The sequence below is a fragment of the Sinohyriopsis cumingii genome, chromosome 19 (genome assembly GCF_028554795.1).
Source record: "Sinohyriopsis cumingii isolate HCF-2022 chromosome 19, ASM2855479v2, whole genome shotgun sequence".
Lineage (NCBI taxonomy): Eukaryota > Metazoa > Mollusca > Bivalvia > Unionida > Unionidae > Sinohyriopsis > Sinohyriopsis cumingii.
Window position 1 is genome coordinate 69403421 of NC_142979.1, and position 144179 is coordinate 69547599.

At 34.9% G+C, this 144179-nt stretch overlaps 1 protein-coding gene across 2 annotated transcripts; it reads left to right on the plus strand.

Moving 5' to 3' along the window:
* The first annotated feature begins 20403 nt into the window (after positions 1-20403).
* On the plus strand, positions 20404-107088 carry LOC149775912 (serine/threonine-protein kinase NLK-like). 2 transcript variants are annotated; one of them, XM_089943750.1, is made up of 10 exons: positions 20404-20799; positions 36966-37095; positions 43818-43873; positions 70088-70194; positions 70695-70780; positions 76382-76591; positions 77258-77446; positions 79145-79343; positions 94224-94317; positions 96105-107088. In XM_089943750.1, the coding sequence occupies exons 1-10, from the start codon at positions 20618-20620 to the stop codon at positions 96157-96159; spliced, it is 1308 nt and encodes a 435-aa protein (XP_089799876.1). In that variant the 5' UTR covers positions 20404-20617; the 3' UTR covers positions 96160-107088. The 2 variants fall into 2 exon arrangements, with proteins under 2 accessions (XP_089799876.1, XP_089799877.1); XM_089943751.1 differs by lacking the exons at positions 94224-94317; positions 96105-107088 and adding an exon at positions 82216-82573.
* Positions 107089-144179: the final 37091 nt, after the last annotated feature.

Sequence of the window (144179 nt, forward strand, 5' to 3'; positions counted from 1 at the left end):
CTTTCCTAGCAGCTTGTTATACAACGTGAGTGGTGTAAATAAAAAGTGCTAAGTAATAAATCACACTAAATGTTATATCACAACTTCGCACCTCCCAGCGAGTGTTACGATTCTGAACTTTTAATTCTTATCAATAAGTTTTCTTCAGTGATGTATGATTGTTCCTCTTGGACTATTATTACGTGTCTGACTTTCTTTCTCCAGGGTTTTGCTAAATCACTGAAACCATAATCCAGAACTTTAAACTAGCTTACAATTGACTCTGAAAGCAATTTGTTTTTAAATACTGTTATTATTTCAACTGCTTATATTTCTCATTTTCTAGCTCATTCTTGTTTCGCGCTCCACTTTTTCCTGAAGCATAAGAGTATTGATATTTTTCTTGTGATTAATCACGTGCGTATGTGTGTGTCTGTGTGCATGTGCATGTGAGTGTGTGTGTGTGTGTGTGTGTGTGTGTGTGTGTGATGGAGAGATATGCAGACAGGAAGTCAGAAGCTATTAAAATGCTGGAAATAACCGAATGAACAACACCAACACTTAGAACTGTGTGACCGGTTTCGCTTTATTGCTTCATCTGACAGATTTCAAGCTGAATTCAATATCACTGCTTACGTCATTAAATATGTTGCTTTTAAGTGATCAATGAAATAAACAATATGACATAAACAAGATGACGTCATAGCTTACATTTTAAACCTAATTGTCTTACACTTTAGCGAATAATTGACATGGAAATATGCATATACAGCATAGATTAATATTATTTTAATACGTAAAAATGCATACAACAGTATCTTAAAGATACATATATCTCTGTTGATAATTATCTCAAAAATGTATGAATAGAGATAAACAATTTTATTAATATTTTTATTATGTATAATGCATATTTTCAAGATATATATATATATATATATATATATATATATATATATATAGGAGAAGTGATGATCCATACGATTTTTTATATGAATGCGATGATTATTTTTTCTCTTGGAAACTTGTTCAAGTCTTTGTCCAACATACTGCATATTACATTTTTTACGTGTTATCAAATAAATCACATTGGCTGATACGCAGTCAGTGTTGTAGCATAGAAAAAACACTTCGTTTGTATCGGAGATACTAAAATAAACACTTTCTCTAATGTTTGTATATTAAGAGTACCTTCCTCTGTTATAATTAGGTGATGAAAAACATCTTTAATATTTTCTTTTGGTTTAGTTTCTATACAGTTCTATAAGGAAGACTTGATTTGTAAAGTGTTTTTACGCTGATTTTATTTGATAAATCGAGGAGACTCCAGCTTTGTTTAATGCAGAATCAATCAATTTACAGTGTTTACCGTCAAACAATTAAAGGAAATCTTAAATCTGAGCAACGATATTGTCAGCGGATAAAAGGCCATGCTGGTATTTTGTACCTACGCCCTAATTTGCCTTAAAAAAAGTCACCTTGCAGTTAAAATAATAAGTGTAAGTGTGACATTGATATCCAGCGTTTCACAAGCTGATATGGCTCTCCAAAAACGCTCAGTGGACTGGAGATTTACACACAAAAATTACCAGAAATGAATTTACATCATATTTATTGATATTTATGATGATCTAGTAGAGAAAATGAAAACCGTGATGAAAGGAACACATTTTGAAAAAAGAAATAGCATTTGGATTTTTCGCTGAAAACCATGACTTTAAGTTTAAAGTTTCAAGGAACATATCTTATTTATGTACGTCAAAAATGATTGCATCCATCAAAAATAAAATACCAAACTATATAATAATATTGTTTAAAATAAAATACAAAAACTACAGAATAATGTGATTTAATATTAAAATATATAAATTTCAGATACTGTTTTTTAAATTAAAATAGCCAAACTACAGAATAATACTAATGTAATTAAAATACCAAAACTATAGAAGAATCTTGTTTTAATTAAAATAACAAATAACAGAATAATGGTACTTAATCAAAATAACAAACTATAGGATGTTACCTTAATTGTAATACCAATACAATAAAATAATGTGATTTTAACTTAAAATTGTTTAGATAATTGTTTGACTTAGAGACTAGATTCTGAAAACGGGTTTTATAGACATTTCAGGGGTTGAAACTAACAAGTCAGAGACTAACTAGTCAGAGACTAGAAAATTTCCCTACAGACTAAAATCTGAACATTGGTATTAATCTAATGTGATTAATGAAATGTTGATTTTAAATTTAAATTCGACAGAAACGGTGAGGACGGCTACTGACTTCTAAATCTACAAGGGTAGTGGTTGGTTTTCTACTGATTAGAGTTACAGTTTATTTAAACTGCATAATTCTAAACATGCTTTGATACCTAAGCTGTATATGCCTCTAAACATGATTTTTAAAAAATGTATTACAACTTTAAAAGAACTTGCTTAAATTTGTTTAGTGCAAAATGAGATAAATAAAAAGTGTTACAATAACATATCGGAGATTATTAATATTATTTTTAGTATTATTAAAGCTCATATTTGTTTATCAACACTTTAAGTACATACAGATAATGTCATGATATTATTCAGACTTTGCAAAGCCAATCTCCACTTCTGACTCAATATAAAGAATATTCACGCGAATTGTGAAAGGGGTCCGAGATACATGTATGTATAGGTAAATTTATGTTTTGGATATGTGGTTTTAATGCATTCAAAGAATTTTGTACTGACAAATGTATCGGTTATTTATTGTTAACCTACTAATTTATTATATATATATATATATATATATATATATATATATATATATATATATATATATATATATATATATATATATATATATATATATATATATATATATATATCTGTGTGTGTGTGTGTGTGTCATCCAAAATCGGGCCTGACGGTCGACCATAACTACACCATTATTTTCACATCACGTTATAAACGAGCAGTTTGATTGTTAACCTCACGTCTGATACAAAATTGTTCTTACCTTGAGCAAAGGGTTTCTTAAAAATAGTTTCGTTGCTTACGTTTTACTTAATTGAAATTCTTCAATATACACAGTATCAGTATTCAGCTAGCATTTTTGTCTGATGCGATTCTGTAATGATTTTTACAGCAACTCAGTTCTAGCATAAACATGAGCAAAATATTGTGAAAGAAAATTGTCAACCTACTAAATTATTTAGATGACTGTTCAGTCTTCCATATAAATTAACTGGAGGGTGAAGCATACTAAAATGCAATCGAAAACGAAGTTAACGAATCATCTGAATTATTTAATTCACAAATGCCACCAAAGTTGAAGTTAGTAGACAACTTGTAGAAAGCTGAGAGGAACTTAAATAAAGCTTATCTGAATGCTTAAAGAAATATCTAAAGCATAGCACGCGGTGACTTCGGTACACAACGCACTGAATAAAAGAAATCATAGAAGTTTTAACATCATCATATTTATTGGCTTAAGCTACCTTAGGTATGATATTGTTTTGGTATAAGTCAATGACAGCCATTGAAATGGAAACACATGATTTCCGAGAGTAAGAAAATCAATACCATGTTATGTATATCTTTAACCTTTTTCGGGTAATAAATATCATAGGTTTTACTTATCGATAAACTTGACAATAATTAACTGTACTTACAATGCGACACTTAACTCTATTCTCACAATTGCATACAACATGCATTTGAAGAAGGATGTTTAAGAACTCGCCAGGTCCATCTCTAATTATGGATAATGGTGAAAATGCTAAAGTAATTTTTCTGAATGTTACCAATGTTCAAAAAAAACGAAGCTCAAATTTTACCAAAATATTAGACTTTTTTAATAATAAAATGATTCATACCATCGAAGAAATATCGACTGAAACGAAAAGGTTTATCATTACAATTGTCATATAGCGTTAAACGTCTATTGCATTGTTTTAATAAAAACGGTATTGAGTTTTGTGTTTTGGCCCATTGTTGTCTATGAATATTGAAGAACTAGCAAAGATAGTCATTACCAATTTTAAAGCCTTTTTACAAATGATTGCATAACAGCACATCAAATTTTGCCTGAGAATTGTTTCCTCAACAAACAAAAAAACTTTGCTAAAAGAAACCGTTATCATAGGTAATTAACGAGACATCTCTGAACAAGAATGAATACATATGGACCAAATAATATCTACAATTCTATACAACAAACAAGCCAAAAGAAGAAAAAATGTACGTAGCCTCTGCAGACCAGAACGGAGAAGTCATCGAAAAGCACAAATGCATAAAATACTTAAACAATAATAAAATAAGTAACCAACCGAACACGTCAGCAATCTCTTTCGTATATGTTAATAGTACATGTATATCTCTAAACAAATGAGGAAATCTTTGAAAGGAATAGGAACGCTGACAATAGTGTTAATTTCCAGCTGCAACTAACGACGGATTATTAATGATTTAGCCAAAGAGTCTGAAAAGTGTAAAGGTGTCAAAGAAATGCAAAGTAGATTTTTAAACTGGGTGGAACCCATGCAGAAGGAATGTCATATCGGGTAAAATCCTTAAACCTAGATCAGTAAGCTAGCAAACCGCTATTTTATCAAACTACTCAATAATGAAACCATACGTTTGATGTTTATGGTTCTAAATCCCAAATATATGTCCACAGCTATATAAAAAAGTGTAATCGAGCAATGGACAGTAATTACTAACCTCTCTCACTCACCTGCGTTCTTTGCAAAGTGCTTGATCATATACTATGTTATAACATAAAAAAGTACTTAGATAGCTTGTCTATCATATCTTCTATGCAACATGCCTGATGGGAATTACTCAGCTGTGATTGTGATAAATATGAAGATACAAGTTACCAAGTTGGCATTTTATATCCTGCTTTGCAAAAGCTTTGGACACTGCCCCAAATGAATTGTTATAAAGTGAACTATATAATTTTGGAATAAGAAGCAAAACTCTACGCTGGATAGGCTTTCATCGTTTCCGTGGTGGATGTGAGGTGTATAGAAAAAATGTTGGACTAACGTAGCTTCTCGAAAACCTCAAGGCATGGTACTTAGACTAGTGCTCTTGTACATTAATGACACCATGACTCAAAACGACTTTGAAATTCGCCTCTTTGCAGATAATTGTGAATGATATGGATCAATCAAAACTCAACAAGATATCAAGATATTACAAAAGGACAATAATGAACTAGAACAGTGGGCATGCGATCCCATCCTAAAAATATAACATAATACAAACGACAAAGAAATGTCATAAAGGCACTATGTTATATTCACTGGAAAATACTTCTTTAAAAAAAACACACAATCAAATAAGATAACTGAGTGTCAAAGTTTTTAATGATCTGAACGAAACCTTCACCTTCAAGAATTATATATAAATCGAACTTTAGGCTATTAAGACGTAACTTGTCATCTTGGCCATAAATGAGAAATAACTAGCTTTCAGTGGTTTAGTTAGGCTTGTTTTACAATGTGGTTATACAACTTTATGCCTCCTTCCTAGGTGTTTAGTAGATGCAATGGAAAAATATCATAAAACGTGCAGCCGAGTTTGTTATATCCAACTATAACTATACCCAAGAAAGGGTGACCGCGTATTGAATAAGTGTTCGTGGAAACCATTAAAATAATGCAGACTGGAAAATACAGTAATATTTTTCTGCAAAGGTCAAAAAAATAAAATAAAGCAAACATTCCTTGCTACATTATAATGAAACCAAAAAGAATCAGATAAATCAACATGAATATACATTAAATGATACCATATGCAAGAACTGTTAGCTACAAACACAGTTTTTTCCTTAAAACAACCAGACTGAAGTTCGTTACCACCAAAAGTAGTCACAACTGCTGAATCATCCGAAAACAAAGCTGAACCTTATTCAGAATTAGAACGGAAGCATTTTTTTCCCTCCTAACTAGGTTTTTCTTGGTAATGGTTGGTGCTGCAGGGTGTAAAAATATCGTGATGATGTAGCACCGAGCTAATCAAGACCACAATCAAGGTTCAGTCTGTTTACCGTTTTGATACACACAATAGCGCCTTCATCACTGAATGGAACATTCGGGATTTTATGTAATAAGTTTGTGTAAAAGTTATGAAGTTCTATATAGTAATGAATTTGTTGTGGATAACATAGGAAATTATTATGGTCTGAGTCAATCTGAACGAAAACTGATTTTTGATTCCCTTACTTAATAATTATAATTTTAAATAACCTTTTAATGTTCAGATTTTACAATTTAACAATTGTATTGGTGCAATTTTGGAAAATAGTAATACATACACTCTGAAAATTCGTTTATATATTTCAGAGACAGGAAAAGCCAGTTTATCGTTTCAAGTACATGTCTCCAGGAAATAGAATCAGTTATTTTCATTATCGCATTTGCGTAGCATCCCCTTTGTTTGCACCACACTCATTAGTTTAAGAAAGAATAGATATTAAAGATATTAAAAAAATGTACAAAATGTAGTCATTTTATTCACTTATTTATAATTTCTAACCTGATTATTGGCGTTTCAACACAAACGGAAGTGCCCTGTGTAAACAAGCAAACATACTGATTGCTGTCCATTTCTGGTTTCTAGAATGGTCTATTTCATTAAAAAGAAAAAATGTGTTGCCTATGTCCAATATTTGCAGTGTCTAATCTAATAACTTGAACAAATAAATAGCAGGAACTCTTTTATGCATATATTTCAAAAGATGTAAATCCAAACGTTACAGAATTTGTAATGAAATTTTCAAGGACGACGAATTACATAATGTATGTTTCTTCAAAATATTAGATTGGTCCAAGCACATGTGGCGACCGTGTTGCTAAATAATCCTCTTTTTGATTGGAAACGCCAAAATTTGACAGTGTTTGTGACCCCCTAGCGACAATCAGGCTAAAATTGAAAAATCAATGAATGAATTACTAAATTTTGTGCAGTTTGTATCCTTGATGCCTTCTGTGTTGTTTTTTTTTTTAATCGGTAAGGGAAACAATCAAGCAGGATGTTGGGAGAATACTTTAATTATTTGCTTCACAAAGCACATAGTTTCCTGATACTTATCAAAGCTAAATGTCAATTCACGAATGAAAAAACCCATGTATATTTGTTCCTAATTCACTGTTACATTTCTGTTATTGAATTCTGCTATTTTATTATGTCATTATTTATGTTGAACAACAATAACAGAAGCAACAAAAACATCAATAATAATAATAATAATAACTTTCTGTTCAGATTTTGATTTGCTGATGTAGTCACTGAAGGTGATGTGTTCTGAATAATGTCGAAAGTATCGGTGGTAGAAAACTCAATACTGCGCCAATGTGCAAGATTGTTTTAAAAATACTTTTCTATTTTAGTCTTGCAGTGTTCCTACATGAGTTGTTTGATGCAAAGCTTTACACTGCAAGTACGCACAAAATTCAATGTACAATTTGCAACGACTTATACTACATGCGGTCACGTAATTGCAACAAACAGGGAATTAGTGCTTTTGGCGCGTTCCGTTACTTTTATTGCGCTTGTCATTGTCCTCCCTTCTCCACATCTAAGTAACGTGTGTTCCCGCACTTCTTTATCGCGCTCTCTCAAGCTCTACACCACTGTCAATAACTCATACTACAAGAGGTCGCCAAAGTGCAGCTTCTTGCGCACATGCGCTGTTCCATGCGGAGTAATACGATACGAAACTTGAAAATAACACAGATATTGGAAGTCATGTAACGTAACAATAAATAATGCAATAATCAGTTGTGATAGTTTGCTAATGTATTTCATAAAACAGTCTAGACAGAAAGAGGGCATTTTATAGCATCGAAACTAAATTTAGGACTCATTCGGTTTCTTGTATTGTTGAAATAATATGCCTCTTTAAAACTTGATTTCATCGATTTAATATTAATTTCATGAGTGCTGCTGTAGCGCAAGCTTATGTGCTTAACAATTAATCAGTTAGGAAAAAACATAAACATTAAGACAGTTTCCTGAATGATATGAGCAAAGACTGAGTTGATGATTGATGTGAGGAAGGAAAAAACTTCAGTACGTAGCACTCGCACGTCATTTCCATCAACGCGAAAGGATATGCGAAATGCATAATTTAAATTTCTCGCCTATCGAGATAATTCAGGGAGTTAATAATAATAATATAGAATCATCCACTTGTCCTCATAGACGCGCATGTTTTAATGTCCAGATTGCATACAAACGTGCGATATTCTGAACTCACCCGCATTGTTCAGGATACAGATCGACCGGATCATATTCAGAGGGATCAAGGCTTTGTGAAAGGTACTCTGTTGTGTCACAAAGCTTGTCTCCTTGAATTTCATGTCTTCCCTGGGGAAGAGCCTATCAGTCCACCTTAACCTTAGTCCAACACACTCAGATCGACTACCGTCATGAAAAGATCACACTCTTCCAATAAGAAACCGTAAGCAATGCGAAGACAACGCTCTGTGTCGCTCCTGCCCTGAGATAAGATTTGTCAGAAGTTAATACTAGTGATTTTGATGAAAGAATGCTAGATATAAATCCAGTACTATCTGCCTCATGCTCCTCTCCGATCAGCCAAGAAAGAAAGTCGCTCGGTAGACCCTAGACCCTGTTCAAAAAGTGCCTTCCAGAAAATTAAGAACAACTGCTTACACTTGCACGGTAATATTTAAAAATTTAAATTCTCAATTCCTAATTGCAAAATAGCTCCCGTCCATTACGGACTTGTTAGAGTATACTATATCACTTTAACACATTAACCGCTGAAGGTTTTTTGTTGTTTTCGCCTGAAATTCGAGTAGGAAAAACATTTTGAAAGCTTTTTCTGAATACATCCTAATACATCAACTCCCAGGTGATCTTCCAATAGCATAATGCCTAGTTGTGTTTGAAACATCGTTTTTCATTGGCTATTTGGCTCGCTGCATGAGCAAAAAGGTAAAAGTTGGAGTTCGGTTTTTTTTTTTTGGGGGGGGTGTTGCTTAACAGACCCATTATTTTCTTATCGAGACCACTCTGTATTCCAAATGCCCATCTTATCCTACTTTTTGCAAAGGTTCGTCTTTCTGTTTGCAGTTCATACCGGTCTGCCTTAGATCTGAGACCAAACAGTCTAAAATCCGGACACAAAATCAGATTCCTACCACGGGCGAATTTTGGGTGGAAAAAATCGGGTCCAAAAATGAGGGTTGTCCCTCTTTATTATTATTATTTGTATCCTATAGCATACATATGTATTGGTCAGTCTTTTGATTAGGTCACGTTTGCTCCAACTATTGATCAATCATGAGGTATTAATCACCGTAATCCTCTTTTTACTATCCATTCTCTATATTCTAATCAGGGCAACACAAGAGAATCAATCGCTGTTAACACGAACAAGATCCTTATATCTCCTGTTTGTTTCAGAGAGTTGTTAGCTAAACTGAAGCCGCACAAGAACTTGTTTCTTATTTTGTTAAAAATTGTGTCCTTATGAGAAAATGAAGACCGCTAGATGTACCCACTTGTGACGATTGATCGGTAAGCTGTCAAATTGTCCTCCTGAAGTTGTATAGACAGTAAACTCAGTCTAGCTCATGAAACTCCTTTGACTGGTTATTTATGAGCCAATCAGACTTAATACAAGCTCTTATCATTTTTATTGTCCGAAAATTAAAAATGATGTTTCTAAATGCTGTAAATCTTGCCACGCTGTTAAATGGTAGGAAAACCCCAGTCAGAAGATACGTAAGGCTCGCCTGCAATCGGTCGCTGCATTTTATACAACAGTTTAGCAGAATAATGGTAGGCTATGTCGATCCCTTACCTAAGACCAAGTCAGGCAACCAATACATTTTGACCATAATGTGTGCGTCTGTAACATTTCCAGAGACAACTCCTTTGAGGAATATTACAATTAAACAATAGAAAAATCTTTAAAAAAGGAATTTTTATACAGTTGATCCGTCTCAAATCTGAGCAAATTTATCAAGGGTCAAATTAAACTTATAAATGTTAAGGAGAACTCTATCTCTGAATTTAAAATGCCCATCAGTAATAAGCAACTGATGTAGTTGGTGGGTATAGCTGGATAGTATCATATATTTTTCTCAAATAGTTCCATAATTGCTGACCAATCTGATGGGCAAGAAAATCAAGTTTCCTTGCTCTGACAAACGTCACGAGGTTTTTGACGAATTAAGGGCCTTACTTAAGAGTGCGCCAGTTCTTTCAGCTTCATATTTCAGATATTCCTTTAAAATGGATGTTGCTGTAAGTGAAGTTGAGGTTGGGATCGTATTGATTCAAGAAGACGACAAATGTTGTGTGTCATGCAATGTGCTATTTTTCTAACAATTTCTCCATGCACCAGATAACATTTCCACTATCAAAAAGGAACAGCACATTCAAAGTTGGAATTCCTTCGGAACCCCACTGGAATTCACTAGGGACAATATACCTTTAGACTGGACATATAACTTGTATGATTATTTGGGATCTAATTCACAATACTGTATGTCATTATTAAATTTTAATTGTTAAATTTGGAGAATTAAATTAGTTGCCGAACTGTACTATAGATGATTGTTTTGCTTTTTCCGTTACTTAATTTAAGATCATACATTTGTAACACTATAACATGTTTCGTCTCATTTGTATGTGTTCACAAATGTTATTTGTTTCAAGATCTTTGTGTTAAATGTTTAGCTCCTTAGACCTTGGGAAGCAAAAGATGTTCCGACAATGGCAAGTTAGTTGTTTTCTGACCTGGTAAGTTTACCTTTTTGGATAACTTCTCCCTATTTCGATAATGCGCCCCTTCATTGTCATGTTCTTAAACTAATATGGTTGATTTAGTTTAATTACAATGAACTATACGTTTACTAGTTTAATGTTTATTATTTTGGTAAGAACAATATATCGATGACTTTGGGCTATTGACATATCTATCACTATGCCACTCTATTATTGTCAAAATTGAACATTATACATTCAAAACGTATTTTCTCCATCGTGATACATGTAGTAAATGTAAATTTTCAGTTTGCTTGTGTTTCACGATAAACGAACTTTTATAGTGTCAAATCTTATGGGCGCCACTTTTGTTGTGATCTGTGGTGCATGACGTTGAAATTTAAATATTACAGGTACGTGGTTCATGTACATTTAAGTCCAAATGAAGTCACTTTGAACTTAGTGCCGTCAGTAATATATAAAGCATGCAACCTCGATCAAGGCTGTTAGATACGTGGGTAATACAACTAATTGGGCTGTACTATGTTGTGCCTACTGTGTAACCTCCGTGGCAACTACACATCCTTTGGTACTGTTGTACACTGTCATTTGTCTGCCACAGTTTATCGATTGAAGAACTGTTGTTTTATTGCTTAAAGCTAATACAAACATGTTACCATGCAGAGGTTGGATGTCAGAGTACTTAAGCAGTAGCATCCATTGCAAGTACCAATGCTTAAAGGATTGATGTTTGTTGAAACTTATTCATGTTCAGTGGCTTGTGTAAAACAAGCATTGCCAGTTTGCCACATTTGAATTTTTGCAGATGCAGTCCGCCAAATCCAATTTGTAATTAAGGTAACCACTGTTCCCCTTTCTGCTGATTTTTCATCATCCACGAACGAGGATTTATTTATTTATTTTAATAATATTACTATTAATTTGTAACGATATTTTATACACGCCCCACCCTCCACCTCACTCTATCAATCTTGGTGCTCACAAGAAACAAGTGTTTATCTTATTAGATGGCTTGCAACACCAAGTAAGGATAGGGTGATACTCAAATATTGAAATGTGTAGTTGCAGTTTAGCCAGCTTAACACTGCTATTAAATGTAGTATTATTGTTTGTTTCTTCTATTGTGTACCATTTGTTTGTAGATTCACCCAACTCACCCCAGCCTCCCCATCGTTCAAACACATATGAAGTAAGAATTTATCTTGGCATTTTTGTGATGTGTGTTTGTTTTGCGAATGTAACAAAGAGATGGTCAAGCACGAAACGCTGAGAATATGGTGTGTGTGTGTGTGTGTGTGTGTATGTGTGTGTGTGAATTTAAAACTTGATTATTTACATATAAATTCAATCTTTTGATGCTTGATCAAGGGTCACAATCTATCAAATCATGCCCATAGTTATACTGCAAACAGATCTTACATCATAATTATCTGATAAAATTAACATGGTGTATCTCTGATGCTGTGAGGAAGTTTGCTAGTGACTGAAAACTGCAAGCTAGACCACCATGACGAGTGCAACTTCTTCACTGAGATACTACCATAACAAAACGTTGTACAGTGTAACTTCTTCAGTGAGATACCAACATAACAAAACGTTGTACAGTGCTACTTCTTCACTGAGATACTACCATAACAAAACGTTGTACAGTGTTACTTTTTCACTGAGATACTACCATTGCAAAACGTTGTATAGTGCAACTTCTTCAGTGAGATACCAACATAACAAAACGTTGTACATTGCAACTTCATCACTGAGATACTACCATAACAAAACGTTGACCAGTGCAATTTCTTCACTGAGATATTACCATAACAAAACGTTGTACAGTGCAACTTCTTCACTGAGATGCTAACATAACAAAACGTTGTACAGTGCAACTTCATCACTGAGATACTAGCATAACAAACCGTTGTACAGTGTAACTTCTTCACTGAGATACTAACATACAAAACGTTGTAAAGTTCAACTTCATCACTGAGATATTAACATAACAAAACGTTGTACATCGCAACTTCATCACTGACATACTACCATAACAAAACGTTGTACAGTGCAAATTCTTCACTGAGATACTAACATGCCAAAACGTTGTACAGTGCAACTTCTTCACTGAGATACTAACATAACAAAACGTTGTACAGTGCAACTTCTTCACTGTGATATTAACATAACAAAACGTTGTACAGTGTAACTTCATCACTGAGATACTACTAACAAAACGTTGTACAGTGCAACTTCATCAATGATATACTACCATAACAAAACATTGTACAGTACAACTTCTTCACTGCGATACTACCATAACAAAACGGTGTACAGTGCAACTTCTTCACTGCAATACTAACATACCAAAACGTTGTACAGTGCAACTTCTTCACTAAGATACTAACATAACAAAACGTTGTAAAGTTCAACTTCATCACTGAGATACTAACATAACAAAACGTTGTACAGTGCAACTTCATCACTGAGATACTAACATAACAAAACGTTGTACAGTGCAACTTCTTCACTGAGATACTACCATAACAAAACGTTGTACAGTGCAACTTCTTCACTGAGATACTACCATAACAAAACGTTGTACAGTGCAACTTCATCACTGAGATACTACCATAACAAAACATTGTACAGTACAACTTCTTCACTGCGATACTACCATAACAAAACGGTGTACAGTGCAACTTCTTCACTGCAATACTAACATACCAAAACGTTGTACAGTGCAACTTCTTCACTAAGATACTAACATAACAAAACGTTGTAAAGTTCAACTTCATCACTGAGATACTACCATAACAAAACATTGTAAAGTTCAACTTCATCACTGAGATACTAACATACCAAAACTTTGTACAGTGCAACTTCATCAATGACATACTACCGTAACAAAACGTTGTACAGTGCAACTTCTTCACTCAGATACTAACATACCGAAACACTGTACAGTACAACTTCTTCACTGCGATACTAACATACCAAAACGTTGTACAGTGCAACTTTTTCACTAAGATACTAATATAACAAAACGTTGTAAAGTTCAACTTCAATACGGAGATACTAACATAACAAAACGTTGTAAAGTTCAACTGCATCACTGAGATACTAACATAACAAAACGTTATACAGTACAACTTCTTCACTGAGATGCTAGGATACCGAAACGTTGTACAGTGCAACTTCTTCACTGAGATACTACCATAACAAAACGTTGTAAAGTTCAAATGCATCACTGAGATACTAACATAACAAAACGTTGTACAGTGCAACTTCTTCACTGAGATACTAGCATACCAAAACGTTGTACAGGGCAACTTCACTGAGATACTAACATAACAAAACGTTGTACAGTGCAACTTCTTCACTGAGATACTACAATAACAAACGTTGTACAGTGCAACTTCTTCAAAGAGATACTACCAGAACAAAACGTTGTACAGTGCAACTTCTTCACTGAGATACTACCATAACAAAACGTTGTAAAGTTCAACTTCATGACTGACACACTAACATACCAAAACGTTGTACAGTGCAACTTCTTCACTGAGATACTAACATACCAAAACGTTGTACAGTGCAACTTCTTCACTGAGATACTAACATAACAAAACGTTGTACAGTGCAACTTCATCACTGATATACTACCATAACAAAACGTTGTCCAGTGCAACTTCTTCACTGAGATACTAACATACCAAAACGTTGTACAGGGCAACTTCTTCACTGAGATACTACCATAACAAAACGTTGTAAAGTTCAGCTTCATCACTGAGATACCAACATAACAAAACGTTGTACAGTGCAACTTCTTCACTGAGATACTAACATAACAAAACGTTGTACAATGCAACTTCATCACTGATATACTACCATAACAAAACGTTGTACAGTTCAACTTCTTCACTGAGGTACAACTATAACAAAACGTTGTACAGTGCAACTTCATCACTGAGATACTACCATAACAAAACGTTGTACAGTGCAACTTCTTCACTGATGTATGACCATAACAAAACGTTGTACAGTGCAACTTCATCACTGAGATACTAACATAACAAAACGTTGTACAGTGCAACTTCTTCCCTGAAATACTAACATAACAAATCGTTGTACAGTGCAACTTCTTCACTGAGATACTACCATAACAAAACGTTGTACAGTGCCACTTCTTCACTGTGATGCTAACATACCAAAACGTTGTACAGTGCAACTTCTTCACTGAGATACTAACATAGCAAAACGTTGTACAGTGCAGTTTCATCACTGAGATACTGCCATAACAAAACGTTGTAAAGTGCAACTTCTTCACTGAGATACTAACATACCAAAACTTTGTACAGTGCAACTTCATCACTGAGATACTAAGATAACAAAACGTTGTAAAGTTTAACTTCATCACTGAGATACTAACATAACAAAAGGTTGTAAAGTGCAACTTTATTACTATGATACTACCATAATAAAAAAATCTACAGTGCAACTTCTTCACTGAGATACTAATATAACAAAACGTTGTACAGTGCAGTTTCATCACTGAGATACTACCATAACAAAACGTTGTAAAGTGCAACTTCTTCACTGAGATACTAACATACCAAACCTTTGTACAGTGCAACTTCATCACTGAGATACTAACATAACAAGACGTTGTAAAGTTTAACTTCATCACTGAGATACTAACATAACAAAACGTTGTAAAGTGCAAATTCTTTACTGAGAAACTACCATAACAAAACGTTGTATAGTGCAACTTTATTACTATGATACTACCATAATAAAAAAATCTACAGTGCAACTTCTTCACTGAGATACTAACATAGCAAAGACATTGTATCATTCATATGAGATTTTAGTATTTTCGGGGTATTTTATGTAACAAAATAAGAGTATACATTGCACTAAACAAAATAATCACATTGTCAAATAAAATAAATAAAACACTAAAATATAAATACTGTATATTTGAGTTATTGGGAGTTCATAGTAGGAGGTTGTGGGATAGAGCATTTCATCTATTGATAGACGCACCACCACTCTCAGTTTATGTCATTGTACAAAATATTAACCCATTTGCTGTCATTGGTCCCAAACTGAAATGTTTCTCACACCTTTCAACGTTGTTTTGTTCAACTCGATAGCAAGCTTTTTCAAGATCGATTAGGTTAATTGCTTATTGTAATCCCGTTGTATCTATATAATCGTCAATACATTTTATTATACTGTGTTATCATTTATGTTTGTCCGCAAGAATGGTTTTGCCCTAGACACTTTTTCATTCTATCTGATAATAGTTTGCATGATAATTTGTAGTCACTATTTAATAGTGATACAGATCTCCAATGTTTTTAAATTACCTTTGTCCTTTATCGCTTTTAATATAATAGTTACATCCCTTCGCCTTGACTTTACCATTTCATCGATAAAAAGGGACATTTGTTAGACCATTTCTTGTATTGCATTAAGTTCTGACTTGAATTATTTTTATAGAAATTTGTAGATACAACATCACATCAGAAAAATTTGTCATTGTTTAGATGTAGTACAGGACTGTTTTACATTTCTGCTTGATTAAATAAAGGTTTCATGGTATATTTGTTTTTATTCGTTTCCTAGTTTATTGTGTTTGAACTTTCACGGCATTATTTATTATTTCCGGGACTATTTTATGTTGCATACAAATTTTGATACCACTGATAAAGTTCTTATACAACTTTTTCATTACACTGTTTTCTCCTTTTGTGTTATGTTCTCCTAAAACTTTATTTTGTTTCCTTTATTTTGTAGATTCTTTGTTCACGTTTATACTGCTAGTCAAAATGTCATGTTCAAATTCGCTCACCCATTTCCGTACACCTGTTAATATTTCTAAGGATTTCCGTTGCTTCATTGTTTTCTAAGATTTTGCTCGCATTCTTTCTTCATCTTTTCCATGTTATCTTTGTAAAATTTACTAAACTGGTTACCTAATTTCGCAATTTCTTCCTTTGTTTTTATTTTGTTTGTTTGTTTGTTTCTGTTTTTATTGCATACTATGTCTACGATAAATAGGAGTATGTTTTTGGTATATTGTAAATTCTATTTTGTAATATAATACTTTTTTTATATTTTCCTCTAACCCAGAGTTATCCATTTTATAGATATAAATTATTCTACAGAGAAATAATCCGAGTCTCAAAAGTGTTTTGATAACTTTAAGAATGTTTTGAGCTGCCAAAAATGTATGTTAATTAATTGCATCCGAGTACATGTCAACAATAATATCTTCAATGTAAGTAGGGTGCGTAATTTGACATAAACAATGTCTTGGACCTTTGTAATTTTTTGACATTCTAATAAAATGTTTTGAAGAGAGCTTCTGGCGAACCAGTGAACTAATTTTGAGAAAATGAGGTATGCCAGGTACATTGCTTTCTTTTAGCTCGCGGGCGATTTTGAAGAACAGAGACGCGTAATTTGATTAAATGAAGATTAGACGAAGGAGACGTATGTTATCGGACTGACTTCACAATGGGGTCAGTTGTACTTTGATTGAGGCGATTCAAACAATAAATGCAAAATTAGGTTCACACAAGATTAGCTGATTGCGGATACGGGTCCGATACTGGAATGCCGTTAAAAAATGATTTCATTACCTCTTTACAGTTACGTAAAAGCTACGGTATTCGTGTTAATATTAAAACAGGAGGATCTGTGCTTTTACAAATGAAAACAAAACTATTTCTGCGATTAAAAGAATCTGACAGTTATATATGGGGCTAATTTTAAGGGATAACAAATTATACTTGAACGTAAAACAATATGATGGAACACTGCCCACAAATTGTTTCATGGACTCTAGATTTTTACTACAGAAAGCAATAATTTGAATTCTTGCAATCTTACAATTCTAAAGAAACTGCTCCATTTCAAGTATGCTTATTAAGTAAAAATAAAAATAAAAATTATATGATGCTAAATAATTTGTTTGCTTTTCTTACTTTAAATAATAAAATGGTTAATTTCCAAATGGCATGCAACACAATTATATAAGATACAAAACATTTCGCGTACTTTCAAAAATCTAAATGTAGACTTTTCAAAGCTGCTACGTTAGAGTTTTGTTGTTGTTTGCAATTACATTTTTTATGCAATGCCACACTCAAGAAAAATATCTTATGCAAAGTGTAGCTAGATTGCGCCTATCACTGATCGTTTAGTTGTTAATCGTCTAACCTCGCATCGCAGAGTTATCTTACGGCGTGTTTGGCAATCCATGTAATGCTAATAAAAATTGTCAAATAACATATTTCAGACATGCATTTAAATAATGTATAAAAATAAATGTGATTGTTGAATTAATAATGTTAGAAAATGTTTTCAATATGAATCTGGTAATGCATGACTAAAACTAAAGCGCTTTCGACGGGCCGGTGTTTATATGACTCTTTAGACGAAGCAGAAATGTGATAGTTTCATGGAAAAATATCAAAGCGCGGGGAATATGCCGCGGATGTATTATAATTTTATCAATTTCACGTAAGACGATATAAGAGTCTAAAACAAGGAAACATTTAAAACATTTAAGTGGTAACTATATAGAAACTACGATAGCTATATAAAGAACAGAAAATGTGACACATGGATCACAGGCAGATGAGATTGTTGTTTGGTATATTTGTGGTTTTGTGGGATTTTGTCATTACTAATACAGTAGAACCTGTCTTGAGATACCAATACTATGAGAGGCCACCTGTTTTGAGAGACCATAATCTCAATGCATAGATTCATTGATTATATAGTGTTATGACCTTTACGAGAGACCACCCGTATTGAGAGACCATTATTTTCTGGCAGAAGGGGTGGTCTTTTGAGACAGGTTTTACTGTACAGAGTATTTAATGTATTATGGAATAGTTAATAAATTACGAATAATGCAACACGAACAAAATATAGACTTTGCAAATTTTCTAACTCTTATAAACACGTATTTCTTGTAAGTTATAAAAAGTAGGCTTAAACTGCGCCTCTATAATTTAGCAATAGAACCACACAAAAAAAAAATCAAAGAAAAAGCTTCAAATCAGACAAAATGGGAAATTAATCACGATTTATATAGTCACATAAATCAATGAAGGAACATTTATGAGGTAGCGAAAACACTTTGTTGTTTACAAATAATTGGGATAGTTTGATATAGAAAATGGCTCTTCTTGTAATCCCATTTATGCAAAATGTTTTAAAAAGAACCGAAATACAGCACTTGTTTTGTGATTAAGTGAAAAAATATATTGGAAAAGAAATGACTTGGGATTGACCTAATACTGAAACTATTATGGTATTACAGATAATTTTGTGAGAATGAAATTTTAGACAAATATTAATATATTCCACTTATCGCTTGTAGCTAGCTATTCCAGTGTGTCTGTGTGTGTGTGTGTGTGTGTGTGTGTGTGTGTGTGTGTGTGTGTGTGTGCGTGCGAGCGTGTGTGTAGTGGAAGTTGTTGAATTTATTTGATGCTATTATAATATTGAAAAGATAAGAAAATCGATTTTGAGAATCAGTTGTTGTTGTTGTTGTTGTAGGGTTTAACGCCATTTTTCAGCACACGATAGGCTATACATGGCGGCCAGTATTAATGGTGGAGGAAGAACCCGGTAAATCCCCAGAAACAACCACCGACCCTCGAGAATCAATTGTAATAGCCAATATGGAAGACGACTGAATTATTATAGTTAATAGAGGTATCACGAATATTAGAATATATATATATATATATATATATATATATATATATATATATATATATATATATATATATATATATATATATATATATATATACGTATGTGTGTGTGTGTGTGTACGTGTGCATGTATGTACGTTGTTGAGAATTATACGTGGCACACAATAATAATTTTCGAAAATTGGAAAATGTATCAAATAAAGCACCCTCTTCGTTATCATTATTTACGTAATATAGATCTTCCCCAGTCAGCATATATAACGTTGGTTACTACTATACGCTTTTGAAAATCCCATAGCAATGTTTAAAATCATTAATATACGAATCTCCCCCCGCCCACCTTATTTACTTCCTAACAAGATCTGCAGAACTACTTTCTTCTAATGAGATGCCTGATAATAGTTTTCTGATCTGAGAGATGTATTTTCCAAATTATTGTATATTACAGAATTGATTCAAAAGTTGTTTTGAAGTTATTTAGCCATGATATCTCTTTATTATATATCACTAATTGTCTTTGTAGTTTTAATAATGAATCGTAGAAGCACAGTTGTTACAGAGCACAGAGAATGCGAGAGCCTGTGTCTATCTACCTATCTATCTTTCTGAAGTGATTATATTAATGCGTCCCATTTTTATTTTATAGGTGTTGCTTTTCTGCGTATTATTATTATTATTATTATTGAACGCGTAGATAGTTGACATGGACAGATTAACTTTCCAGTTTCTTTGAGATTATTTACCATTGTAATACTAAGCACCTTATCTAAAATACTGTTATTAGTACTTGTATTGAATTTACTTAGCACCTGTTAATTGCCAGAGGCTAAATGAGCGGACAATGTATACATGTTGACACACCTAAGTATTTTATGACTGGTTCCCCACTCCCGACCAATGAATCTTGGGAAAAATGCGAGGCGAAATCACGTGATTTCTTTGTGTGCTTGGCTCGCCGCGTGTGAGTCAGTACTAACCATTTAGTTCCTCGTAGTTCTTTATATGAAAACTCCACCATTTCGATAACAGTTGAAAAATTATTTGTCAGAGAGCGAGGGGACACCCAGCTGGATGTGCACATCACAAAAGAGGACATGTTTCTATCCTAGATTTTGCAATCCAAACGAAATTTAAGCAGGGATATTGGGTTGGAGTTGCCTTATGGCGGTGGTCGGCCAAAGACACTCACGACACACGATGGCATTTCAGGGCGCCTCTGTCCCCCTCCCATCGCAGCACGCTATCCTTACAGCAGCTGTAGGTGTCCCTTATTATCAGGTTGTCCCGCCACAGGACGTACAGCCGGATAGACCCATTGGATATGGAGCTTTTGGTGTTGTTTGGTGAGTACCCCCCCCCCCTCTGTTGAATGACCTTTCATTGTCTGACGGGCTCTGTTGAAACACGATGTTATATCTGTTTCGCCTTGTAGTTGATGATTGAACGAGTGGAGACTCGATGCGAATAATTAGTTTTCTTAGATTTGTTAATTCTCTTAATTCCTTCTCACTGAAAATAATGTTTTTAGCTCAATTGACAATACGTCGCGGGTCTGTCTTTGTTTGGTCAATGTGCTCTCAGCTGATTAACGTCATGGGGTGCGGTAGACAAAGGTACATGTATTATTAAAATAAAATTCCGTAGACGAATGACAGTGCGATAATTTTTCAAATAGTTACATTGTGTTTGGTGAAGTTTGAGGCATATATGTTATGCGTTATACAGGTGGTAATAATCGTTGCATTATAATTTTTATTTCGCAAGTTTAAAAAAATTGAAGAAGTTGGGTTTAAACCTTTTTGCTTTAAAGGCTTTAAAGAATGGAAAGAATTTTAAATCAGTCTTTAATAAAGTTGTTATAATTATCATTTTTGCTATCCACTGTGACGGTGTTGTAAAACATTCTGGACAGAATTGATGGTCCAGATATTACCTTTAAAAGCAAAGCTTTTTTTCTGTCGTGCATTACTTGCAACACATTGTTGTGTTTATTTGTCTGTGTTAACAAAACCAGATATGGGATGGATTCCGTTTATACTTTGGATGAATTATCCATGTCTTAGACAATTTTTTTGCATGCCATTTGAATGTTGTCACCCATCTGTCAAGGGCACACATTTAACAACAGTGATTCAATGGTGGGATTAGGTCTTTATGTTGTTTCTTAAGCACAGCAACACAAGTAGTTCATTTAGTGCCAAGGCAGTTTGAGTAAGTGTCATGTTCAAGGACACACGATGGGTGACCCAGTCGGGTCTGATAGTAGGATACAAACCTGCACCATTTCATTAGTAAATCAACCATGCTGACCTATGAGCCACTGTGGCTTCTTGATTGTGGGGTTGCTCATGCAACCCGCAAGGACACCTCGATTAACACTTATCCTGGCAGGGTTCAGTAAAATGTTTTTGTATACTTACTTGTCCCTGCATTTTCTACCCTTAACAAGCACCAAACAAGCAACAAGCAAACCTGGCATATGGTGTGCATCAATTATATGGAATTTTTGCAGAATCTGTTTACTTGTTGCCATCTTAGAACATGTTGCAAAGTATGCCATTTTTTAAAAACTTGTTATGATGACAGCTTTACAAAATGGTTAAAGAGTATGAACATTGGTTGCAGTTTCACACTTATCCTTTGATTTTTGAATGGTGTTTGCATTTAGATTGACACTTAAGTTATCTATGCATCATTTTGATGTGTAGAAAGAAATGTTTCCCTTTCAACAATTTATCACATTCATGGTGTTATCAAACTATATGGAAACTGTAGCATGTGGTTTCAAATTTAAGAAACCCATTTTTTCTTGGAACTGTGTCTTGTGCAGTTACTATAAATAGAAAATACGTTCGATGATGATTTTAGTCGTGGATTATATTAATTGAAAGACAGTAATAAGCACTTGCTTGTGATTGTACGGCTGATTTGTTTTGATAAAGTTCCACCACCCATACTAGACAAAGGTGTTTAATAGAAGTTGGGGCCTGTTGAAGTTATTTTTTATAGTCACCAACCCTGGGCCTGTGATTTAAATTTTTCTGTGAGCAGTGGACTAGATCGGGTTAATGTTCAGATTCTTTTGGCCAATCAGCACTCCTTCCTTTTATGGCTAGATTAAAGGGCTGGTGATAATTGAGATGGTTGGAATTCTTTTAATGCAAGATACGGAAAGATTTCTTGTGAAAAGTTATTGAATACACGTGTAAATATCTGCTGGCATCTTTACTTTGTCATGACAGTAAAATAATAAGACAGCCCAGTCTTGAAACTGCTAGTGAGATTGAGTAAGCATACAAATCTCTCAGACCAGTCAAAAGTCTAAAGCACTCACTGTTACAGATCATTGCCATCTCACCTCTGTCTGAGTGGGTTCAAGTCTCAGGTTCGGCCAATGTGGGTATGTGAGAAAGCTTGCCAGTAGCTTCTTGTGGGTCGGTAGTTCCTTACTGGATTTTCCCGGGTCCTTCCTCCACCATTTATTCTGGTGCCATGTATAGCCTATCTTGTGCTGAAAAAAATGGCCTTAAAGGAGACTAGAAATCAAAATTTTCCTTTTGTGTATGTGATTTTCTACAGATTTTAATTCGACTGCAATGTTTATAAATTAAATATCGTAAGCGGGTAGTGATTATATTGCGTGGCAGATACCACGATTCCGTAAATTGCCGAGTTTTGATGAGACAACAGATCACATGGTACCGTGACGCTATACTAGCCAGTCCTCGAATACAAACATAAACATTGGCGAGCGAGGTAGACAGGAGACCACATTTGGGTTGCACATTCAGAAGTTAAATCTACAGTCTGATATAATAGTTTATGTACTGTACTGGTTAGTGCTAAAAGAAATTTGTTAGGCACAGGCCCCGGGCAGGTGACTTAAATAAACTAAATTCCTGAATGAAATTCCACAAGCCCAGACAGTTCATACCTGTCAACTCTCAATCCGGGAGAAAAACCTCCCGATTTTGGGGGTATTTCCTCATCTACCTCCCGATCTCGTAGTATCTCTCAATTTTGCGCAGCGAAGTCCCGATTATTACATTATGTCTGTCAATTTTCATGTATCAGAAGATAAAAACCCAACCCTAAACCATTTTTAAATATAACGTATGCAATCCACAGTCTAAACTGCCACACTGCAGACATCGTAGCGATATGACTGAAAAATTGTTAAAGCTACATTAAAATTTCAAATCACACGCACACACGTCTAAACCCGGCACTGGACGAAATAATTAATATCATACAACAGATTTTTTCTTCTTTTTTTCTTCTTCAGTAAATAGAACGTGAAGATTAAACATTCAAGTAAATTTCAGATTTTTTTAAAACAACTACAACAGTACTATAGTAAAAAAAAATTAAAAGAATAAAATTGTCACCAATTAGCTTAAATGAATGATCACTTTGAAATTTTCTCTGCAAACAAAATCATATCTCCATTTCCGCCAAAGAAGCTCGGCCAGTTAACACATGACATTCCTCTACCGTATATGAAAAGTTTAATTACCATGATTAAATTACAAGGAATAAAACAAAATATACCATGCAGTATATGTGGCCCTAAAGAACTAATTCTGAATAAATATTTTATTCAGCAAACAGTGTTACATGCATTAAGACTTAAACATTAGGAAATAAGGTGGGGCATAAAACTTGAGAAAAACAGTTGCCACATGTACGGTAACTTGTGACTGCAGATTTGAACTGTTAAAATGAAGTCCATGGAATCGTAAGTAACAACAAAATAGGCATGGTTTATTTGGTAATCAATTGCTGGTGCTTACACATACACACACTGTCGAACATGGTTTCTTTTGAAGTATGTCCAAAGGGCAGTCCTTTTCACAAGATCAATGCAAGGATAAGGATTAGGTTCATTAGTCACACTGGCTTTATTGTTTGCATACTTAAATCAAAACTTGAGCTATTTTGCAATTTAGCCAGAACTGACCAGAATATGCAAAAGGGGCTTGTCAAGGGGTAATAATAAGGCGTATCACAGGGAGAAAAGGCATGTCAAATGGGCGGTCGCACATTGGGGCAAGGGGAGGGGGTCAATAGCCCCCCCCCCCCCGTTCTATTGTCAGACAGTTAATGTGAAACTTTGACCTCTTATTTTTTAATCGCTGCTTTTTAAACTGCCCAAGGAATAGTTTTATATCAGTTCCAATTACTATAGATTACTGTTTATGCATACTACATGTATATAATGCATTTTTTAAAAAAAATTAAATTGTTATAAGAGTACTGAAAACTCTGTTTTCTCGAAACACGACAGGTTTAGAATCTTATTTTTAGCAAAGCTTCCATTTGGTTAAAATCAAATCTAAATTTCACCTAGGACAGTGGTGATTTGATTTAGATTGTCCTGTGTTAAGGCATGTATGTTAACATCTTGAAAATACATTTACTCATTTCACCAGCGCGATCAAAGTTTCCTCAGGCAAACAATTTTTGTTTCGACAAGCCTGATGGGCACCTCACTTTGAATACAGGATGGGCCGGTACTAAAACCAGAAGGGGCCCAGGGTGTCGGGTTATCAGATTTGTTTTTAGCACTGCTGTTTTAGATAAAAGATATGTGGATTGATTGTTGCATTTTGTGGTCACTTACTCGTCCTTCTGCCTATTTTCGTATCTCACACGTTTCCCAGGATTTAAAATGTACAAAGGTATGTCTGGAACAGCGCCAACTTTTAATCTAGGCCTAGCATTTGCGTATCTTTGAGCTGCTATTTTTTCATGATCCCTCTCGTAACATTCCTTTGAGAAATGTAACGAGCACATAGCGCTGTATGGTGTTGCTTTGAAATCGACTTGTTTGTAATAATGGACCCATTCTTTCAATATGCCTTTATCTTTCGGAAAAGAAAAAAAAATATGTCCACAGGCTTTTCTTAATGTTCTAATACACCCGTAAGCAACGCAAAATGGTCTTGTCTTTTACTCTGGCAACTTCCACTTGGGCTGCTGGAGTCGCTACTATGACGTCACATCCAGAAAGTAACCGAATAGGCGCGGAAATTTTGCATACGAGGTCACGGAAATTCAGCTCCTAGAAGATAAGCCAATATTTAAATATTGGCATTACGGTCGCAGATGATACTTCAGAATAAGGTTTTCTGCTATAGTACTTTTATTATTATTCTATATTTCCATTGGTTTCTGGTCTCCTTTAAACCCTACAACAACAAAAACCATAAATTGTCTTTCTCATAACCTCTCTTATACATGGTTCGTATGGTCTTTGAGAGTTTAGGAAAAATGAGGCAGCATTTTCAAGACCTTGAAAGTTTGGGAAAATCAGCAGATTACCTTCAGGTCTTCAACACATTAACCCCTGAGCCAAATAGCTAGGCAGCCCCCCCTCCCCCAACATACTTGCAGAGATCACCTGGAGCAGTGTTAGCCTAACCATTGCCTGTATCCCTGAGACTTGCTGACAGCAGTTGGGCTTGCAGATTTTTATAAAGACTGAGTAGGCTACTTGAATTAAATTTGTTATTTTATTTGATTTTGTTTAATTAAGCTGAAATTTGGCACAATAGTTCTCAGTAAAATTACAGACATAATGGTATAAATTTCATGCTGCATGAGGAAATAAAACTCGTGCATAAAGGTGAAAACAAATGATGTTCTTCTCTTGCCATGAATAATGCATAAAATCCATTATGAATTCACACAGAATTATTAACATCATCAACACATGAAATAATTCTATTTTATGTACACAGAAATTTCAATTGTCATCTCACTTGTAAACTTAACATCCTGTGAATGCTATACACAGATGGACATATTTTCCTTGCTCTTTACTTACCTTTCTTCCTTAGAATTCTCACTGAGAATTTAAAAATTAATACAACACTTAACAAACCTTGAATTATGAACACTCATGCTAACAATTTATTTCCCAAGCATTTAACGATTCTTCAAAAGATCTACTTGATACTGTTTGAAACAATCCACACATGAATGAATATTACAATGAATCCACATATTAATAACTTCCCGGCATCACTTTTGTTTACTGCATTGTCTACCTCTTCCCCTCTTTTCACCATTCTTAGGATAGTGGTCTCCTGTGTTTGTAGCTAGTGCTGCTATATCATTTTCCAGGTAGTCTCCAATAAGCAATTTTGACAGATTAATATTAAAATCAACTAATCTGTGTGCTTGTATTCACTTTTATTATTTGACATGATGTTCTGATTCTCTCATTAGTATGAATCCATTGGTGACTGTGATATCAAACAAAAACCAAAACAGGCCCAACCGCCATATTTTGGCCGGTTTGTATGTACTGTACTGTGTTCTCAGCTGGTCTGTAGTGTCCACTCTCTTCATGTTATTGTTGTACTCTGGCATGATAGATGGTGCTCTGATGTCCCTGACTTCTCCATTTCTGGATTTGTGCTGTACTGTCTCATCTATGCCTGCTGGATCTTCAGCTGTTGATAGAGTGTATATGTGCTTCTTGTCCATCCAAACACAGGCTGTTAATTCCCCTCACTGTACTGTTTTGAATTCCCCTTGAACCATAATATCTCTTTTATTAACACATTAACCCCTGGAGGTTTTTGTCATTTTCACCTGAAATTTGAGTAGGAAGCACTCGCGGTCCCATTTTTTAAACCAGAAAATACCCCCAAAATTGATCCCTATTTGTTGAACTTGAAGAAAATCGCAGTCAAAGTTGGTAATGGAAACTTTGATGTATCGCTCATTTTATCGTCAAAAACGGTAGACAGGACCTGGGAATTTTAGTGAACACTATGAATATCAAATTTAAAAATAGGTCATACAATTTGTTTATATTTTCTTTCCAAACTACATTCCTAGTACACTGCAGTTAATGATATGTAAGGAAATTTTGATCAATGAAAATGTCACTTATTCCATGTGGAGGTAGTACTTTAATAAATAAATACAAATTAAATAATATTTTTATCAATTAAAATTTGTGTTCTAGTTCTATCTTTTAGTTCCTTTTTAAGTGTAATCATCATAATTGCAGTGTGTCCTCTTGTAATTAAACATAAAATGCATCAATCTACCTAAGATCTATTTCCATGAGTGTTTCTCTGAGAACCTAATTAAGTGCCAACCGTGTTTTGATAACTGACTTGTGGAAGTATTTGTTGTATTGTTGCACTGAATTAAAAGCTGGCCTCCTTTGTATTATCACGTTAATTATGTCTTTTGAATCAATCAAATGAGGTGGAATCAAATAAAAGTTAAAAGGCACAAAAATCCTACAAACTTATAATCTAGCGGCCCCAGTCGTATGTCGGATGAACTCAATTCATTTGATCAATCAGACACAAATGTCATGGTGTATGTAACATAAACTACCTTAAATTAACTGACTCTTTCATAACTGATCAAAGATAAAACGACAGCCAAGCGAAATGTATACCTCGTAAAATAAAGAGCTTGGTTTCACAGATAATGACCATTGTGGGCAAACGAGTTTCAGAGAACTGGCACTTAGATATATCCTCAAGGATGAGAAGTTTCATTATTACTTCCAATGAAATCATCACATCAATATTGTACTAATTGAACAACACAAAAATTGGGTCTTCGACATAGATGTAGACACTTGTCTCACGAAATGTCATGTTTTTGTAAAACTAGGAGTCCAGGACTCCCATTTGGTAAAAATAGGAGTCCCACCATCAAAAGTTGCATTCCCTTCTTTCCTACAGAATCAACACAGACGTGAGTGCATCTATTTTTAGATGGAGAGGTTTTTGTAATGTAATCGCTCACTATAATATAGCTTCATTACAACAGTCCATTGACAGGATTGCAAATTTATGGTTTATGTATTTGCATGCGTACTTGTAGTAATTTTAGGCAAATAAATAGTATCTGATTTGCTGTTTTTTTCCTGTATTTTCACATATGCATGTCAAGTCAGAAAATAGCTTAGACATTAAAGTGCATCTCACGAATTCCACAACATAACATACGATACGTTTCTGACCTACATAATTTGCATTTTAAAGTTAAATCTTTGATAAAATAATACATAGGCTTTGGTTTCAATGATTTGTATATTTGTTCTGAATATATTTGCCCGATGATTTAAGAAATCAATCTAATAAACTGGTACATCGTAGACTTTGCAAAGTCCGCTATTATTTCCTGTTAGGCCTACTGGTTCACTTACAGTTTCAAACTAATTTTATGACGAAATAGTGTATAAGAGGCAGTTAATATATATCCAGATCACCGATTCTGACCTTAAAACACGAGTTTGTTTATTTTATCATCAAAGGATAGCATGCATGAAATTGATAATTGCTACCTTACTCGGAAATGGGTTAATGGTCAAGTAGCTATCAAAACATAATGCTTGTGAATGGACAAGAGTTTGTCAATGTAATTGATATAAAAACTAGGCCTACCTACTGATGCCTTGATGAATACATTTCACTACAACACTTAAACTAAACGGGCTAAGGCGAGGGGGATTTAAAACAAATATCGTATGGTCAATGTACCACTTAAATAATCACAGGGCAAAATTGTTTTCGCTTTCCTGACAGAAGAAGGCAAAGTTTAAATATTTAGACGACTTGTCGCCCACTTACGAATGTCATTTTGTCTTAAGTCTCAACATGTCTTGATTCTGAGGTCATGTGCACTTCTTATTCCGCTACATTTGGAAATGAACACAATAATGAAAGCTAAAGTTGTTTATTTGATGTACTTTTATAAATGACCACATGTACATCTCTGGGTCTTTCTGCCCCTGAATTCAGTCACTTTTTTCCCCACCTGGCCCATCAGTCAAAGCCTTTGAACTTGCCGCCCAGCTTTTGCATCATGTTCTTTTTTATCTACTCTTATAAAATGGCAACATGCATGTACATCAAGAGGTCATTCAGTCACTGAATTCTGTCATTGTAAATATCAGCACAGCTTATTGATCAACACATTTTCCCTCAAAGCAGGTGGCTGAAGCAGGACTGGCAAGTTTTTGAATTTTGCCGCTCACCTATTACATGCATACGGAGGACTCACGCCTCAATGATTTTCTGCGTCCCAGATAAAAAAATTGGCATCCAAATACGCACAATTAAGCGTTTCCGAGATCTTTGTAGTTGATGTACTAGGGTGTTTATTGTACAGATTTGTTATGAAAAAGAGAGAGGTATAATACATTTGTTGCAAAAATTGAGAAATTATTGTGACTTAATTATGATGTGAACACTGACATGCACTTAAAATAACTTAAGCACCAATAGTATTGGGGAACAATTTCATGCGACCATAAATGTTATGAAATTATTCAAGTCAAGTTGAAAACTTTTGTTAAGTTTGTTAGTTTTTCAGATGATACTTTTGTTATATATTATGATCATAAGTTACACCAGGAGCAGTTTTTTATGATTGTAAAATGCATTTTTGGCCAAGGGCCTTCAACACCCTGGATGCCTGGATTGGGGGCGCTGCCCCTCGAGACCCAGTTGGGGGAGGATCCCCAAGCTAGCCATTCAGATTTTCAGCTTTTTTTAAATGGAATACCAAAATTATGTCTGATAATGAGGTTAGTGTTAGGACTGGTCAGCCTGGTGTCCAGATAATGTGACTGGGTAGGACATCATGCTACATGTCTGTGGCATGATGCCCACATGTAGACATCACTATAAACTGCCACACTGCAGACATTGTGGCAATATGACTGGAAAATTGTTAAAGCTATGTTAATCAGTGTATCCCACAGGGGTGTTATATTGAGGGTTAAAAAAAAAAACCTTGGTGTCAGAACTGGGGGCTCAAATAAAAAGTGGGGGGGGGGTCAAAAATGTACTGACAAATTTTCAATTCACCCATACTTTTTCAGCGTGAAGTAAGATATTGCAACTTCATAATGTACTCTGTCTTGCTCTCTCTCTCTGTCTCTAAAAATACAAATAAACCAACATGCACAATTAACAAACAAATGCATTGCCCATTCAAAGAATAATTTTAATAGTTTAATTTTTCCTTTAGTTTAAAGTCATACTTTTAATAGTCTCCTTAAAGGTATCATATTTTTGTAGCGATATTATAGACCAACACGTTACATATAAGCCAATACAAAAGCCAATTAAATCTTTTTAAAATCAATTAAATCTTTTTAGCCAAATGGCAGTTAATTTACTGCTTGTCATAAAATGTGTACTATCATCACTTTCATTGTACTTCATCCTAGATCACATTTATCCAGAAATTAAAAGGGCTAATGATTAATCCTCTAATTAGTTAACACTTGAACTTTAAGATCTTTCTTTTATTGCAGCAAGTTATAAACCAACAAAATCTGCAATGATCCCCCTGGCTTTGTAATCCAAATAACGTATTTGTCTCTGCAAGTTTACTGATTTCTTGTGGTGAACAATTTTTTCAAATTCTTAAACCCTGTCATGAAAGGATTATTCACTTTTGCAGTCTTCGCAATCATGCAGTCAGAAGACACACTGGTAATCCTAATGGATGTGCCATATTCCAGTCAAAGGAACTATTTTATGTTTTTCATTAAAGTTAGATCCACAGTTACTCTTTTGTGGTCTGTTCTTTTGCTTTTTTTTGCTAATGATTCTTAGTCCAAGTCTTTTTAATCTGGTGATCACTTTCTAGTGCAACAAGCATTGACGTTAAAAATCTTATGATATGTTGATGAGCTCAATGGAAATCACATGAGAACTTGCGAGATTAGAGGAAGCTACTCCGTCTAAACATTGCCTATGCTAGTCTGGATCCCTGTTTTGTATGCTTCCTACGTTGCACTCGACCATACGAATGGTGGAGTGCAGTGTAGGGAACCAGACTATGCCTATGTTCAAAATATTCATGATGCCATCCCTCATCCAAAGCACTAAAATTTAAATAAATCCTGATTGATTGATGCAAATCCTTTGCATAAAAAAACACAGCAACAAAACATGTGTGTCAGTTTTCTCCAGTGTGCATCTCGGATCCACAAACGTGCATAATGGGAAACACTGGTTAAAAATCCAAATCATGTTCAGGTGAATCAATTGGCCCTTTAACTACATCGTTTAGAGCCAAATATTTTTGTTGTATCATTAAAAAGAGATCCTGAATCTGTTGGCATCTTTTTGAAATGATTAATCTCATGTAGCCAATCCAACTATAATTTGAAAAAAAGAGCTAAATTCTGACAGCACTACAAGTATGGCTAGACTGGTACTTTCAGAATGGTCTGTGCTTTCACTTCCTACAGACAGAATAACGACTGGCCTTAAATTTGATCACTGTAGTAAGACAATTTCAGAATATCCGATAAATATTTTTGAAAATATTGATGCATGTTTATTTTGCACCCCCACCTAACTAGCATATGTCAGGGTTTTTTTTAGTACAAGAACAATAATGAAGGCTAGATTGTAACAGTTTATTTATAAGCATGAATGAATGATTTGTGAACACTTATTTATCCATTTTGTCTTGATATTGGCTAAACAATTATCACATAAACAACTTATCATAAACTCTGCCTGTTGGTGCTACACTTCTGGTAGATTAATCAACCTTTAAATGAAGTCATCCTGTTGTGTTAATGAATAGAAATTATTGTATTTTATATCCAACCACACCAGTCAAAAGAAATATCACTAGTTATACTATTAACAATTAATACCTACTTGCATTAAAATTGGCATCAAAACTCTCTTTGACATGCCAAGTGCTTAGAGTCTGTAAGATCGCAAATTATTCTTGGCTAGGTTAGGACCTAGAAGTCAGAAAATCTCAGATACAATGATTAAATATAACTGAAAAGTTTAAATATAAATATTTATTCCTTATTTGTCAAAATTTGATTTAAACCAACCTTGACATTGAGTTCAAGATGAAAATATGATACCATTTATACAATAGTAGAATGCTGTCCATATACACAATTAAATATATTATATGTACTGTGCTGAGATTGCAGGGTATACCACATGAAGAACATGAAGCATTACAAAAAGAAAAATTACCCCTTTCTTCCTCACTTTTTTTAGCTTGCGAATGGGCAGGTACAGAGAAACTTAATTGAACTGAAATCGAACTTCTTCCTAGAGCTGGGCACATGGATTTTCATTTACATATGGCTTTTACTGTCAGATATTCTGATGTTTCTCACTAGTGAAACAGTCTTAGATGCTTATGGAATAACTAAACTTGCACTGACAATAGCTTGAATTGAACTTTATTCAGTGTCTGGAATTTATGTTGGAATATGTTCTTTACTTTTTCTAAATTATCAGTCAGTTTATTAATACATATTTGACTCCATATAAACCGCGCAGAAAATCTACAAGCCATCAGTTTCACAGTTGATTTATGCCTCTAGGCTGTGAATAGAAATAAGCAGTGGTCATTAACCTGCCATGTTTCAGTGTTATTGGGTCACTTGCCTACTCTGCTGACCCAAAGCAGAGGTGTTGGCCTTTTTCTTAATATTGAGTGTGGTATAAATGCCCTTGCAATTTTCAACCTGAGAAGGATCAGAGGTTCATTGAACTACATAGCTTGTGTATATTAGAAATCATGGAGTAGTAAGGCCAGTAACCTAGGACAGTTATAAATGGTGTACTGTATTGTATGTGTTACATTTCAACCATATCTAAACCAATACAGTGATATTTTGTAGAAGGATGCTGGCTGGAAATATATATATGCTATGCACAAAATTGGATCTTATTTTTCAGTGACCCACATGATCACCAAAATAAATTTTGTACTACTCCTGCCTATATTTTTTCAGATTGTGTAAAAATCAAACAGAAGCCAATTGAATTTATAATTCTACATTTGTTATTCATTAACTTCAAATTGGAATAATAGCTGTATTTCACCATCAGTACTCATACAAAAACAAAGCTCGGTGCCTTCTTTATCAACCAGGAGCCAAGTGATTTGCCTGTCTACTTTTACTTTACACAAGCCCCCCCCTCCTTTTATTTTTTAAAGATGTCACCCTCCAAATTTAATAGAAGGCCCATCTATGTTAACGATGGTTCCGATAACCGTATCTACACCTTGGATGATTGAACAGCTATATTGGTGCTTTGTCCTATCGACATCTTTTGGATTTCATGTGTTGCCTCCCTTAGTATTTAATGCCAGCTAACCAATAGCATGGTGTATTGTACATTTGCTGAAAACTGGTGGCAATTGATACTTTGTAAGTTTAACATCAAAAGTATGACTATACCAGAGGGAAGCCATTACAGGTGAATTTGAGTGAAAGGTATTTGTGCAAACACCGACAAATACATGAAAATTTCTTTTTTTATCAGTCAATTCAAGTTGTGTGCTCCTCTTGTCTGGATCACGTAGGAACAGTGTTCAGATTTAAACAACTTAATTTTGAGTGGATGCAATGGCTTGCTGTCGCATCCAATGAAATTCTCAGACCCAAAGCTCAGAAATATCTGTTCGATATGCCAAAGTGTAGATAGGGTTATCAGAACCTTGGCTAGTGAAGATGTTGAAGGCCCTGAGTTTATATTGTTTCCTCTATGAATCGCCATCAGATCTAGATGCCACAATACTCTCTAATTATGAGGAATGAACTTTCTTGCTTAATTTTATGTATTCCTCTGCCATTATATGTGTGGGAGCTTGCCTTGTGTGAATACTTGAACAATTTATGAAAATTGTTGCACCCATCGATATATTAAGTACACAATGGTCTCTCGTATTTCTCCAGATATCCACTCTTTTGGGTTGTATTTCAGCCTTTGTGTTTATTTTCGCGACTTTTCTGGTACGTTGTCTCTTCACTTGATCATACATGTATTTGTGATCTTGCTCGCTCGTTATGATTTCTGTCATTTGTTGTACACTTTGCAGATGCTTCCACATGTTTACTGTTGTCGCTGCATAATGTGTTGAATGTTTATCAATGATATACATATTTAAACACATTCTTCAATACAATTCTGGATTGTTCATTGATGGAATGAAGAGTCTTTTCTGGTTGATCATTACATCTGAGACCCTTTACCTTTAATTATCATCAGTAATAAAATAGTTTTGGTGACAGTACATAAGGTTAGTTCCACATGTATGAAGACTGTTTGAGAGTAATTGCTTTTTTTAACTCAGACTCCCTAAGGCACTTGACTTTACTGGCCACAGACATTTCACCTCTGTCCATATGGGTTTGAGTCCCTGCTTATTCCTCATGAGCATATGTAAACCAAAAGTATTTTTGTGCATTTCTTCAGATGTTACTAGTGACGGAGACGAATATTGCGTGGTACTGTTTGTGCTGGAGTTTTCAGCTTGGCTATCATGGAGTATCTGGCTGCTTGTGTTATGCATGTATCATCAATTTGTCATTTTTCATGTCGGTAACTGGTGGATGCACATTCGTTAACCAGGACTAATACTAAAAAGTTACTGTTCAGAAGGATTTAATGCCATGGGTCAACAGTAGAGGGATTATTAATTACTAGTGAGTGACTGATAGTCCGACTCAGAAGGAGGCTGGAAACTCCAGCACAAATAGTGTCAGTAATAATGTCAGAAAAAAGGCAGAGACTGAGTACTTCTTGTTGGTTTGGAGCATATGAAAATGCTTTCCAGTTGCATGCATTAGGTCATTGGTTCTTCTCAGGGTTTCCCTGGGCTCTTCTTCCCCCAGATCTACTGTCTGCCATGTGCTGAAATGTTGCAATAAACCTACTAACACCAAACTAGTGAACCTTTTTTCAACAGGATTTTCCATTTGGTCGGTAGTAGCTGAGACCGTCTATCTTTTGTTATCATCAGTAATCAAGTATGTGCAAAAACTATTTTGACAGTAATCAGACTAATTTATTGGACTAGTTGAGTTAACACCTGTCCATCTTCTTACTTTGCATGGTCAGCCAGTTGCCAGTTTTGATAATCAACTGACAGTTAGCCATTATAGGGAATGCAGCCGTACAAACACTTGTACAAACACTTTATAACTCTTATCAAAGTGACCTGCTATAATATTCACTACCTGAATGGATTTGTGACTGCTGGGTCTTAGTGATCTGTCAGTAGAATGAATGAAAAATTGGGGCATAGCAGATTAGGATTAATTTTGAACCAAGTACAGACACACACACCTATTCTGAATATAGTTAAAGTGTTTATTATTGGCTATGCTATTGTCCCCATTTTTAATATTTGGTGCAAGAACGTTAGAATGTTGCTTCAGCTTCTCAAAAATTTGCTGTAAATAGAGATCACTCTATTTGAGTTTACACAAGCCAAGCCAAGCTTACCACAAGTTGAATTACATTGTGATGGTGCTTTATTCACTGGGTCATTTTGGTGCAAGTCTGCTACTTGGCCAGTAGTATTTGGCTTGGGCAAGTTGAAGTTTCAAGAAGCGGGGCTGTCACAGTGTTCTGCCTTCATTGCAGGTTTCCTGCAGCTTTGTGCTATGTTGCGTAAGTCTTAACACTTCTGGAAAAATCGAGAACTATTCCTATATTCATTAGAGGATGCAGACCTGCCAACTCTTATGATTTTGCCACAAGTCTTACAAAGTTTACCCTTAAAATGTGGACTTATGGCATACAAGCAAAAACTACAGAAAAATGATCAATGCCGAAAAATTGGTAAAATTTGTTCATCCGTGTTTGATTTGAATCCGAGTTCCTATTAGAAGTAGTGAAATTGGTCAGATAACCAGACTAACTTTACAGCAGCACACCAGATGCTTTAACATGCACACATTTATTCATACGAATCTTATGTTGATTTTAGAATTTTTTTAAAAATGGCATGCAGCAAGACAAATGGGGGAAATAAGCCTCTTGAAAAGTGTTAATAATCAGTACAGAAAAATAAAAAGGAATATTCAGATTCTTGTGAATATAAGCTGGAAGGGACACATTTATGTTTATCAGACATCACATGCCAGTTTGAGTATGACTCATGGCAGAAAATATGATTGCGTAAATGGAAAAAAGAATTTCCAAGAATTACGCCAGGTTAAAATTTGTGCAACTGTACTAGTGGTAAATAAAGTCTACGCATACTTTAAAAAAATTTCAGTTGAACATAATGTTTATCGTAGCTGCACGTTCCGAATAATGAACTTTTAATTACGTTTTCCAGCTTTAGAATAACAGTTTTTGATATTTTGTTACACCTTACTGAAAACTTGCGGAAAAAATCAATTGCCTTCCTGAGATGGACTCATCAGGGTTGGCAGGTCTGAGGATGTTGTTCATCTGTGATGGCCCCAGCAATGGCAAAGTTGCTGTAGGTGATAAAAATGTCTTTGTTCAAAGTTAAAAGTTGCACCCAAGGCAAGTAATCAGTAGAACTAGCAAGATAATTGTGATTTGCAGGTGCATTTTGCAATAAAAGATCAGGATCTTTGTTGTTTGCAGTTTGACTCGACTTCTAACCAGAACCAGTATATAAAGTATATGGTCACTACTATATTTTGGTGACAGTTAGACTATAATTGATCTTGGTACTTGTTTCTTTCCTCTGTTAGGTCAGTAACAGATCCTCGAGATGGAAAGAGGGTAGCACTGAAGAAAATGCCAAGTGTCTTCCAAAATATAGTCTCCAGCAAACGAGTCTACAGGGAACTTCGCATGCTTTGCCATTTCAAGCATGAAAATGTAAGTTGGATTGATTGGTAATGTTCTGATGAATGGATGGATAGTTCTCTAGATACTATTTTTTAATTAAAATAATGCATCATAGGCATCCTATATAGCTGCCTGAGTTGTCATCTTTAATGCGTTCATGTGATGTCTTAATTTTTCATAAATGCTGATTTGATTTAAATTATTGCCACTGCCATTGTTGTATGAAGGATCTCGTTATGGCTATTTTTCAGAAATGGCTGGCATATCAAAATTTTGCATTTACCTGAAAACAGCTTGTAATGTCTACTAAATGGAAATGGTGCCAGTCTGGTATCCAGTTTAGCCAACATGACAGCCATGTTGGAAATCTTGTTTATTACTCCATTGAAAAGTCATATCAATGTGAGGTTTTTACCAGAAGACTTCAATCTATTTTGTTATCAATTAGTGGTGCTGATGTTACATCTGTGATGACCACCATGAAAAGCTTGTTATATCTACTCTTAAATGGAAAGTCATTGTCGGTTTTGCTCTGTCTAATTGAAATTAAATGAAATTGATTCAGACTGACATTTAATATGGCCACCATGATGGACTGCTGGAAAATATTATGTTACTCTTCAAATACATTGTGTATCAGTTCTTCACCTCTTGTACTGATTTGGGTTTTAGTAAGGAAAAAGTATTGATTCGATGACATATTCATCAATCATATTGATCCCATTAATGTCCAGTTCATATATTGAAATTTAGACTTAAATAATGTGCCCCTTTCATCTTTTTTTAACACCACCTGTGCCGATATGCCTGTTGATGATGAGAATAATCTTGCTGATAGAAATAATATACAAATGTAATGAGCACAATATAAAATTTGAGAAATAGTAACTTCCAGATCATTCCAATAAATTTTGTGCCCTTTGCAGTCAAACTACACGTTTCTTTGACTGTTATTAAAAAAAGAGTCTTTAGTTTTCTTTAGATCAAACCTTTGTAAATTCACACAAGTTAGCATTGTAACATCGCCCTCTTAGTAAGAGGGGTGGTTAATTGGGTTTGGCTGGTGTTATCCAGAGGATGACCTCCCTCGATATTATAACCTGGCGAGTGAAAGAAGATTTGAATTTCAACAGAGAACTGAGCGAGAATACTGGGAAGAAATAAACAATACGAGCCCCCATATGACAAATTTAATCAGAACAAATTAATAACGGCAATTCCAATTCAAGTTAGATTATACAAGTAGAATTTAACAGGTGTGTCCAATTTGGATTTATTACATCATCATAAAGAGCGTAATGTCCACGATCGATTGCATCACCTTCATTCACTTTGACAGTATATCAACGTCTCCTAGTTCATCCTTCCTAAACTCTGCCCCTTCATGGACTTCCTGGTCCTTTTATTCAGACCTTGTCCTTCTTTCTTTCTTTTCCCCATACTCCTGTCTTTGGATTGTCTTGTCTTCTCAGAAAGCTGTTCCTTAAAGGACAAATTTACCCCATAATTCCGTATACCCACTGTTTAGAGGTACATACAGTTGACTTAAAGTTATTCAGAGCATGTTGCTATCCACACACCGCATAAATTCTGACATAGTATGGTAGGACATTAACCTTGCTTTCCTGCGGCAGGTCTTAAATTACCATGTGAATGTCTCCCAAATATTACTCTATAATTTTACATATGCTACGACATGTTTGATTACTGTGGCATGAAATTCAAAAGAAAAGTAACTCATGGCATTCCTTAACTACAAGATTATCCAAGCATTACAAAATCAGATATAATTAGGTAATTATTGTTAACTCAGTGATCTGTAGCTTCCAAACAATAAAGGAAGTTATTTCATATAACTATATGAAATCCTACACATGTGAACATTTGGATCGCATGCAATCAATTCTACCAATGAACTAATAACTGTAAAATTAACTAGGTAAATTGCATAACAATTCTATCATCAACACTTTCCATGAAATTGAACAAAATAAATTGCATAACATCTCTAGTCATAGCAAATACATTTGCATGAAACAAACAATCAAATAATAGAATATTACGAGAAACTAAAATTGTGTACGTTGTCGCTGTTTTTTCTTTCAGGACTTGTGCGTCTTTGCACTAAACATGCCTTTCTTTTTACACGATGACCACCTGGTCCCTTCCTTGTTTCACTAACCACTTTTATGCTTTCATCGGAGTCGACTAAGTTAACTCTTCTAGGAGTCAGATGTCTCTCAAGTGTACACCCTAATTTATTCTATCCAATCTTAGGCAGTGGTCCCTAATCTTTCCAAAAGAAATAATTCCTTTCATCAGATTTAGACAGCTCAGAATCTGTGTACAACAGTGCATGACAATTTCCCTTTCAAAATATAAGTGTATATAGGTTCCTACCAAGCGGTCAGCGTTGGTAGCTCAAATGTTTACTTTCTAAGGACTGTATTAAGATACCCGCTCAATTTCACTGGTAAGTTTGGAAGTGAGCAAGGTAATCTGGCAGTAGTTTTAAATTATTATTGTCATGAGTAAGTTTAATCCCTACATATGGATTTGGCACAACAATAGTAAACACTAAGTAATTTGATACCTAAGAATGTCAAGCAGCTGAAAGGCAACTCCATTCAGGAAATAAGCAGGCAAATCCTTGTTGCATGGGCATTGTTTTGGACAGATGTGCATTAGAGCTAGGTATCCCCAGCCTGTGTTACCACATGTATCACAGTAATTGTTCTTGATTTGGTTTTGTAAGCTTTCAAATGCACACAATACTTGTGTGAAAAAAAATGCATATTCTGCAATGAATGAAAACTATTTTCTATGTAATTTCAAATTAATGATTAATAACTGCCATATTCTTTGTAAAGTTTAGAGTTTTTATACATGGTTTAATTGGTTCAACGTTCATTTTTAAACAGATTCAGGTAAAACCCGTTACAGCATGATGCTCACGGTCCAAAGAATATCACTGCAGCATAAATGGGATTGCATTAGAAAACATTTTGCAAAACTTCCCCATAGAAAATGTGCATTAAGCTTTGAATGTCATCAGTTTTGTTTGCCAGTTTTCATCAGTCATCAAATATACTTCAGGTTTGAATTGTATTCATGCCAGTATGGCAGAAACAGTGCACAGTGAAGTTATGGCAACATTAAATGCAATGCTGGGTTTAAAAATCTGCTAGGGATACAAATAATTGGCTTTTTCAAGAGCATGTATTTAGGGTGTTAAAAAGAGAGGTCACCTTATATAAAGAAAATTGAGCTATCGCGTTATAAGCAGAATTGCGTTATAACAGGTTTTACCTGTATAATTATTAATTTCTTGTTCCTTCTACTACTGTCTTGTATCAATTGCTTGAGTTCATATCATGATTTTATTTGTGCATCATTGACATTGAATGACTTCTAGTGTGCAGAGTCATACAAAACTTGTACCCATGGTTAATAGAAAGCTGTGCTTGGGGTAGTATATGAGAAATTAAGATTGCTCAGTGGGAAACAAAATTTTTATTTGTTCTGATGTACTTAGCAAAATGATTAATTTCAAATTGGGAGAAAAGACAGAAGACACCGGTAAAGCAGTTGAGTATGAATGCTATCTTTAGACTATACTAAATTTATACTATCCTGTTGGGTTCTTTTCATGGTAGTATGACCAAAAGGGATTTTAGTGTAGGGGAAAAAGTAAAGATGTGCAAGTCAGAATAGTCTGGAAGTAACACAATATTTACTAGTATCAGGTTTCTGTATAACAAGAAATTTTGGTAGGGGGGATGAGAATTTGGAAAACATATCAATATCTGGGATTTCAAGACAAATCTGATTAACTGGGTCATATGTAAAGCAGGTTCTGCAAATTTAGATATGGTTTGGTTTGCCAATCTTGTATGAAAGGGAAGTGGGCATTGGTGAGTGCATAGCTGCCAACCCTCACAATTTTGGTGTGAATTTCACGACTTTTTCAGCGATTCATGGATTCACGCCACAAGCAAAGAATTCTCCAGTTCTCAATTATTTTAGATCTTTAATAAAATAACCAATTTCCTGTTAAGCGATAGTCGTGATATTGGCCGTTGCTGAAACAGGCCAGTTCTGCTGGTTGCGATATTAGAACTACAGCCGAGTGGTACAGTTGGCCTGGTAGCAAGCATTTTAGCCTATTTTAATCTATATGTATAAGAGTAATTTTACAAATGCTTTTGAGAAAAACTGTGGCCTAACTGGCATTTTGCTCAGCGCATGCGTCACCATCGCCTGTAAGGGCATGTAAGATCTTGAATGTTTAATTTGGAATATACTAAAAATTGGCCATGCATTCTGCCATTAAACATTGATATACATCATGCTTTTTGCACACAGTGTGCCAACAATTTTAGTATTGGGCATGGTGGCTGAGATGATGCGAGGAAGCACATTGGTTTCAAAAAACACGTAGAAGTTGGGAAAATTAAGAATTTGCAGATTTCAGCTGTGGAATATTTTAAGCCATTGACGGAAGACCTGCAAGCTATCAATGCAGAGGCATTATTTGTGAGTTTTCTTGTTGAACACAATCTAGCTTTATCAGCTGGACACCATGATGAACATTTGTTTTGACAAATGTTCCCGGACTCGAAGATCGCTTCCAAATTTTCCTGTGGAAGAACCAAAAGTGCTGCAGCTCCTGTGCATTCTTCACAGCAAAAGAGATAGTGGGGAAAAATAAGACAGTCTGACAGACTTTAGGACCTCCTTAGGTGCAGAAAATTTGTCAGCAATTTTTAGTCACCAAGATCAACCAGCAGGCAAGAAGTCTGAATTGTTTTGAAAACAAATTTATGATCAAGCAGTTGAGGAAGTTCAAGTCTGCCACAATATCAGGTCTTGATAAATAATCACAAGAACAAGTGAAGTTTATGAATACCATAATAAATAGAAATGCAGATATGTAGTGTTTTAGTTTTATATTGCGATCTTGATATATGAGAGAGAGAGGGAGGGAGAGAGAGACAGAGAGAAAATAAAGATATGAATGGATGCAGGTACAGACAGGGACAGGACACTGAGTTTGGAGATGCAAGATTTGAGATGTGAAAAATTTCATAAAGGGACTTATTAGAGGATATGATAGAGACAATGAAAGAGTGAGATTGTTCAAACTGACAACTATAGCAAGAAACCATGTAGCTGTACTGTACTGCGGTCCCCTCTCTTGAAACTAAGATGAGAACCCAATGGGTCAGAGTAGTTTTGACCAATAAATTGACACTATGCTATTCTTTGGACCAGTGACTCACTGCTGCTGTTTTGTTGTTCTTTTAATGGTAGCATGGACATGATGGTGATGAGGCTATTTCAGAATTCACCTGTAAGTGTTTGGACTGTTTCTGCTTATTCACTACAACGATCATCCAGATTTAGGTTTTATTTTTTTTCATTGAAGTTATTCTTCAGAGCAACAAGTAAAAATGAAAAGTACATATTTGTTGACATTGCAGATGATTATTTATTACTTTTATGTTAGTGAACTAGTATTAATTTTGTTAGTGAATTGGTTTTCATTGTTGGAATTTACATCATTACTGTAAAAAATAAATTTGCTACATTTAGTCATTTTAATCACATGTTAAGGGGGTGGGGGTGATGATTTTGTGGTTAAAATTCTTATTGATAGGTTGGTGGAAATTAGAGTTTAGGTAAGTCAAATAGCAAGTGCATCTGGAATGTTTTGTATGCTAGTAAACACAGATGCTGTTGATAAGATAGAAAAGTGATCCCCAGAATAGTTGAAGCCTTTGTTTGATAGACAAGGTCTAAAAATGCTCTTGTCAGAATGTGCACAGGGTCTGACATCTATACTATCATATGTGACATCAGTTGGTAAATACATTTGTTTAATGTATGCAAGTTATGCTGCTGTAACTGATATAGCACAGTGGTGTTTTTGAAATATAGCTCAACTTCATTCTGGTGTTTACTCTGCCTTTCAGTTACATATTATCATGTGCTGTACCATAGGAGATTTGGGGGATAAATAAATTACATATATGGTGATGAAAGCTGACGTTTGTTTGAACAGCACATCAACACATGGCTGGTTACATAGTTTGATGCAACTGAGGGCCTTACTCACAGATGTACTTGGTGGTTAACCCTGGCTTAGTCTAGGCAGAATTCAGGCCTGCATAGTTTTCTGGGTCTAATCATATCTGAGAATTTATGGTGGAAAATTCCTGACTTCCTTTGATGGAATATTTTGAGACTGAAAATTAATCATTATGTCCTTAAGGCAATTCATTCTGCATGCACCTTTGATCTTGGGATCAAAGACATACGGAAAATTTAGATTGAGGTTTCAGTTTAAATTTTTCATTTACTTATATTTACTAAAACCCTATATGGATTTTGTTCATTCTCTAGATTGATCATTATGAAGCTAAAATTAATCATTTAGTGACATGCTCACTATTTACTGTTTTTGGTTAAGGTCACATTTTACTGCAATGCTTTGATTGTGGACTAGACATGTATACACAGTTTTTTAGTCATTCTAAGACCCAGTGAAAAAGTATGCTTCAAAGGAAGCAATATGACCAATTGGCCCAGTACCAGTGGAATTGGCCCACTGCATCAGGTTCAAGTAAAAACACATTTTTTGTAGAACAATCAAAACAAATTTCAGTTCCAATTTAAATCGTAAAATTTTTTCAATAGCAAATGACCTGGACAGTAATGACTTACAATTTATATCTTTTTCACCTTTCCAGGTTCTGTCTGCATTGGATATTCTGCAACCACCTCACATAGACTACTTCCAAGAAGTGTATCCTTTGTTTACGATTCTTTTGTGTCTCAGTTTATTTTGGTTGGTGAATTCATCAACTTAAATTAAGTAGGTCACCAGGCTACATCGGCTGGTGAATATATTTACCAGTATTAGAAGACATATTTTTAGCTTTGCTGACCAGAAGAGCATATGGGATGGTCTGTTGTCATTGGTCATCTGGTGTCCATCCATTAGCACAAGTCTGTTGGTGTTACTCCCTTCAAAAACTTATTAGGCTATGCATGAAACATTACACACACATGCATCCCACTGCTCTAGTGGTTAGTATGGCTGCCTTGGGTGCCGCATGTTCGAACCCCAGCCAAGTCATACCCCAAAAAATGGCACTGACAGCTGCCTTGCTAGGTGCTCAGCATCAAGAGGTTAGTGTTAGGACTGGTCAGCCTAGTGTCAAGTTTATGTAACTTGTTGGGGACATCATGCTACATCTCTGTGGCACTGCACACATTGTAGTGATATGACTGGAAAATTGTTAAAGCTTTGTTTGAAGTCTGAATCTCACGCACACACACCCACACACACACGCATCTCATGGTCTAATTGGTCCTAAATGGATGGTGCTGCTTGGACATCCAATATGATTACCATGGAAGCCATCTTGAAAATCTTGTTATTGTTACATGGATGGTAATATCAACATATTTCCACTAACAGTCATTTATGATGCATTGTTCATGCTAAATGAAAATTGTGCTTTAAATTATGACCACTACAGTGGCCATCTTTATGATCTTGTTGTTGCCACTCCTCCTACATTGGCAAATATAAATCATGCCAAACCGATTTCCATCATGGTCGCATCTTGAAGATATTGTTATTGCTGCTTCACCTGATCAATTTGCAGTTCATACTAAAAGACATCCTATGATATCTGATTGATCTTAAGCAATAATATTTCCAATGTGAGATTTTATATGGCACTGTATCACTAACGTTACATGGATGTTCATATCAACATTGGGTCTTAAAATGGTGCCAGTCTGATGTGCAATATGGCCACCTCAGCAACCATCTTTAACATTTTATTACTGCAACTTGTGATCAGAAAGTCTTTGGTTTCCTTCCTCTAAATTGGTGGTAATATGAACATGGGGTTTTCACCAAAAGTCTTGTGATACCTAAAATGAAAATCATGCCAGACATACATCCAATATGGTTGCTACAATATCTGTCTTAACTTAAAATTTGTTTTCACTGAAGAATATGAGAGAGGGCCTTAACACCTGACAGTTGAAACGGAAGAAATGGTCTAATCGTGAATTGTTTGAACTTATTTTTGTTGAGTATTTTATCAGTCCCTTCAAGGAATTTTGTATCCACACTGCACTCTGGTGAATGAAGTAGATAATGCATTTGTACTCTTGTAAATAGATACCACACATATACATAAGTAAATTTAGTAGATACCAGCCTTGTACAAGTTCTAAAATACGTAGTATCAGACTTGTGCACAGGTAAATTATGTAGACATCATACTTGTACATGGGTAGATAAAGTAGATCTTACAACTGTAGTACTGAAGAAAGAAAATGTATACAATAATTTCCTCTTGGTAAAGAATAGTAGTTAAGCTTCATGATTGATGTATGATTTGTTACAATCTTCTGAATGTCTAGAGATTTTTCAGAGGTGAGTTGACAGCTTTTTACTCTATGTCTAACCCAATAAATTTGACAATAGCATATGATACTGTAAATTCATTTATTTGAGTAGTATTAATTTTATTGTTTAGTTTTTTAAAAATAAAATGAACATTGTGTCAGTGCCTAAATTCATGGGTTCTGCTTTTACCAAAGGATCGTTATTAAAATTTTGGTTTTCTAGCAATCATAAAAGTCGCACATATTGATACCCTTTGAAAATAGTGAATGTACTGTATTTGATTCTTTCTCATAAAAGATACATCTAAGCCACTACATTTGAAGGGTCCAGAAAAGGACCCCTGTCCAAAATAATGTGGATCATTGTTGTGGACTTTGGGACCAATTTGTATTCCCAAATGGGTGACAAAACAATCCCTAGGTTCATGATTTGACCCTTTGATGTCTAACAGATGTACAGAAAAATGTCTAGATTTTGAATTTAAGAATTTTCATTACTTTCTATCTGAAACAAGGAAACTTTTCCTGGTATGGATAAATATTTTGAGCACCACACAAGACAAGAATTTACAGAAGTTGAGTATTTTTTTTATATATAAAAAAGGTCCAGATTGGTGAGACCCCAGATATAAGCATAGGGACTGGTCATGAAACCTTTCTGTTTGGGGAAATAGATTATGATAGAAATTGTGAAAGTACAAAATGCAGTCACAAAAAACATTTCCGTTGTTCCTCTGAATTTCTGATAACTTGTGTGACAAAGCTATTTGTCAAATTAACTGTTTTGTGAAAAGTTTAAATTTTATAAGGTGCAGTGAAGTTCAGGATGAACTTGAATGATAAAAATGTTCTTATGACACCTTATGACATGCTATATTTTTATCGCTAACTTGTGCCCTTTCATTGACAGCTTAATGGAACCATCAGTCTTAAGATGAAAAATTCAGATTTCTTTGCACATGTAATCAGCTAACTGATTTGCTAACTGCATTTACATCACAGAAACAATTATTTGTTTAATTCAAGGATTTATATGGCACAGTAAACCATGATTAGAGTTTCAGATAAAGGTATCTGAATTAAGTAGTGTTCATGTTGGTCCCCCAAAAATTGGCATTTCAAGGACTTTGTTCAGTTTAGTGTTGGACATAGCAGTTTAGTGTTGGACATAGCCCATGTCAAGTTGCAGTGTTTATTGGTTTTTTATACCCCATACATGGAGATCCCCCATCTGTCCTATGCTTTGTTGTTAATTGCTGGTATTGCTCCATACATAGCCCTCCCCCTCAGTGTATGCTTTGTTATATAACATGCATTCATCTGTGACATGGCCACATACTGGCTCTCAGTGTTTGGTCTTAGTTTTTATTCTCATCAGTACTTGCAACAAACAAGCTAAACTGACTAATTTAACTTTCAGTGACCTATTTCTTACAGATCATTATTAATGTTCTTGCAAAGTGATGATTAAGTTAGTATGGGGATGTTTTAATCTCATATGTTATTTATATTGGCAGGTAGTAGAATTATTAGTATATATGTTCTTCTTCCCCAACATCAAAGTAAATCTAATTCTGTATTGCCTACAACTAGTTTTCCAGACAAAATGTTTGTCTCTAATGGAAGCAGATCATGTGTAATTTACAATAGTTTATTGAGCCTGTGGGATAAATAACAAATTGCTACCATTATTTCCTATACTGTCACCATTTTCCCTACTTTTGCATGTATCACTGAATACCACTATTGCCAAATTTAATTGTATTATGTTTCAAAAGTCTTCAGTCTTCAGTCTGTAGCTTTGCACTAAACAGACCCATTCTGACAATAGCTGTTGTGACATCAACATGTATTACTGTATGAATTATTCAGATGTTTTGGTTTTATTGGTTTGACTGCAAGTTCACATGTAGATCCATTTGCAAAACATCAATACAAGTCTTGTCATTATCTGCAGTTGCCAGGACATGCTGTAAGAACAGTGTAACATCATACACTATATCAGCTGTGGGGACTATTGTGGTCAGATATCAGGTTTTTAGCTGTATGTGCTGAAACAGACAAACCCTTCCTATTTTGAATTCACAAGTTACTTTGAATTCTTGCTTGGCTGCTGCAGACTGGGCAAATAGCTGACTCATCAGTTTGACAGCTGGCCCACTGGCCTGAATGCTGTCTGGCAATGATTTGTGTTTATGTTCTGTATATAGATGATATAGTACATGTGTCGATTTCAGACAAGTATTCAGATTTAATAGTTAGGATAGATCATGTCTACAAATTGAAACTGTCGGTGACACTTTGTTACTGAACTAAAGTTTTTGAATTTTATCATGTTACTTTAAACTTACCATTTCCAATATAATAAAAAAGAAGCATTCACTCAGCTTTCATGTTTTTATCAAAAACAGTCACAAGCTGATTTACAGGCAGTTTTGATAGCTGAGGTATGTACCTGTGCTGTGAAAGAGAAACACTACCTACTTCTTTGAGTTCTTTCTGTTACACATTTTTTTTTACTGGAAAGTTTAAAGCGAGCTTATAGGAAAAATCAGATTTCTTCCACTTACATATTTGCCCATTGGTGAGCCTTTGATTATTTTAGCTGTACTGCTCTAATTGTGTTGGGGTGCAGTTTTGTACACAGCTTATAAAACATTTTATTTAGAATATTTTTCAGGGTATTAGAATGGCTGACAATTTTCTTTTCTTCGATAATTCTCGATAAGATTAGTAAACAAATTGATACTGTCAACAATAGTTACATTAATATGTATACATGCACTGTTTAGTTATTAAACTATTTAGGGTTTCATCTCTGTAGAACTAGTGCCATGCTTTCTGAGTCCTTGTAACCAACATTCCTATTGACAATTGGACAGTTTCTCCAATGCAAGGTTGCCGGAATATTGCTATTTTCAACAAGGCAAATGTCTCTATGACAACATTAACGCCTTTCTTCTGACTGACCTGTTTTTCTTTCCTGTCAACACTAGAAATTTTTCATACCATTAAGATGATAACAAAGAATTCAGGATCTTGTAAAGAGCCTGATTTATCATTTTGTTTATATGTAACAGTACTAGACAAAATACTTGATATGAGGCCTGCTGTAATTGCCTCTTATCTAAACATGCTTGGATAGAAACTAGAAAGCATGATTCACATAAGTAATCATTGCATGTAGTTCATATCATAATCTGCTGACAAAGTATGTCATAACAGATCTAGGTTTACATTGTTTGCAGAATGTTTTATTAGAGCTTTAGATTTCAAGAAATATGTTTTACTCCCTGTTTGGGAACTGCATATTTTGAAAATTATGGGTTAATCATTACTGTGTAAAGATTGCTAAACAGACCAGACCCATCTTAATCAACAAGGCATTAATTACTAGGGCCATAGAGTATCACATATAGGTGAGTCTAACTGCAAACAATAGAGGTCATGATCTGCCATAGCATAATGTTTCAGCAGATCAGGGTTTATATTGCTTGTTTTACTGATTTCTCCTAACAAACTGCACAGACCCAGATTTACTGTTGTATTATGCAAAGCAGCTCTGGGTCTATACTGTTTGCAATCTTAATTTTCTGAGTGATTTATATATGGTACGTTATAGATTTAATGACCAAGACAGACTTTGGATGTGTTTGATTACATGGACCTTTATGAATGAGTGTGTTCATTTTGGCATTTTTAATATGCCCAGAACATATGTAACGTGTCCTGATAGCATAGTTAATATTTTTTTTAAATGTGTCATAAAACATACACTGTGCATATTACAAGATCAATATTCTTACAACTTTGGACTGAGTGCACTGATTTAAATTGTTTTCTACAATTTTAATGCTTGAAAAATTTGTGTATTTTACGTGCCATACTTCAGGACTAAAATACTGTGTTAGTCCACTGTACCATGACTAGTAAATTTGCTGTCAAGGATATCAATCCTCTGATGACCATTTAAGTTTCAGTTGTTTGCAAGTCAGCCAGGGAAGAGGACTAATGAAGATTCAGCTAAATTAGTCAATTTCTCAGTCTACTAGTACTTCTAACTACAAAGAAATATATGTTAAATTCTAGGCCTGCTTCTAATCTAGAGCTTTAGTTGTTGGATTAGTGTATGCTGTTGGTGCACCATATATTGGAAGAGTACATACACTAACAAACTTATCTGACATTAATCTACACATTGCTGTGGGTGTTGTGACTAGTCTGTTCCTGTAAGCATTAGGTTTGGACAAATCCAACATTCTGTTTTAATCATAGGGTAGGGATTTGATTGTTGGACCATGATTCCAGTAGTATATGTGCAAGATATCCATTATCCAGGAATGTCTGTATGATCTCTGAGTAAAAAATTTATTTTATACCATTCAAAGGAAGATTGTAATATTTTCTCTGTGTGGTTATAATATATTTTCAAGGTCAAGTCCATTCTAAAATTAAGTATTGCAGTGGATGAATCTTGAATGCTTGTTAGGGCAGAATTTTCTGATTCACTAGCATGGAACACACTTGCCACAACTTTTTCTTGATGATTCTTCCTAAAGTTATTCCATTCAAAATTGAGAACAAATTTGGTTTTTCCCAAGTAGCCCAGCTCAGCATTTTTCTCAAATGTGAATTTTATATCTTGTGTGACTTTTGTCATATTTATATTTTGTTGTTCAAATTTTCCTCTCATGTCCAACAAGTGCTTTTAAACGCAGTTTCAGAATATTTTTTTGGCTTGATGCATAGCTGCACTTTTTCGTGATTAAATTGCAGATTGATAACTAATTGGTTGTCAGGTCAAACCCTACCTAAACAAACACAGCTCATTTACAGTGATATTTCACTGGGAGTGATAATTTACATCTGTTGCAGCTGAACTTAGTAGTCTTTTAAGTAATCAAACATGATTTTTCTGTAAATTATTCATTCCGTATATTAGTTAGCACATGACTCTTGTAAAGACTATTCTGATTGGTTAAAGGTTTAACTTCATCCAGTGAATCTTTATGTAATGGAAACTGTTGGCAATGGAAACAAGAAGAATGCTAGCAAACCATGGCATCCTGAGTTCTTGAGAGAGACCATGACACAAAAAGTTTAGATACAGGTTTAAAAATGTATTGAAATGGGAATGGCAGGAGCAAAAAGTTGATGGAAATTTAGTCAGTTATTAAGAAAACTGAACGCTAGAGAACTGGCATTTTGTGACCTCTGCAAGAAAGATCTGAATTATGGTAACGTGGTTGGAAGAGTTTGGAACAACACCCAGAAGAAAGCTGCATACAGAAAAATTGAAGCTCAGAAGGCATCTGGAAAAAGTGCAATTACTATAAGAAAGATTTCTTGCATGAGAGAACAGATGTAGCCCTCTGTCTGAATATATGCACTGCATTTCGCCAATACAAGCACCAGCTTGAAAGGAAAAAAGATCTCATTGAGAAGGAAAAGAAACAATTGCACATTGAGCCAAAAGTCAGTGGTGACAAAAAGGAAGCCCAAAGAGAACTTTGCCAAAGCTACAAAAGGAGCTCGACTGGCATATCAACAGGTTGTGTCCATTGGAGAAAAAGATAAGTGAATGTATGGGGTTATTTGTATATAGTTGATGTACTTGGGTGTTTATTTTACAGATTTGTAATGAAAAGAGAGAAGTATAATGTATTTGCTGAAAATATTGACAAATTGATGTAACTTAATTACGATGTGAACACTGACATGCACATGAAATAACTTCCAGCATCAATGTTATGGGAGAACAAATTCACGTGACAATAAATATTGTGAAATTGTTGAAGTAAGTTGAACATTTTTTGGTAAGTTTATTAGTTTTTCAAATGATTATTTTGGTTTATTTTATGGTCATAAGTTGAACCAGAAACATTTTTTTTTAAAAGGCACTGCCCGTTGGAGGAGGACCCCCCCCCTTTAAATATTTTTCAGCTTTTTTCATGGAAGACCAAAATCACGTCTGACTGAATGATGTGCTATTGAACAACAGTTAATCAGTGTTTTTGTTCCAAGGAGACCACTTTTTAGAATTAAAAGAAAATGAGTGTGATGAATTTCTTATGTTTAGGAACTAAATTGAAACTTGTTAATTAATGGTTCTTTATTTAGTTGCACCTCATCAGTTAACCTTGTTTAGCAGCTCCACATATTTTTACCTTTATCTACAGAGTTTGTCTTGTATGACTAAATTGCTCAGCATTTCAAAACAGGACAAACATGATTAGAGAGAAGAGCAATGGACTTGGTCCCACAAAGTAGACAATAACATAACTTTAACAGCTCTGATTATTCATTAGTTTGCTCCAGTTTTGATGTTACATGGAAGTTTCTTTAGTTGCATCAATTCTACCTAAGGGTTTGCAATTAAATGAGATTTGCCCTGTAAATGAAGTTTAGGGCAGCTAGCAGAGTTGTCAATTATGGAACTAAAACTAATCTATTGTCCTGACTGGTTTGCAGCAGAATGGTTTTTCAAGCTGTGCTAATTTACCCTAAGCAGCTGTGCAGGCCCCATTAGAGACAGAACTGACCAGTAACTTTATTTAGCACAGACCTGACCCTGCATTGACCTTATCCTGGGGTTACTGACACTAAAACAGTCTTTGTTGACATTTACTGGCTTGTTGCTCTTAAAAATGGTAAAATGGAGAACAGCCTTTCTTACAATTTAATTCACACTTGAATCTGTAGCAGCTAAAAAGAGTTAACAATTGTTCAGCTTTTATCGGGGTCACCATAACAGTGAATCATTCAAGAAATGGCATACTGTTTTTAGCAAATTCTCAGCTGAAGTATGACTGATATATTTGGAAATGGGACAAATTTTATTTGGTGGCAGCCAACTTTCAGACCTACTACTGCTTTCTGAAGATTTTGTATCTTGAAGTCGCAGATGTCTGCTTGTGTAACATGTTTTCAGGATTGATAAATCGATGTAAGAAAGTAAATCCATAAAAGAAAGAAAAATGAAGAATACATACTTTGGCAATAAATCCATTTTAACTATCAACTAGAGAAATGCAAGAATAATGAAAATGATTTTTGTGAGTAACGTGTGATGAGTGTAGTTGTAAATGATTCACCTGTCCCAGTTTAATTAAATTCAAAAAAATTTCTTCTCGGATTGAGATTGACGACTCTATGTAACTCATTTACGATAATACTTAAGACAATTTCAATATTTTTGTCAGAGTAGAAAGAGGTAACAATGCAAAATCACATTAATTTTAAAATATAGCAAATTGTAAACTTTTTTTAAAGACTTGAGGAATGCTCAATATTTTTTTGGAGAAATAGCAATCATAACTTTAAGAAAAAGATTGTGACTTGTATTTTGAAAATGCCATGATTACATAAAACTAGTCAGCAAAAAGGATATTAAACAATCTCAATTTGATGAAGAAATGTTATGATGTTGAGTAATGGGGGGGGGGGAGATTCACTTACTATGACCCTTTCTAGTCGGTCATGGTTCATATTTTTCAGGGCAGTGTTTGGCAAATAAAGGAGGGAATTGCTCTGCTCATGTTCTTTTCTTAGCCTTTCTCCATTATAATTAGGATATTCAGTGATGTTTTTGTGTGCAGATGTGTAAATGGTGTGGTTGCATCTTTAAAATATATATCTGGTATGTTTGGAATTACATACATCATCTTGTAATTTGACTTGACTTATAGACAGGTGTATATGGTAACTGTAGTCAACCAGACTGGTCCATTACCTAGATTCAAAGCCATACCTTTTAGGTCACAGGTCCAGCATGCTACTGCACCTGAGCCATTGTGGCAGTTCTAATTGTAACCTGTTGATAATCTGTGCCTTTTAAATGGCAAAGGCAGTGTCATCAGGGCTGGAAAAATCATGAAGCTCATGCACCAGGATTTGTGTATTTTTATTTGATATGGCTTTTCTTAAGTGATAATGACAATCTGTTGGTAAGTTGAAAAAATAGTAATAGTCATACAGAATCAATGGAAAGAAGACATGATGCTCATGGTGTATCCAAACAATGACAGATTGCTACTGAGTCTGCATATCATGGTGTATCCAAACAATGACAGATTGCTACTGAGTCTGCATATCATGGGAAAAAATAAGACAGACTGGCATTTTTCAGCATTGTGACTGCAGGACAAGGTCAGAATTGTCCTGGGCATGTGATGTAGCATTTGTACCTTGCACAGAATTTAAACCATGTATTCAAGAATTTTCTTAATTTGTTAATAATTTCTTTAAAAGATGCTAGATAACGGATACTTTGTTTAGAACAAGGTCATAATTTTCTTGGACAAATATTGTTATATAACTTGAGCATAATTTTAAATAAATACAAAAGAAAATTTTATAAATTTTGGATGCAGTTTCATTTCAAATGTTAAGTACTGATATATTGAGGGCGGGACATGGTCAGAATTTTCCTGCACAGTTAATAATGTAATATAGTGTTTATTTTAAATGTGTAAATTTCGTTAAGCAAAAATGCCAATTCCTATCAGCAAGTTAAAATATAGACATTCAAGTTTGTGAGTGGGGTGGGGATTTCTCAGATTTCATTCATAGCAAGAAAGTTATATGGTATTAAAATATGCATGTTAATCATGAAAACTTTATGACTTTACAGTATGTTGTAGCTCAAATATTTTAATGCTGGGTATTGCAGAAGAAGCTGATACTGATGTAGTTGGAATATTAAAGTCTGAAATTTGCTGTAGTGCCTATGCATGTAAGGGTGAACTTGGTGATTACATTAAGTTATGGCTCACTTGGCTAGAATATGAGTCTCATGCTTGACCTATTATAAGTTATATAAGCTGTACTTGTCCACAGGTTAGATTGTGCCCTACAGCACTTTTCTGACATTTTCACCTGGGTAGTAGGACACAGTATTGCCCTTTACCTTGTATCAATAGATGAAATTGATAACATGGTCAATTGGTCAGAATTGTCCAGTTCTTTGTAGGCAGTATGAAGTAAACAAGTTTTATTTCTGAAAATACAACTACACAGCTGGCTAATAATACTGGTCATATGAAATATGTGTGTGTGATCTGGATTTTTAACATAGCTTTAACAATTTTTCAGTCATATTGCTATGATGTCTGCAGTGACAGTTTATAGTGATGTCGAGCAATGTTGCATCATGCCGCAGACATGTAGCATGATGTCCCACCCAGTCACATTATCACATTAACCCCTAGCGATGACTTTATGGGGCAGGAGGTAGTAGCCTACTGCCGAGCTCTGTAGCGCCATGGTCATGCATGATACACTAAAGTGGATGGTATTATAGAAAGGTAGACAGATGTAGCTCTACAATGATACCAAATAATCTGGAATATCTACTTGCACTACAAAATACAGCTAGAAAAACCTCATTTTTTGGACCCGACTTTTTTTAACGCAAAATTCGCCTGTGGTCGGAATCCCGTTTTATGTTCGGATTTGAGACTTTTTGGTCTCACATCTAAGGCAAACCGGTATGAACTGCAAACAGACAGATGAGCCTTTGCAAAAAGTATGGTCAGATGGTCATTTGGAATAAAGAGTGGTCTCCATACAAAAATAATGGCTCTGTTTAGCAGAAAAAAGAAAAAAAAGTCCAACTTTTACCCTTCTGCTCATATGCGAGTCAAATAGCCAACGAAAAACGATGTTTCTAACACAACTAGGCAGTATGTTATTGAAAGATGACCATTGATTTGGTGTTTTTGAGTCTATTCAGAAATAGCTTTCAAAATGTGTTTCCTACTCGATTTTCAGGCAAAAATGGCAAAAACCTCCAGGGGTTAATGTGTTATCCTGACACCAGGCCGAACAGTCCTAAAACTAACCTCTTCATGCTGAACGCCAAGCGAGGCAGCTGTTAGTACCATTTTTGTAAGTCTTTGGTAAGACTTGGCCGGGGATCAAACCCACGACCTACCGTATCTGATGGAGGACGCTCTAACCACTAGGCCATATGAAATAGCATTTGACTGTTATAGCAAGTCAAACTGTATATATCCCTCAGTGTGAGGGTTGTTATGGTTGGAATGGAGTACTCCCATTATTTTATTTAAACTATTTTAGAAGTCCCACCCAGGCTCGATTTTGGTTGGAAGTTAAATTAGTGAAAGATAGATGTAAAGCTCCTAGCCCCAGTCAGCAATGCTGATGGTTAGATGGTTGAATATGCAAAAAGTGTTGAAATTCAATGAATAACAATTCAATAATCCATACTGCATCAGATTTCCAATTACACTCTTTCTGCTCGACCCTTTAGTAGCCTATTGCATCACTTGATTAGCAGTGTGAGATCGATTTCTGCCTGTCCTTGTATTCTACTCATCTGTGTTATTCTCCTTCTTGTCTAACTCCCCGTTTGTCTCCAAATTCCTTCTCCTCTTCAGCTTCTCTGTACTCCTCATCCTCCTCCACTTTCTCCTCCAGACTCCTTTTCCTCTTCCAACTTTTCTCCGCTGACTAGACTAGCATCGCCTTTAACTGTTTTAGCTAGTCTCACTTCTGTCCCCAAGTCTTGAAGACTCAGGACCCTGTGAAAACACCAGGGCAGTACATTATTTTCCCTTAGCCCTCTCATCTCACACTACACACAGCCTGTCATCAGATAACGACTATTAAATTTCTTCGGTCATGCATTCATTCACATTGAGATACCCATATGTTCTTGTATGGTAAAACAAATGCCATATTATAGCACGGTATCACTCACATCAATAAATTCTGTCACATCAATACATATTCCTAATCCTGTTATACTAAACAATATCACAATAATGAGATGCATGTTTTTACTTTACACTCATACAAAGTACACAAACATTAAAATATCTAGGCTCTGATATATGCATACATCCATAGCAACTAATCTTACATACTTAAACCCATTTTCCAAATTTGCAATTTAAGCAAGTGTAAATTCTAACATAATACATTAATAAATGCACTAGTTTACTACGAAGTGACCTAATAGCTAATTACAAAATTCTGACCACAAGCTAACAATCTACATAATTTTCTACATAATACTTAAGCCCATTTCTCAAGTAAGTATGTAAATGAAACACTACAAAGTTAATTCTACATACTAAACGATCCTAGCAATTAAGTCTACATACTACAAATAATTACAATTATGATGCCATAATATTCTTCAAAATCGAGCAAATAACATACTGCAATTTTTGAAGCATTTTCTTTCCTGAGAATAGTTTTACCACCAAATTACGAGTGGCTCTCTCGGAGTAACCCTATATCGCTCAGCAATCTTCCAAGACGAGACTAAATTCATTTACAAGTTCTGAAATTATAATTCACTTCAAATTGTAGTCTTGCCCTCTATTTCAATTTTTGATTGGACATCGCTGTGGACTGATCCAATCAAAATTAGAGGAGAATATCCCTCGCGCTGTCTGTCAGCATGCGTACAGATAAGAACATGCCTCGTTCACCCCACAGGCTTCCCTCTGATTGTAGGACTAAGCTGTAACATATACATGAGAAGTCATGTGATCTAACGCCCTTACTAATTCAATATTCTGGGTCTTCGGCCGGTCATGTAACATTGGGTAAGAGATTAACACTAGCCTGCAGCAGTCTTTAGACATCAAAAATATGGCCACGGTAGTATTCTCAAGACAGTAGATTATATCTTGCTTATACATGACTTTATAGCCATGGACCCATAAAGAGTACTATAATTTGCTGTAAAATAATGCATTATGAATATGTATATCCTATATTTTTTATGCATAGGGAAGAAATATTGGTCTTAAATTTCATTGTAAACTAACTTCTGAATTTTCTGGGTATTATTTCCTTTACCAGACTGCTTAATGGGAAATAGCTAAAGTTTAGTGGTGTATGGTATGAGTAAATGGAGCATATTTTTACCTACTGTTTACAGGACTTTAGCCCACATGTTATAGTAATGTATAGGTCTTACAGAATGAATGTATTGGTAAATAAATGTGATCATTGGTATGTAATATTTGAATTGGGAGTGGTCGTGTACTGAACGCTAGGTCAAATTAACCCAGACTGTCTGTCTGAGTTTTTTTTGTTAATCGTGTGTGGTATCCTATCAGAACATGCAAAGTAGTCATGGAAAATTCTATTATGACTAACTGCACAGACTCAGATTTGCCATTGCATTATGCGACAATAGCTCTGGGTATGTGCAGCTTGCAGTTTGATTTGTCTTTTAAGCGAGTATACATGGTACTAGTTTCCTATGGGTTTTCTATGCCTACTGATGAAAGTGTTAGCTTTTGCACCTGTAGTGCTTGTGTAAAAAAAGCATTGTTGCTAAGCAGGAGGCAGTTGATAATAGGAACTAGATAGGCATCAAGATTTGACTATGTTTACTAGGGGCTTAGCAGACTTCATTGTGACCAGTCGAACTACCCGGTGACAAATGATAAGAGCTGGGGTGGGCAAAAGATGGCCCCCAGGCCAGATCCAACTCATGACCTGGTTTATCCATTAATTTACATAGGGTGTTGGTTTGAAATCGTTTGTCTGGCCCAGTTACTTGAAAGAATGAACCAGATTTGAAGTTATCAGCTGAAGTAAAATTTGTCAAATGTAAGGATTTGTTGTCACCCATATTTTAGTTACAATATCATACCAAACTGATAAAATTCTTATTCATCAGATTTCTAGAAAAAGCTGTGTCCTCACATGTTATGCAAATAAATCAATTTAAATGTGTTATAGGCACTGAAAGTATGCAAAATAGTTCAAAAGAGTTGCATACATAGTTTTCCTTCCATCATCCATAAGCACAGTTGATGTTTTAATAAGTCACATTTTGTGAATAGACTATATGATCTAAGCGTAATCCAGCTTGTCACTAGAGTGCTTGATGCATAACCAACATGGTTTACTATTGCAAGTTTATATTGTACTATGTTTACAAAAAAAACAAACATCAAAATTAACAAGTACAACTGGTGTCAAGTCAGAGAGTAAAATACTGAAGATCATTACATTTGGCATACCAGAACTTTGTATTGTATTGGTCTTTGTTTTATTGTGTATGCTCTTAATGACAAGAATATGCATGTCACTCCCACACAAGTATGGACAGAGAAAAGAATAGACCCTTGTCCCACATGTAAACATACCTTTCAAGTGCATTGCAGGGTGGGTTTGAATCAGGGCTTAAATTATGCTGTTATGATTCATTGGAATGATGAAATGAAAATTAAAACAAAGTTTGAGGTTTTCAGTGATTTTTTAATGGTTGTGTTTTCAGGTGCAAATTAAATTTTCCTGCCACTTGGAATTCATAATAATGTTAGTGAACAAAACAAAATTCAATCTTCCCTGTTTGAAATTTATTAGTCTTTCAGAAATATTGAAAAGTTTTCCTAATCACATTATTTTAAGCAGAGAAAAAAAAATACTGATGAATGGTATTTCATAGAAGTGAAATCAGTTTTAATAAATTTGGTACCAAATTTGATATTGTTACTTGGCCATGGTCAGGGGAAAGATGTATATAACATGTGACCTTGAAAAATTATTAAAATTAGGTTGAATACAATGTGGCTACTGTTTACTGTCAGCCTGCCATACCCCAACCACACCTTTATATCAGTGGCACCCATATGCACAAGATTGTTCAATTGACATTTACAACTTTTTCTTCAGAAAAGGGAACTGCTGTGAGTTAGTATAAAATATTTTTTTATGATTAAAATATTTACAATCTGTACTGTACATTTCTGTTTGAAAGTGTAGTGATGTCACTGAAGACATTTCTTGTTGAATGTGAACGAACAAAGGGTCAGTGACCTTGTCAACCCATTACAGTGCAACCCCGCTATAAAGCGAATTCGGATATAAAGCGGTCATGGCATGGCTCCCGAAATTTTGTATATTCATTTGCACATGAACAGATATTTGCTGTTCAAAGTACATGAAATAGTGAATAAAAAATGTATTATTATTATGGGGAAGAGATCACGTATTAATTCGAATTTAATATGATTGTGGCATGGTTCCTGAAATTTTAAATACATGTATGTGTATATTTCTGGTACTGGGAAAAAAATATTTTTTTTAAAGCCCAGCAAACATGTTGGAGGCTTTCATTTTTGATGTTTATTAAATTGTGAGAATCTTTTGTCAACCAACGCATTGTCTGCTGCTTGGTTGTGTATGCAGTTAAAGAAGAAACACATGTTGGCTATTGTTTGAGCAACGATGCTTTACAGAATTAATTGAAGAAAATCACTAAGATCATGGATCAGTAATGAGTAACATTTCCGATAATGTTTATTTTGGCATAACACTTCAAGAACCTGGTAAAATTATTAAATTTCAGAAGCTACGCCACGATCATATAATATTAAAATTCATACGCACTCTTCCCCAAAATATTTGTTCCCTGCACAAGAAAAATACACGTACATATACAGTGCAACCTTGCTTTAACATGAATTCGGATATAACGCGGTTGTGGTGTGGCCCCCAAAATTTCGCATATTCATTCGCACATGAAAAAATATTATTTTCTTCGAAGTACATTAAATAGTGAATAACAAATTTATTATCATTATGGGGAAGAGATTGCGTATGAATTCAAATTTTTTATGATTGTGTCGTGGTTCCTGAAATTTTAAATACATGTATGTGTATATTTCTCATACCGGGAAATTTTTTTTTTTTTTTTGTACGAGAAATAGTGTGTAAAACGTTTATGATCATTTTGGGGAAGAGTTCGTGTATGAATTTTACCGTAATACGATCATGGCATAGCTTCTGAAATTTAACAATATCACCAGGTTCTTTAAGTGTTATGCCAAAATAAACATTATCGGACATGTTACCAGTAAATAATGTTAGCTTTATTAGCTGGAAATTGAAATGGTATGAAATTGTACATGTGTTCAGCTTTTAAATTTTTTTAATTATAAAAGTGACTCGTGACTATTGGCAGGCCTACTGCACTTAGTTCTCGGGTTTTACATGTGTATGGGTTTTACTTATAAACTCGTTATTAATTTTCTGTTTGTTTATAAAAAGATTCACAAACGCAATTTGTTCTCTGCACTTTGCGCAAAAAAATAAAAATATCATTTTGGGGAAGAGATCGTGTATGAATTTGAGTATAATACGATATATAATACGATCGTGGCGTCCTGAAATGTTAAATACATGTACGTGTATTTTTCTCATACCGGGAAAAATACTTTTTAAAAGTAAGAGAAATAGTGTGTAAAATGTTTATTATCATTTTGGGGAAGAGTTCGAGTATGACTTCTAATATAATACGATCGTGGCTTGGCTTCTGAAATTTAATAATTTCAAAAGGTTTTTAAAGTGTTATGCCAAAATAAACATTATCGGAAATGTTACTTGTTACTGATCCATGAGTAAAGCCAGTAAGTCGTCTTTGTGATTGTCTTCAATTAATTTTGTGTACCATCCTTGCTCAAACAATAGCCGACATGTGTTTCTTTAAGTGCATACACAAACATGCAGCAGACAATGTGATGGTTGATAAAAGATTCTCACAATTTAATAAGCATCAAAAAATGAAGGCTGCCAACATGTTTGTTGGGCATAGTGGTGTTATTAGACGCAATCAGTTGACCAGTAAATAATGTCCGCTTTATTAGCTGGAAATTGAAAGGGTATGAAATTGTACATGCATTCAGCTTTACATTTTTTTTAAAGTGACTTGTGACCATTGCAGGCCTACTGCACTTAGTTCTCAGGTTTTGCATGGGTATGGTGTTTGTTTATGAACTCGTTATTAATTTCCTATTTTTTATAAAAATATTTTACCGTTATGGAAAAGCAAGTTCACAAATGCAAATCATTCTCTGCACTTTGCGCCATGATTAGTATAGTAGTTTTCACACGTTCGATATTCACAAAATCTGAAGTAAAAGTTATATGCACGCCAAAAGCATGTGTTGATTGGTAATTATACTTGTTGTAGTTGTTCAAACGAATAAGCGTATAAGCGTTCATTATTGGAATTTGCAGTGGATAAATGTACATGGAAACGCATATGAGAAAATTTTAACAGTATGAAATTTGTATAGACACCGTTCATAGACCCTGGAACATAATGAACCGTACACATGCTTTGTGTTTCTTAGCCTAATTTTGCTATTCATTGTTTCCATTGAATTCAGACACATAATGATGTATGACAAAATTTGTGAATAGTTTAAATATGTATGCAATTTTTGCAATGGAATTACATATATTATGGATTAATTTCAAGCCCCGACAGTACGATATCAGACTGCAAGTAAACGGTGTTGATACTCAGTTCATGCTATATATTAGACATTGAATTCAGATACAATGATCAGAGGAAAAAATATTGAATATTGTAAAGCTGTGTGCAATTTTTCAGTGGAATTACATGCATTATAGATAAACTGAATGCCATGACGGCATGATAGTAAACGGTGTTGATACCCTGTTTATCATATACCGTAGACATGAATACATGTTTATATGCCAATGAATTGTTCTCTCAGAAAGTAAAATACTGTAGAACCCTGCATTAATGCGATCAAATTTTGTGGACCCCATTTACTGCATTATAGCAGGGTTCCACTGTATTTAAAATTTCAGGAACCATGCCATGATCGTATTATATACGAATTCATGCACAATCTATTCCCAAAAATAATAATACATTTTTTATACACTTTTTCACGTACTTTGAAGAAGAAAAAAATTAATGTGTGAATGAATACACAAAATTTCTGGAGCCATGCCAAGACTGCATTATATCCGAATTTGGTTATGGCAGGGCACATTATGGTGAGCTCACACTATATTGTTATTGACCTCAAGTCTACACATTCTAAAAGCATGCTTCTCACAGCATATTGACCTTGTTCTCTTGCCCTTGCATCAATTGTTGCTAAGTGTAGTTAGGGCACTTGAACTTGGCTAATCCTGTCACTAATAACACTACACTTCCTGGTAAGATCACATATATTATATCTACACTGACAGTCCCTGATGTGGAAAAAATATCCAGTCCAATTAATTTGTACATTTCTGCTTATAAACTGCTGATTAGTTGGTCATTTCTATTAATTCTTGTGACAGTAATGGGAGAGATCAGAAATTGTCATGAATTGGTTATAGCGCACATTATGCAATATTACACACAATGTTGATTTACTGATAATGTGGATAAAATTTAATTTAAACTACAATATTTACCTTCCTAAGATGTATTTCTTAAGAGCCTTTGATAATTAACATTTTGTTAATAAAAAAAAAATATTGTTTACACATTCTTAGTTTCTTATTTATTGTAGATCATACAAAATCATCCTAAGCATATATCCAGGCATTATATCTGGTTATATTTGTCAGTTTTGTATTTTATATACATGCATGTAGCATTAGAGATTAATATTACAATTGTTCTAGGAATGTTTAATGTAAATTCAACAAAATCTATCATACATACTGAATTTCCATTTTAATAAGAGGTAAAAGATGTATGGCATATGAAACAAGCAAAACTTAAGCAAGGATGGTTCCTTTAGTTGTAAAGTAACAAGTAAAGTGTTGCATCTGCTTGCATATCATAATAGCAGTGAGCTGTTTAGTAAGACAAATGGATGGTGGGGAGGGAGTTTCTTGTAGGACGTAATATCAAGCTCTTACTATATAAACCAGCAAGGATATAATACCATGTTGTTGTGTATATACAGATCTCCGGCATTGTAATGCATCAGTTAGGATCTATAACTGCTTTCTGAAAAGTATGTAAAATTTCACTCAACTGCAAATGCTCTTGCTCAAAAGAACTTGTATATGCAAAAGATATAAATTACAAGGAAACAGCTTTATGTATCATACATTATGATTACAGGATTGACCTTGTGATAAAGTTGGGGTTTTCGTTATTTCTTGTAAACATATTTACAACTTGTTGTTTGGTTCACTGTCAGATCATAGGCAATGGTCACTTAAAAAGCAGACATGTATTTCTTTGCAAATCAACATTTTTGGGGCTTTTCCCTGTGTTACCTGTCTGTCTTCCGGCTTGATGGTTTATGACCACTCTGGTTAGCAAATCTTCCTGTCATTCTTGAAGAATCTGCTAGCCAATCCCATGCATGGTTTAACCCTACCTGGTCATAGTCACTTGGATAGCTTGCAGATGCCATATTGCCATAGACTTTGAACTTCCTTATCTTGAAACAGGTGGTACCTCCACTGATAACTTTATAAACCCCTCATACGGATGCCATATTTATTTACGAAGAATCTAGACTATATATCCTTGGTAGAACATTGGTCAAGCATTCTGTTTGTACTTTTATTCTGTGTGCCAAAATAATTGACCACATGGACAATCTGCAATGTTGGAGCAGTTGACAAACAACCCTGAAACTATTAACCATTGTTATGTTCTGGGTGGCAAATTGTTAAGAATTGGCAAAAGAAAAAAAATATTTGTTCCCCATTTTTTTTAAGGTATTACGTTGGACAAGCTCACTGTTTTTGGACTAGTTAGTTTAAGAGTGGTCGGTCCATCAAACTCTCTTGTTTGTGAACGCTGCTTCACATCTGATAAATTTTTTTTAGAGATAGTAAATACACTGGTTTCAACAGACCTTTCCAACCCCCCCTTACAGAAATGTTCTCTCTGATCTTTTTTTTAATGGAGAATCATCTGTAAACTACAACAAAGATCAACAATTGACATACCCAGATAATGTGAATTGATGTACATGAGTACATAACTTTGCATACGGTCTGCCCCTGAAGATTATTGACCAGTCTAGCATTTGGAAATTTCTACTGGTCCAGTTCAGGAGAACCTTTGCCATGTTTGCAAAAAAGTTGTCACATCGTGAGGTGTATTGCATTACAAGTTCAATATCTCAATGTATTTCATGATATGTATTGTTTATTTACTGCTTCATATTCATGTTTTCTCAAGGTTGTACAGATATTAAGTTTGCATCTTGATGTTCTAAAATTGATTGCTTGCATTTGTATGCAAAACGTGATGCCACGATAATGAAGTTTCCCAAATCTGAAGGGAATGTCAGCTTTGCAACTTTGTTTAATTGTGAAATAGCCTTGTTGTATAATGTATTGTGAAGGGCAAGCTTCATCCTTTGTCTGCTGATGGGTCTTTCAGCTTTTGTCTCCCATCAGTGTAGTCCTAGTTTCCTCTGACTTGTCACCCCATTTTTGATATTTGGACATTTGAAAAGTAGCTGCTTACTAGCCAGCCCAGCAGACATGAACAATCTTTCACTGAGAAATACCAGCATGAAATGAAAAGGAATGATTATTTTCTCAGAAATTGCGATCATAGCATTCATTCTGTCTTTAATCCGCTGACAGACGAGACGAAAGTACATCTGCCATATGTACTTGCTTGTGCAGTTAGAAATAATCAGCAGAACAAACTTCAGAAACCTTGATTTGCAGGTGCATTATGCTAAGGCATATCAGGATCTTTGTTGTATGCAGTTTATATGGCAAACTGAGATTTGTCAAGAAGACAAACTTAACTTCATCAGTATGGTCAGAGGGGAAAATACAAATGTAGACCTAGTGGCTGCCAGAACATGTCCATGAAAAACTTGATTTTTAAGCCCCAACTTTTTTGTCATTGTCTTGTTTATAAAAGCACAATTTCTGTAATCATTTGAAGAGAAAAAGACCATGCTGCAAGAGAACACGTGAGACTAATTTGCATGGGTAAAGTATACAAAGTGAAGCAATCCAATTCATTTGAAGTTGGGTAAATGAGATACCTGTTAAAGGAATAAGTTATTATAGGGTAATTGCTTTGAATGAGAATGTTTCAGCCAACTTTATTATAGATTATTGGCTGGTCGTAAATAGTGGCAGCAATTCTTTGAAATCAAACTTTACACCAAGGGTAAAATGCAAAAACATGATTATTTCAGTACTTGCCATAGTGAGGAAGTGTGATTCATTTTTGAAGGCAAAATGTTAAAACAAACTAAATTTAATAATTCATGGTTGACAGTTTAACACAATATTGACATTAACAACCAAACATTTAATCTTGAAGCATTCTAAAATCATATCTTTGTAGTGAAAAATATGTTTGAAAAATTTCATGAACATTTTGAAGGTATGCAGGTTTATTGACAGAGTATAGTGAAAGTCACATAGGTGTTGGCTGCATGGGGAAATCACCATTGACAAGCTTTCAGCAGGGCATTGTATCATAGTTGCAGTCTGTTACCATTTTAGTTACAAGTGGGTGGAGTTGGTAATCTATCATTTATAGACATCTCAGCTCTTCAGTATAATGTGAAAAATTTCAAGAAGATACATTTTTTTATTAGATTAAAGTCCAGAAGACTCGTGCTATTCATGCAAATGATAGATAAACATAAAAGGGATATCTGTGTTTTTATCAGGAAACTTTCCTTTTTTCATTGTTTTTGCTCAACATTCAACCGTCATCAATTGAGTGCTCATGCTTCAACCCTTCATTCTAAAAACAAAAAGGGTAGTTGATGATATATCATTCTTTGCAATGAATACTTCTGAAATTCAGGAAAAGTGGCTTGCTGCCAGGCTCACACCTATTTTTTTATCAATTGGCTATGCTAAGAGGGTCAGTCTTCCCTCCGTAACTCGACTTCTTCATTAGAGAAGTGTTGTTAACTTTGGATTGTGTGTAGAAGCCTATTGATTTTGGTGTCAAAGACTATCCCGGACAATTCAACCAGGTGGATGTCTAATGTACTTTGTACCATTCAGTGTAATCTTGTTACACTTGTTGTTAATACAAGTGTGTGTGTGTATGTTTGACATTGGGTTTGGATATTAATGTTTGACATTGGGTGTGTATCGTTGACACATTGTGCATATGGTTGTCATAAGGCGTGTATATGTATGTTTGACATAGGTTACTTGTATATGTGTTTGACATGGGGGGGTGTGTGTATGTATGTATGTATGCATGTTTAACATAGTGTTTGTATGTATGTTTGACAGTGGGGTGTGTGTATATATGACATTAGTTTTCAGTATCATTAATTAGGGTTCTCGTGCTACTGGGAAAAAGTCAGGAGAAATGCTAGTTTTTTTCAAGACCGTGAAAAGTCATTGAATTTTGCACATATGGACAAAAGTCTGGAATAACCCGGGAATTTTCCTCTACAATGTGATGCCTGAAACAATTATGTAATTGAGTTGTAACTGAACTTATCATGAGTTAAATTTATTGAGTTCTAACCAGAATATTAGGAGGTTGCAGTATGGATCATTTGGGTGCTTGCCATAAATGTATTTGTTGAGACAATCCAAATGCTTTGTGGATTAGATTCAGTTGACTTTTTGTTTCACAGACAACTCGATATCCGTATGTTTTATACCTTTTATGGAAGGTATGAAAACCAGTCTAGCAACACAAGAGGCCAACATAGTGACGTTAAAGCATAGCCGCTTAGCAGATGGGCTAGCAAACTTAAACGTTAAATCGAGTTATGCCTGCATGAAATTGATATGAAAATTATATATTTTCTCAGAAATTGCGAGAGTATTAAAATAGTTGTCTTTAATCTGCTGAAAGACAATGAAACTAATGTATTGATGTAATTTGAGCTATTACTAGTGATTTCAATAGTATGTCGCATGAACACACATAATCTCACAACTGTCATTTTCAGATATTGTGGACATTTTTTTAAAATAAAAGTTGTATATTGGTTGTAATAAAAATACAAAATCGAAAGATCACAAAATTCTCTATATTTATTCCGAGACCAACTTCATAGTTTTGTTTTATCACCTGACTACCATGTTGACATGTGCTCTCTCACGTAGGGAGCATACGAAGCAGGGAACCAGACTACTCTGCTTGATGAATCAGATTGGCCAAGTTTCTTGTAGTAGTTCTCGAAATAAATATGTTGAGAATTATGTTCTTTGTGGTTTTTACAGAAGGCATCAGGCTTTCATTTAATATAATTTAAATTTTGTACAAAAACATTAAAAAAAAGTTTGTTGTTGATATCATGTAACAATTGGACTTCCGATGGCGTTGTTTGAGATTTGTGAAGTCATGTGACTAATAATACAAATGGCGAGTACCGGGTCAGGTTTCATCTATGCTGAGTTTCGTCTAGTCTATCAGTGGATTAAAGACATAGTGATTATAATACTTGCCATTTTTGAGGAAATAATTTTTCAATCGATTTCATGCAGGTGTAAGTCGATATAACCTAGTTTAAATTTGCTAGGCCAGCTGGTAAGCTATCTTACGGTGGCAGCAGATTCCAAATTTTTTATGTAATTGCTCTGGACCCACACTCCATCCAAAATGTTCTAATGTGAAAAATGTGCTTGGAATATTCGGCGGAAACCCAGATTAGAAGAATTTAGAGCTGAACTTTGATGTGAAACTATTACACAGTGACATGTAGCTTGAAGCATTGGTTTCAGATCTTAAATGGACCACAGGAGAAGTGGGAAATTGTCGTCCCTTTTATTATATATTAAGAAACGATAAGAGCCTATGTATCAATACAGGTTTGGGGACTGGATTATTGAACTACAAGAAGACATGTTGATTTTACAAAACATTCAGTCCTTGGTTACACAACAACATATAATTTTGAAGGTCTTTTGTCAAAATTTAAATCGGCCCTTTTGTAAATGTCTCAAAAATGATGGAATTTTTGACCAAATCATCTTAAGGAGTTTAGGTTGGGTGAAAAGTCTTGTTTGAGATTTTATTAGCACACATAATCTCAGTGTTAAACATTTTTTTTTAACAAGATAAGATTCTAAAAGTTTGCATTTATTGGGTTTTTTCATACTGTTTACTTTGTATAACATGCACATATTGCTCTAGAATTCTTTGAAATTAAAGTTTTGAAAGGAAACAAAATAGTTTATGCTCATTATGTTGTTTCCATGTAGCAACGTAATGCAGGTCAGCAAAGTAAAGTTAGAATTTTTATTCTGTACAATGAAATGGCTTTAAATGCCAATTTATAGGAATATCATCAAATTTGTTTTGTATGACTCATTTTGTTTGAACTTGATCATCTTTTCTGACATATATGTTTTGAAGAGTCTTGAAAGAGAAACATCTTCAGATTTGGAAAATACATGTTTTATAATCCAAAATGTTCTTTAGTTCCATTCATTAAGGGTCATATGCTAACCTTGAAAAAATTAATTTCATCCTGGGGAAAAACCCTGGAAATTTATATTTGGAAAAGTGTAGGAACCATGGATGTAATACTGTACCTAACTGTTATTAAATGTAATAGTGCATCCAAGTCTGATTAGATGCAATACTGTACCAAAGTGTAATTAGATCTAATATAGTACTCAGACAGATTATGTAACCAGCTTGTAGATAAATGAAAAGATCAAATGCATGTAGGTTAACATTTGAATATGGAAAAGTATACATTCTTTTTTAAATTTTATAGATGTTGCTACAAAAGCATTTCAGTATTTTTCAGGTTCTTTTTAGACACCATTTCAGTAATTTGACTCCATTACTGTTGCATTAATTTAGATAGTGAAGCTTTTTTATGTTGTAAATTTTCCTGTGCAGTATTCAGTCACCTTGCTGCAAAATAGCCATCAAAAAATCATTATCTGATAACCACTAAGTTGCCATGGAAACATTACATACACAGAATGGGTTCAAGGAGATTTCTGCTGATTTGATTCCTTTTGGCTGGGGAAATAGAGATAAAGTTGTGCTGTGCAATGGTTTTAATTTTACGTTGAATTATCACAGTAGGATGGCAAGCAGCATGATCACTAAACAAAACAAAAAGGCAAAAAAAATTATGCTTGCAAAGATTTCTTGTTTTAGCAATGTTTACACCAGATGAAAGCACCGTCAATTGAAGAGGTCAGGTTTAATGTCAGTGGGGAAAAACAGAACCTGTGAAGTTCAATAAAAATGATTGAGTAAATGAGATGTTCATTTCTTAAGTTTGCTTCCTAAATTTGTTGCTTATAGCATATCTTGTACAGGTTCTGGTGTTTGCCTTGTGAATATTTGTCATTAAAAGCAGGGGTGGGTGGGGAAACTCATCCAAGGTCAATCAGTCTTCTGGTAAAATCAGACAGTTTTGTAGAAGTGGGCATTAACATAGATTAACAAGATCCAGAATCCAGTTTTTTTCTGATCCTGCTGTTTTTACACCCCACTCTTACCCTGTTTGTTAGACTCCATCTCATTTGAATTGCAACAGGTGTATGTATAACAACAGGAACCATATGGTGAAGTCCTAGTCAGCAATGAGAAAGGAAACTGATTAAATATACTAACCATTGTTTCAAGTACTGCATGGGATTGTGTGCAGTATTATATGCTTGGTGTGACTTAAGTGATATGTCTGCCATCCAGGAATCAAGAAATGGGTTTACAAGCACTGGGAATATTGTGAGAGAATTGCAGTACAATATCTCCTCAAATGAACTTGTCCCTGACACCCACCCCACCTCAGCATCTCTGCAGTGACAAGAGGTGCCCTTGTATCAAACAAAGGAAATGATTAACAATACATTTGTGGATATAAATTTCTCCCTAACTTTAAGCCAGTTACGTATTGTGTGAGCTGATGCAGAGTGATCTACACAAAATTGTCGTCTCACCTCAACCACTCACAACGGACCACGTCAAAGTCTTTCTCTACCAAATACTCAGAGGTAAGTAGTAGTTTCTTTCTCATATGGCTAAGGTTGTAAACAAATTATATTACTGTGTCCTTTTGCATGTTAGTAAAAAGGTGATGAGATGGTCTTTTAGAAGATATATTGCTCTAAGCAGTTGGTTCAGATTTTCAGTTTAAATGTTCATCACAGTTTTAAGTAGGCCAGTTTATTTGGAGAATTTTTGCACCAAAGTGATCTTCTGTGTATTAAGATAATTTATTATTCAGTGTGCCAAAAATGCACAGTAATATTTATAATAAATATGTAATGGATCAACATTACTTTATATTTTCACGTATAAGACACATCAAACTGCACAGACCCAGCTCTGCCATTGCATTATGTGCTGGCAGATCTGGGTCTGTGCAGTCTGTCTGGAGTAATTTGTAAAGCAAACAGCATAGACCCAGATCCGCATGTGCATTATGCTATGGCAGATCAGGATCTTTGTTTTTTGACTTTCTGACCCTATTGTTTATTTGCTCTTTTTTCAGGTTTAAAGTACCTTCATTCCGCCCGTGTCATACATCGAGATATTAAGCCAGGAAACTTACTAGTCAATAGCAATTGTGTTTTAAAGGTAAGAACAGTGTAATTTTCCTTATCTAGGTGTACAGATATGATGCATATGTAGTTATCATATTTCCAGGAAATATGATTAAGTGGAAAATTACATGTGGAGTAAACTGTTTACCTAGATTCAGTATTTATTTTAGTTTGCCACTGAAACGTGTTTTATCTTATGACAGAAAATGCTCACAGGTATTGTCCTCATCGGGGCCCCGAGTGGCCGAGTGGTCTAAAGCGTTCTTCGTTACGGATCACTGCCATCTCACCGCTGTCTGCGTGGGTTCAAGTCTTGGATTCGGCTAATGTGGGTATGTGAGAAAGCTTGCCAGTAGCTTCTCGTGGGTCGGTGGTTCTTTCCCGGGTTTTCCCGGGTTCTTCCTCCACCATTAATACTGGCCGCCATGTATAGCCAATCGCGTGCTGAAAAATGGCGTTAAACCCAACAACAACAACAACATTGTCCTCATCCTTTGTCCCTGCATACATTCAACCAAATTTGCAAGAAAGCATACTGATAATGCCAATCTGCCTCCATTTATAAAAAAGAAAACCCTTTAAAATGACTCTGTAAAACCCTCAGCAGAATTCTGTAGAAAGTATCCTGGCATTTGAGGGCTTTTAAGTTGATATAAATTGTGCCAATCCACCATCAAATTTATCAACCATTACAAAAAAATAGAACTCAGAAAATTTATATATTGCCAGCTTTCTAATTTAAGCAAATAATGCAATATTACCATTCAATATGGCCACCATTTCTAAATATATAAAATACCTAAAAATAGCCTCTTCAAAAGAAAGAAAAACGTACAAAATTTCAACAAATTATATAGCAGGCCAATCTGTCATCAAATTTTGTAGCAGTTAGTCTGCCATGAAGTGCCTACAAGTTGATCCAATTGATGCCAGTCTGTCATACATTTTTATAGCAAGCATTCTGCCATGTAGGAACAGGTTTGTGCTAGTCAATACAGATGCTATTACAAAAAGTGGAAAAACTTTTTTTTAACTGTTTTAAAAAAAAACATATAATTTAGCAAGCTTAAGAGAAAATGTCTTAGCATGAACTCTTAGATTTAAATGATGCGCTCTGACATAAAATGTCCTCCATTATTACAAAAAATGTATTTTTAAAAAAGACTGTTATCTCAGAATTGCTAAATAAACTTTTACCAGATTTGACATAAAGCTTACTGGCATAGTGGCCTTTCAGTATTGTACAAAAGGTTTGGTGTGCCTTCAGATGAAGTGACAGCTTGAAACAAATTGTTTGAATAATAATCAACTGCATTTGGAAGAAATTTCAGCAAACCTCATCCAACTTGTCCAGATTTCTTAGCAAACTGCTCTTGTATTTCGCTGTCAGGCAGAGGGTGACTCCGGCATACTTAGATTTTGTTTTTGTAATCTGTTGGTAGCCCCTCGACTAATTTCTCTTGAAACCATTGTTGTGGGGGTGGGCAGAGGTTCAAGAAGTAGGACACTTTTTGATTATTTTTTTGTTCATTAGTTTTACATCTGTAAAGTATCAACCATTCCACTGCATATTACATTACAACATCATCATGTTACATTGTACCACTCCTGCTGACAAGTCATATTTTTCAGTTTGGTGGCGGGAGGGCCGTTGTATCATTTTAATATGCAGTTCAGCAGGTCTTTATCCAGTTTTCACCCTAGTTTGAATATAAAACCTGGCATTCTCTTGTTCCTAGTAGTTTTCCAGTCCATGGGTTGAATCTGTCCTGTAGATATGCCTTTTAATACATCACTATCTTATTTTAGGATAATACCCTGTGTTTCATCTCATTTCCAATTTTTAAGCATTTTTAAAAAAAAACAAATTGGTCTTGGACATTCTTTGACAAAACCAGTTAAACTTGAACCACTTGAATTAGATAAAACTTGGTAGCCATGATTTGAACCTGCCTCTGTGGATTTAGTATGTACAGTCATGATGAAGAGTGCACCAAAGTCATGTGAACTTGATCCAATTCCAGCATCACTGCTGCTTGAGTGCTTAGATCCAGTATTGCCTTCACTAACTGATATTATTAATACCTCTCTCTCATCCGGGGAATTCCCATCATTTTTCAAAACTGCCATTGTAAAGCCTCTGCTGAAGAAGCCAACACTTCGACCATAACGATTTAAAGAACTACCACCCAGTTAGTAATCTCCCATTCATATAAAAAATCTTAGAAAAGGTTGTTCTATCCCAGCTTGTATCTTATCTGAATTCAAACAACCTTCTTAACAATGTACAATCTGCCTATCGCCTTTGCCACAGTACTGAAACTACACATCTAAAAGTAGTTAATGACATTCTCTCTGCTTTGGATAGTGGAAAGATTACAGTCCTCACCCTCCTTGATTTGTCTGCAGCATTTGACACAATAGACCATGATATATTACTTCACCATCTCCAGCATGTATTTGGCATTCATGAACAGCCTTACTGTGGTTCAAGTCCTACAGGACGCAGATTGTGTCTGCAAATGGAATACACTCCAGCCCAGTTAATCTATGTTGTGGTGTTCCACAGGGGTCCGTTCTTGAACCTGTTCTCTTCATTCTGTATACTCAGCCGCTCTCAAGTGTCATTGATGATCATCCAGTGTCTCACCAGTTGTATGCTGACTACACCCAAATATACAAATCTAGCCACCCAACTGAAGTTGATGCTACCATCCAAGGTGTAGAGAGGTGCATTTCTGATGTGAAATCATGGATGATATGTAACAAGCTGCAGATGAATGATGATAAAACTGAGGCCAGTCTGATCACAACACAAATACTTTCTCATTCACATCCTTTACCTGAAACAGTAAATATCAGCAAAAGAAATGTTAAATTCACAGTCAGTAGGAAACCTAGGTGTTACTCTGGACAGTACCCTCACATTGCACCAACATGTCATGAACATATGAAGGCTGCATATCTTGAGCTGAGACGCATCAGCTCCATTCGCAAATATCTTTCAGTTGATGCCACTAAAACACTTGTGTGTTCATTAGTACTTTCAAGACTGGACTATTGTAATTCAATTTTGCCTGTTTCATCTCAATATCTATTCCACAAACTTTAAAAAAATCAAAACACATTGGCTCGGATCATACTTACAGTACCACGATCAGAGCACACCTCCCCGCTGCTCTGTACCCTACACTATCCATTCGATCCAGACTCAAACACACAATTTGTTCTCTGCTACGTTTCACTGACGGACTTCAGTCCAACATACCTATCCGACCTCACCCATGTGTACACATCAGCAAGATATTTACACTCCTCTTCTGACAATCGTATACTCATTATTCCCACTATGAAAACAAAGTCATATGGACAACGATCTTTTGCACATCAGGTCCCAGCAACGTGGAATGAATTTGCCCACCACATGTAGACATTAATACACAGTGATCCCATTCAAGAGTGCTCTTAAAACTCTCTTATTTCGACTGCAAGAACAAACTTAAAAGACGTAATCATGTTTCCTACCTTAAATATTTTCAGCATGTTTTTTATGTTTTCTAATTTCATGGTGTTTGTTTTTTGTAATCATATCAGTATGATTTTTTTATGTTAAAATGTTGTAAAGCACTTAGAGCTTCTAAAGATTAGGCGCTATACAAAGTCCTCATTATTATTATTATTATTAGTAGTATTATATATATATATATATATATATATATATTGTAGTATCATTTATTTTCGTTGGGCTAAATTTTCTTGGTTTTGTATAAAAAGGCATTTTTGTGGTTTTGCCTGTAAAAGTTTGCATATTAGTAGTTATTGAATTTCATGGTTTAACCTCTAAAAATACCCAAAGCAAAGAATGCAAAAGAATAAAACTATGCCAGTGCAAATGGCAGTTACTTTAATGTGTAAAGCAATACTACCACCTGTATGAGCACAAATCAAAGACCTGGCAAGTTCAATACTTAAACCGTGTTTTCAACCATATGAATAACATCAGTCGAAGACGACACAGCCAACACCACTAAAACAATGCTTTCATCTCTATGAGCACAAATATAACACCTGTCAAGATTAATCACTTTCGCCATGTTTTCGTTTGAGTGCTCAACATCTAAGGAAGCTGTATCAGCCAACAACACTAGTTCAGTTAGTTATTAAAGAAGAATTAGTCACACTTCCATGAGTGGTATGCTGAACAGGTCATGGATGCCATTAAGGAAAAAGATGTTACTAGTGACGCTGGGTGCCCCAAGTGGCCGAATAGTCTAAAGCGCTCACCGTTACGGATCACTGCCATCTCACCTCTGTCTGCGTGGGTTCAAGTCTCAGATTCGGCCTATGTGGGTATGTGAGAAAGCTTGCCAGTAGCTTCTCGTGGGTCGGTGGTTCTTTCCAGAGTTTTTCCGGGTTCTTCTCCACCATTAATACTGGCCACCATGTATAGCCTATCTTGTGCTGAAAAATGGCGTTAAACCCCACAACAACAACAACTAGTGACGATCAGTGCACAATATTAGTAAACCTTGAAACCTCATTAATCAAGCCAATTCATGCTGTAATTAGTGTATATACAGAGTGTTTCATTAATAATAGTGTTTCAAGAAAAAGTTAGTGTTTTACAGGATTGTTGTTTTTTTTGGATTGAAAATGAATACATAAAATGAAATGTGCTTTCAGAAGGATTTAAGTATTTCAACAAGAGTTGTACTCAAGAGAAAGATTTGAATAAGTATTAAATGTAATTTTTAAATACTGTTATTTTGTATTATTTTTACTTTCATTTTCAGTATTATTATTGTTTGAATACCTTATGCTTTTTCTCTTTTTTTTCCTCTCTGTCCTTACTTACCTCACATGTCGATTTAAGGCAGTGAGTATAAAATTACAGCTATTGGATACTTTATCGAACATGTGCATTGAAACAATATAAAATGATTTTTAATTCTTGTTTCAAAAGGCTAAAATAAAAAATAAAAACATGTAAAAGCTAATATTTAATTACCAGATTACAGTATTGACCTTAATTTATCAAATACTAGTAGCTGTGTTAATCTCTAGGAATCAAACACTTTAAGAAAACATGGGGGTTGGGGGGGGGCATCATCCTGCGTGACTCATTTTTTTATTGGGGATTTACATTCGTGGTTCGGGGAAAAAGCAAAAACCACGAAAATTGGCCCCCCCCCCCACGAAAATTGATGATACTGTGGTATATCTATATATATATATATATAGAGAGAGAGATTACCTGAATACAATTCTAATTATACAAGTTTCCAAATTTTTCATTAATGTTTGCAATTTTTGGCCTCAAGTGGGCTAACTTAGATGGTTTTTAACGTCACTTTTAACACTTGACTGACTGGTTCACACCAAGGAAATTGAAGCCAAATGCTTTTTACAAGACACTCCAAAGGAATCAACAGTCTGACCTTGTGTATTAAACCTATGATTTTTAATTACATTTTCAGTACTCTGACAGCTGAACTACCAAGCTGAGGAAGTGGCTGTGCACTTGATTTTTCAAACATAACTCTAGTTTCATGCAAAACTGTAGCTCAGAATTTTTTTTATTAATTGCTTCCTATACTGATTCATACATTCATTGATTCATCCATTCATTTCTTAGATATGTGACTTCGGTCTGGCCAGGATAGAGGAGCCAGATGAAAGCATTCACATGACGCAGGAAGTTGTCACCCAGTATTATCGTGCCCCTGAAATCCTAATGGGAGCTAAGCATTATGACTCGTCTATAGACATTTGGTCTGTTGGCTGTATATTTGCAGAACTCCTTAGTAGAAGAATTCTCTTCCAAGCCCAAAGCCCGATTCAGCAGGTAATGGATCCTTGCAGAGTTTTATAACCATATTGGCTCATAGGAATGTAATATTTGCAGCTTCCAAGATATAAAGAGAGTATAAAATTATGTATATTAGAATGATAGATCCTTATAGATCATCCTTCAGTGACCACATTAAGACAACAGTAAATGACATGGCCTGGATTCAGAATGAGTATTTTGTTTTCCAGTCACAAATGAATATTTGATTGCTCTTTATTGAAAGCTTGATCTCAAATTCAAGCAAGCTTCTAGGCCAGTTTCCATGGTGAGTCTTTAGACAAGGTACTTTACTCCAGTTGTCTTAGCACTTAATAACCTACTTATGTTGTTGTGTCATACAAAAGACAAAACTTTACCACATGCGCTAGAATTCCAGATGTCTCACCTGTATGTATAAGTGAGATAACCATGTTCTACTGAACAAAAATATAGAAAAAGTGAAGTTATTACCCATACTTATAAAATTAAAATCATATGAGCTAATCAAGATATCAGGTTATAACATATTTAGTATTTTACATATACATCACACTGTAATATTTTTCACATGGCATGTAAAATCATGTGGAGCATTACTGAAAATCTTTCATCAAGGCAGTCATTAACTGGATGAAAAGACATTGCGATTTGCTAACATTTTGTGAATTTTGTACCTTGCAGTTGGATCTCATAATTGATCTCCTTGGGACACCAAGTTGTTCCGACATGCAGACAGCTTGCGAAGGAGCAAAGTCTCATATTATCCAGCAGCCTCACCGACCCCCCTCATTAGCAGCTCTCTACACCCTCTCCAGTCAGGCAACTCATGAGTCTGTGCACCTCCTGTGTAGAATGCTCTTATTTGATCCTGTAAGTTTTTCCTTTTGTAGTAGTGGTGCATAGGTCTAAAGCTCACTTTGTTATCATTTCTTTGTAAAGCTATTCAATATAAAACTTATTTTATCAGCCAGTTAGCTGTTCAATATTTCTGAAGCTAATTATATTGTCATATCTCAGCAAAGCATAGTCGATATATAGTTTATATCATTTAAATACCTTTTTTGATTATGATAGCACAAAATACTATGTTAGTGAATTTGTAGTTTCTCTAGCATATAACCCATGAAATGTAGTAACATGAGGTACGTTATTTGTGAATAAAGTAGAACACAATGTCTTAATTTTTACAGTTTATTGATCAGGATTTTAGCTTTAGTGGTCATGGACCAAAGCAGCATATGGGATGGTCTGTGTTCTGTCATCGATCTGTCCCTTTGCACAAGAGTGCTATTGGTACTCTTGAACAACATGGAGGATTACCATGAAACTTCACACACAGATTCATTCTTAAATGAGTATGGTGCTGCTGGGACATTCAGTATGGCCACCACAATGGCCATCTTGATAGTATGTTACCAGTATGCATCCTGAATGTATGGTCAAATCAACATGGGGATTTCATTGAAGAACTTGACATGATGTCTGGTTTGTCTTGATGGAAATGGTGCCATTCTAACAGCCATAGGGTTTTCACTGAAGAACTTCTTTTGATGTCTAGTTTGTCCCAAGTGGAAATGGTGCCATTCTGACAGTCAGTGATTCCACAATGGCAGCCAGCTTGAAATCTTTTCTTCCAAAATGGAAAACATATCAGCATAGTGTTCACCAGAAGACTTCGTATAATGTCTGATTGGTACTAAATGAAAGTGATGCCAGTCTGACATCCAGTATGTCTACCTCATAGCTAATTTGAATATCAGAAATGATTTCAACACTGTAGTTGAAAGGAAAAACAGCCTAAATGTGATTTTGTGAAAGTTCTTTCTAAGCATTAGAGTATCAGTCCCTTTAAGGGAGTCTTGCTTCGCATTCATATTCATTATTTTTGGACACATTAAAATGTATACATATTTAAGAGATTGTTGCTTGCTATTATAAGCAGGTCACATGGCCATATATTTCATGCTTCATTGCCATTGCTTGGGTTTTAGTTGATACAGTATGCAAGCAGGTAACGCAAAGGGTCTCAGGTAGCTTGGATCCAAATTGGAAGAAATCAAAACTGTAAGCTTGAGCTTTAAATTTTGCTTGAATGAATAATAGAGGATATTTTTGAATGGCCACTTTTTATGGGCTGACAATATAATCTGTCAAGAGTTGAATGACTTTCATACCATGCCTCATATTCTGAACTGTACAAAACAGAAGCTCAACCTCAGGTCCTCAACGAAAACTTTGCTATTCTGTACCTTGGATTAAAAGGAACATTTAATGATTCAATTTTCAAGATCTGTTAAATTTTGCCTCTCTATTAGTTTACTAAATTTCAGTTTTAATTAAACTGCTAGGATTTCATCTGATTTTGAGGTTCTCAGCTTGCAGTTGAGTTTGTTGCTCCAAAAGGACGAGCATGCAGCATGCAGGGACTGAATACACAAGGTTCCAGCTTAAGGTCAGATTGTCTTTTTTCTTGTGTAGCTTCTTGTTTCAACTTTACATGCAAGTTCATCAGGAAACCAAAGATAATACCGAGTAGTAATTTGTTGTATCCCATTTTTATCTTTCTAGAAAAAAAGAATCACAGCAGCAGATGCCTTAGCACACCCATTTCTCGATGAAGGAAGGTTACGATATCATTCCTGCATGTGCAAATGCTGTCGAACAATCAATGGAGTTCGCCATTACACTCATGACTTTGAACCTATTTGCCACCAGCCTTTCAGCTATGCCTTTGAGGATGACCTTACCTCAGTCTCAAAGGTCAAAGGTAAAAAGATAAAGAAATTTTGTACAAAAATAAACTTTATATGCTTCATTAAGTGTCTTGGTATGTGAGAAAGCTTGCCAGTAGCTTCTCGTGTGTCAGTGATTCTTTCCGGGCTTTTCCTGGGTTCTTCCTCCACCATTAGTACTGGCCACCATGTATAGCCTATCTTGTGCTGAAATATGGCATTAAACCCTACAACAACAACAACAATCATTTAGTGTTTTTCATCCATTGTCCATCCAACCACATGTTGACCATCAATACTTTGTTTTCAACTTCTCAAAAACCACTGGATAAATTTCAATCAAACTTGGCAGGGAACATCCCTAATATTAAACCCTTTTTTTTTACAAATTTCGGTATCAAATATTGCCACTATTGCTAAAAAAAAGTAAAAATCTTTAATGATTTCTCGAAAACTGCTGAACCGAATTTCATCAGATTTGGTTGGCGGTATTGATGCATTAAGGTCATGTATCTTTAAACAAATGGTATTAATCTGCAATCAAATGTTTCCACCATTACTTATTTTTGTAAAACCTCTAAATTACTTTTTTGTAAAAGCTGTTAACTCATTAACCCCTGGTGCCATGTTTAGGTGGCAGGAGGTAGTTAGCCTACTGCCGAGCTCTGTGTCGTCATGGCCATGTATGATACATTAAAATGGGTGGTATTATAAAAAGGTAGACAGATGTAGCTCTACAATGATACCAAATAATATGGACGTTCTAGTTGCACTACAAAATACAGAGGGAAAAACCTAATAGATTTTGGACCCAATTTTTTTCCACCCAAAATTTGCTAATTGTCAGAATCCGATTTTGTATCTGGATTTTAGACTTTTTGGCCTCGTCAGATCTAAGGCAGACTGGTCTCAACTGCACACAGACAGATGAACCTTTGCAAAAAGTAGGATAAGATGGGCATTTGGAATAAAGAGTGGTCTAAATATGAATATGATTGATCCATTAAGCAAAGAAAAGAAAACCCTACAGATTTTACCCTTCTGCTCATGTGCAAGCAAAATAGCCCATGAAAAACAATGTTTCTAAAACACCTAGGCATTAGGTGAATGGGAAATCTCTTGGAAGTCGATGTATTAGGATGTTTTCAGAAATAGCTCCCAGAATGTGTTTCCAACTCGCATTTCAGGCAAAACTGACAATTACCTCCATGGATTAATGAGTTAACTGAATTCACCTAAATTTGAAAGAAAAAAAGGAATTTTGGCAATAAAGCTTTCCTAATGTTTGCAAATGATGCCATTAAAAATGACATCAGGTAGCTGCCATTATAAAATAGAAAAACATTTAAGCAATCTATCATCAAATGAAGCTACCCTTTCAAAAACAAAGACAAATTAAGGGGAGTTCTTGAACAACCACTAAACAGAATTTGAATATATTTAACAGGCAGCATTCTGGCAAGAAAACCATTTAAATTTGTAAAATTGAGGCAAATCCCATATTAAATATGGCTCAGGGCTGTTCCAGTAAAACATATATTCCACCCCCCAGGGGACGGCACTTCAAAAGAACTTATGTAGGAGGTTGTGTTTCAGACTATTTTGATTCTGACAGTGGAAGGTTGGTGAGGAAAATCACTTCTGTTGTGGGTTCTGTTAACAAAATGAGAAATTGCTGGTAGGGCTGTCAGAAAAAAAATCCGAATATATATTTAAAATCACATCTAACCTCCTCCTAGTGGTCTAACAGGAATAAAACATTGGGTCAGAAAATGATGCCGGTACACGTGAGTGCACGTAATTTGTATGAATTCGCGTACTTTTAAAGCAGTGATAAGCGTTCTGCAAATTACGTCAATGTCGCAGATATAAAATACATGCTTTATGCACTATGCAATTTTTATTAAACTTTTAACTTTAAAAGTGCATTTCACAACGTAATTTGCGCTGCTAGTAGCGGTCTCGCAGCACTTGATGCGACATCCGGATAGCTGGATACTTCAGTTCGATATGAATGGTTGTTAAACTAAATTTGATTGGTTTATTGGGCCCTGGAACAAGCATTTATGGTAGTTTTAACATTATTTTCATACGGAAGTTTTACAAATGCATGTTTTAAGGGCCACAGAGAAAACCAAAATGGCTGAATTACAGCAGGGTTTGTCTTCAGACGACATTTTCAGTTGGTAAATACCAGCTTGTGATAGCTATGATGACAATGAATTTCATGTATATCGGTATTTACAATGACAGAATTTAGTGTCTGAAAGCCCTCCCTCCCCCCCAAGTACATGTCACCATTATAATAGTACATCAAAAGAACATGCTGCAATAGCTGGGCGGCAAGATCAGAGGTTTTGATTGGCAGCTGGGTTTGAAAATCTACTGATTTTTACAGTGCTTGAATTCAGAGGCATAAAGACCCTGATATGTAAATGTGATCATTTATAACAGTACATCAAATCATTTCCGAGTGTAGCAAAGTACATATTGCATGTGACCTCGGAATCATGACATGTTGAGACTTGAATGAGTATTTTGGGGTTCAATGGCAAACTGGTGAAGATTGTAACGAGATTTAGGAGAGTGCTGAAGTTGTTAGTACTGATAGTTTTGATGGGACAATAGCCAAGTGTAAGAAAGTGTGTGATGCCTAGCTTAATGCTTTGAATAAGACCTTCCTTTGATTGACAGAATTTAGATTGATGGACAAACAAGAGCTATGTCAATATTAAAAAGAATGTAGAAATTAAACTTAATGGCAACCAATAGTTCTTATAATTTGCATAGTTTTCTGGGAGGGGACTGCAGCTTTTGCTGGTGGGACCACTATTTTTACCAACACGGGAGTCTTGGACTATTTAAAATCCTAGTGAGACCTCTGGAAAACTTTTCTTTTTGGAACAGAAATATCCAAGAGAGAAAACCAATGGGGCCATACCTGTGAGATGTTGAAAATTGCACAACCATAAAGAACAGTAGCTAGTTATGCATATGCGTTTGAGACAGCAGGAAATGAAAGGAGTTCTCAGCACCAAATAATATTCGCACACAGAGGAGAAGGATCATATTAAATTCAGAAACAATTAACAGATTAATGCTCATAGGGAACATCAGAGACTCCCCATACAAAAGAATAATGAGACAAACTTTCATATCATGCAGATGTATTACCTAATGAAGTACATGCTCTCTATGTGCAAAAATCAAATGACATTAAACATAAGAGATTGACTGATCTGTGTAAACTCAAAGCAAGATGAATAAAATTTGTCCTGTTCTTGTTCAGTTCTTCCTATGTGTGTTTTGATCATGGTGGTATTTTCTGCAGACCTTTTGGCACTTAGTTCTAGTTCCAAGCCATCATTTGGTATTTGTATTACAAACTGGATTACTATTATCTAGTACACAACATTTTGAAGCAGTGTCATTAACTAATGATGAAATTGATGATAATATTCCAGATGTCATTCTGATATATGGATTCTTTACTACACTACTAATCTGTTCATCCTGATTATTTTTTTTACTGGTACCAGTACTTTTAATAAAATTGTAACTTCTATTTTCTTGCAATCTTAATATTTGTAATCAGGTATTATTGTCAAAAGGCAAAATGTGCTTAGTTTTGTTGTAAAATCTAAAACTATTAATTAGCAAGGGACTAAAATAAAAAGTGGGTCAACTTGATGTGTGCAGAAATTACTGCCATATTACAGTGTTGTTAGAAACAATAGAATAGTTGTACAAGATGTATTTTGCAAAGTTGTAGAACCAGCACTTGTATTATCACCACATATTCCATTTAAATAATATCATTATTTCTGTATATTCCTTTCAGTATTTTCCCAGTGGTATTAATTTTCTGATCTGATGTTTTTTGTTTCTTGTGCAATTTTTACAGATCAAGAATTCTCACAGTATCATTAAAAAACAATGAAATCTGCACCAAATTGAGTTGTTTGAGAAGAAATTCGTTTTTCTAACCGGAAAATCACTGAAGCTATGAGGTCTGGCATTAAAGTCTCACATTAAATAACATTTGAAGTAGCCATGATAGTAATTTTAGGATGCAACTGTACAAATTTCACCTTTGGTATATTCAAATCTTGAATGTGATGGAGGAACATGGCTCCAAAATAAACACATCAGTTTTAGAACCTGTTCATTGACTATGATTCAAGTACGTGTATATAATCCAGCTGATTTGTTAGAAAAATTTTAATTCTTTTGACAACATTGTAATTAGCTGTCAAATATGGAGTAAGCCTATGGTCTTTCTGCCATCCCAGTAAAGACCCCACAACAACCACATGACCATGCCCAATGACATCACAGTAATAATCGCTATACAGCTAGAGCTGACATCTAAGTATTTTGATTTCAGTGGAGCCTTAACAGAGTGGAACAGTAAGAAAGAGTGACAGATATTTAAGTGTTAGGGAGATATTTAACAATGGCTATTCCTCCCGCTACCACTTCCTCATTGGAGATCACACACACACACAACTTCAGTAAATCCTGAATTCCTTACAGCATCCCAGCAGGGGAGATAACTTGACTATTTTATTTGATTTTATTGGTCTCTGGTTATCCCATGGTATTTCTGTTACTTGAACATTAACTTACAGTGTGTCCAGTCAGTATGGTCTAAAAAGGCTTACAACCATTGAGAGTTGTTGAATGACTGACATTACTACATATATGAAAGAAGGAGAACCATACTATAAGTCAGTGAAGATAAAATAGAGTATATATGGGTTTGACTGTCCCCATTTGGTTGATTATGAAAGTAAGATTTTAGTAAACAGAATCTTTTGAGAGCTTGTCCTACTTGTAACTGAAAAAAAGTGAGGGACATTGTTTTATTAACATAATTTCCGTCCCTTTACAGGCCTGAGTTTGGAAGACTCACAATTGAATTCAGCAGCTGACTCTTTGGTGCAGTATTGAAAGCATACGTTTCAAATTTGTGTAGGTCCAGAAAATGGTGCAGCTGTTATGGTTTTCTTTTCACAAAAGCTGTTGTCATAGATGTGTCTATACTGATACAAATTTTATCATGAGCACTCAAAATTTTAAGTTGTTGAATTTTAATATCATGGTGTTTGCACAGGTTTACAGTGGGAACTGAATTAGTACAGCGAGTCCAGAACTGTTGAATTTTGTGCAGAAACATGGAATCCAAGCAAAATACATCCAGAAATGTAGAGGTTTTCAATCTTGGATTTAGTCTCCCCATTGAATTTCACATTGATATGCATATTCACAGACAATTAGTATACAAGTAGGAAAAGTAAGTGACAAATTTAGATACATATCATAGACAAGACAAACAGTATGTAGGGGGACAAGATCATAAGAACAGGCTGGAATGGAGAAGTACAATAAAAACAATAATGAGTAGAAGTGTGCCTCTTTTTTTAGTGTGCAACATTATTTTTTCAGCTTCAGTAAGAAATTACATCAAAGAGAAGACAAAGGGTGTACAGTTAACTAAACCAATGTGAATATAGCTACTTAAAAGATGTATCAAATCAATTTTAACCTTCTGGTTATATCTGTTCTGGTCTATTCCTGTCCATTCTGGTGATTATGTCCAATGAATCAGTATGGTTAGAAAGAAATTTGGCAGATTATGATTACCGGTATACACTGTACTTCTGCCTGAGAGATGTGAATAATTTTATTTCTTGGTTTGTTGATTCTGGTCATTGCTCAGTTCAAATGCATCTTTGAAAAACATTGATGCATTCTCATATTTTGTTACAAATATTTTTTACAGATGCATATGCCCAGATATTGATGAATATAGCTTAAATAAGTTATAACAGTTCTAGTTGGAACAATGGACATTGTTAGAGAAACTTTAAGTGAGCTAAAATGTAAACTTTTCGGCAGCATATAATGCAGGATTGCTTAAAACTTCTCCATCTCATATGCTCACCATTAAAAATTGATTTGTACAAACTGATGACTTTTTGGTAACTGTCAGAAAGGCAGAATTGACGATATTCAGAGATCTACACAAATTACTAGAGTCAGAATTTATAAAGTCATACAGCTGTGGCAAAAATGATGGACTAGTACCTTTGCTGTTGTTGCCACAGTTGATTAGTTCTTGATTTAGTTTGGTTTTTTGTTTGTGTTTTTTTTGGGGGGGTTAACAATATATTAGGTGGAGGAAGAACCCCGAAAGACCACCAACCCAAATTGGTTGATCTGTTACAAAAACTCGCTCTGTGAGATGTGCAAGTGATGTAAAAGCAAGCACCTTAGTACACTTGGGGACATGGAGCCTCTGTTGATTTGATGTTTATCTCCAACAGCCGAAGTCATTTAGACACGAGATCTTGGGTTTCGGGAGATCATTATGGCCTTTACACCATTTTCAGATGAAGAGAATCTGTATATGGCAGCCAGTTTTAATATTGAAGAAAATCAAAGAACTTTTGAGACACCAAACACTACTTATGTAGAACCACAGACCTTCCACAAGTAAACACTACTTATGTAGAACCACAGACCTTCCACAAGTAACTGGCAAGTCTCATTAGCACATTGGAGGCAAGTAATCACATGACAAGCATCTTGTACCACTCGGCCATAGAAGCCCCTCAGATCTGTATCACAACACAAGCATCTTATACCACTCTGCCATGAAAGCCCCTCAGGCCATAGGTATAAGTCCCATATGAAAGACTAGAAGTGGGAGATAGAACCTGTGACAACTGGATTGAAAGTGTAGAATGTTACTGCTAGGCCATCAGTGATGATGATGATGCTGTTGACTGTACAGTTAACTGCAATGACATTGATTTTACGATTACTCTGGGAAAAATGATTCCTTGACTTTCGTCCATTTTTTAAAATTAATGATACAAAAATGTTTGACGTGCTTTATTTCTTTTATTTTTTAAAACTTTATATTAGTCTTGCAACAAGCATCAAAATAAGACATCGGTAACTGAAATATATGTTCTTACAAGAGATGACATAGTGTAAAAATAGGCAGAAATAATGTAACATCACTTCCACAGGCACTAATGTTTTTTTTTCCTTCTGACAAATCATGTATTATAAGTTTACCAAAATATTTATTGAAAAAAATAATAATAAAGGAATCATAGCATCTGATCACACATTTAAAGCAATACAAGATTTAACTATTCTAATAAAAAATAAAAAGCAGCATGCCTGAGAACAAAGAAAAATGGCAAAATATAGTGATCACTTTAGTAGGTGTTGTTGTAGGGTTTAATGCCATTTTTCAGCACACGATAGGCTATACATGGCAGCCAGTATTAATGGTGGAGAAAGAACCCGGGAAAACCCCGGAAAGAACCACCATCCCACGAGATGCTACTGGCAAGCTTTCAAACATACCCACATTGACTGGATCACTTTAGTAAACAAGTTTAGGCAGGATAAAAATTCATGATTTCTTTATTAGAGTAGAAATCCCAATTATAAAATCTGTATTCGTGGATATTAAATTAGTAGGTTTTAAGGAACGGATCAATGACCTGTACAAAATAATAAGCCACCATGAAAATTTGTGATTTCACAGTATCCGAGACATAAATGGCTGACAGACAAACAAACAAAAGGACAAAAGATTGATTATAATGAATGAATACAAATAAAAATATGCAGTAGATTATATGATCTATAAGAATTCAGTAGATTATCTCCAGCCAGCTGTCATTTAAATTGCTTCTGTCCTTAACCCAATATTAAAATCACTTCTACTGCCCACTAACCCATAGCCAGAAATTATGTTAAAAAATATGCTTCTGTAGGGGGCAGTGTTTTTTTAATAATTAAAACATATTTGATGGTGGATTAAAGTTTTTAAAAATTGCTTCTGTTGTGGGTTGGTTGAATTTGAAAGTGCCTTCCCCCCCCCCTCCCCCCCCCCCGGGGTATATGTTTTACTGGAACAGCCCTCAGTATTCAAAACCAATTTACTCACTTTTAAGTTGAGTGAAACTACCAACAACAAAGATCCTGATCTTCTGCAGCATACTGTGTGGGCAGATCGGGTCTGTGCAGTTAGCAGTTTTACTTGTCTTATAAGCAAGTATATACAGTATTTGCAAAACTTTTATGGAAAGTTGGTTGAAATTTTGTTTTATGCATTACTAACAACAGCTACTTTAAGCGAGGGACCTGAATGTTCTTAAGCGCTCACCATTCCAGATCACTGCCATCTCACCTCTGTCTGCATGAGTTTGAGTCTTAGGCTGTGCTAATGTGGGTACGTGAGAAAGCTTGCCAATAGTTTCTCATGGTTCAGTGGTTGTCTCCAGGGTTTACAGGGTTCTTCCTCCACCATTTATACTGGCCGCCATGTCTTGTGCTGAAAAATAGCTTAAATTCTACAACAACAGCTACATTAATCTTCTGTTTATTCCCTGTTCAGCATAGGTCTTTCACACACAAGCCAACTGTTATTTTATCTCAGCAAATGAAGTAACTGGTTAATCCAAGGTGGTTTGAAGTGTGAAAACAGCTGTCCAGTTATACAGGCTGGCTAAATAGGCATGCAGTCTCCTATTTCCTAGTTACATGTAAGCTGTAAAATTAAATATTATTTTGGCATATGAAATGAAAATCAGTGATAATTTTATAGGAGACATTTATGAATTAATTTACTGGATGGATGAAGGTAAGCAGGATACAGTAATGTTGTTTGGAACATAGAAAATAATGTTCCAAATCTGTTTATCACAATAACAATAATATTTGATGCATCATATTTGTTTATAAAGATTAGACCATGTACCAGCATACAGAGGACAATATGTACAAAAGGATTAAAAAAAAACAAGCTTGTCAGATACTTGGGCTGCAGAATCTCTTTGTATGGCAGATTTAGACAAGCTGCAGAGAGAAAAGTAGAGTTTTATTTAATTTTTCCAGAATTTTATATCGAGTATGAAGACAATATTATTTTCCAATTTTGTATTCTTTTAAAATTAAAACTTTTTATCATTCTTGTTTTCCAAAATGTCAGCATATTTATGGTGATCTTGATTTAATAGTATTGTGCCAGCGTATATACATTTATTTAAGAGATGTATTTTTTGGTACAGGAAACAGGTGTCACCAAAAAATCACCAACCTCAATATTTTGTTACCAATTTGAAAAAACTGTTGCCATTTTCATATTACAATACTATCCTTTATCTTGACATCGTTGGCACCAAGGTAATATTGTTGACATAAGTTAATGTTTAGATGGGGTGGGGGTGGCTGGAAATTTTGATCACAAGTGAAATTTTTTAGACGACCTGTTGTCAGTGACTAGGATATATGCAGAGAAAACAAATAGAAGTTTTGATTAAATGAAGACAACTCACATGAAATACACTTGTATTTTGACAACTTACATTTGTGTAGAACGCTACAATGTGTTAAATAAGATCATGAATGTGAAAAATCCATGAATTTGAGTATTTGATCACATGTAAGAAAATTTATGTATCACTCAAATCCTATTAGAAAGCACAACTAATATGTATATTTTTAAAAAAAATGGTAGTCCTTGTTTGATCTTTATTCCACTGCTCCGGTGGCCTAGTGGTTAGAGAGTATGCCTCGGATGCAGGAGCTCGTGGGTGCGATTCCTGGCCGAGTCATATGAAAGACTTATAAAAATGGTACTAACAGCTGCCTCGCTTGGTGCTCAGCATAAATAGGTTAGTGTTAGGACTGGTCAGCCTGGTGTCAGGATAAAGCAGATCTGCCAACTCTTATGATTTTGCTGTAATTCTTAAGAAAATTACCCTTAAAATACAGACTTGTGGCATACTATCAAAAACTATGGAAAAATGATCATTGCCGAAAATCTGGATTATTGGTTCAGCCATGTTTTATTTGGATCCAGGTTTCATCTTAAAATTTATGAAATTAGTCAGGGAACCAGACTAACTTTATAGCATCACCCCATATGCTTTAAACTGCTCCCATTTGTTCATGTGAAGCGTCTGCATGATTGAAATGTTGATTATAGAACCTAACAAAATGGCGTCCAGAAAGTGAAGCATGTTTATGACGAAAGGGAAAATAAGCCTCTAGAAAAGTGTTAATTATCAACACAGAAGAAAAAAAGGAGTATTCAGATTCTTGTGAATGAAACCTAGAGAGGACACAATTATTTTTATTGAGCATCACATGCCAATTTGAGTATATCTTGTGGCGGGAGATATGATTGCTGTCATCATGTGAAATGGAAACGAATTTCCAAGAATTACGTCAAACTGAGAGATAGCAACAAGCCATTGAGCTCCATAGGGTTTGGAACTAGACTTTGTGCAACTGTACTAGTGGTAAATAAAGTCTGTGCATACATTACAAACTTTTTCAGTTGAACATAATGTTTATCGTTGATGCATAGAACATTTAATTGTTTTCCAGCTTTGCAATAGCAGTTACTGATATTTTGCTACACCTTACTGAAAACTGGTCTGTCTTAGGGAAAAAATCAACTCTTTAAACAGTTCACTCTGATATTTATTATCCTTTACTCCACATTTGTTAAATAATATACATGCATATGAAAAATCCATGAATTCGAGTATTTGATCATATGTTAGAAAATTAATGTATCAGTTAGATCCCATTAAAAAACACAATTAAAACATATATATATATATATAATATAGTAGACCTCATTTTATCTATATCCCACTGTCATCAAAAAACCTTTCCAAAACAATTCACTCTAATATTTATTATCCTAGTAGCACATGGCTGTATAGTTGTTTAAATTCTACACGTACATGTACTTAAATTGGCCTAGATTTTGGTCAGAGACAACTACCATGATGCCGAGGCTACCATGGTTATGTGGCTGTTCATAGAGAAATGAAAATGTGAACAAATTTAAAAATTTCACATCCTTGCGAGATGTCAAACCTTCATTTAACTCGATGGCCAGATATCTATTATTTCAAAATATTAGAACTTTAGTTTGGATTTTAAACTGCCTTTGGTGGTGATCGTAAGCATAAACTTTTTTGTTGCAAATGGGAAACTTTCACGGCACAATAAATATGTTCCAATCAGTATGAACAAAGAAACGATGATTTTATTTAAGTTTGTTGCTGACTTTCTTTGCTCAGAGTTCTTTGGCTTGCTTTGATGACGGTTCATGCATTATTCAAGGTGATGCAAAAGGTGCTCTTTGAAGGATCAAACAAATGCCTGTTATTGCTGCAGCAACATCAAATAATTCCAAAACATTAATGGAGACATTTTTTTTCCATTTACTTAGTTTATAAAAAGAATGATCAATGCTTCAAAGGTAATCTGTTTTCTTTGAAGTTTCAGTAAAACTATTTTTTTTCTGGTACATTTTTCGAAAAGGAAGAAAAATTGCCATTGTCTGATAGATTTTAGTCATTCAGTTTCTGCCATCAGAGGTGGTTGATTGTAGCTAGTCAGATAGCATGACCATTTGGGTTACCGTATTTTCCGGCCTACAAACCGATACATTTTGACTTGAAAGTCAAGTCTTTGTTTTAAACTCTGAATTGACTTGTATATGGATTATGTCATTGAAATAACATCAACTTGTATGTATATTACGGTACCCGGCATGCTATAAAAATTGCTCTGTAATTGGCATAATCGAAAATGGGTCACATAGAAGTACAGATTCTTGTTAAATTACTATGTCAATAAATTGTTATAAACTAATGTGACTGCGTTATATTCATACGTTTTGTCATTATTTAGTTTGCATTCTGCATGTATTTTCTTCTCAAACAAGAAATAAAACAATTACTGGTAAAAAAAAGTCACTTATGGTCTATACTCTCTAGTGTACTGTACTAATTCAAGGCATATTGGTTGTTCTTAAAAAAATGTTGAAATAATTTTGTTATATTCATCCTTTTTAACCATACCTCATTCTTCCTGATCACATTTTAGTGACTGGTCCATAGATATTTGATTTTCCAGTATATTGTTGGACATATGCAAGCGATTACTGGTATAGCTTTTTCATTGATCTAACTGATACTATAAAGTGATGTAATCCATATTAACTCAGCATTCTACGATTATTTATAAAATACCGTAGATTATGCTTTCTATTGAATTACCCAAATCATATGTTTATAATTGTATTTGACAATTTTTTTCAAATAAACATGGTTTAAATTTAACTACCGGTAAATTCAGATATATAGATGGACTACTCATAGATCATCAATGATCACCTATAGTCATTCTTAACCAGGTGTCATTTCGGTGTCTCTCTTTGATTATACTGGATGATAATGAGAACATTTCCAAAGATCTGAGCCCAGAGATATCTGCCATTTTTCATTCCAATATGGAAGAGGAAGACTTCAAGGGTTTTTCAGATATTGGGGATGGTTAAGTGAACTCCTGATCATTATTTTCTTAATTATATGGAACATTTCTACTACAGGTAATAAAATGAATTACTACATTATGTGCTTTCAGTTATAATTGACATGTTAAATAATATTATTATTATATGCTTATTTTTTTCTCCGTTAACTTTACATTGTCAAAATCGTGCAGTACTACCCGATACTGAACTCACGTTAAAATACACTTATTGCATTCATTTGCATAAAGGAACTACTTTCTATTGTAAACAAACAATGGACACGAGACTCCAGTACTTTTGATTTGTAAACAAATCATGTATACTCACGTAGTCGGCGCTTTTTTGTTGTGGTTGTTTAAATTTGTTTCTGAATGAACTAAAGCAGATGTTTCGTGGACTGTGACATACAAGCTGCTTTGGCACATTCCACGTTAACTTGATACAATGTTTCGGATTTAGGCTAGTTATACAACAGACGCAAGAAAGGGTCCTTACAAATAACATACAAGTGACAAGTCATATACTGTCTTCTTTAGCTGGTGATAAGAATGGCAAATAAAATATACTTAGGTTTTACATCCTGAATTTCCCCAAAATGTACTTTCTTAGTTCTGCAAATCCAAATTACATGAGCCATGTCATAGGTTCTCAATCTTGATTACACATCATGAAATTGTACTGTAATTTCGAAAATAAGTGCAATTACATCCTCCTTACTACACTCAAAATGAAATAAGCATTAAATTCCATAGCATCTTTTTGATATTTGCAATTGAAAGGCTTAATATTTTCCCCACATCATGATTTCAAACATTCAGTAACAGAAACAGAAACATTTGCAGATATCAACACACTTCTCCCTTGCTTCTTCAATCCGATGTATTTCATGTTGAATTGTCACATATAAATCCCATCCATAGTCATGAAATTTCATAGAATCGAAAAAAATAACAAAATCTATTCATTCCAGATCAAATGGAAAAGTTGTTGCATTGCGCATTCATTTACAATATGAATCCAAATTTCAATTTTAACTAGACACGCCATTTTCTTTTGAAAGTTATGTTGAGCGTGCGACTAAATTCAGATTTATCTGGGCGGAGTTATGTGTGCGGTAATAATGTTGTTGTGTAATGATGAATCGGCGCTTGTGTATTTAGTTTGGAATACGGCATACATTCAGTTACTTTGTTTCTTGTAGTGTATTTTGTTAATATAATTTAACATTAGGTACAATTAAAAAATTAGCATGTAATAAAAAGGTTACTGCATTTGTATGTGAAAATATGAACTCGTTTTGTCAGATGTATGTATACTGCACTCCCAAGGTCGTGCAGTATTTCCATTAGAAAAACTCGTTCTATTTTCACATACAAATGCAGTAACATATAATTATAAAACTGTTTATTTGTGTAAATTAATACAGCTTTTGATAGATATAAGTGTAATAAAAAGTATTTTTATTTATTTTGCGTTTGTAACTTTTCTGTTTTCTATCTCTTAATTTTCTTCACATTTCTGATTTCTCTATGGAAAGCCTCATTTCCCTATTGTTAGGCTCAATGAGTTTATCTCATTTGCTGAATCTTGCACTCATGGCTGGTTTCAACTGGAATAATCAGGTTAAAACTTCAGACCTTTATGCACAGCCATATGGCTCTTGTTGCAATGGATATCATAATTAAAACATAAAAGAACTGTTTATTCAGCTGTGTCATTTGATAACGGAATATAGCAGTGCCTTGTACAGGAGTAAAATCACAAGCATGTTAGCATCGGTGATGCAATTTCACAATTGCCGGTAATATGGAATATCATACAGTGATACCATTAATATTCATGAAACCGGATGTTACTATTGTAAAATACAAAGACAAGTTATTGATCTGACCTCGTGTTCTACTCTGAATTGACTTTTGTATAGACAAGGGATGGAAAATTTACAAAATCAGTGCATTTGACTTGTACTCCGCATCAACTTACAGACCGGCAAATATATTAAATTACAGCACAAAGTATTAAGGCCAGACATTAGCATAAGCAGATTATGATATAACAATGCTGTGTTAATATGATTTGTCAATATGAACAAAGGATTTGTTTATGTAACAATAGATTAGAGTACAATTTTATATGCAAGTTTGCAGCTTCCTGTCGTGGTGCCTTTGAATTTCTCTCCAAACACAAGACTGGATAATTTTTAACAGCCAAAAATTGTTGTCAACAAAATGATTGCCAAATTGTATATTTTTTCGCCAGTAAGGAAAAAAAATTGCAATTTGCAACATTGGCAAAGCCTAGCATGATCCCCGAGGAAATATCCTTTTTTAAAAAGATCCTTACTAATTTACTTATATTTACTTTTTGGCAAGTATACTTCCATGGTCAGTGTACTTTCCTTACTTGTACATACTTTTTAGGTCAGTATACATGCCTTCTGTTTAAATTACAGACTTGGAAAAGAGAGTTTTTCCACAGAAGTTTTGTGTACCTGTTATGGTGGATTATTATTTGAGAATAAATACTCATTCAATTTTTCTTTCAGAAAAGCTACACAAGTTCATATTGGAGCAGCAGAAAGGAAACAGAGTGCCTCTTTGCCTTAATCCTAACTCCGTATCATTCAAATCATTCGCAAAGTAAGCTTCTTCATGTCACCTTTAGCAAAGAGATGCCAACCATTCTGATCAAGCAGAATTGTTACAAATTTACAGTGAACATTTCACATTTATAGTTTTGCATAATTGTAATTTAAAGGGACAGACAGTTTGTTGCAAGATATCAGTCACTGGCAGTGTTTGGTCATTTTTCCATACATCCGTCCACACCCTGGATTGAGGCCATTATTCATTTGCATAAGGATCACTTCTGCAAAAGCATCTGATTCATGAGTTCTTTTACAGTTAGCTCAAGTTCTTGTCCACTGTTTGTGTATATTTTTGAAACTTGATGAGTATTTCCAACTTTCCCATTGACCTACATTACATGCATCAGTTATTTTGTTAAGTTTGTGCATTTAGCTCTCTGCCATTTGTGTCAGTATTAATGAAATTTTTCTTGTTGGGTACTGTTCATAGGTGAAAGTAGGTCATATTGATTTGCTTTTCACTCTCCAGTGATTAGGTGAAATTTTTGCATTTGGCTCAGTTTCTGTCAGTGGAATGTATGCCAAGATGTTTTGACTGGTGGATTGTTAACCGTAAGTAAATAATTTTAAGTGTGGATTGCTAAAAGAATTAGGAGTGAATATGATTGATAAAAATAAATAAGAAATGAAGAAAGAAATGTGAATGAATGAAAGCTGGGTCGTGTTCATATTCATTGATCAAGTGCTGTCTTTTCAGATGTGCACAGAACTTACAGAAAAATTGATAGGAATTCGTGTACCATCATCCAACATGTACTGCACATATGGCAGGAGCAATTTGCTGACAGTTTGGACGAAATGCTTAAAATGAAATCGTTTTGTGTAATTTGAATGTATGAACATTATTTGGCTGAGTTATCAGTGTTATATTGAGATCCATGTATAGAGCTGTACATATTGATGACTGAATGCCTGATAACTACTTTGGTGGGTTGGCATTTCTATTGTGTATTATAGTAAGGTGCTGATAACTTCTCCAAAGAAGGATGGACATGGTACTTACCATACAACTTAATGAAACTGTTGAAAAAAAAATCGGTAATTCTACTTCACCAAAAAAACAAAAACAAAGGAGACGTACATGAGGCTCTCAAGTTCATTAATCTTATGTAAATAGAAAGTTCTGTGGATGTTATATGTGATCAGTACTTCTGTCATTTCTGTATTCTTTGATCAACTTCACTCAGCTTTTATACACTTGAAAGGTATTACATCCAAGCTTGAATGTATTAAAGCTAATGAAATTGACAGCTAGTTTGCATGTATAAATGGATGTACGCTTTGCAACAGCATGTAATAAAAAATGCTTTGTGTTGAATTGGAGAACGCTATCATGTATTAACTTTATCAATGTTAAATAATTTGATACATGCTCAGTATCACAGTTAGAGAATGTGTCACTGTAAGGTTTCCAGTCATTTTTAATACTTTAAGATTTGCTGTCTAAGGTATAATATCTGTTTTTACTACTGTTTGTTTCACATATATAGTGGGACATGGGTATCGTGTTTACAGTATCAGTGGTGACATTCTATATTTAAGGTTTCAGTTAAAGATTTGAAGATTCAGATGGAATGGGGTGGGTGGGTGATAAACCATTGAATTGGCTTGGGTGAGATGCAGTGTTCAGCAGAACATTTGTGAATGTTTAAAAGAAACATTTGTAACAAGTTTAGATTTTTTTTATACAGTTTTCCCTGTAATTATGATTGTTAAAGGAACACTTGTATCAAGATCTCCAAACACAACTACTGACATTGCTGTGTTTTCCTTTTGAAGCTCTCAGGTAGCACAACCCTCGGAACTTCCTCCCTCGCCTCATGTCTGGGAGTAGAGAAAAAAGAATCTGCATCGACGATTCAGCTTTGAGCCGAAAATTTGGTGAGAAAAGGAGGACCAAAATAACTTCTATTTCCATGCTTGTGGTTCCGACTTTCCAGAAGGGAACTTACAGCTCAAGAAAATAAAATTCCACGATGAACGCCTTTTGTGTCATCATCCTTTTCATCATCATTAGCAAGAATTTTCATTGGGTCATCTTTACCTTCAGTGAGGCCACCTTATGTATTGTATTCAAAGTCAGTGTTGTCTTCCAAAGGAAGTGCAGAACTTTTTTCCTTCAGATGTGGATTGCTTGTTTGAAAACAAGCAAGTCTTTTTCGAAAGGTGAATGTTGGATCAGATGTCTTGGCATTTTGAATGAAGTGACTATTCAGAATAATAGGAATGACAGCCAGTTTGGATTTAGCAGGAAGCTCAAATGATACATCAATCTTTATTAGTGATACCTCATTTGAAAGAAGATGCAGAAAATGCAACTATGCATTTCTTTGTTGATTACTTTAGATCTGGAAATAAGATTTCATAGACAGAAAATTACATTTGTTGTGCAATCAAATTTAAATCCAGCCTTCATTCTGTGAATAAATTCTGGATTGTGATGCAGATATCAAACTCAAAATCCAAATTTGTTCCTTTACAAATTTTATTTCATCATTTTTCTTGCATTTCCACTTCAAAAATGTACAGTGCCGTGAATATTTCATGAAAATAGTGTGAAATTGTTTTTCCCCTGAGATTTTGAATGCTATAGGCTTACTGGTAATTTGTTATTGATGAATTTGTACAGCATTTAATTATTTTGGTCTGCCATATACTGTTATAGTCATATTGGCATTTGTCCAGTTATTTAATGTTCAGTTGAATAAAAATAACACTAAACTTTCCTCATGGTGCTTTGATATACAATCACAATATGGAAAATACGCAAATCATTTTCAGTGCTGTGAATTATGCCAGTAAGTTTTCACATTTAAGATTTACCTAAATAAGGTAACAATAATCATGCAAAGAAAATTTTTTGGAAAGTAAATGCATTTTTTTTTCATCTTCCCGGATTGCTCATGCACAGTGCTTGATGAGTGTAATTTATACGGTATGAGATGTTAGAGAATGCTTGTATTAATTGTATATAATATTGTGTTTCTAATATATATCTTGTGGGTTTCTCTTAAATATTAGAATATGCAATAAAATAGATTAGTTCTTATTTATACCATTCATACCAACATGTCAGTATTCATTTAGCCTTAGGAATAAAAAAATTTGATTTCTATTATGTAAAGTTTTATATGTTTACAGTCTGGAATTTCAACAGCCTTTGTTAAGGGTCAGGAACATTGTTATGCTCAAACGTTGTTGAAAGTTTTTTTTCATTTCACTACTTACTAGAAAGGACCCCATGACATAGTGTCATCTTGCTAGGCCCATTTGGATGTCGTGTAGAAGATTAAGTATGCTTAGACATGCCTAAAACAAGGGATATATTTTGTAAAATTTCCATCAGGTTTGCATTTTATCCCTCTACTTCAGCAAGAAAATCCTTGTTATGCTTCAGTAGCATGGAAATAGTCATATCATTCTTTTGTCTTTTGAATAAAAAAAAGATTATTGCTCAGGAAATATTATTTGAGGTGAAAAGAAGATTCCGATTTCTGTCAGAGAATATCAGTACTGTACATGTTTTTGGTGTGGGTCAGCTTTTTGCTAATTATTTCATTATTTAATATCTTTAGCTGCCCTTTCCTAGCAGATGCATAATTGACTTGTCTATTGCTATTTTTTCAAGGCACACACAACTTTCTCATTAGTATTATCCCAATAGTTTGTACAATGTGTCAAAAAGATAACATGACATTTGGGAGGAGAAAATATTACCATGCAGAGTATTCAGTCACTACTTTTCTCTTCCAGATCGAGTAAGTTTGATGGAAATGGGGACGATTTTCAAATCTTAACAAAATCTTGGAATCATGGGCACACTCAGTGCTGACATTTCTGCTAATTTGTATTAAAAACTCCCTGTGAGATGTAGAAAAGTCTTAATGTGCACAAGTCTTGGGGTCTGGGAGATGTATAATAGTCCTGATGTACTCTCCTGCATGTCATAAGTGGTGGGTAATATAGCAATAGTTGCCTTTCTTTTTAGTGGTTACTGTGCCTGACTTTTGACCAGAAAGGTTTGGTTTCTAATCCTACAAATAGATACAGTCAGGTTAGCTATTGTGGAGTTTTCCTTAGCATGGCACTTTATTCCAATTTTCATGGCACAAGATAACACACTTGCGTTGTTGTGCCTTAAAACACAAAAAGCACACACATATATTGTCATTGGGCTAGTTACGGTTTTAAACACAATACAGTTAATGTAATGACTATCTGTGGGGTCAGATCAGACTAATAAAACCTTGTGTTATGATAGGCTTAGGTCATGCATGTAATGTAATCAGTGAAATGCTATAAATAAAGGAAATTGAATCATATGTGACTACAAAATGCAGACATATAATTGCAATAATAGAAAGGGACTTCCATAAAGTTTAATTAAATGCAAATGACTTAGTCCATCAGTCAGACTTTAACCATGACTGTAATTTAGTACTCGGGATCTTGTTTGATAGTAGATAAGAAATATAGGCAAAGTTTAACCAAACATTATACCAAATTTCATTTGGATAAAGCTGTAAGAACCAAAATTGTCAGCTTTGTTATAAAATTTGATAGGCTGCATTTATGCATGCAAGTTTCAAAGTAATCCTAGACATACAGGTGATAATAGGCATGCTAACAGTTGGAAAATGTTAAAGGTCCTCAAATAGCACTGTTGCTTGTGCAACTTTTATTGTCAAAGACATCAATCTCACGACTTTTAGATGCAAGTTCTTTTGTCTGTTTTTGTGATCTCGAGGTTTTAGGATTTTTATACATACATTTTTATTTTGTTTGATATTTTTACTTGAATAGATATTAATAGTTGTATATTCTCAGTATTGTTAAAATGTAAAAAAAAATCAGAACCCTTAATATACACTTGTATGGGATATGCCCAATCAAGTGTACATATACACACGTGTGATGCATGCCAGACTGCAAACAATGTATTCCTAGATCTTTCAGCACATTATGTCTTGGCTGAATTTATTCTTTAAATTTTATATAGTAAATATAACAAACATCATTGAGACTATCTGAATTCACACTTTACAATGTCAGATTTGGGTTTGTGTTATTCACAGCTGTGTCTTCATTGTATACAAGGAAATCCAGTATTTGAAAGGGAGTCATAATGTAAAATCAGAAATATTGGTGGAAGATTTACTCATGCTATTTTCATGAAATTCAGTCCACCACAGAAGATATTGTTGAACAACAATGTTGTAAACAGTGTGACCCTGTGAAATTTCATCTCTATGAAATCTTGAACGTACTCCAAAATCATACAATTTTATCCCATGAATATTTAAGATTTTACAATATCAGTTTTGGAAATCTTATAATTCTTGAGCTTGGGTTGGAGCTTGGGATTTGTTTTTGATTGATAAGAAAAAGTCTAAATCTCAAGCAGATTTTTTAATCTCTGGCTCTGTTGTCTGTATATCAAGTACAGAATGGTGGTTGTACTTCTTTATGGATTAATAGCTAAATTATGAATGATAATAAAATACATGGAATGTCCATTGTCTTCATATTTATAAGGAAGATGCTGGAACATGTATGGATTTATTGCTTATATTAAGTATGTTTTTTAATGAAAGTTATACAGTTGTTTGCATCAAGAACAGGATTTTCCATGAACATTTATAGTTCCAAATTGAAACTTGTGAAATGATGTTAATTTTAAGTGTACATTATGAATAAATGAAAAATGATTTGTACAAGAAATATTTATGTTGGAAAAAAGTGCTAAAAATGTATTAAATGGGTATGGATGGAACAGGTATTTACAATAGTTGTTTGCTGCATGTTGTAATGCTAGATGATATGAACATGCATAAAGGCCATATTAGGCATAAAGTACTGTGAACTAGATGATGTAAAAAAATTAATTTCTAAATTGGAAATCATAAAAATTTAACAGCATAAGAATATCTCATTGTTTTGTTTTTTTAATGCTGGGTTTTCCAATTTCTGTCTTGAATTTATCTTGCATATTATATTATTCAATTGGAAGCATTTTTCAAACAGTTTTGAACCACAAGGATGCAAATTTAGTTCTTACCATCAAATTAGCCCTGGTTGGCTACCATGATTTGTCCTTGGGCAGGGCACTTTACTCAGATTGCCTTGGCATTCAATAACCTACTTGTGTTGCTGTTCTGTAAAACACCAAAAGAAACAAACAGTCAGTCATTTGTTAGCATGCCAAGCTAGATTATATCATTTGTCTCTGGGCAAGACGCTTTATTCATATTGCCTTGATAAGCTTTCATGTGCTGATATACTGTTACACACCACTTGCTAAAGTGTGGCGCCAAGTGGCTGAGTGATATAAAGTACTCACCTTTAATGATCACTGCCATCTCACCTTTGTGGGGGTTCAAGCCTTTGGCTGGGCTATCGTGGGTTTGTAAGAAAACAAGCCAGCAGTTACCTGTGATCAGTGGATCATACCTGGGTTTTCATGGATTCTTCATCCACTAGTTAAACTGACTGCCATATATAGCCTATATTGTGTTGAATAATAACAGCTCTAAAAGTAAAATAACACTTGAACAAAGAAAATAAAAAGAGATAAAAGTTATGACTTTATAGTAATTTTTCTTGAACTTGCATGAATTGTCTTGGGAGATTATGTTTAAATGTACCGTGTTAAGATCCAATTTCACATTATTAGCATGCCCATCTATGCGTTTAGTATGACAGTTTTGTTGACAATCTTGATCGACAGAACTGTTATTAAATTTTATAAATCTTTGGCCCCTTAATTTTGATAATGAAAGGGTTGTTTTTGCATATGGAACAAATTTGTAGAATTTCAGAGAAGCATTGTTATAGTTTGCAACTTTTGAAGAAAAAGGGTTATTTTTGTGTTTTGTAGTACATTTGGAAGCAGAGGTATTCTGTGATCTGGGATGAAATATTTGAAGCAAACAAGTTGTGAAAATGTGAACGAAGTTAAGATCGGTAAATGTGTTTAAAAATACAGCGTGAAATAATGTGGTGTTAAATGTTTTTTAAAATGCGTCAACTCTATCATTCCTATGTGAAATTGCCCACTGCCATCATATGTGATGATCAAGCATTTTGTAACATTTTTGTTGTCTTTTTGTAATGCTACTTTTGTACATTTGTATAAGACCAACTGCACCAGGACAATGTGAGCTTATTCAAAATTGACAATGAAGTATGAAAGTTTGTTCCAAAGAAAAATTGAAGTTATGTGTGGCTGTAGATTTACTATTACATAAAAGGTACATTTTTGAAAAAATGCTATTGTAATTCAGTCGAATTTGATTTGTTAGTGCAGAGTATTAAATGAGATTTTGCATGGGGAAAGCAAAAAAAAACCAAATATTAGTTTAGCCTTTTTGTTTGAGACATTCAGCTTCTCATAGTTTTGAAGCATAATTTGTTTTATTTAGTTTTTTTTACACAAAAATACAAACATGCATGCAATTTGTTTTTAATGGAATATTGAAAAATAATATCAAACAAATTGAATAATTGCAAATTGATGACTCTGTATTGGTACATGCGAAAGTGGGGTAATTTTAGTTTGGATCACCTCTGATGTTGAGTGTAAGGTGTCAACGTACATGCTACTAATCAGATCAATCTTTACCAGTACTTTTCAAGTAGAAGGCTTGTGAATAATTTGTTTTTTAAAGGTTGAACTTGAAGTGTCAGTGAGTTATGTTGAGCAAAACTCTTAAATAAATTCTCAAGTTCAGATAATACTTTTTGCAATGCTTATGCATGTCTGACGATATAAAAAAATTCTTGTTGCAAATGTATACTCCCATTAGCTGTAGGACTTATTGTGCAATGTATGTTTTAGGAGTGTATCTTTTTAGTGAATGTAGTTCTAGAAAGTCAGTGAAAATTTGCATTTTTGTAATTACATATACCGTATACTCGCATTTAAGTGGAGTCCAACTGCAAACAATGTAGACTGATCTGCCATCACATAATGTGCCAGCAAATCAGGGTCCATGTTTGTTCTACTGATTATTTCTAACAAACTAGTATAGACCCAGATCTACTTGCATGATACACGATGGCAGATCTAAGTCTATGCAGTTTGCAGTTGGACTCAGCTTGCAAATGAGTAATTGTAATATTAATATTCATCACTGTTGTAAAGAGTTTTGTATAGAAATATTAATGATCTTTGTCATTCCATTGCCAAATTCAATGGTGTATATATTCTGTGATTTATCTCAAGGAATGTTTTCCTTAACTTATGGATAATGTGGATATTAAATACACAAATAGATTGAAAAACAAAGTATTGTGAATTGTTCCTGTTTTCCTCAAAAGCCTATTTTAAATATAGGCCAAGGCCAGACTTTGTTCTTTTTAGAGATTGGTTAAAATACAGATTTTGAGCTTGTTTAGTTACATTCTCCAAAGCATTTTTCATAGCTAAATTCTCATGTGATTTATTTTCTCATTCATTAGATTGTAAAAGAAACTGTACTTAAACAATCTATGTAATCTTATGAGAACTAGTATTTATCACTGAAAATAAAATAAATAAACATTTCAGCAGTTCAGAGTGGTTGAAAGGTTTTCTTTGTCTTTCTTTGTACAGGTTTTTTCCAAATGCGATTGTTATTATGGTTCATGCTAATACTGCATGGTGTGTTGGCAGAGCGAGACCACGAAAAAAACTTGACCTTTGTACTGTTATTGAGTAGAAGTCATTGATGTACAATATCAGTGTGTGTATGTGGCTTTTATAGTGACCTAAACTGCTTCAAACTTCCAATGTAGAGATATTCTTATAAAAGTATGAACTATAAGGTCAGATGTCAAATTCGGCAGTTTTATTTTATGATTGTTACTGTTCTGAGCTGATCTCCACCCCAGGCATAACGTCAACATTTTAAAAGTAATTGCTCATGTGGCATTTTTAAATTTGTCATAATGAATCGTTAGAATTAAAAAATTGAAAAGAGGTAATTTTTCTCAAGCCTGCCTTGACAGTCAACACCCTAGGATAAGAACAAACTTAAAGTTATGATGTTCAGTGTTAAAGTTTTGTACATTTTAGTTCAATACAGGACTGGCAAAAAGGGAGCCTCATGGTATACTGTAGTATAACACCTGCCAGTCTGAAGAGCCTTGACCCATACATGCCATTATATGATGCCCAGTCCAGTCAGTCTTTGGCATTTGTTCCTCTAACATTTTAAAAAAACCTGAAAAGTTTGGTGATTTTTCTGCACCTTTTCTATGGTTGCAGAATTTGGTCTGTACTCTGTTTAGTGGCAAGGGAATTATACATGAGTGAACAAGATATAAAAAGTGTAAAATGCAAATTGCATCGTGCGACTTCAGCTGCCTCTAAATATTTGGTCCCAATTTCACTAAATGTCCTAAAATGTCTTCCATGAATTGAGAATTTTGAATTGCATGGTTGGCAGTATTAGGGATTAATATACACTGATAAATCTGGAATTTTTCCTAAAGGGTTCTTAACTATCGAAGTAGATTTTGAAGATTTACTCAAGTTTTAATTCCACAACTTTTTTACTCTCAGAATTGGGTTACGTTTTAAAACTAAATCTTTTGCACTGTTTCTGCATCTCACATCAACATTGCCCTAATTGTGTTGGTCTTGTATGTTTTTAAGTATTATTAAAACTATTCATTTCTTTAAAACGTAAAATATTATTGTCTCCAAGTCTGTCATATTGTTATTTCCTTTGCGCTGTTTTCCTGTCGAGTAGAATATTCAGCCATATATATTGGTTGTCATCATTAGTGTACCTACTTGGGGCTTTGTTATGAACATTGTTAGTGACATTAACATACTTGATTTGGTGGGTATGATGTCACAAGTTTGGTTTTGGGTTTGCATTGGCAGAGCTTCTGCAACCTGATTTGTGACACATAACAAGCAATGTATGTTGGTTAACCTGAAAACTGATTAACTGTGGCTATTCCAACACTTTGGAGAAATTTGTTATTCCCACTCCACCAACCTCTGGGGCCCAGAGTGGCCGTGTGGTCTAAAGCACTCACCGTTCCGGATCACTGCCATCTCACCTCTGTCTGCGTGGGTTCGAGTCCATGGCTCAGCTAGCATGGGTACATGGGAAAGCCTGCCAGTAGCTTCTCATGGGTAGGTGGGTTTTCCAGGTTTCTTCCTCCACCAGTTATACTGGCCGCCATGGTTAGCATATCTTGTGCTGAAAATGGCGTTAAACCGTAGAACAACAACCACCACCTACCTCTTTTCAGAAATGTAATTGTCTATGGTGCCATGTCATAGAGTATTGCTATAACAGTGGTTTAGTTTGGTAGATTGTTTTATGGCTGTCTTTACTGCCAGAAAGTAGGGACAAATGACCTAATCACTAGGCATGCTAAATCACATATTTGTAAAAAAAAAAAAAAAATTTAAATATTAGTAGTTCCCATTTTAAGTACGTTGTAACAAACAAAAGATGTTTCTACTTTGTGAACATATTTTGAACAAATCATATAATTTAAATATTTCATTTTTGATGAGGAGGTTGCATTTTAATGAGCTTTACACAAGACATTGGAGAAACATTTCACTACTAGTGGACAGTCTTTAAAAGGATTGTCAGTATTTAGCAATTCCAGTAAAAAATAGGTCTTAGTCTATTGCTTCAGCCTTGTGTACACTGGAAAAAGGCAACAAATAACTATATTTAAATAACCAAAATGTTGTATGAAGACCAAAGAAAATTGGTAATTGTGACCTTTCTTCCAAAGTTTGTGACATTAAATGAGAGAGCCATGCATATGTATTACAAATGGGTAAAATAAAAAGCAAAGAGGATGGGATACATTTAGATATTGGTTATGTTCCATGGCTTTGTTGTTGTTGTAGGGTTTAACTCCATTTTTTCAGCACACGATAGGCTGTACATGGCGGCCAGTATTAATGGTGGAGGAAGAACCCGGGAAAACACCCGGAAAGAACCACCGACCCATGAGAAGCTACTGGCACGCTTTCTCACATACCCGCATTGGCTGAATTCAAGACTCTAACCCACGCAGACAGAGGTGAGATGGCAGTGATCCATAACGGACAACACTTTAGACCACTCGGCCACACGGGGCCCCTCCATGGCTTTGTATGCATGCTAGTAAATATGTATAACTGAATATCACTGGGAGTCCAGTCGTCACCCTGAAACTATAATTTAATCATTAGTGTAAGTAATTAATGGTAATTATGAATGAATGTGTAGTAAATATTTATATTTCTTAGCAAAGAGTGTATTTGATCTAAATCCTACAGTGAAGTGGAAGCATGATTTGTTTCCAGTAGTGAAACTTAAGTAGGTTTTGGAATCAATAGTAGAGTGCAGTGAACAGCAGAATAGAGGGAAGTATTACTGGAGAAAAAAAGCAAAACGATGCTGTGTTGAATTTCTTCCTATAGGTAGCTTTTGACAATTAGGCTGCAAATAGTGCATTTTTTAAAAGTTGAGGCAAAGTTGTTACATCATCTTTTCCAACTTAAATCATAATCTGCAGATGTAAATTTGATCTATTCAGTGACTCTATTTGCTGTTTAATAATATGCACACAATAGTATTGAATAAGAAATTGTATGTTGCAGTAGGTGAGAGTCTATACTGTTTTTGTTTTTACTTTAAGCTTACAGTGTAGACCCAAATCTGCCAGAGATTTAAGATACAGCAAACAGAAATTATAAAACTTAAAGAGGCTTTGGTTGAGCATGAGATTTATTTTGTCAACCAGTCACAAAGAACTTTCCTTATTGTAATATTATTTTTGATTGGTTAAAAATGAAAACTGAATCTTGATCTCTAAGGTTAGTCCCCTCCATCAGTACAACAATTCTTAGTATTTTGGGTAATAATTGTTACTCCAAACTTGGAAATCTTCCTCATAATTAACAAATGCAGTACTTGGATTGGTCACAATAATTTTTAGTATGGTTTGGAGTCTTGTAAAGGTTTGCAATGGAAAGATCAGATTTGAGTTGCTGCTGTTTGCCATTCCTATAGAACCTTGTAATGCTGACCAGAATTTCATTTTTTTCCTAATACTTGAAATGTAAAATGAGAGGGGAAAATTAACTAAAAGTTAATAAATAGCTGCCTCAAATAGATGAATCACCACTAAAACAACAGACTTTTCATAACCAGAGTAGTGGCCCCTTTTTAATTCAGTTTAAAATATTTAAGTTGCCAAACAAATCTATATATTTTACTTGACTTTTTTTCGTACCAGATGTTTAGAAAACATGAGACCTTAAAATCGTGAGAAAAAATCATTACATGAGAAGTCCTGTGCCGTCTTGAAATTATATTCTGTTATTAATTGGGCCATGACAAAAAAAATGTCAGTCAGCTGATGGAGTTGGACATTGATTTCAAGGTGCTAGCTGCATCATTATAATAGAGCTTATGATGAACACAAATGAGAAATGAATGGATCATTTATTGTGAGTAATTCTTATACAAGTTTTTTAAAGTCATTTTGTTGCATCTTGCTGCCTACATGTGAACATTTTAAGTTCGATCGGTGAGATCTTCATCTCTGTATAGCAGTGTTTCCTACATTGTGGAACATTAGCTGTGCTGGTCAAGTGAGTTATTTATTATTTGGTCACCTGTGTAATTGTGACTTGCAATTAATTTTTATTCGGTATGCACATTAAATTTTCATATAGTCATACGTACTGGCACAGTTTGTCATGAGTGTACCTGAATGTACTTCATTAAAATTTGCAATAAAGTATGAAAATCTGTGTCAGATTTATTTGTACAACAGTATTCTGCATAAAATAGAAGTGTCTGGTTTTAATTGGTATATAATGTAGACTTTTTATGGCAATTCTTTAAGCATTATATCATGTATATTGTCCCACTTTACATTGAAACTGGCCTTTTCTCAAACACACACACGCACATAATTATGTACTGAAGATAATATGCACACACAAAATACTGACGAAGAACCCTTTTGTTTCCAGTTTCAAAAGTTCTCTTCCATTTATACCTACTAAATTTTGTATGTGGCTGTACTGGGGATAAGGGGAACCCAATGAATTTCAGGGTCAAAGGTCAATCATTTTCACGGTCTAAGTTCATGACCATTATGGCTCAAAGTAAAATGGGTGAAGTAGATTCATTTCTTTGACCAAACATGGATGTCACGCCTTGGGTAATAAAGTAACCTTTAGATTCCGGGTCTACAGGTTAGTCCTGGTTATGGCAAGTCTAAAAAGGACGTAGTGGTTTCTGCACATTAAGATTTTTTTCCACTCTAATAAACCGCTCCGGTGGCCTAGTGGTTTGAGCGTCTGCCTCGAATGCGGGAGGTCATGGGTTCGATCCCCGGCCGAGTCATACCAAAGACTTACAAAAATGGTACTAATACCTGCCTCGCTTGGCGGTCAGCATTGATAGGTTAATGTTAGGACTGGTCGGCCTGGTGTAAGAATAATGTGATTGGGTGGGACATGCTACATGTCTGCGGCATGATGCGCTAGTGCTAGACATCACCATAAACTGTCACAATGCAGGCATCGTAGCCATATGACTGAAAAATTGTTAAAGTTCGTTAAAAATCCAAATCACACACACCTCTCTAATATTATCTACGTACAATCATGCAACATAAAATACGTCTGCATACTTATAACAGGAACACAAGAAATGTGAATGACTCAAATTGGGATGAAACCGATTGTTCAGTTCTCTATATTGCCATGGACCTCATTAGTGATTTTGCATCGAATTAGCCTATTCGTGTGACCTAGTCCAACCAATGGGAAGTTACTGAATCCTTCTAGAAACACCGAAACCCCATTTTCATTTGAGAAATTAAGCCAAAGGCGACATTTGAGTCTTATTATTACTAATTGTCAATACATACGTAAACATATATTTATAGATCCAATGCAATACTAAACTCTTAAGAACCTCGGGTCACGTAAGCAAAATTTAACTTAAGATATTATGTTCTCAGTGCCGGCTTTAGGCATAAGCTAAACAAGCTACAGCTTAGGGCCTCACAGTCTGAACTCAGTCTCAAGGGGCCTCACAAATTTATTTTACACCAGACAGGGCCTATATAACTTCCCATAGCGTATGGCCTCGCTATGTCTAAATCCGGCACTGTCTGTACTATTTAAAGCTATGAATAAAAATTATAAAAATTAGATGAAATCAAGCCCCAATAGTTACCAAAAATATAGATATATATAACATAAAGTCACAAGAAAAACATAAAAATATTTGTGGGTAATATTTTGTTTTAAATTGTTATGCAAAAATATGAGTAAATCCAGAACGAATACCAAATATTTTCTAGTACATCAAGCCATGTTTGGATATATCGTATAATGCTAATACCATGTTCTTGTAATACTTTTAATACAAGTTTTATCAGCATCGACTTTCCAATATGGTTATTTTGACAGTACTTTAAAAAATGAAATATTTAATGATATGAAATTACTTTTTAATTTGATTTTCATGAGCCAAACCGATTTCAGTGAACCAGCTAAAATATTGTCAAATAGTGTAGCAATAAACAATCCTTTGACCATTTGAAAGAGAACACGTACCCTACGCATTTTATATATTGGCACAATATTATATAGGTGGGGATGGTGGCACTCCACTATCTATCTATCTATCTATCTCTCTCTCTCTCTCTCTCTCTATATATATATATATATATAATGTTTTGTATACTTCAAAAGTAACATACACTGAGAGCGCATGTAAAGGACTCATGGTACTAATTCAGTTCCCATGGTACTATAGTAAACCTATGGAAAACTGGCGATATTACAATTTTATTAACATAAAATTTCTGATTGCTCATGATCAAACCTATATTTATTAGTATAGATGCATCCTAGATGCGCAAAGAAAACCATATGAGCCGCAACATTTTCTGGATCTACGTGTTCTTGAAACATGTGCTTTCAATTCCGCACCAAAGAGTCGGATGCTGATATCATTAACGAGTGTTCCAAACGCAAGTCTGTTAAAGGACTGAAATTCCATAAATAAAACAATGTCTAGGACGAACTCCCAAAATATTCTTTTTTACTAAAATCTAAATTTCATTATCAACCTATCATGGCCAGCCAAGCCCACATATATTCTAATTGCACTAATTAAAAACTTGTCAGTATTGAATATATTTTTGGTTCTGGATTTACTGAATACCAATAGTACCGTGTCCTGAAGGAGAGATTTGTAGGGTTGTCTCCCCTGGTATATCTTTATGTAACACTTTGTAATATGCAGCCGTTTATTTCACTCACTAAGATAAGTGTATATGTTGCTTATTTTGGTTTTGAAAGATTATATTTTACATTGAAAGACGTAAGCAAAGTCAATTAGAAACTTTTGACTTTTTGAGCGAAATATAAAGTGGATATTGACTTATTGGACTCATCACAGTATAAGGACTCGATCTATGTTTGGAAGCAAGCAAACATAAACGGATCGAATTGTTGTAAATTACTTTTTTTCTCATTTCATCGAAGTTCGGAAGGATCAGTTTGATATAGTGCCACTTTATTACCTATGGTTCGCAAGACTCCCTTCTCTTTGTTGTTGTTTTGTTGTTGGCATATCAATACATTAAAGGTTACATTGTGCAGAGGCAATTGGATAAGAGTGATTGATACATTCAGAATGTAGGTCAATCAAATATACTTTTCTCTTCTGTACAAAACATTACTCTCATTGAAATACATGGCATTAGTCTTTCGAACAGTTGTTTAATTTGGTTTGGCGTTTTACGACAAGCAATACGAAAAGGTTACTAAGAGCTGAGACATTTGAGTAAAGTGTATTGCCCAAGGATACACCATTGTAAACTACTAGAGCTGATCATAAGTACCCTGGTGTTTCAATGATTTTATCCACGGGTTGAGAAGGAATCTTACCCGTTTTTTCAATACAACGCCATGACGTTAAGGTAGCGTTGTGAAAAGTGTATTATAATATTTTAACTAGCTACATAAATAGAGCCGCTGATTTCTCGTTGACATTTATTTCATGGCGTGAAATGATACTAATTCATTCAATACTGACAAGTTTTAGTTAACTAGGTTCAATATTTGTGATGCAGCTTTTTTATCGGCACTTATGTCTATTAACCTATTGGAGTTATAACTTATTCATTTCTGAAACTTGATGGTTTTTGTTTTTCGAATTAGCATAATCAAACGATGACGATAAATATATTGTGATGCCAAATTTATATCATTATTATAACAAAGACTCAACGAAAGTATGGTTACGAAAAACATGAAACTCCTTACTCCTCTCAGGGTCTTGGACATGCGGTATCCTGATTGTAGGACCTGACAAATCGAATCATATTGTTTAAACAAATACCCTTCACGATGTCTGATCAGTCCTGATCTCTGCATCAGATCTGGATGCATGTCGATCTCAATCGTCTGTCCCGGTGTCTTCATAATATTGATATTGATCTCATCCTGATCCGAGGCTTTCTAGCTTTACAAAGACTACACCCGATGCGTCAGTAACTACACGAACACTGGTGTCCTTGGCACACATACAAACATACACTGAGAGACACACATGCTTATAATGCCATATTTAATATCTGCTTGTTTTCTCAGAAAATTGAAACCAATGAACTGAACAAAATTCTGCACGAAGCAGAGGAAAAATAATGTAAAAACCTTTCTTCTATCCAGTAACACTCGCCTGAGAGTAATTAAACAGTTTTATAATCCTTCATTATGAATAATATCAACATCGTTTTATTGTATGCAAGACACTGTGATACCTTGTGCTAATATAGAAAGACGGCATACACTTTGATACACAGAGAACCGTGTGCCGCACAGTGGTTTGAAGAACATGGCAACCAATTCCTTCAGTCTCTCCACTGCCAGGTAGTATATCCAATGACTCAAATGTAAAGTATCGCTTCTTTTTAATCCATCTGCAGTTCCCGTATATTTAACACATAGTCATAAATGCCTTTTAGGTACTGACTGGAAATGTATAATTTTCTCGGCAACTGCAAACCTTTCTGTTAAAATCACACACTGTCGTTAAACTTACCTTTGTTCTATTTTCTTTTCAGTGACTATGTCATCAGATCTAATATCAACGACTTCCTCCTCACTTGGATTTGTCGTCGTCGTCGTTCAAATTATCCACGTTATCAAGATTTAACTTGCTCTCTCCTCTGTATCGATTGTGTTATATGGGAACGGCATCGTACGATACTAGCGAGGGAATGTTGATGCAGGAAATCTGATAAAGTCCTCTGAAAAATATGTCATCCAGTTCCTATTAAAATAATAAATTCTATTTACACTTGATACACTCATTACTTAAACTAAAATCTTATTTTTAAAGATAAAACTATAGAAGTTAAACACCCTTTTACTGTGCAGTTAATGATTCTTTCATTTTAATTGCATTTGTAGTGGTGGATAGTTTCCCAAAAGTGTAGACACATTTTTATTTCATGTAAATTGCCAGATAATACCTTTGAAAACATTTCATAAGATAAAAAGAGAATACAGATTGACATATAACATGTACCTGAATGTGCCCTCTAAAAATACTCGCAGAAAAATGATCACAAACGTTTATATTCAAAGGTCATCAATTATCTTGCATTACATTACAACGTTACTTCAGTTTGCTATAATAGAATGTTTTGAAATATTTTGATTTGGTTGGGATAACAATAATTACAGTAGGGCGTGCGGCACTATGGTTACAAGAACATTTAGCAACCAACTTGGAAGTATTGACCCTGGGTACACAAGGAAAGTTTAATGTTCCAAACGTCCATAGGATTAACACTGGTGGTGTCAATCTGGGTTCAAGGGGCAAAAATACCAATCTTGATTTCTTCCAGGTCGCTCAAAAAATTGGCAACAAATTGAACTATATCATGAACTATTGTTATTTCCAGATGTTCCTACAAGGACAAACACATTTTCTATGACGTTGAAATTGTAAATTCCAAACCTGTCAAGCAACACCCGTACAGGATAAACCCTCTCAAACAGAAATACTTGAAAGAAGAAATGCAATATTTGCTGGAGAATGATTTTATAGAGCCCAGTAAAAGTGTCTGGAGTTCACCATGCATACTTGTTCCAAACCCAGATAAAACTTTCCATATGTGTACTGATTAATGGAAGGTGAATAGTGTGACTAAACAGATTCATTCCCATTACCAAGAATCGATGACTGTATTGATCAGATCGGGAATGCCAACTATGTCACCAAATTTGACTTTCTGAAAGGATTTTGGCAGATTCCCTTAACAGAAAGAGCAAACGAAATTTCGGCATTCGTGACTCCAAATGGACTCTACCAATATAAAGTAATACCGTTTGGGATGAAAGGGTCGCCAAGTACATTTCAACGTCTCATGAATATGATTACCTCTGGTCTAGACAATTGTGATGCTTACATCGATGATGTCATCATCTACAACGACACCTTGAAATAACATTTAGCAGCAATTCGGAAATTCCTTGACAGACTCACATGCGCATGTTTGACAAATTAATTTATCTAAAAGGGAGTTCTGCCGTACAAGTGTAACTTTTCTAGGACACATCGTGGGACATGGACAAGTTAAACATATATATGCTAAGGGCAAGCTATCTCTGAATTTCCTGTGCCTGTTAATAAAAAGAAACTGATGAGATTTTTGGGTATGGCCGGACACTATCGAAAATTTAGTTCCAATTTTTCTATAAATACTGAACTTCTGACAAATTTATTGAGTAAGAAAAACAAGTTCCTTTGGAATGAAAAATGCCTGGAGGCTTTTGACAAGTTGAAAACCATACTTAAAAGTGCGCCAGTTCTTACAGCTCCACGTTGCAGCTAATCATTTAAACTGTCTATTGATGCAAGTGATGTTGGTGTTGGAGCAATTTTGATTCAAAAAGATGAAAATTGTATTGATCATCCAGTGTACTATTTTTCTAAGAAATTAAATAAGCACCAAAGAAATTATTCAACAATCGAGAAGGAATATTTGGCTTTGATACTGGCATTACAACATTTTGAAATGTACAGCTCCTTCTTCGATTATTGTATTTAGTGACCACAACCCCTCTTACTTTCATCGGCAAGATGAAAAATAAAAATCAAAGACTACTATTGTAGAGTTTGGTAATACATAAATATAATCTTTACATCAGGCACATCAAGGGAAAAGATAATTTAATAGCAGACGCACTTTCCCGTGTATAACAATGTATTATTTCATGTACACTGTGTGTAATTTATACGAGTTCATTTTAACCTCATGTATAATTAGTCTGTGGTAAAATGAAAGGTTCATGTATAAATCTTTCTTTTTCTTTATGGGGGAAGTGCTATGTATATTAGATTTAATTATATCTGATTTAATATAAATTTATTTCAATTTAATTGTGTGTCAGCTTTAAATGTTTTTTATGTTTCATTACATGATATTGCAATGTAAATTTATTCACTATAGAAGATACTTTTTCAGAAAATAGTTTGACTTTGACTGTTAGTTTATAAAAGGTGTTGATCTAAATTCTGACCTTGTTTCAAAATTTGTAGGATGCATGTAAACAAGTTCCATTTTATTTTAAAATGATTGGTTGTTGTCGAGGTCATGATGGGACTTCGTCTTTAAGATGTAAACAATTTTTTTAATTTTTTATTTCTTAGAGTATACTGATTGGTTTTCGTCAAGGTCACATTGGGTAGACGTGATCTTTAACAAGTGCTTATATTCTATAAGGTTCGAAATGATGATCACGTGACCCCTTGTTTACGTTTTTGAAGACCATATAACCTCTATTTCGGAAAATTATTCTCACAGAAGCTGGGCTGTTAAAATGGAAGTTATATGTTGTGCTGTTTGGAGTTATTTGAAATTACATGGTTTGGAGTTATTTCAAATTACTTGGATTCAAAAGAATTAATTCTGTTATTTTCTGGAAGATATGTGTGCTCATGTAAAATTGTGAAACAAGGACAATTTTGTTATAATACAATTTATTCAGCTATCACAATAGCGGAATGATAATTCTTGGTTCTACAAGGAACTGTAGAATTCAACACTACATATTTCACCATACGTCATCGTCTTCTATCTTGGATTCTTCGTCAGGATTAGAACTTGAAATCAGTCGAACATTTTGTTATTAGGAATTCAAAAAATTTAGTCTTTTAATATTTTTGGATTTGATTCTATAAAACCGTAAGTTCATATTTTTTCAATTTCACATAATTTTTACAGGGAAATAAATTATTGTATTTTTGTCTTCAAAGCTTGTTGTTTTCACTCTTTCTTGTGTTACTGTTTATTAGAGCCTAAACATGTGACATAAGACTATGTTTTTCTCTCGATTTTAATGAAATCACGTGTTAAACACTCTTTGATGTCAGGAAAGCTTTTGTTAGAGTATGGATAAATCAGTTAGTTTATAAACTTCAAACATGTGGTATAACTGGCAAATTTATATCATGGATTAAAAGCTACTGAAGAAACCGCTGCCAGAGACTTTTCCATCGAATTTAAAACAAGAAAACAACATTTGTTCATGATGCTTCTCTTGAAACTTCTTCGACAAGTACAAATCATTATGAACAATGACCTCGAAACACTTAAAGTACATGTAAATGACAAGATTTCTATTTTCAAAACTTGCATTAAAACAGACATTTTATGAAGTAAAACGGGGAAACTGTGTTTGTTTAAATTCTGAAGTTATCTATTGGTAATATAAAGGACATGGTTATTTTCTGACCCTAAATTGAATAATCACATTGGTATGATTATTAATAATGCATCTATTATTAACCTACCATGAGCACAACTAGAAAATCTTCTTTTACAGAATATCTTTGACACTCATTCTTGAAAAGGAAACTCGCATACTCATAATAGCCAGGGCAGATTTGTAGTAAATATTTGTATATTTTAGTTGTATTTTGTGATTTATTGTATTATCATTTATCTTCGTTGGACATTTGTAGTTTTGCCTGTAAAAGTTTGCAGATTAGTTGGTATTTAAGTTCATAGTTAACCTCTACAGATACTTAAATTAAAGAGTAAAAATAAATAAAACTATGCCGACGCAAACGGCTGTCACTTTAATATTTAAAACAATACTACCACTTGCATGATCACAAATCAAACACCTGGCAATACTTACCCGTGTTTTCGACCATGTGAATAACATCAGTCGAAGCCAACACAGCCAACAACACTAAAACAATACTTCCATCTCTATGAGCACAAATAAAACACCTGTCAAGATTAACCACTTTCGCCATGTTTTCGTTTGAGTGCTCAACATCAAAGGAAGGTGATGCAGCCAATAACACTAGGCCAATCGTTATTAAAGTACATATGAACGATATCTTACCTGAATCACTGTTCATCAAGTTGCACCATCAGTACTTTCTGACGATCATGGCGTTAACACAGTGTCTTAAAAGTGGTAAAATTCATGCAGTGGCAATATTTGATTTGTTTAGAGCCCACCAAAGTGCAAAGCTGCTAACTAAATTGAAAGACAGTGGAACCACTACTTTGGTTGTGTCTGCCTCTTGTACAGAACGACTTCAACCATTATACTTGACAGTAAATAAAGTGTGTGTGTGTGTGTTAGATTTTTAACGTAGGTTTAACAATTTTTCAGTCATATTGCTACGATGTCTGCAGTGGGGCAGTTCAAAGTGATGTCAAGCACTGGGGCATCATGCCGGAAATATGCAGCATGATGTCCCACCCAGTTCTGTTATCCTGACACCATGTTGACCAGTCATAACACTAACCTCTTAATGTTGAGCGCCTAGAGAGGCAGCTGTAAGTTCCATTTTTAGAAGTCTTTGGTGTGACTCGGCTGGGGTTCGAACCAACGACCTCACGCATCCGGGGCGGAGACTCTAACCACTAGGCCACCGGACCGGTCTAAATAAGAGTACAAATAAAGAGCATAAAAAAGAATTAAAGTCACACTTCCACGAGTGGTACGCTAATTAGGCCATAAAAGTCATCACGGAAAAAGATGTTACTGTTGACGATCAATGTACAGTATTAGTACACGTTAATCAAGCCAATTTATGCGACAATGAGTTCAAGATCGGACCTAATTATCAGTGGTTTTGAGAAAGCTGGACTTGTTTAATGCAGCAATTTAGGGATTATTTACCTGATAAGCATTTGTGAGTACCATGAGACTTGATTGACACCATGTTGATCCAGTTAATTTGTCCAAAAATCTGTGAAGTGTGAGCTTTAATACTCTGCCGTAATTAGTGTATATACAGAGTGTTTCATTAATAATTGTTTTTTAAGAAATAGTTAAAGTATTTTACAGGATTGTTGTTCTTTTGGATTATAAATGCGTGGAAAAAAATGAAATGTGCATTCAAAAGGATTAAAATGTTTCAGCAACAGTTGTACTAGAATGAAGGATCGATTTGAATAAGTATTACATTTAATTTTCACATACTGTTATTTTGTATTATTTTTTCTTTCATTTTCAGTATTACTATTGTCTGAATACCTTTTGCTTTTTCTCTATTTTCTCTCTATCCTTACTTAACTCACATATCGATTTAAGGCAGTGAGTGTAAAATTACAGCTATCGGATACCTTATAGAACGTGTGCATTTAAACAATATAAAAGGATTTATAATTCTTATTTCAAACGGTTAAAATAACAAATAAAACAAACACATGTAAAAGCTAATATTTAATTACCAGATTACACTACTGACCTTGACTTATCAAATACTAGTAGCAGTGTTAATCTCTAGAAATGAAACACTAAGAAAACGGGGGGAGGTCATCATCCTACGTGGCTCATGTTTCGTTGGGGATTTAAATTCGTGGTTCGGGGCAACAACGAAAACCACGAAAATTGGTCCCCCACAAAAAATTGTTCATAATAGGCCCCACAAGACTGGTCATTCATTCAATTGTTTAGTTTGTTTTGAGTTTTAGAAACAACATAGATTTTGACCTTAGAAAATTCTAGAAAAGAATTTGTTTACAATTTGGGGTAGTTTTCCATTTAGGTGATGTATTGTTTTTAGAAATATTTTTTTCGACATAGGTCAAGTGTAATTACGGTTATTTACATCAGTTTAATCCTATTTGTAACATCAGTGGAATCAGTCTTTTAGTTATGTTCAGTTACGATTATAGAGGATTCGTGAAGTTAAATTATTCACTGAGATTACAAAGCGCTAATTGACTTCTAGATTAAATCATTTATTTGGGAACATTATTTGGAACGGGACGGGTTGTTATGCCGTCAGTTTGGAAGGTGTGTTATGGTTGGGGTGGGGTACCCTGCCAGCAACGTCTCTATCTCTTCCTGATGCTGCACAGTCAACATGGGGTCACATCCACGTCTGATGGTTCTCAGCCCTCGTTAATGGACAGCTAGGGACAGTGTTCGCACCTTCCGTATCGCCTTAAGGCGTCCTCTGTGAGGATCGTGGCGACGACAAAATCACTGACGATCTCTCTTTCTCGGTATCTCTTAAATATATTGGCATTGTACATCTTCTCCTTAGTCGGTAGCCGTACCCGATAGGTTTGACATCCGACCTTCCCGGTTACGACGTACGGCCATCTCCAAGAAACTTTCAGCTTGTTGTTTTCTTCGGGCAAATGTAAAAAAAACAAAAAAAAAACAAAAAAAAAAAACATTGTCACTTACTTTATATTGGCGTAATTTCTATCGCTTGTTGTAATGCTTCGCCTCACGCGACTTCTCTTGCTTTAGGGTCTCATGTGCGAGAGAAGACATTTCCTCCAGTTTGTTTCGCAAATAGGTGACGTACTGATATGTAGTACGTACCTTTTCGACAGCGTGATCGTCCGTCCACACCTGTCTCAGTACAAGCAGCTGAACGAGAGAAAGATAGACAAGCAGTTGAGCAAGAGGCTGAACGAGAGCTCGAACTAGCCAGAATAAAGGCCGAAGAAAGATTTAGAGAACGCGAAAATATGTTAGCCTACGAGAGGATGAGGATCAAAGCATAGTCAAGAAGGGGTTAAGACATGAATGAACAACACACAAGTAGGCGATCTGAAGACAGACGACCACTACAGATCACCAGGTCCATGTTCAACAACAATAACGAAATCATTGACAACTTTTTGACTCCGTTAAAAAAGTTGGCATTGGTTCAAAGCTACACAAAATCCAGTGGGCTATCAATGTTCCGGCATTCTTACAGGGAGTCCGCGAAGGACGTCTACTATTATATGACACCGAACGAGGTAGATGACTACGCCGCTCTGAAGAAAGCTCTACCACGGCACTAAGAGCTGTCGATGAAAACGTTTCGGAAACTCTTTAGAGGATCGTCGAAAAGAGCTACAAAAACTCCGAAGCAATTCCATAGCCGCGCACGCGTAAGTTTTGATAAATGGATGAAAATGACTGGTACCGCGCTCACGTACGAAGGCAACATTGTTCTTAGCGGAGCTTGAATTCTCAACCATGAATGCTATAAGCGTGATGGCCAAGCGCTATGAGAGCGCTCACTCGCGTTCATCCACCTGGGGCGTCAGGGACCTACCTGGCATAGGCGAGCATAGAAAGACCACTGAGGTGGTATCCCAAAGACGGAATGGTCAGAATGGTGGGAGGCCAGTGGCCGGAAATCTAAGCCGAGAACATTTCTGTGGGTCGGGGAAGACTCAGGGGGCAGATAAAGATACTACAGGAGGAAAGGTGAGCTGGTGTGTTACGGCTGCAGCAGACCAGGCCATGTCGTTGAGGACAACGATTAATTCGATAATTCCGAATACTGTTAAGAAACAGAAAACAGTGGAGTTGTCTAACACAGCGGTAGCTGCAGTGCAATAGTTTGGTGGACCAATTCAATTGAACATTAAAACAGGCTCCGAAGAAGCTCTGTGAAGGTCTCTTCTGGGATTGAGATCGATACCACCCCGCGATACCTTTTGCCTATCGAGAAGGCTAGTTTGGTTTTTTCGCCTTTCGAACTAGTCCATGGGAGGACAGTCAGGGGACCCATGGCTGTATGAAAGCAGTTATGGACGGATGAATAAGCATCAGAGGAAGTGCAAACAACATACCAGTATATTGTTTATCTCCGCAGCAAGCTGTAAGAGTTTTCTAAATTTGCTCAGGTTAATCTCCACAACACAAGGGGACGTCAAGCCAAATATTACAATAAAAGGACGAAGGAACGTTACTTCGAGGTGGGTCAAAAGGTGTTGTTGTTGCTGCCGTTAGAGCATAAAAAAACTGCAAGTTTCATGGAGGGTGGGCAGAACTACGATATCCGGGTAGGAGACAAGGAGAAGCTGTACCGCGTAAATCTCCTGAAACGGTACCGTGAAAGAGAGACACCCCCAGAGTTCGTGGTTGCTATAGTTGTGACTGAAGAAACCGACGACAAAGGAGGAGAGGCGGAAGTACTCCCTAGTTGTTCTTTGACGAGGAAAGAAAGCTACATCGACGTTGTTTTTGACGGGACGTTAACGTCAGAGCAACGGAAGGAAGTGGATTCGTTACTCCAAGACTTCTCAAGCGTCTTGACATAACGACCTGGCAAGATGGAGCAGGAGGAGTTCACCCTGAAGTTACTGGATGGGAAGCCAGTGAAGTTGAAACCCTATCCGCTACCGTATGCGAAATTCGAGCTATGACAGACTTGGGTGTTATAGAACCAGCTGAGTCGGTGTATAGCTCTCCTGTCTTGTTGTTACAAAAGAAAAACGGTACACACATATTTTGCGTCGATTACAAGAAAATGAACATGATCACGGAATTCCAGGGAGAACTGTTACCTGATCCTGAGTCCATATTTGCCGAGGTGACCAACGCGAAGCATTTTTCGAAAATCGATCTGTCTAAGGAATACCGGCAAATTCTAGTCCGAAATGAAGACAGAGCAAAACTTGCCTTCGCAACTCCAGATGGGACCTACCAGTGGGTAGTCATGCCATTCGGAGTCCAGAATGCGCAGAGTGTCTTCACATGTATGATAAGAAAATTATTTGAATCGTTAAGGGATGGGGTAATTTTGCTGAAATAGGTTTTAGAGCGACTTTGACATACGGAACTGACCGCACGACCATCTAAGTGCCATGTAGGGTTTAGGAAACCTACCTAGGTCATGCCCGCAGCGAAGACACGTTAACCCCATATAGTTCAAAGGTCGACCAACTTAGGGACGCAGTACCACCGACCTCTAAGACGGAAGTTCGATCTTTCTTGGGACTGGCAGGGTGTTATCGTCGATATGTTGCTAACTGAAGCGTTATTGCTAGCCCATTTAATGACTTGACTCGGAATACGGCTCCGACAAACTTTTTATGGACAGACGCATGTGAATGAACATTTCAGATGTTAAAGGACAGAATGACGTCAGATGCAGTAGTGAAATTGCCTGATGTGACACGATCTTTTGTCTTATGTACTGACGCTTGTGATAGAGGTTTAGAGGCAGTAATATTACAAGAGCAAAACGGAAACATGTTCCCAGTTGCATATAGTAGCAGGATATTGTTAACTGCAGAGCTCAAATATTCGGTCTCAGAGAAAGAATGCTTGGCAATTATCTTTGGGATATCTAAATTCCAATGTTACCTGTATGAACAACAATTTATATTAGAAACTGATCACCAACCACTCGCCTATTTAGCTCACGCTAAGTTAACAAATGGACGATTAATGAGATGGTCATTATTTATACAACATTACCAAGTCCAGGTACGGTATATTAAGGGCAACGATAATATAGGGGCTGACTGCTTAAGTAGACTAGAGACGCCTGAGGTGAAAGGTTCATCTGAGAACGTGTGAATGAATCAGGATAAATCTACGAAATTTGGAGAGTAAAATTCCGATTTTACTCTTCAAGGGGGGGGGGGACTATCTGCAAGGATGCAAATTTCTGTCGATGTATGAAGAGCACACTAACGTGGGCCAGAAAACAATTAATTAGATTTATGGGACATGTGCTTGTTAAATCGCTATACTGCAGTGACTCCTAATGTCTGTGTCGAAAAAAGAAGTGATTCTTAATTAAGCCTTCGTTTATTTGACCATCAGACAGACTGGAAAAGGGAAGGTTAACCGCGATTTTATATCGGACGGTCAGAGTTGACATTTTCCAGAATCAGTTGGTTAGAAATCCAGAAGTCAGGCTGACTGTGTTTTTGGCGCCTAGTTATAAAAGGATATATTTCATCCTGATTGGTTACGTTAAATTAGGGGCGTGGTTCCAACACGAAATTTCTTGGGTTTTATATGCCCCCATCACACAAATATTAGTCAGTCTACGTTTCCTGCAAGAGAAAAAAAAATATAGGAGACACCGAGATTGAATTTGGAAGAATCTCGTAAAACAATTGTCAAAGGGACTGGATGTCTGGAAAGTCAACGGACACAATTCTGGCGGTAGAAGTGAACAAAGCTTGAAAGCACAAGTTATTAGCGCCAATCTCATGTAATTCGTTGATACCGAAAAGAGGCGAGACATTATGGAAAATGGAGAAGGGAAAAAGCGAAATGACCTAGAGGAACAACCCCAGTGAAGTTTGATGTTGTTATTGTTGTTATAGGGTTTAACGCCATTTTTCAGCACAAGATAGGCTATACATGGCGGCCAGTATTAATGGTGGAGGAAGAATCGGGGAAAATCACGGAAAGAACCACCGACCCACGAGAAGCTACTGGCAAGCTTTCTCACATATCCACATTGGCCGAGCTCGAGACTCGAACCCACGCAGACAGAGGTGAGATGGCAGTGATCCGTGACGGAGAGCGTTTTAGACCACTCGGCCACTCGGGGCTGCCAGTGACGTTTGAATGGACTGGCAATCAGCAGCTTATGAAGTTGTACAAGGCAATGACTTCGATTGTTCACTCGATTATATGATGAACCAAATCTATCATTTATAACAGATCGGCTACTTTTATAAATATATTTGTGTTGAAATTCAATGAAAGATTTATTCCAAAACGAAGTTTATCTTCCTAACGTAATGTCTTATCAGTTGTTTGTGTAATTGGTTAATATTTTTTTTTTTTCATGTAATGTAGCTCGTGTCATTCTGTTCCGTATATCTGCTCAGATCTCTATTTATTCCACCTATAAGTTTCACACTTTTTATTAATATTTACTCGATCCTGGCAAGAACACAAAGGGCTGTTATCTCTTAGATAACGAGAACCGAATAAAGCGGACACATTGTAAGAAGGTACAATCCGCCAATCAACCTCACCAACACCACCACCCAGCGGCATCTCTACACACACTTCAACCATTTTCCAATTTCATAACTCTAGCATGTGTAAAATCTAACACATCACGTGTATAAATGCATTAGTTTACTACGAAGTAACATAATAACTAATTTCAAATGTAATTCTAACCACAAGCCAACAACCTACATAATTCTCTACATAATACTCATATACACCTGTAAATGAACACTACAAAGGTAATTATACGTACTAAAGGTTCATATTAATTAAGTATACGTACTACACATAATTACAATTACAATGCCGTAATATTCTGCAAAAGATTGAGCAAATAACTTCAAATGACGTATGCATATATCACAGCATCGATAGTTGAATATTTGCATACTTTGCATGAGTTGTATGGTAAAGAAATGCATCTGATTATTGTGATACTGTTTAGTATAACGGGATTAGGATTATGAACTGATGTGACGAAATTTATTGTTGTAAGTACAAGAAGTATTTAATACCGTGCTGTATCATGTTTTACCATGCAAGAACGTGTGGGTATCTCGATGTGAACGAATGCGTGACAGAAGCAATTTAATAGCTGTTATCTGATGATAGGGTGTGTGTAGTGAGATGAAAGGGCTAAGGGAAAATATTGTACCGTCCTTGTCTTTTCACAGGAAGCTTTCTAGGGGACAAGAACTTCTCGTTCCATTGGGTCCCAAATCTTCAAGAGTTGGAGACAGAATTGAAACTGTAACTGAGACAGTCGAATGCAACAGAAGAGTAGTTGTGGAAGAGAAAATGGAGGAAGAGAAGAAGGAGTCTAGAAAAGTCGAGGAGTTGGCGAGAAGGAATTTGGAGAAAGGTCGGGGAAGAAGAAGGGAAGGAATTGGGAAAAATAGGAAAGAGAAAGGATACATCAAATGAGTAGAAATACAAGGATAGGTGGAAATTAACCTCACACTACTAACCAAGTGAGCAATAGGTTTATTAAAGGGTCAAGCTGAAGGGGTGTAATTGGAAATTTGAGTCGTTTGATTATGGAATTGTTATTAAATTGTTGGGGGCTCGGCGCTTTACATCTATCTTTCACTAAATGTAACTTCCTGGATGGGACTTCTATAATAGTTTAAATTAAATATTGGGAGCACCCCACCCAAACCATATACAAACGTCACAGATATCAACCAAAGAGTTTTAAATGAAGACTAATACACTTGAATATTAATGGATAGTATATGATGGTCACCATAGTAGCAACGCTGAATTATTTTACAAATCTGACAAATTATGCACAACTCAACTCTATGGAAAACGTTATTGGGGGGACAATTTAAATAGTTGTCATTGTTATGGAGTTTAAGGCTATTTGCCAGCACAAGATATGCTATACATGGAGCTAGTGTAACTGGTGGAGGAAGAACCCTGAAAACCCCCTGGAAGAACGACCGACCCATGGGAAACTACTATCAATCAAGCAGAAGACTCGAACCCACGCCGAGTTGAGACGGCAGTGATCATTAACAGTGAGCGCTTCAGAGTACTCGGCAGTTTGGGGATCCAGATTTTAATTAGATAGATGAGGAAATTGACAGGTCAAAGCTTTTAAAGAAAGGAACAGGTTATGCAACGTACATATGGAATTTAGACGAACTCCGAATGTACACACAAATACGGTAAGAATTAAGGTAGTCGTCTAGATAAAGTTTATATAAACGGTATCGGAACCAAATGGATCAAGTCGTTCAAAACACTTCATACAAACATTGCGCACCATAATTCAGTGAATGTAATGATAAAAAAGTGGAAAATAGAGCAACGTGGGGACGGGGACGGTAGAAACTTAACTCGATTTTAGAGGAAGACGACTATGCAAAGAAAATTTCGATATTATTACAGAACTTTAAAGATAAAGAGAGCAAATATGTAATGGAGGAATGGGAAGAACTAAAAGAGAAATTAAAACATCAACCCAAAAATATTATTCCATACAACTAACTTCTAAGAAAAGGGATCGAATAATACATCAAAACCTATCCAAGCCTTAGAACAAAAGAAAAAGTTAGCAAAGGAACAGAAGAAAAAATTTCGGGAGTATAAGATACAAGTCATCAAATTAAGCGCAGAAAAATTCACAAATCTGTATACATAAATAAGTGGTATATATAGACTTTTAAAAACAAATCTAAAATGGGGACGGGGAGACAGGAATCTGGAGAAATTAACTAAAGAAGTACACTTTTTACACTAGGATGGAAGATGTATTCTTGAAAGTACCTTCTTACAAAACAAAATATTAGAAACGTCACAATACAAAATTACTGCGAAAATGTGGAGTGCTCACAAATCAGTGACGATTCCAAAATCATTGGCGATGATTTCATTTCAGCAGACGACATTAAACAGGAGATAGCACAACTAAACAAAGAAAAGTCACAGGGATCGGACGGTTTTGTCATCCGACTTTATATGTTAAATTTCAAACTCAATTTATTACGATTTTAAAGTTCGTGTGCATTAAACTATTTGTATGTGAAGAATAGGAAGAACAGTTAGACTGTGTTGCTACCTGTTTATGATATTATATGTGATAGCCATTGCAGTATTATGTGCTAAAATAAATAGCAAGAACGATAGTCAGGATATTAATCAAACGCATGAATTTAAAATGGTACAACATGCTGACGATTGTAAAACAATTATAGGTATTTATATTAAAGATTGGTTTAATATGAACATTTAAACAAAGAAAGTGACTTCAGGAAGGCTTCAGGATTCCAAGTAAATCACTCTGAAACAGAAATCCTACTAACTGAGGATTGGCCGGGCAACCATCTGGGACTACCGCCCAATCTAATTAAAGATGAAGTCACAGCCGTAGGCATACTATATGGGTAAGACGAGATAAATTAAAGTTTAGGAAGGTTTAATATAAAATCATAACTCAGAAATATGGATGTACCCTTCAAGGCACTCAGCATTAAGAGGTTAATGTTACTACTGGCTGGCCTGGTCAGGATAATATGACTTGGTGGGACATCATGCTACATGTCTGCAACATGATGTCCCAGTGTTAGACATCGTTACAAACTCTCCCACTGCAAACATCTTAGGTATATGACTGATTTTTATATATAAAAGCTACGTTAAAAATCCAAATCACACACACACACACACAGTGAAGACTCAGCTATGGAACCGCGTACCGAGGACATTTGTTCTGGCGATGTTAGAGCGAAAGGAAATAAAGTTTGAGGCAGTAAATAATAGTAAAATGGTGATTTATCAAGGACGGAACTGTAGTATCAATTTTAAGGAATATGAAAATCAGCAATGCAAGCGAGGATTCACACGTTTACACAAATATTCTGTATAATCCATGCAAACTAATGACGCACACTATTTGACAAAGTCACGGAGACCATGGACACTGGTACATTATGACATTCAATTTCGACCACACATCGTTTGAACTAGTCCAAACCACACTCACACTGGAGCAAAGGTCAGTCCATTTTTTTTTCTGCCTATACCGCCCTCCTCCTAGTAGAAAAAACAATCTGGCTGACTCTCTCTTTTTGGAGCAGTTTCCGAATCTCCTGGGCTATGGAAATTCGATTGGTGGCAACCTGATTATTCTTGGAGATTTTAACTTTCACTTTCACTGTCCTGGAAACTCAAATACATCAAAACTCGTAGATTTCATTAATGTTTTCAACCTCAAACAGTCAGTTAACCAACCCACCCATAAACAGGGTCACATTTTAGACTGGATTCTTCATAGACCTGATGATAACACTCTACGGTCTTCCCTGGTATCCCATGACCTTGCATCAGATCACCTCTGCATTATATGCCATCTTGACGTATCAGTCCCTAACCCTCCACCTTTATCTGGTACTAAGAGAAACCTCCGTATGATAAATAGAACCAAACTAATGCACGACATCCAAGCTAACCTAACAACTTGCCTACCTCCTACCGCAGAACAACTCGATAACTGTCTGCGTTCATTGCTTGACAAATATGTCCCAGCTACCAAGTGCAGAGTATCAATTCAAAAGTGTTCTCCATGGTATAGCAGTGTTAGGGACCAGCTTCGCACTGCTAAAAGAGACTGCCGTAAAGCTGAGAGGCTCTGGCTTTCCACCAGACTCACTATTCATAAGCAGATCTATGAAGCCGCTAAGAAGAATGTCACAAATATAGTCCATGCAGCGAAATAAGCCCACTACACTACTAAGATCATGGAAAGTTCCAGCTGCAAATAGCTCTTCGAGATTACTAACAAGCTAATGTCAAGGAACAAATCAACACCACTTCCAACTACCATCTCTTCAGTCGACTTTCCGGACATGTTTGCAAATTTCTTCAGTGACTAAGTACAAACCATTAAAGATAAGCTTGACACCACAATTTCAGTTGACTCGTCGTCACCATACAGTTGGTATACAGAATTTGAGCGGCAACCATTAGCAGCATTTGAACCTGTCTCTATGAATTTCGTACGTACAATCCTGATGGAAAGTGCACCAAAGTCATGTGAACTTGATCCAATTCCAACATCACTGCTGCTTGAGTGCTTAGATCCAGTATTGCCTTCACTAACTGATTAGTATTAATAACTAATACCTCTCTCAAACCCGGGCAATTCCCATCATTTTTCAAAACTGCGCTGAAGAAACCAACACTAGACCATAACGATTTAAAGAACTACCGCCCAGATTCTAATCTCCCATTCATATCAAAAATCTTAGAAAAGGTTGTTCTATCCCAGCTTGCATCTCATCTAAATTCAAACAGTCTTTTTAGCAATGTACAATCTGCATATCGCCGTTGCCACAGTACTGAAACTACTCTTCTAAAAGTAGTTAATGACATTCTCTCTGCGTTGGATAGCGGAAAGATTACAGTCCTCACCCTCCTTGATTTGTCTGCAGCATTTGACACAATAGACCATGATATATTACTTCACCGTCTCCAGCATGTATTTGGCATTCATGATACAGCCTTACTGTGGTTTAAATCCTACTTGGTCAACAGGACACAATTTGTAAATGGAATACACTCCAGCCCAGTTGATCTATGTTGTGCGGTTCCACAGGGGTATGTTGTTGGACCTGTTCTCTTCATTCTGTACACTCAGTCGCTCTCAAGTGTCATAGATCATCATCCAGTGTCTCACCAACTGTACGCTGATGACACCCAAATATACAAATCTAGCCACCCAGCTGAAGTTGATGCTACCATCCAAGGTGTAGAGAGGTGCATTTCTGATGTGAAATCATGGATGATATGTAACAAGCTGCAGATGAATGATGATAAAACTGAGGCCATTTTGATCACAACACAAAGACGTTCTCATTCACATCCTTTACCTCAAACAATAAATATCAGCAACACCAACATTAAATTCACACAATCAGTACGAAACCTATGTGTTACTCTGGACAGTACTCTCACATTGCATCAACATGTCATGAACATATGCAAGGTTGCATATCTTGAGCTGAGACGCATCAGCTCAATTCGCAAATATCTTTCAGTTGATGCCACTAAAACACTTGTGTATTCATTAGTACTTTCAAGACTGGACTACTGTAACTCAGCTCTGTCTGTTTCATCTGAATCTCTACTCCAGAAAGTTCAAAACGTTCAAAACACAGCTGCTCGCATCATACTTAGAGTACCACGATCAGAGCACACCTCCCCGCTGCTCTGTACACTACACTGGCTATCCATTCGATCCAGAATCAAACACAAAATTTGTTCTCTGTGCTATGTTTCACTGTCGGACTCTAGTCCAACATACCTATCTGATTTCACCTATGTGTACACACCAGCAAGATATTTACGCTCCTCTTCTGACAATCGTATACTCATTCACACTATGAAAACAAAGTCATATGGACGGCGTTCTTTTGCATACCAGGGCCCAGCAACGTGGAATGAATTGCCCACTGAACTTAGACACAAAGACACAGTGATCACATTCAAGAGGGCTCTCAAAACTCACTTATTTCGACTGCAAGAACAAACTTAAAGACCTAATAATGTTTCCTACCTCAAATATTCTCAGCATGTGTTTTATATTTTAATGTTTTTCTAATTTTATGGTGTTTGTTTTTTTTTGTAATAATATTATTATATGTTTTTTATCTTCTAGGTGTTGTCTAATGTTGTAAAGCGCTTAGAGCTTTTAAAGATTAGACGCTATACAAAGTCCTCATTATTATTATTATTATTATGACCAAAGAGGACATGTAATCAATACGACCGCTCAGGTGGCCTAGTGGTTAGAGCGTCTGCCTCGAATGCAGGAGTTTACGGGTTCGAACTGTGGCCAAGTCATAACTAAGACATTACAATGGTACGAACAGCTGCCTCGCTAGGTGCTCAGTATTAAGAGGTTAGTGTCAGGACTAGTCGGCATGGTGTCAGAATAATGTGACTTCGTGGGACATCATGCTACATATCTGCGGCGTGTTCTCCAGTGCTCGACATCACAATAAACTGCAATACTGCAGACATATCGATATGACTAACATATTGTTAAAGCTACGTTAAAATCAAATCCAGATCACATACTAGTGTTAAGTAACTGTAACCTCCATAAGGGTTTCGTCTAGAACTGTTCTTTATGGCAATTACATCATTATTTGAATACTTGTTGTTATTGACAGACTCATGAATTTATTGATTGATTGATTGTCCTGCAATTAGGCCTTAATAGGACTAATTCACCACTTTGGAGATCACACTGTAATACATTTTGAGGATGCGCATTTGGGTATAGTGCCCCGTTGTAAAGAATTTTTCGATTTGTGTGATTACTTGTTTGATTATTGGAACTCAGTGCAATGGAAACATTCCTCGGCCCCAAAATATTTAGCCATTTAGTAGGACCAAACGCGACAGAGCGAAGTGTTAGTAAGTTTCCATGATGCCATAATTGACTTTTAGTGAATTCAGTTACATTTTAAAGCAAGCATTAAGCGTGTGAACGGGAACCTTCCTACAAACAATACTTTTACGTTATTCTAGGCTAAAATAGTTCGTAGAGCAAGATTTTACCTTTTTTTTCCAACCGAAGACACCCCGTCTTCATTTTCCTAATCCGGTCCTGGTCTGTTTACCAGATATCCATGCTTTATGTTGTAGAATGTCTCTTCACTGTGTTATCAGCGCTGCAGCTGGTAATCGGGTCAACAGGTGCACTGTTCAGAAGTTTACACACGTGTTTCTGTTATTCAAACCTAAGTATATTTGATCACCGTGTTAAGGACATTGTAGAATGTCAGAGGGGAGAATTACATACATACATACATACATACATACATACATACATACATAAACTTTGTAAACTTTGTCACAAGTAAACATCAAAGGGAGATAATTCATGCCGGCCCTATCATTTCTCGTAAATTTTTAATGTTGCTTCCGTAGATGTTGATAGCAGTTTGGTAAGAACCAAAATGTGTTATTTAGAATTAATAGTAACATTAACTTGCAAATAATAATATGACAGATTACACGCTATTTAAATTGAATGACTCTACAAGAAATAGAATTTCAATACAACGACATCTGTTATTTTATGTAAATTTATGTAAGGCCAGATTATATCCCGGATATTTCATTGTTATTGGAGTCATAGTCTATGTAGCAACTTTAGAGAATTATTTAAAAGAAAATGTGTCAGCTGCAAAAGTGGCCGTTTATGTAATCTGACGTAGACAGCGCCTCGCCAAAGTAGAATTTTGAATCTTCGCGCTTTTTCAATTTGAATAGCAGTACCTATCTGTGTAGACAGGAGACGGAAAGGAGGGTAACTTCTAAATCTCTCTCTTGATACAAACTAACAACCAATTGTTGGATAAATCCTTTAATCAATAATTTCCCAAAACTTAAATCAGTAGAGTGCTTAGTGTGAAATTAAACTGCAGAAATTCAGTATCTCAACCAAAATTTCAATAGTGCTTTCCAAATATATCAGGGGAGAAGACCTCCTTGGGGAATTTTTTAGAAGTGAAGAGGAAGAGATTGAACAAGGGAGATTATTTAAACATACAGAGACCAATGGTCTCAAGCTATTATTCTCTCAGATACTCCAGGAATGGAAAGACTCAGCGATATAGCAATTTTAGCGGCATTGGCCGCTAGAGGAATTAACTCTACAAACCTTGAAACATTTTACAACATAGGGAAGGGAATCTATATCCTCTACCCACCAAAAAAAAAAAGAAAAGAATTTCTGCTAAGAAAGGAAATATCATGATAGGAGACAAGGTGTCAAAGGTGTCATCCCCCCTCCATCACAAGATTGGTGGAGAAGAAATACACGGAGATATTTGTCTCCAAATTTCCTAAGGAAATCCCCTTGGAAGTATTTCAAGAGGGATTTCAAAAAGAACCATCATAAAACCCATATAGATCAAAATAGGCTCCTATAAAACATTTCCAGGACTATATAATGGCAAAATAGTAGTCAAAGTCGAAGCTAAAGATGCTCCCAAAATACCAGAAATATTTAAAATCTATGGCATTTTAGTGCAAACATGGTATCAGGATTGTTAGATGTCCGGGGCTTGTGGAAAATGTGGCGCAATGGGCCACATAACATGGGGTTTCAAACGCCCAAAACAACAGCAACAACACAACAATATAAGAACATATGCGCAAGCAGTAACAGAAAACATAGAACCAGACAATATAGAGGACATGTACTTGAATGAAAATCCGATACCACAAGAAATGGATACACAACAACATGACTTGGCACAAAAAATACCAGTAACAACAACAACAACACAAGAAAGAACACTACCAAACATTACTGAAGAAATAACATAACTAGATGAACAGCCTAAAAAGAAAAGAGGACAGAAACAGTACAGAATATAGAAGAAACACAACTGACACCAACTACAACTACACCACCAACACAATAAATACCCATATCACCAGACACTGCTGATACAGAAAAACAACAACACAATCCAATTAACAAATACAAACTGAAAACGAATTAGATATGGAGCAGACAATTGAAAGTGAGGAAACAAAACACAAACATGAAAACCACATCACAAACAAGCAAGAACAAAGCACCCCAGGACACCACTATTACCACACCAATCCAAGCAATCATCACAAATATCTCAGACAAAGTGACCAAATCAAATGAAGGAAAAATTCAAAGTCCAAAGCAAACAGCAAAACAAAGTGGAAAAAACAGCAGCACTAGCCCAAATGAACCAAAATAAAGAAAAAACACAATAGTGTTTTACCATACTGATAAACGGTACAAAATAAAATATTCAAATTACAAAGATATTTTTATATCAATTAATGTGAATGGTCTTGATTCTGAAAAAACAAAATCCTTAATTAAATAATTAAATCTTATGATATAATTTTTATACAGGAAGTACATAACATAAAGCAAAAATCATCCAATATATTGAAAAACAACTCAATGCAATATTCATTATAGACAAAGATCCAAACAACTCTCACTCAGGAGTTGGAATAATTATTAATAATAAAACATTACAAAACAATTGGAAATTATTGCAAGTGCCAAATGAACTCAGAGGTGGAGTCATACATATTTATACAAGTAAAACAAATGTTATTAATTTCTATGTGCCCCCTAGAAACAATAAAAAAGTTATTTCCCTTACAGATTGTCTATTTATATACATACCTTTAATTTATATAACTTAATAATAATTGCTGAATTTAACACAACAACTAATGACCTTGATAGAAAACACGGTATAACTAGATGGTAAAAAGAATCTATGCTAATAATGAGAGGTATTATACAAATCATAATCTAATAGATACTTTTAGATTTTTGCATCCAACCAAACTAGAATATACACATATGACTAAATTCATAGCATCAATAATAAACCATTCATATGTAACAAACAAACAAAAAAAAACTACAAAATTACATTATTAGTAGTACAATTTTAGAAAAAATATCAGATCATAAAGCCAAAACGCTTGAAATTAAATCTTATCTTTCTTCGAAAACGCCGATCTGGTTACATTATCTGCGACACATTTAACAGAACGTTTTGAAATATGGAAATATTTATCAGCAGCATACATCGATAAAAATAACATTTTTTTCACCTGTCTCTATATTTGTAGATACATGTGAACGGGCTTTTTTATCATTATAACTAGTATTTCCAAATTTGCTATTTTGACTCTGTGTGACAATTCTTAAATTACTCAAATGATTACATTTTGGATTTGGATCAATATGATCCATCACAGTGCCGTCTTCGATTAATCCATTGAAACATTCAAATGTGAATCTATGACGAAGATACATTTGATTTTTCCTTGTATTTAATATGAGATGACCGGTAATAATAACATTTCCGACTGGTATTTTTAGTCGACAGTGTCTGATTACACCGTCACGAGATGCTTCGTAATTTTTGATGATTGTCTGTTTGACAAACTTATTTTGCTTCGTTATATATAATATTATTGATTGTTTGTCTAAAACATTTCTTTGAAAATCTTGCTAGATAATCTTCTGCACTTTTTATAACTTTGACATTATTGTCGGTGTTATTTTTTATCATAATATCTTTTCAGTTCTCTCTATTTTATACCACCACATTGCACACACAACTGCGTTTCCCCTCTCAGTCTAACACCACATTTCAAACACGGTTTTGGTCCTAGACTTCCATTACGTACGCTTTGCAAGTGAGGTCCGCATAATATGTTTATGCAACCTTTGTTAGAAGGAGTTGTAGAACCTATAATTTGCCACTTGCATTTGTTCTCTGTTTGAATCAATATATATATATATATATATATATATATATATATATATATATATATATATATATATATATATATATATATATTGGGGATTATCTAAGACTAAGCCTTCTAAAGATAAATTTAATCTTGACAGAATATCTCCTGACTTACCGATACGAGCTCTGATTGATCAGACGAATAAAGCTGTATCAGTATGGTTATTTCAAAGTTCTGATGATGGAAACTGTGATCAGTTTGTACGACCTGATGGTGACATTTATCGCACATAATCTCTCCACGAAGAAATGAAAAATGTTGCGTTAAAATATACCGATGATTCTGAACAATTACTGAGTAGTTGTTTAACAGTTTCGTTAGGTGCGGTTCATTTTACTAGAGAGAAAAATTCGTGGAAACCAACTCGGTTTGATTTTCTCAATGATATAATATCGAGTTGTGTCGAATACGGACACGGTGGTTTATGAAATAGTAAATACTATCATAAAGATGCTATCTCGGTTGATATGGGTGCATGCTATCCCGGATGTTTTCTTGCTTTCGATCCTTGTTTTTGCACAAAGACGCAAAAATAATTAAACTAATTTAATTTTAAAAAAAATCATTGTATCTATTGGCATAACTTTCAGTTTGCCTGAAATATACCAATGCACTTTTTCTAGATTCTTTTATTGATTTACATAACTCAAAATAATTTGGAATTATATTTACTTAAGGAGCAGCAGGAAGGGCGAAAAGACCACTTGGTTGAAATATAATTTGCTTAAAACAAAACATCATACGAGAAAAAGTATGTACTTTGTTTACATATATGAGGTCGCGCCCTTCCTGCTGCTATTAGTTTATCCAAATATTTTATCAAGTCCGATTCGATATCTTGTTCGGGGATCATGTAAATTTATTGTTATAAATCCATGCGGAGTAGCTTGCGCTCGTGAGAAAAGTTTCTAAATTTAGTTATGTCCATGTCACCGCCACACCAAGTTTGATGAATATTTCGCAACGTATGTGTATCAACTCCATTAAACACAACTAAAATATTACATTTGTCTCTGATCACTTTTGGTATTTGTGTGTATCGATCACATCAGTGTTTTTATGTCTTCCGCGTGAGAATATTATAGCAGGATTTGATTGTTTGTCCAACATCACATCATCGTATACAACCAAATTATTAATAAATCCGTCTATGGAATCTACTAATGGTGCTTCATAAACTCGATAACATCGTTATCTTTATCCAATAATCTTGCGTTTTCATTGATCACCTATAATCCTGTAGATGGATTTTATTCTTTCTATGATACTTCTTTTTGTTAATGTTTTTGAATAAATCTTCACATCAGGAAATATACTGTACCAGTTCTTGAGGAGATTGTTATACTTAGCAAGTTGATCTTGATCCACAAACATGACTTCGATACGCCTTTTAAGATCTTCTCGTGATACATTTATAGATGATTCAGAAAGATCATCATTAACAATATCAGGTAAATCCAACATCATTAAGAAATCCCTGATCAGATCAATCTTTTCTCGAGGACTAATTTTATCAGATCGAAATTTCTTGTTATTTATCACAGAACATTATTAAATTTATCAACGATTACTTGCTGAGCTAGTACTAAATGTTTTGATCACTTGTATAATGATTCAATCTCATCTGATGGTAATTTCTCGATATTAGTCTGGAATAGATAATTTAAATATTTTTTCTTCGTCACGTACGGAAGGAGATTCTCGCTCGGATTATATTTATAATATCTCGCAGATGGTTTAGTTGGACCGTCTTTATTAGTGTTTTTGATCGTGTTGAACGTGATTTCGTCAGGATCTTCAGGATTATCTTCATCGATTGATTCGATTGTTGTTTTAAGAAAATCATCTACGTTGTTGTCGCGGGATATTTTTGTTTTTTTCTTCAACAACCATGTGTTATAATCATCTGGAGGTTGTTGGATTCTTTCATTAGTGTTGTTAATCGTGCAGTAAAATACTTCCTCGAATTATTCTCCTCGACAATATCACTCATGAAGATCATTCCGCATTTATCTGTTAACTCGCCCGTGTTTGGAACTCTGTGTGAGATTATTTCATCAGAAATATCTCTTTTTCGGGATATTATTAAATTTCGTAAATCAGCCATGGTTAGAGGAAGATTTCCACGACATGATCTTGATACAAATGAATAATGTATCTCATTGACGCATCTAAATCGGTGTAAAGCCTGTTTAGTTGCTTCAACTGATCCGATCTCGTACGAAAACACAAACATGGATTTGAATCGTTCATCAGTCACGCTGATACCTGCCTCAACCGTATGATTAAAAAACACCACATCGATGTTATCATATGTGTGATTGATATCAGAGAAATCTTAAGATTTCTGTTCAGGATCGGTATCAGCATGATAAGATCTTGTTCGGTATCCACGCGATTGTAAAATCTTAGCAAGACCTTCTACAGAATAATCAGTGTTGGATTTGTAGTGACTGAATATTACTATTTTTTCTGATTTTATTCGATCCAGCAGCAGCATTAGATTATCTTTGTGCGAGTTTTAAATGATAAATTTCTTATCATGATCTGGTTTGTAATCGTTAAGAACAAACTTCATTTCTGGTCTGAATAACTTAAAGATCTTCCAATTATCATCATTCGCATCCGCATCAAGTACGATAACACGTCCTGGAATGTTTATCAACGATGATAATTCACCCCAGTATTTGTTATACGATGAAATGTTCTTAAAAATCTGTCTTCGAATTCCATGCCATTCCTCGACGATTAATACGTCAGGAATACCAGTTACCCGATGGAGTGATTCTACTTGCACGATAACACGTCTTCGATCACCCTGTTTGAAGATTATTTCTCCGATAATATCAGAATATGATTCTAGATGATAATCTGATTTTATATTCATACTTAGTGTTTTTCGATACGAAATACAACAAGCTGATTGATGTGGTTTTATTGATTTCCATGCTGAGATAGATTTTCCCATACCACATGCTGATCTATCAATGTAATCGTCGTAGATGATTTTACAACCAGAACCACCTTCATGGATTGGCAGAGATGTATAAACGTAGTTAGATGTTTTCGAGATAAATAATCCAGGATTAGTTTGTTTACGCGAGGATAAATATTTAACATAATCAGAACTCTGTAAGGATTTTTCAGATGTTTCAGTTTCAACTGATTCAGTTACAACTGATTCTGTTCGATCGATTATTATACGAGGACCACTCATCGAACTCGGACAAATAACAACATAATTATGTTCGTTAACCATCACGAGGCAATTATTACATTTACTCATGATACGTCCCGATGTAGTAATTCCGTGCTGTCGTTGACAGATATTGCAATAATGACCTGTTATAGAAGTTGTTGGAGCATGAAACAAGACCTAGTAGATTATCTGGTTGTCTGGTCAGTTCGTTAGATATTCGTTCAAGATCTTCTTCAGGCAGATCATATGTTTGATAATTCTGCTGATGATCTTCGATGTTATATTCGATCTCACGTTGTTGAATGCTACATGGACAAATTAACAGATCACGCGGCCGGATGTTTTCATAGTCGTGTGAGATTAATCTTTTACAGCGAGTCTTCATACCAGGTTTGTACGATCTAGTATTGGCTAACTTCATGCTGTGTAGTCCAGCTTGTTTATCAATCTTCCGTTGTGGATTATCATCACTAGATTTCTCAGTTAATTCGATCTATTGTTGTAATGATATAGGAGTCGATTTAACATGAACATGATAACCCGAATTTGTTTCGAAGAAATAAACTTTATCACGTTCACAGTCACATAATTTAGCAAAATAATCAATAATCTTATCATGAGTGATTTTTTCATCAGTTTGTGTATAAGTCTCTTGTTTATCGAATTTATTTACTTGAATGATCTGATGCTTGTAAAATGAATCAATATCGAATACCGGATATCTTAATCGAAATTTCGGAATTATTTCAATAACAGATGATTTGCCGATAAATTTATCAACGACACGTTCAAAATCATCATCAGACGCGAATATATAAATTTTATCAAAATGTTGTATAGTTATTCCTTGAAGATAATAATTATCGTGACTGTCACTAAGGAGTGCTCGTATTGCATCTTTTTTTTGTTGAGACACAAACAGACTTTTCTAATGATGTTATTTCGAATGTTGAATAAATCTCCCTGAGGACAAAATAATTGGTCTCAGCAATTATTTTTAGTTCTTATTCGGTATTCAACTCGAAGAAATAATCCAGGTTGAAATTTGGATAGTTTTCAAGACATACAAAATCATTTGAAAATTTGTCTGCATTAATATAATCACGAGCGATTGTGCTAGTATTTTTTTCTGTAGTCATGATATATGACATATGAATAAATATATATTTAATTTAAATTATTATTTATCAATAATATTATAATGAACAATTGTAAATGGCTTCCTGAGAGATCTATCAAAATATGTGGAAAATCATGTCGTTGTCAATACTGTGGATATGATAATCAGTCTATAAGAAAAGGATATACTGGACCAAAACCGTGTTCAGGATATAAAAGGGGTTTACGAGGTAATTCTGAGATCTGTAAAAGTTGTGGCGGATCGAATTACAGGGCATTATTATTTTATTACGCTAATAGACATCGTAAACACTCTGTACAGCGAGATAAACCACCATCTGCAGAAGAATTTCTTGAGAAGCAGAAACAAATGTCAGATTGACAAAATTATTGATGGGGGAAGTCCAACATAAAATACTATTTCTTATATAATATAATATTTTATGTTGGACTTCCCCCATCATTATCCTCGAGACAACTGGAATAATATAATCACGTGTTTGATTTATTTCTTCTACAGTTGTAATGTTTTTTGTTTTTTTTTTCTGTCACGCGAAGAGATCTTATGTCAGGAAAAAATCCTCCCTCCGCAGAAGAATTTCTGGAGATACAGAAAAATAAATGTTCCACTGTCATTGTGGAAAATATCATTTCTTATATTCAACAATCATTATTATACTTGAACAATTGAAAATTTATTCTGGATTAGTATAATCGGGGTCATTGTCATGATAAATATTTTTTTTGTCAGATTAATGAATAAGTCCATCAATTTATTCTGGATTGATATATCAATGTGAGGGTGCTTTATAAATATTCTCGCTCATTATTATTATTTTTTTCTGTGCTGTGTTTGACGAGGTCCATCTGATATAGATGGGTCAAAACAGGATTGTAGATGATCAACGAAGTTGGGATTTTAATGAAAACGCAAGATTATTGGATAAAGATAACGATGTTATCGAGTTTATGAAGCACCATTAGTAGATTCCATAGACGGATTATTAATACTTTGGTTGTATACGATGATGTGATGTTGGACAAACAATCAAATCCTGCTAGAATATTCTCACGCGGAAGACATAAAAACACTGATGTGGTCGATACACACAAATACCAAAAGTGATCAGAGACAAATGTAATATTTTAGTTGTGTTTAATGGAGTTGATACACATACGTTGCAAAATATTCATCAAACTTGGTGTGGCGGTGACATGGACATAAATAAATTTAGAAACTTTTTTTCACGAGCACAAGCTATTCCGCATGGATTTATAACAATAAATTTACATGATCCCCGAACAAGATATCGAATCGGTCTTGATAAAATATTTGGATAAATTAATAGCAGCAGGAAGGGCGCGACCTCATATATGTAAACAAAGTACATACTTTTTTTCGTATGATGTTTTGTTTTAAGCAAATTATATTTCAACCAAGTGGTCTTTTCGCCCTTCCTGCTGCTTAAGGGAACAACCCTCCCCTCTAACATATTATAAATTGGTATAACTTCCAGTTTGCCGAAATGAAACTTAAAATATTCTAGGATATAACAATCAGAATGTAGCTTAAGTTTTGAATAATTTAAAAGAAACAGTCTACTTTATGATTTATTGACATTCTTACACAACCACAGATAAGATTACATTTTGATAATGCAAAAATAATTAAAACTATGGCCATATAATGACAATGTTTTCCATCAGGTCCGCGTGATCGAAAATTTCAACCCGTTTGTGCACCAAGGTGCAACAAGAAAACTGAATAATAGGAAAACAATATGCTAAAGCACACTTTTTTAAGATTGGTATAACTTTCAGTTTGCCGAAACTATGCCGGCAACCCCCCTTCTTTGATTCAAATGATCTGGAATTACTTATCGCTTAAGGAAACAATTCTTTTCTTCAGTCCAGTATAGCTTGGTAAAACGTTCAATTTGCCAAAACAAAAATTACCAAAATGTTGGACATAATAACACAGAATATGGCTTTACTTTTAAATATTTTAAAGGAATAACTTTCCTACCTGACCTTTTGACATTTTTACATAACCATATATAGTGAATTGATTTTAATACTACATAAACTTTTACAACTTTAGCTACAAAACAACAATGGAAGGATTCAATCCAGCTTATGCACTAAGGTGTAACAATATAAAAAAGTAATCGGAAAACAATGTACTACGGCATATAGTATAACTAAAACACAAGTAACAACACATAAAACATGCACTCACGAGACAAACATACAAAGACATAGACACCTTATTATTTTCAACATTGAATATTTTCGGCTTAACTATATTATTCAAACTTTTTCCACACTGATAGGCTTAGATAAGGAACAAAACTATATATGTTCTGACTTAAATAGAGCCGTACAAACACTTAAAGGGAACAACCACAACAAAACACGAATTATCACACAACACAATGGGCTAAACTGACTTTGGCAGAGTCACTCTTTTATACACAAGCTACAAGGGTAAGTGAAGGAACTCTAGCCTGGAACTTTAAAGTTTCAATGGGAGATAGTACTACCCTAAGTTATACGTGAAGAAGGATGTAAACCAGGACCAATGTCAGCTCAGGCGTAGGGAAGGGTGTATGACGACCCAAACTGTAATGAATAATTAAAACATTATTATATGATGAACAAAACATAGATCAACCCTGACTAAATTCTCATCTTTATTTATTCCTTTTGGAGACAAACAAACTTATAACACCTTATGGGTGGACAGAGATACATAACGCACAAACACTATTAGAAAACCAGGGTGTCACTTCTAAGTCTTAACCAACTGAATGTGATGGGATGAGACTATGAGGTGTCAACAACGCAAACAATAATTTTATTTGTGCATGGTTGTCTTTTTTTAGTCCTTCTTGGTTTAAACCGCTTGGTTTCAATGTTTTAAGGTGGAGTATCCAGTAAGATTGCTTTCCTGGTTTGGGGACTCCAGCTGGAGCTGTGAGTAATTGCATTAAGTGCTTAAACTACATAATATGCGCTTACATAAATTTACATAAAATAACAGATGTCGTTATGGCTCATTAATTTCTAGGTCAATACAAATATTTCCCAGTATCAGCAACAAGCTGAAATAATTTAGGTCACACATAATAGAGTTAAAAGATTGAATTCCTGTAGGAATAGCCATGTAACATCTTGTAAACATAAAGTTTTTCTATTTTATTTGTTTGTCATGTCTATCGTTTGTATCTGCCTTTGGAAAAGACCCCTTAAAGACTGTTCCTTGTGAGTTTATTGCATTTATCGTAATCAATCCCTGACACATGTAATCCCTTGCTTGACCCTATGCAATTGAAAGGATTGTTATTCGCCATATTATTCGTATTCTTTATATGTGTGTGTGTGTGTGTGTGTGTGTGTGTATGAGTGTGCTCTTAAAATAGTAAAAGAAAAGAGTGAAAGAAAACTAGCTTTGTAAAATTTAACAAGTAATTTATTTTACTAGAATACAAAAGCGAAAACGAGAAAAAAGAACTTAACGTATTGATAACTAAACCCCAAAATAATCCAAGAATTACAGACACAAGTCCTAGCAATTTAAAGTCATGAATACAATTGAGCAAAAGTTAACAACCCCCCCCCAAAAAAAAATCTTAAGACGATGACGTGTCTGTGGAAGTTATTGAAGTGTTGATATTTGTACAGTCTTTTGTTGAATCACAGAAATATAATTCCAGGTTTAAATATACTATAAATTCCAGTGAATATTTCTATCAAAAAATGTTATCAGAGCAATTTTGTATTTCCAGAGAAAATGATCGCTTGAATTTAATAGTTTGAACACAAAATAGATATCAGCCCAAAATTCCTGGTCACAGTTAGCATTTTATAAATGAAACCATTTCCTAATTGGAAAAAAACCCTCTAGAATGATTCTGATGTTTACAAAACAATATAAAGGATTATGAATACTTCACTTAGGAAACGCCATTACTTTGATCCAGATAATCATATTTACCTCTTCTATTAATAATGATCATGAGATTAAGCCCACATACAGAGAGAATAGTTTAGCTATGTATTAGTTGTTTACGTGAAATGATTTACAAAAGTATCAGGTCAAGCAGAAATGAACTCAGTTTTAGACAACGATAAATCCAGCATACAATATTACATTACAATAGCACGTAATGGCATTTTGTTTTTAAAACTAGCGAACAAACAATTAAATTGAATATACATAACACGTCCAATCATCAGGGAAAAGAAAGATTTACGCAATAAATCTTTCTTTTTACTATAAATCAAATATACATGTGGTGTTATCTATATTTGATTTAATTATATCTGATTTAATATATATTTATTCGAATTTAATTGTTTGTTTGTCAGTTGTAAATTCTTTATATTTTTTATTACATGCTATTGTAATGTAAATTTATTCACTGGAGATGATACGTTTTCCAGGAAATAGATTGAACTTGGCTATTCGATTTAGTAAAAACCCGGTGTTGACCTGGATCTTAACCTTGATTCAAAATTTAGTAACAGTCACGTTAACAAGTTCTTTTTTTTACTTTATTTTTTATTGTGGGTCTTCTAAGAGTGAGATCGAGGCTGTATAGAATGCGTGAACCTAGACTTGTAAATAGTTTTCAGTGAAGTAAACAACTTTTATTGTCGGAGTAAAATGATTGGCTCTTATCAAGGACATACAGGGGCTACGTAATTATTTTCATATGTAAACATGACCACGTTACCATTATCAGGACGTAAAATTCAAGTTTTGAACCATCGTGTTAGATAAATAAACTCGGTTAAACTTTAATTTAAACTGGAAGGTGTTGTGTTGTTTGGATTTATTTCAAATTACTTGGATTCAAAAGGATTAATTCTTTTTTCCTGTAAAATATGTGTGCTCATATGAGATTCTTGAACAAAGACAGCTCTTATAAAAATTTATTCAGTTTTCCAAAACCGGAGTGATTTTTCTTGTTTCTACAAGGACGTGTAGACTTCAAGACTACATGTTATATCATACGTCATCGTCTTCCATCTTGGATTCTTCGTCGGGACTCGAACTTGAAATCATTAAAACATTTTATTATTAGGACTTCTTAAATTGTATTCGTTGATCATTCTTGGATTATTTTTGGATTTGATTCTTAAAACTGTAAGTTCATGTTTTTTTTCCCCTTCATTTTTACAGAATTTTTCCAGGGAAATAAATTTTTCAAATCTTGTTGTTTTTACTCTTTTTTGTGTTACTGTTTATTTGAGCCTAACTATGTAACAGTGGTTAAAAAATTACGTAAGATGAAATCTTAAGAATGACATAAAGTATACATGAAACACACTATTTATATACACGTGAAAGTGCATCTGTCATTAAGTTGTCTTTTCCCTTAATGTGTCTGATGTCAATATTATATTCATGCAACATGAAGCTTCGCCATAATAATCTCTGATTTTTGTTTTTTATCCTGTCGATGAAAGTAAGCGAGCTGTATCACTAAACTCAATAATTGCAAAAGGAGCTGAACTAATGTAAACTTAAAAGTGTTGTAATGCCAATATCAAAGCCAAACATTTCTTCTCGATTGAGGAATATTTTCTCTGGTGCTTATTTAATTTCTTCAAAAAATAGCACACTGGATGATCTAGTCTATTTTTGTCATCTTGAAGCAATACTGATCCAACCCCAACATCACTTGTATCAACATACAGTTTAAACGATTGACTAAAATTTGAGCCGTAAGAACTGGTGCATTTTTAAGTATGGCCTTTAACTTATTAATGGACTACTGACATTTTCGACCGGAGAAATTTGGTTTTCTTACTCAATACATTTGTCACGGGTTCAGTAATTATGGAAAAATCAGCACCAACGTTCCTATAGTATCCAGTCATGCGGAGAAATTGCATCAATTACTTTTTATTGATAGGCACGGGGAATTCAGAGATAGCATTGACCCTAGCATCTATAGGTTTAACTTGTCCATGTCCCACGACGTATCCTTGAAATATTACACAAGCACGGTAAAACTCACGTTTAGATAAATTGATTGTCAAATTTGCGTCAGTGATTCTGTTAAAGAATTTCTGAATTGTTGGTAAATGATATTTCCAGGTGTCGTTGTAGATGATGGCATCAGTACATCATCGATATAAGCATACACTTATCTAGACCAGAGATAATCATGTTCATTAAACGTGGAAAGTAATAGGCGAACGTTTCATACCAAACGGCATCACTTTATATTGATAAAGTCCATCCGGAATCACGAATGAGGAAATTTCCTTTGCCATTTCCGTTAATGGAATTTGCCAAATTCCTTTTATAAAGTCAAATTTAGTGACACAATTTTCAATTCTAATTTTGTTAGTGCAGTCATAGATTCTTATTATTGACACTGAATCTGATTCATTCACACTTTTAACCTTTCTATAATCA

Bases quoted from the DNA above. Each gene is read 5' to 3' on its own strand.
- LOC149775912 (XM_089943750.1), top strand. From the start codon at position 20,618: ATGGCGGTGGTCGGCCAAAGACACTCACGACACACGATGGCATTTCAG. The intron at 37,096-43,817 runs GTAAGTTGGATT...TCACCTTTCCAG, and splicing joins GCCATTTCAAGCATGAAAAT to GTTCTGTCTGCATTGGATAT. The intron at 43,874-70,087 runs GTATCCTTTGTT...ACTTTAAGCCAG, and splicing joins ATAGACTACTTCCAAGAAGT to TTACGTATTGTGTGAGCTGA.